The sequence below is a fragment of the Podarcis tiliguerta genome (genome assembly GCF_965153285.1).
Source record: "Podarcis tiliguerta genome assembly, chromosome: 4".
Taxonomy (NCBI): Eukaryota; Metazoa; Chordata; class Lepidosauria; order Squamata; family Lacertidae; genus Podarcis; species Podarcis tiliguerta.
In genome coordinates, this window is record NC_139537.1 from 16,046,673 (window position 1) to 16,187,771 (window position 141,099).

Below are 141,099 nucleotides of genomic sequence, written 5' to 3' on the forward strand. Positions count from 1 at the left end.
CAAAGAAGAGAGATGGTCTCCTAACAACTCTCAGAACCCTTCACAAACGACGACTCCCAGAATGCTTTGGAGGAACCATGACTGTGTCTCCACCCCCATTGTTTACCCCGGACACTGAGGTCCAGCTCCGAGGGCCTTCTGGCGGTTCCCTCACTGCGAGAAGCCAAGTTACAGGGAACCAGACAGAGGGCCTTCTCGGTAGTGGCACCTGCCCTGTGGAATGCCCACCCATCAGATGTCAAGGAAATAAACAACTTCAGGGAAGTTTTTAATGTGTGACATTTTAATGTATTTTTAATCTTTGTTGGAAGCCACCCAGAGTGGCTAGGGAAACCCAGCCAGAGGGGCGGGATACAAATAATAAATTATTATTATGATTATTATGATTATTTCTGCAAATACTGTAGAAGGAAAAGAGGGGCAGATGGGGTTCATCAACCTGGGAAGGTAGCCCATCTAGGAGAAGGAAAACTCTGAGCCATACCTTTTCTCCCTTGTGGATACCTTCAGGAAAAGAAAAGACTAAAGGGTAAAGAAATCCACAGTGGAGTCCCTAAGACAGTGGGATGGCGTCTTGTATGCCTCCTTCCGGCTACTCATGCCAAATGCATGGCTCTGCTTTGGACCACGCCAGCCAGCTCGAGAGGGGCGTCTCGTTGTCTGGGCAGCCCAGGACCTCCATGAACACTGCCCTGGCTTGCATCCTGGGGAGGTCACTTTGGTGCTGCTAGCGCAGCGGTTCGACTTCACCCCCAAAGGCGCACTGCCATCAGAAGCCTACCATCTCTCTTAAAAATGTGCATTTTGTTTTGCAATGCCCACTTTGAGTCCCATCTGCACTTTTGTTCTGTGAACCGCCCTGAGACCTCCAGGTATAGGGCGATATATAAATTCAATTAATAATAATAATAATACAGTGGTACCTCTGGTTGCGAACGGGATCCATTCCGGAGGCCCATTCGCAACATGAAAAGAGCGCAACCTGCAGCGGCGCGTCTGTGCATGTGCATGTTGCAATTTGCGTGACGTCATTTTGCGCTTCTGCGCATGCGCGAGCAACGAAACCCGGAAGTAACCCTTTCCAGTACTTCCAGGTCGCCGCGGGGCTCAACCTGAAAGAACGTAACATGAAGCGGACATAACATGAGGTATGACTGTATACATTTATACTGTATACATAAATATACATTTAAAGCAGTATCATGCAACTTAAAACCATTGAGACTTGCCCCTTCATTAAAGGTAAAGGGACCCCTGACTCTGGGGTGCGGCGCTCATCTCGCTTTATTGGCCGAGGGAGCTGGCGTACAGCTTCCGGGTCATGTGGCCAGCATGACTAAGCCGCTTCTGGTGAACCAGAGCAGTGCACAGAAACACCGTTTACCTTCCCGTCGGAGCGGTACCTATTTATCTACTTGCACTGGCATGCTTTCAGACTGCTAGGTTGGCAGGAGCAGGGACCGAGCAACGGGAGCTCACCCCGTCGCAGGGATTCGAACCGCCAACCTTCTGATCGGCAAGCCCTAGGCTCTGTGGTTTAACCAACAGCGCCACCCGCGTCCCTATGCCCCTTCATTAGAGGTTTTTTAAACAGAGCTTGGATGGCCAGCTGCCTTTAGCTGTGATTCCTGGACTAGAATGAATCTTGGGGGCGCCTTCTGACTCTACAGTTCTGTGATTCTATCCCTCCCCCCGTCTGAAACCCTGGAGAGTTTCTGCCAGTCAGTGCAGACAGTATGGAGCTAGATGGACCATTGCCTGACTCTGTGTAAGGCACCTCTCTATGTTCTCTGCATATATTCATGTAGGTGTTGCCTCTTCAGAAACCCAACAGCAGGAACGGCAAAATTCAAGGCATTTAACCTGCGGGGGGGAACCAGCCATGCAAGGGATTTGTGTTTACGGAGGAGATATTATTGTTGCGCTCGGTTGATGCTAATACAATTACCTACGTGAACAGCTCTGTGTGTTACCTAATTTTGCCTCCTTAAAATTCTTACTGTTGTGCTGTTGCTATGAGAGTTTCTTTGTATTCTTATACTTTTTGTTTTCTGGAACACCACTGGCTAGATATGGAGAAGTGCAGGCTGTTGTCATGGAAAACTTGAATGAGCTATACAGATATAATTGTACTGTCAATAAAAATGGGGGAAAGGGGGGGGGTTGAAGGGTAGCCAACCTGTATTTGTAAAACACAGAGGCTCTGTTTGGAGTCATTTTATGCTCAGGATTAAATCACAGGACATCTCTCATCCTCTTTTCTCTATTTTGGGTCTTCAGCACTGGAGCTGACTGTTGCCTTTTCTCCCCCATGTAAGAGTTTGATTTTTATTGGCTGCCACAGTCCTGCACCCGATTGCCTGGGACCAATCCCCATTGTGGAGACAATGGGTCTTACCTCTGAATAGGCACACTGTGGACCACCTGATCCTAAACTGGTGTCCTACTGAGTTCACTGTCTTTCAATGAGGAGTTCATCAAGAGCGAGTGAGTTCATTAATTGTAATAAACCAACAGCCTTAAAAATGACTGCACTGCATCCTTTATCTCCCTGATACCAGACACAGGGGGGGGGGGGGGAGGCTTCAGCAGCACATTTTCTGAAGGGAAGTATTCTGTAGGTTGGTGTATGTGTGTACAGTGGACACACGTTCGCAACCCACAGCGTTCGCAACCCGCAGTGGCGTGTCTGCGCACGTGCGGGTTGCGATTCGGTGATTCGGCGCATGCACAAAGCGCGATTTAGCACTTCTGTGCATGTGCGACCCCCGAAACCCGGAAGTAACTCGTTCCAGTACTTCCGGGTTTCGGCAGGTCCGTAACCTGAAAAAACGCAACCTGAAGCATCTGTAACCTGAGGTTTGACTGTATGTTGTTGGCATACATCTGCCTTGAGAGTGCTCCTCTGGAGGTGAAGTCAAACCACATCAAAATGACCTCCTTGGGGTGCAAACCTGGGCAGCGTGTGGGGAGGTCCTGGGCTGCCCAGATGACAAGACCACCCTCTCGACCTTGCTGATATTGTCCAAAGGAAAGCAGAGCAAGACATTTGGCACCAGCTTGGCTGCAGGAGTTGGTGGAAGGAGGTGTACAAGGCCAGTGTGGTGTAGTGGTTAAGAGCGGTAGTCACGTAATCTGGGTAACCGGGTTCACGTCTCTGCTCCTCCACATGCAGCTGCTGGGTGACCTTGGGTTAGTCACACTTCTCTGAAGTCTCTCAGCCCCACTCACCTCACAGAGTGTTTGTTGTGGGGGAGGAAGGGAAAGGAGAATGTTAGCCGCTTTGAGACTCCTTAAAGGGAGTGAAAGGCGGGATATCAAATCCAAACTCTTCTTCTTCTTCTTATGAGTAAGAGCTCCAAGCGGTTGGCAGATAACATTTCAACACCCTCCCATGGCTTCTTGCCATCAACGAGCAGAATCAAAACCCACTATACAAAATAAGCAAACACGCATAATTTGTGTGATGCAGCCAGGTTCCAAGATCCAGAACCTGTTTGGTGTGGAAGTTTGTTTCTCTTGTTGCAGAATCTTGCATCGCCTCTCCACACGTCCCCTTTTAAAGAGCACGGCACATGCGGTTTTGAATATATCCATGCAGACCCAATTACAGTACTTGGAAATGTTTCCGCTAACAGCATTGTGCTAAGCAGAAGAGGAAGTACTATTCACCCGGACCATACATCATCTGCAGTTATCTGATTGTGGACAGATGTTCAGACAAGAAGTTTACAAGTGTCGGTCGCGATGACTTCACACTCTTTGCCTATTTAGTATTCATCCGCTGCGCAAAACTCGGCAGGGGAGCACAACAGTAAGTTAATCTCACTGTTGTGAGTCTGCAGAGAGGGTTAGGCTGTATGCCTGAATCCCTTCTAATTCCTGGATCCAAACCAGTCCTGAATGACCTATATTGGCTCCCAGTACGTTTCTGAGCACAATTCAAAGTGTTGGTGCTGACCTTTAAAGCCCTAAACGGCCTCGGCCCAGTATACCTGAAGGAGTGTCTCCATCCCCATCATTCAACCTGGATACTGAGGTCCAGCTCCGAGGGCCTTCTGGCGGTTCCCTCCCTGCGAGAAGTGAGGTTACAGGGAACCAGGCAGAGGGCCTTCTCGGTAGTGGCGCCTGCCCTGTGGAATGCCCTCCCACCAGATGTCAAGGAAATAAACAACTATCTGACTTTTAGAAGTCATCTGAAGGCAGCCCTGTTTAGGGAAGTTATTAAAGTTTGATATTTTATTGTGGTTTTAACATTCTGTTGGGAGCTGCCCAGAGTGGCTGGGGAAACCCAGCCAGATGGGTGGGGCATAAATAATAATAACATATTATTATTATTATTATTATTATTATTATTATTATTATTATTATTGCAAGGTTTCAATTGCTGGAATAGGCAGACCAGCTTCTTGGTTAAGGGCCCTAAGTATGGGTCTTTAGGATAACAAAGGAAGTGGCCCTGTGTCAGAGGGCAAATGGGTCGCCCCTCCCTCCCTTAACTGGTTGGTAATTAGAAGGAAGGAAAGCCAGAGTTGTGTGTTTGAAGCTAGAAGCAGACTGCAGGCAGAAGCCTGAGAGGGAGAGAAATGCTTGATTTCTGCTGGGATCCAATTTTTCGTAGGGGAACAGTGAAGGTCAGAGGCACTAGCTTGCAATGGCGATTCGACGGGGCGACATCGCAGGTGTGAGCATTGCTGGGTGGGCTTTGGGAAGGTGGCAGGAGGGCTCTTGGACCTTCCGGAGCATCGTGCCTCCCTCTCTAAGCTGGACAGAAGCTTCCCAGGCTTTGGGAAGGAGGCACCAAGGAAACATTTAGGGGACTAGCCTAGTTCCCCTAGTCCACCAATTGCACACCACTGTGGCTATGGGAGAACCAAGACCTTCTGCGGTGTTAATGCTGTGAGCTCCTCCATCTTGGGCTCAGGCTATACAGTATATACATATGAAAAATCCATATATCTAAAGATACCACTCATTCCAAGGAAACAGAATGCCAGGTAAGTTCCCAGAACCCCTGGAATCTCGCACCACTCAGGGAATGGGGTGGCAAGCAATACCACCTTTTATTTATTTTCAAACAAGGTCAGTTATTTGAGTTTAGACTCATGGTTTATGCTCCCACCCACAGGGAAATTCTGAATATTGCAATAGCCCCCAATATGCTGTAGCTCCCAAGCAAAAGAGGTACTGTATTTTCCCACCTAGAAGATGCCCCCATGTATAAGACGCTCCCTATTTTGGGAGAGTCTGATTTAAGAAAATGGGGGAGATCTATCTGTGTATAAGATGCCCCCCAATTTTGGACATTGTTTTTTAGGGGGGAAACCTAGTCTTATACACGGAAAAATATGGTATTTTTCTCCAGTACCAAGTACCAGAACAAACTCTTAAGAAGCTGCACCGTATTCTTATTATTCGTTTGTAAAGCACCACATGTTTAATAATCATTGTACAGAGATTAAAGGACAAGAGACTGCGGGCTCCCTATCCTGATACAAAGGATATGTCTCTTTCATGCTGAAATGTTCTATAAAAAAACATTTTTAAAACAAGTAGGAAGGGGGTCCCTGAACCAACAAGATTTAACAAGTTAAATCCATAATCCCCAAACAAACCACAATACAGGGTCCTTTTTTAAAACAATCCATTTCCTTCACACCTATAAGAATGCATTGTATCGGAAAAAAGTGCTTTGGGGAGGAAATCTATATATTAGGCAAACTAGCTTAGAAGAATGTACAGTGGTACCTCGGGTTAAGTACTTACCGGTAATTCGTTCCGGAGGTCCGTTCTTAACCTGAAACTGTTCTTAACCTGAAGCACCACTTTAGCTAATGGGGCCTCCCGCTGCTGCCGCACTGCCGGAGCACGATTTCTGTTCTCATCCTGAAGCAAAGTTCTTAACCTGAAGCACTATTTCTGGGTTAGCAGAGTCTGTAACCTGAAGCGTATGTAACCTGAAGCGTATGTAACCCAAGGTACTACCGTATATATTAGGAGAACTTTGAACTAAGACGCCAATGAATTTTTATGAGGACTTTAGAGAGGGTTTAAGTTTTGGATTTGGTTTCAAGGGCAAACAGCAACCCTGATTCCTAGCTGCCTAGCAAGACCACTGTGCTGCCCTCCCTCACATCTGAAAAGCAACTTGAGCCGGGAAGGAACAAGAGATTTAAAGGAACTGGGTAGGTAGGAAGTGTTATGTACAGTACTGAGGTTCTCACCCTGAGCCAGCAGGGGGATACTGTAGATAGTTTTCACTCAGGTCCACGTCAGTTATTTTAGGCGGGAAAACCTGGGTTGTTGTTGCTGCAATGTTGACAGCCGGCTGCCTATAAAAGCAGGCCGGCTGAGCTGTTTGCTGTTCAGTTCTGTTCCAGCTTACAAAATAAAGAGCTGCATTGGAGAAATTGCTGGGTCGTTTGCCATGTCTACCCACTATTCAACAGGAAGACTGTTTCAGATGGCTGAAACACCTTAAAAGGCAGCATTCTAAATTTCAAAGAGTTTATTTAAGTTAGCCAGCCAGCGGTTTGCGTGAAGGTGTCTTAGACCTCGCTAAGTATGACTGTAGGCTACTTTGCACTGTGGGAACGGGATATTGCTCACTGTGCAGTAAGCGGGCTATTAAAAAGCTAGTACATATCAATGTTCTCCGCCGGCCCAGTCACTCTGCAGCTCGCAACTGCAAACTGGCCTGCTTTCTTGCAGAAAAACAGAAACAAACCCCCGGGCCATTTTCTTGGCACGGAGGAAAAGTTGCGTTCAGCAGCAATTTTCAGATGAGTAAACTGATCTGTTCCCCCGTGGAAATGAAATGAGACTGGCCTCTGCTTCTTTTATCACCGCGGCAAGTTCAACACAAGTGACTCTCTTCAAGCTTGGCTCAACAATGGGGGTAAATGTGCTGCTTAGGGGGCAGGATGCAGAATGAAAGAGGAGTGGACATTCAAAGGGGTGAAGGTGAGCTTGAACACATCGTACAGTGGAACCTCGTGTTACGTACCTCCTTGCGAACGCTGCGGGTTATGAGCTCCGCTAACCCGGAAGTAGATGCCCCTTGTTGCGGACTTTGCCCCGGGTCGCGCCATTAGTGAAAGCGTGCCTCATGTTACGAGCAGTTTTGGATTAAGAACGGACCTCCGGGATGAATTAAGTTCGTAACCGGAGGTACCACTGTATAGCTTTTCGCAGACTGTGAACTATTTCCTTGATTATTAAAACTGGATGTGTATCATACCCTCCAACATTTCTCTGATGAAAATGGGGATGTCCAACAACAACAACATTACTATTTATACCCTCCCCATCTGACTAGTTGTCAAAGAGCAGGTTGAAAGGAACCTGAAGCCTGGAGAGCAAGAGGGGTCGGTGTGCACCGACCCCTCTCGCTCTCCAGGCTTCCAAGGTAGCCGCCTGAACACACCTTAAACGGCACCTTGTTTTAGAGCGGAAAAACAAGAGGGGGAAAATTCTCCCTCTCTCTGCACAGCGCCTCCTGCCGCTTCGCTGAAGGGGCACTGGGCAGAGAGGGGGAGAATTTTTTTTTCTTGTTCTCCCCCCTCTAAAACAAGGTGCATCCTATTGTCCGGTGCGTCCTATGGTGCGAAAAATACGGTACATGAAAAATAGGAACACTTGAAGGGTCTGAGAGGGTGGGGAAGAACCTGTATCTTCACTTGCCTGACCTGCCTCTTCCTCCTCTTCCTCTAGCTCTGAAGCGTCCCCTGCCTCTGATTTTTGCCTCCTGGATGGTACAGTTTCCCACAAATCTCTGACCCTTCTCTCCCAAGTCAGATTCCAGTTCCCCTTCTACCAATACACACTCATCCGCGTCCTGCTGGTCTCTGACACTTGGTGAGGGTAAGGACCTCAGAGCTGGAAGATCGATTCCTTCGTCTTTTAACCCAGCAAGCCAGCCATTCAGCGCAAGCAGCAGAGCAAAACTAACAAGACATCATGCGGCTAATTGTAATCTCAGCATAATGATAGGTAGGCCCAGCTAGAAAAATAGGTCACTGGTGCCTAATGACCATTATGGTCCTTAGTATTGTACTCAGCTCCTGCCAACCTAGCAGTTCGAAAGCACCCCAAAGTGCAAGTAGATAAATAGGGACCGCTTTATAGCGGGAAGATAAACGGCATTCTGTGTGCTGCGCTGGCTCACCAGATGCAGCTTCGTCACGCTGGCCACGTGACCCGGAAGTGTCTTCGGACAGCGCCGGCTCCCAGCCTCTTGAGCGAGATGAGCGCGCAACCCTAAAGTCGGTCACGACTGGCCCTGTCGGGCAGGGGTACCTTTACCTTTATTGTACTCAGCAGTTTAAGTGTGCAGAACAGGTGGGACAGAAAATGGTGCCCCGCTCCACTATTAATTATAGCTACAACAAAACAGTGTGCCCTCATAAGTTATTTTCTATGTTTAAAGCATGTTTGCGCACTCCAGAAGGAACAATAGGTTGACATTCCCTCTGCCGCGATAATTCAGCCTCCGCGTGATATAAATCTCCATCCACAACAGGTTTTTTTCCATTCTTAGGGACAGGCCTTGACCAAATATGAATGATCTGTAAATAATAATAATAATAATAGTAATAAATTTTATTTATACCCCGCCCTCCCTGGCCAGAGCAGAGCTCAGGGTGGCTAACATCAATAAAATTTCAATAAAAACATAATAACGAAAAAAAGAAAAACAAAAACAAAATTAAAATGCAATTTAAAATGCAGCCTCATTTTAAAAGTCAAAACCATAAGGGGAGAGAAGCATAAGGGTCAGACTGAGTCCAAACCAAATGCCAAGTGGAACAGCTCTGTCTTGCAGGGCCTGCAGAAAGCTGTCAAGTCCCACAGGGCCCTAGTTTCTTGTGACAGAGCATTCCAACAAGTTGGGGCCAGTACTGAAAAGGCCCTGGCCCTAGTTGAGACCAACCTAACCACGTTGTGACTTGGGACCTCCAGAATGTTGTCATTTGTGGACCTTAAGGTCCTCTGCGGGGCATACCAGGATCGATAGAGGGGCTGCTTACATGAGCTGGCTAGCTTTGCCACCAGCCAGTCCTTAAGCCACATTTCCCACCTGCGAGAGCTTTCAGGGGCCGCATGCCAGTGGTGGGCGTGGCCAGAGGCCAAAGTGGGCGGAGCAACGAATGGGATTTTTTTACCTTCGTACAGTAGGCGAGTTTCTACACAAGCCTTTATCGGTCTCCCATTCAGGCAGGCAAGAGGCATTATCGGAATTCATGGACGCGTTCCAGCCAGATCAGTGTTTTCTAAACTTGGGTCTCCAGCCGTTTCCCCCCAGATTACGATTCCCATCATTCCTGACCATTGGTCTCGTTAGCTAGGGATGATGGGAGTTGTAGTCCAAAAACAGCTGGAGACTCCAGGTTGGGAAACACTGATCCATAGCATCATAGAATCATAGAATCATAGAGTTGGAAGAGACCACAAGGGCCATCGAGTCCAACCCCCTGCCAAGCAGGAAACACCATCAGAGCACTCCTGACATATGGTTGTCAAGCCTCTGCTTAAAGACCTCCAAAGAAGGAGACTCCACCACACTCCTTGGCAGCAAATTCCACTGTCAAACAGCTCTTACTGTCAGAAAGTTATTCCTAATGTTTAGGTGGAATCTTCTTTCTTGTAGTTTGGATCCATTGCTCCGTGTCCGCTTCTCTGGAGCAGCATCCCTGGCTAGCTGCCCCACACCCAACAGGAGCCTGCTGCAGGGGCGCCTTTTGCTTCCCCTCTCAAAATTGCGCCCTGGGCCACAGCACCCACGGCACCCCCCACGCTACATCTCTGGCAGGACTTGAACCTGGGACCTTCTGCATGCAAAACAGACGCTCTGTGCCCTTCCCTCATCTCTACACATGAGAGCATTCTTTCAGCTTTCTATGCGGGTCACAAAGAGAGGAGGGCCAGCTTTCTCGCGTTTTAATTTATTATTAATTCCATCATTGGCATTTCCCTGTGGCTCTGCCTCTCTTTCTTGCTTCATTAGCTCGAGGTCAAAAGCACGTAATGATCATCACAGCAACAGGCCAAAGCAGCAGAAAGGAGTCTGCTCAGGTGCTCTTATTATCGACTGCAGCTGTTAACAGGGAAATATTTCATGTTTGTTTCTGTGCCGGATGAAAAGGCTCTTTCAAGAGCCTTTGCTGTAAATGGAAATCCATGCAAGCTGCATCATATGGTTTTAGCCTTTCCTAATTTAAGTTTCATTCCCTCCCCCCCCCCCATTTTCCTTCTACCCCCGTGTTATTTTAGCAGCCGTTTATAATCCTGCCGCGCTAATCAAAGCTTTTATGCAGTGCCCTCATTTTATTTCCTTCATAGGCGCTGGTCCCTAATTACCTGCAAACAGACATCCACATATATAACTCCCCCCCAATGCATTCGTCTCCGGTTTTATGTCTTGGACGTGTCTTTTCGTTTTTGATTATGCATTTTTTATAGTTGGGAAGCCTGGCAGGATGCAAAAGCAATCAAAACCGCATTGTCTGGCAGAACAGTGGGGGAACTGCCACCAGGACGAGTGTAAAGGATTAACAAGCCCTCTCTTTGCATCGGTGTAAAAACAAAAACCGGAGAAAAGGCCACCGAAAAAAGCCACTTCCTTTGTGCCATGGCACTGCTTGCAAGATGTCCTGAGCCGCCACCTCCACCTGAAGCAGATTTCCGGATTTCAAAACAGGTTTAACTTGCAGGAGGTTGTCATTCTTCTTCAAACAAGAATGACCCATCAACTCCTTCAACTACCGCTATAGATAGATTCCTGTACTGGGTAAAGGTGAAGGTAAAGGGACCCCTGACCATTAGGTCCATTCGTGACCGACTCTGGGGTTGCAGCGCTCATCTCGCTTTACTGGCCAAGGGAGCCGGTGTACAGTTTCCGGGTCATGTGGCCAGCATGACTAAGCCGCTTCTGGCGAACCAGAGCAGCGCACGGAAACAACGTTTACCTTCCCGCCAGAGCGGTACCTATTTATCTACTTGCACTTTGACGTGCTTTAGAACTGCTAGGTTGGCAGGAGCAGGGACCGAGCAACAGGAGCTCACCCCGTCGCGGGGATTCGAACCGCCAACCTTCTGATCGGCAAGTCCTAGGCTCTGTGGTTTAACCCACAGCGTGCCACCCAGGTCCCCCTGTACTGGGTAGCCCATAGTAAATGTCCCTAAGTGTTCAAAATCACAGCTGCAAGAAAGGAAAACTTGCAGCACTGGTTTGAGAAACGAATAGCCGCTACACATGAATTAACAATAAATCTAGTGTTTTTAGGTACTGTATTTACTTTCCCAGAAACGTTTTAAGGTGACACCTAATCTCATCTATGGGACGCTGGTGGCGCTGTGGGTTAAACCACAGAGCCTAGGACTTGCCGATCAGAAGGTCGGTGGTTTGAATCCCCGCTATGGGGCGAGCTCCCATTGCTCGGTCCCTGCTCCTGCCAACCTAGCAGTTCGAAAGCACGTCAAAGTGCAAATAGATAAATAGTTACCGCTTCAGCGGGAAGGTGAATGGCATTTCTGTGCGCTGCTCTGGTTCGCCAGAAGCGGCTTAGTCATGCTGGCCACATGACCCGGAAGCTGTACACCGGCTCCCTCGGCCAATAAAGCAAGATGAGTGCCACAACCCTAGAGTCGGTCACGACTGGACCTAATGGTCAGGGGTCCCTTTACCTTTAATCTCATCTACAAACAGGCTTTTGCATTCACAAGGTCCAGCCCCTCTCTTTAAACTGGATTCTCCTAATGCCAATTCATCCTTTGCTGATGGTAACGTACATCCTGGAGGCATCCAGCAGCATAGTGTGTTCTCCTTCCACTGTTGCAAGCAGTATGCCTCTGAATGCCATTTGCTGGGAATCACATGCCAGGATGACTGTTTTACCCATTGTTGAGGTAGAACATTTTAAATACAATTGTTTAATCGACACTGAAATGGAGTATGGCTAAATGTGTATTGCTAACATTGGAGTTTTCCCCCATTGCATTATAATAAGTGCTCTCTGAGCTTTAACTGGTTGATAATAAACTGTTATTGTTCTCTGCTAGATGTCACAAGGTGTTTAACCTTAAATCACACGGGAGGCTATTGAGTTGCAAATCGCCACCTTGCGGAGTTGGGCTTTTGTTCCCAGGCTCTGTGGGAGTAAAGATATGTTAATGAATACCTCTCCGGGCAAAATGGAGGCAGTAAGGAGTGTGAGAGAGAGACCTTTGCTTCTATGTTTGTTTGGAACTGTCTTTTATTTCTAAGAAGATGAAACTATGCTGGACATGCACATTATTTTGGGTGTGTCTTTGATGGTTTTGTACCTGTTTTTGAAGAAGCTTGGGCAAGTAAAGTTTTGAACAATATCCATGGGTCTGGGCAATGTTTTATTCCAGAAGGAGTCTGTTTTATGCATCCAGTTACTTCATGCTGTGAAATATTAACATCTGCAATAGAACATGGCTCTTGTGACTGGTTTATACAGTATGACTCTCTGAGAGGCAGACCCTGCAGGATACATGTGTTTGCAAACACATTGTTTGGCTTTAGTCTTAGGTGCATGCTTAAAAATGTCTCTGTCAATCAGTCTGGCCATTTATAAATTGCATTCTCTGCTGGAAAATGGTATTCACTTGGTGACAGCCGAACACCAGCAGGAGAAGCTAGGAGAGTCATATTAGTGTGGTTATTGACACCTTCACACAGAAAGGGAAGTTCTACTTCTTCAGTGTCCATAAGGAATAAGATGTAGTGCTAATCTTTCCCCCAAGACAGGAAATATACATGCATCGTGGTTTGCTGAACCAGGAGCTATTGTATTCATGTCTTGCCTGTGGTCTTCCCATTGGCATCTAGTTAGCCATTGTAGGAAACAGGACACCTGGCTGTAGATTTCCTTCATCTGGAATGGCAGGGCTTCTCCCATATCCTTAATTCAAACTCCTACAGTGTGTTGATAATGAAACAGATTGACTAAGGTGGCTATTTATAGCTTCCTGGTAGGGCTCTAAGCCCAGGCCTGCAGCAAAACTTCACCTAGGCTAAGGAAAAGGGGAATCTGGAAGCTCAGTTATAATTAAGGACAATGCACAGTCAACTCATTGTGTCCTATGCCACACAACAGATCTGGGAAGAAATATGCAAGCCCTGCACTTAAGATGCAACCCTGTGCACACTTGCTTGGGAGTAAGCACCCATGTTGCTCTCAGTAGGATTTATTCCCATGTAAACAAGCATATCTTTGCAGTACTAGACTACCTAAGATGTACGGGTCCCAGGTGGTTCTGTGTAAATCAGTGGGAATGTGCAAATGCATTCCAGTTCGGCATCCCAAGGTGCTGCCTATACCTGTCTGAGCAAGATGCTAACTAAAACTCCTAACCACACGTCCCCGATTCCTTTCAGAGACACACAGGATTTGATTTTGCAACTGGGGGTACTTCCATGCCCTGAATTTCATTTCCACGAGAGATAAAATATCAGAAATATGCAGCAAGGAAGTTCTGCTGAAGTCCAAGTGGATTTAATTTCCTAGCCCAAAGAATGCCTTGCAATCAGTTTTACATAATTGGTTTTCTCGGGGAACTTACATACTGATGGAATCTAATGTGAAAAGGATTTTCTATTACTTTACAAGTAATAAATCTGCAGCATGTCTGAACTACTTCCATCCTGAGATTTTCATGCAGGGCTGAGGAGTGAGGAACCTTGTCTTTAACTAAAACCTTGAAATGAATTACGGCTGCTGCCCTGCATTTAATTTCGGAAGTGTATATTAAAGGAAACGAAAGAAAGTTTGCAAGCTTTTGAGTCCCAAAGAAGTCTTCATCAGGCAAGATGTTGGAACAAAAGTGGGAAGGAAGGAGGAGGAGAAAGAAAAGCCTGGTAGATGGAGGGAACACAGTGGATGTAGCCTACCTTGATTTCAGCAAGGCATTTGACAAGGTGCCCCATGATATTCTTGTAAAGAAGCTGGTAAAATGCGGTCTTGACTATGCTACCACTCAGTGGATTTGTAACTGGCTGATTGACCAAACCCAAAGGGTGCTCATCAATGGTTCCTCTTCATCCTGGAGAAGAGTGACTAGTGGGGTGCCACAGGGCTCTGTCTTGGGCCCGGTCTTATTCAACATCTTTATCAACGACTTGGATGATGGACTCAAGGGCATCCTGATCAAATTTGCAGATGACACCAAACTGGGAGGGGTGGCTAACACCCCAGAGGACAGGATCACACTTCAAAACGACCTTGACAGATTAGAGAACTGGGCCAAAACAAACAAAATGAATTTTAACAGGGAGAAATGTAAAGTATTGCACTTGGGCAAAAAAAAATGAGAGGCACAAATACAAGATGGGTGACACCTGGCTTGAGAGCAGTACATGTGAAAAGGATCTAGGAGTCTTGGTTGACCATAAACTTGACATGAGCCAACAGTGTGATGCGGCAACCATATGTCAGGAGTGCTCTGATGGTGTTTCCTGCTTGGCAGGGGGTTGGACTCGATGGCCCTTGTGGTCTCTTCCAACTCTATGATTCTATGAAAAAGCTGAGAGTTGTATAGTCATTAAATTTTGTAGAGGACAAGGCTACCAATGTCTAAAACCCATGGTGACAGTAGGGGTGGAGAGCAGCAGGAGAGGGCTGTCCCAGTGGTGTCCCATGTCACCATCTGAGGCCGAGAAATGCTCCCTCCCTTGCCAAATGACAGGCAGGGCATTCCACAAGGTGTCGCCACTTGCCTTCTCTGTCCCAGGGCAGGGAAGACGAGTGGCAATGCCTTATCCCGGAACGCCTCCCTCTCGCCAATGAGAGGGGAATGTTCCAGCCGTGGCAGAAAGGGCACGGTGGGTGTGGCACCGCCTCTTCCCACTTCTACCACCTGAGGCAGGTCCTTCACTCTGCCTCGTCAGTGGGTTGTGTTAAGTTGTGGGTGAACTTATCAGACGACACAGCGATTCTTCAGACAGCTCTTGTTTATTCACAGGCCAGAACAGAACTGAACTGAAGGGTTCAGTCAACCTGCTTATATAGAGCTCAACTACAAAGCAACAGTAACAACTTTCTGTAACTATCCGATCACTGAATGTCACTTTCCTTATTTGCATATGCGGACCTGAGTGAAAACTATCTACGGTATCCCCCTGCCGGCCCAGGGTGAGAACTTCAGTACATAACAGGCTGGCTCTGGAGAGTAGCACTGGTGAGAAATTTGATTCAGTTGCTAATTTGATTCAGAAGATCGGTGGTTCGAATCCCTGCGACGGGGTGAGCTCCTGTTGCTCGGTCCCTGCTCCTGCCCACCTAGCAGTTCGAAAGCACGTCAAAGTGCAAGTAGATAAATAGGTACCGCTCCAGCGGGAAAGTAAACACCATTTCTGTGCGCTGCTCTGGTTCACCAGAAGTGGCTTAGTCATGCTGGCCACATGACCTGGAAGCTGTACATCAGCTCCCTCGGCCAATAAAGCGAGATGAGTGCCGCAACCCCAGAGTCGTCCGCAACTGGACCTAACGGTCAGAGGTCCCTTTACCTTTATGTAAGAGTTCATCCAAAACACATGCACAAAAAACCCCACACATCTCTTTTCAGTATTAGGAACTAACAGGGTACTGACACCAGGCAAGTTATAATATATGACTGCTTTCTGTCCCTTCTCCAAACTCTGATGGGTGTCACATTCCAAAGGCAGGAGAGAGAGATATCCCATCATCAAGAAACACTAATGTTCTTTTGTGAACCCCTTGACATCCATTAGTTTGTCAGGCATAAGCCCAGTGATGGATTGTCTTGATTATCATGTACAAATCTATCCAAAAACATTATTTACTTGCATTTTATGGACGTCTTTCTTATAATTACCCTATACAGAAACACACAACACACCATGTTTACAGACAGCTGATCATTATCTTATTTAAAATATATGTTTTTCTAAAACCCCACTAAATTATAGTTCTCACACAAGTTGCCTATCACTGTTCAGTTTCATGTCAAAATTGGAGGCTAGGGAGAGAGCCAATTACATAAAGAATCTGCCGTTCTGAGCATCATTACTAGGAAGCAAATCCCATTGAAATCAATTGGGCTTACTTCCTACAGGAATGGTTTATATATATATTTTTTAAAAAAATAAAAATATTGCATGCCATGTAAAATCATAATGCCCTTTTTTCTTAAGTCATGGCAGCAAACTCAGTCCAATTAACTAGCTTGCATATATTATCCATGCTCTGAAACACGCCACTGGGATTATGGAATGGACACAAAATGAAAATACATTGTGTTGATTGATATTTAAATGGGCATTTTCCTGCCCCCTGTGATTTTAGTGTGTTTCAGTTTCCAATAAGCAGAGTGCAAGAAGGGGAACCAATACAAAGCAGGGCCCGTCCAGATGTATTTTTTATTGTGCATTCATGATTAATTTGTACATGCAATGGTATTGGGATGCTTACAGGCGATCCAGTTTTCAGTACTTTCCACCAAGGTTTGGGGGTGAACATACTGCCTCGTTTCGAGTCGGTTCATTCCCTGCAGCTTCCTGCTGAATGTCTGTAAATTTTCCTACCACTAATTTTCCAGTTTATTCTCCGCCACCTCAATTGTGCAAGATAATATAATAACACTGGGGAACCATCAACTAGCAAGTACCAAAGTGAAACGATTTGTGGGTGGTCTGGTATAAATCCGCCATTAACACATCATTACTGTGTCAATAGAAGGGGAAGAAATGGAGGCAGTGAGAAATTTTACTTTCTTGGGTTCCATGATCACTGCAGATGGTGACAGCAGTCACAAAATTAAAAGACGGCTGCTTCTTGGGAGAAAAGCAATGAAAAACCTTGACAGCATCTTAAAAAGCAGAGACATCACCTTGCCAACAAAGGTCTGTGTAAAGCTATGATTTTCCCAGTAGTGATGTATGCAAGTGAGAGCTGGACCATAAAGAAGGTTGATCGCCGAATTATTGATGATTTTGAATTATGGTGCTGGAGGAGACTCTTGAGAGTCCCATGGACTGCAAGAAGATCAAACCTATCCATTCTTAAGGAAATCAGCCCTGAGTGCTCACTGGAAGGACAGATCGTAAAGCTGAGGCTCCAATACTGTGGCCACCTCATGAGAAGAGAAGACTCACTGGAAAAGACCCTGATGTTGGGAAAGATGGAGGGCACAAGGAGAAGGGGACGACATAGGACGAGATGGTTAGACAGTGTTCTCGAAGCTACAAACATGAATCTGACCAAACTGCAGGTGGCAGTGGAAGACAGGAGTGCCTGGCGTGCTCTGGTCCATGGGGTCACGAAGAGTCGGACACGACTGAACGACTAAACAACAACAACAACACTGTGTCAATGGCACCCACAACTCCACCAGTATGCAGGGCCTCACAACACATTTGCACATAAAAACATTTTAATGCTGTTTCTTTGCCAAATGGTAAACTCTATAAATACACAAACGCAGAGTGGGGGGCAACGACATGTTTCTGCTCAAGTGGAATTTTATACATAAAAAGTGATGCATTTTTCCATCTTTGTTTTTTCACAGACTGCTGACCTTATTAAGCGCAGAAAAAAATATTCCCTTCCGCCTTAGTTTCTCATTGTGTAGAGGGGAAAGTATTAGCAGCACGGAATAGTGATGTGAAAGTAATCGAATTAGGCAGCAATCCCACACTAGCTTACTTTAGAGTAGAGATGGGCAAATCTGACAATTTCTGATTCTCTGATTCTGATTCGTTTTTCCAGTCTTAAGTTCAGTTTGGGGTCATGAAGAGTCGGACACGACTGAACGACTAAACAACAACAAGTTCAGTTTCTCCACATTTCCTCATCAGTTTGCCTTTTTTCGTATGCCCTCATGAAAATTCATCAGCATTTTATTGCAGATTTCTCCTAACTACACATTTTTGTACGCAATTTTGCCCGATTTGCACCTTTTTTGCAAAGGAGTTTCCCCTCATATAATGCACTTCTACATGTTATAAAAATATGCGTATCTATATTTGCCTAAAGATATGCATTTTTGTACACACTGATTTGCTGGAGAACTGCATTTCAAAATTTGGAGAAGCGTGAATTTCAAAGAAAGGCAGAGTATTGGTTTACGCCTTGGTAATTAGGTAGGTATACCTTTGATTTCTCCCCAGTGATTTTTCTTACCTCGGAGTAAATCCCACTGAATTCTGTGGGACTCACATCCAAGCAGCCTTGCTTTGGATTTCGCTGTTTGTGTTGCAAAGCTTGGTTTTGAGAAAATATACTGATAAGCAGCCACCCCACAAGTGCCATAGTACTGGATATACGTAGCACACAGGGCAATTGTGATCAAATTATTTTGCTGAAGAGATTATGCTGAAATGTCCTGCTGTTCATGTATACAGTGGTACCTCGGGTTACATACGCTTCAGGTTACATACGCTTCAGGTTAAAGACTCCACTAACGCAAAAATAGTGCTTCAGGTTAAGAACTTTGCTTCAGGATAAGAACAGAAATCGTGCTCTGGTGGCGCGGCAGCAGCAGGAGGCCCCATTAGCTAAAGTGGTGCTTCAGGTTAAGAACAGTTTCAGGTTAAGAACGGACCTCCGGAAGGAATTAAGTACTTAACCTGAGGTACCACTGTACCTCCACATGGTGTGCTTTCATACAATGACTCTCATTCCATTAGGATGAACAGAATGGATTCATGAATATATGATTAAGTTTCATGTATGCGACTACAGTGGCAAAAAATTACCTGCCCAAAAAAGGAAAGAAGAAGAAGTCCCAGCAAAGGAAGAATGGATACAAAAACTTATGGGATATTCATAAATGGCGAAACTTACTGGAAGAATAAGAAATCAAGATAACAAACCTTTTTTTTAAAAAAAAATGGTTTATTGAATATTTACAGATAAATTGTAAACAGATAAAAACCCTGGCAGGATTATTGTAATGACCTGCAGTTTCATAAGAGTATATATTCAAAGATGAATAAGCAAGCAAATTAAGTTAATTTGGATATGCAGAAGATATTAAAAGTAAATTTAAGGAACCGCAGAAAGAGGGGGGACGAAGTCAAGTTTTGGAATGTCGAAATGATTGTAAAATCAGTGAAATGTATAAAGCTGAAAAGTATAAATAGAATAAAAAAAAATTTTAAAGGAAGAACAGAAAGGATGCAGGCAGTGATGGTTTTGTATGGGGGGTTATGTTCTTGACCCCCACAGATATTGGCAGAGCCCATGTAAGGCCTCCCTGCCCCGTTCAGTCCCCACCCTACCTGTTTTTGTAACATTTTCCGGCCACATCCAAGTTCAGCGCAATGTTCATGTGCACAGTATATGCCTATTGGTACACACCTAAAACAGTCGCTGCTTGTATTGTAGACGTTGTAGTCCAATAGATTTTGGCACCTGAGGCAAACCTCAAAAAAGTGCCACCCCTGCCAGGGAAGAAGAGGTGAGTAAGGTTCCGCATCAGGAACAAGCGGGGGATAAAATCAGCTTTACTTGATGGTTGAAGTGGGACTCCAAACCCAGGAGTCCCCAGAGGGCAGCCCCCACCATTTCATTTAAGGGGGGGCGGTGAAATAAAACAAATTGATGTCTTATATATATATAATAAATGTTCATAAATGTACCAAGCAAACACATACATAAATAAATATATAAGCCACATGTCTGAAGCAGCACAGGAAAACAGCCCTGGAACCATTCTGACTCCCAAACTGACCAAATGTTCTCTGCAAAGTCAAAGGAAAATGGAAAAGCCTTCCCATTGTCTTTTCATCCACAAATCCTCTCTTAAGGGTATGTCTGTGTATGAATAGGGTGAGCCTGTGATCTGGCTCAGGAACTACGGTAGTTATGATGTATCTGGGGGTGGTCTTGGATTCCAAGGCAGGCAATTTAAAATGTCTATATAAGGGTGGGCACCCCTGGGTTCTGGGTCCTCCTCCTTCTCCTGCGTGTGAAGGGGGAAACCTGTTGCAACAGTTCGATAAAGATCAGGCTTACAAGCTGCTTTGCTTCTCAATATTCTCTGGTTGGCCTCTGTTATTTTCTCTGACTGATGGAAAACCTTCAAAGGACTCTAAAACAGCTCTTGTGTCCCCCATAAGGGAATAAGGGCAGATTTTCGTTTATTACAGGGGAGACTAGCAGCACCTCCTATTTGTGGAGACGCTGCTATAGACAGTGGCGTAGCGTGGGGGGTGCAGGGGGGGGCGGCCACACCAGGCGCAACATCTGGGGGTTAGGGTTAGGGGCGCAAATCCGCGGGTTAGGGGGCGCAAATTACTTGCCTTGCCCCGGGTGCTGACAACCCACGCTATGCCACTGGCTATAGAGGCGGCATTGGGAGGGGGGCTGCTGAAGAGGGGGCAGAATCGGCCCCCCAAGGAGCACACGGCAGTGGCGGCAGCAGGCGAGGCATCCATTGGAGACTGGATCTGCTGCCCCAGTGGATGCTGCCGCCTGAGGCACTCGCCTCACCTTTCCTCATGGGTGGGCCGGCCCTGACTTCAGGAAACTTTGGAGCTGGCATGAAAAACGCCACGCAAATCCCCTCAGCGACTTAAGGGAGCTCCTTTACATGCAGGCTTAGAGAGAGAGACGGAAAACAAACTGAGAAAATAAGCAGTTTGGGCTCCCCAGACATTATTACAGCTCTAAAGCACTGGGCTGCTTTCGACAGATTCCCTTTAACACACATTTGCTTCCCTCTTTCTGTGGATAGCTGAGAAAGAACGTCATATCAGGGAGCCCCAAGGCTAAGAATTGATGTTGAAGCAGAAGAAGCACGTCGTACGAGCCTGTTAAGGTGCAATGGTGCTTTGCCTGACTGCTGGCGCCCTCTAGGAAGTTTGAAGCGTGCAATTCTTGGCATCCCTCAGCACACCTATCAAAACACCCCAGACTTAAATTGTTAATAGTAATTTTATTTTCCACAGAGTATTGTTGGAACAGCCAGCAAGCGGAGGGCTGGGGATTTCTAACAGGCAGGCTGCAACAGCCTCACCCAATGGCAATTCTTTGAGGGCTGCTGTGTCATTTAAATTGGCAGAAAATGGAATTACGCCGAACTCGGATATGCAATTTCTGTGTAAGGAAATGCCACGTTTTGTTTGGAAGTCGTACTGTAACACTATCATTGGCCTGGTGCGGGCCACATACGTAGCCGTGATTTGTTGCTTTAAACTGGTTAAGACATTCAGTGAAAACAAGGTTTGGATTGTGTTTGCAGGAAATCAGGTTTTCTCCCCCACATCACCACCAGTGTGGCCGTGCTTTTTCTCTGTAACTTCCTGCCTATTGATATTAAGCAGGCATCTTCATTGCATGGTTGTAAACCCCTGCTAGAACATTTCTGGTTAGGCAAACTTACCCTGATGTCATGCGCACAGTGAGAAGAAAAATGCTCTTGAGGTTTTCTTGCAATCAGGCGGGACAGAAAGTTTGCTAAACAAACAAACAAACAAACAAACAAACAAACAAACAAACAAGTCTTTAAAGTAATATTTCAATAATTTTACTATGTTTGCTCTTTCAACAAGTTCCTTAGGAAGGCAGATAGATTTGTTAAGCCACTCTGGGAACAGTCGTTCTGTGAGGGAGACAGCGGTCTCCTAACAACTCTCCGCACCCGTAAAAAAAAGCAGTTCCCAAGATTCCTTGAGGGGGCGAAAGCCATGACAGTTAAAGTGTTTTACATGTATCCTGCCGCATCTCTGCTCACCTTTCTCCCCTCACGAATGCTCATCTGCTCACTCGGCTTCCGATTTTCCCACCACACCAACTTTCCCTCCCTCTTTCCCTCCTCGCCAAGACTGTGTCCAAGCATGGCATTTATTAAGTTAAGTTTTACCGATTGTAATGGCAGCCAGTGCTTCTGTTCCAATCTCTAATGCTCCTTTCTCACTTTGGTACCTATATTAAGGCTACCAGATTTTTTTTCAAAGAATCCGGGGACACTTTTTTATTGAAAAGAGAAAAAAGTTATTTAAAAAGTTGCTTTTTTTTAAAAAAAAGAAGTCTCTTCTGTGGTCTCCTCTGTCGCACGTCCTTCCTCTGGACCCTGACCTGCTCTCTTGGAGCGCTAGCCGCCATGGAGTAGGATCGGACCTGGGCTTGGCCATGTGTCCTTGCCCTCCCGGTGCTCTCCTACCTCTCCTCAGTGGCGGCGGCGTGGCAATGCCAGGGCTCCCCTCTTTTTTCTCCTTCCTCTTTCTCTCTCTTCCTTCTCCTTCTCCTCTCCTCCTTCTCCCTGCATTGGCTCTGGGGTTTTCCTGGCCCCGTAGCAACGCTGGGCAGTCAGCCGGGTGAGCAGGCGCTCTCGCTCCCGGCTGAATTTGGGTCGCGGGTTGTGTGTGTGTCAGCAGTTCCCCCAGTTGACGCACCAGGCGTCCCTGGTTCCCCCTCGGCAGTGGCAGTCTCAGCAGTCCGGAGCCAGCCTGGTTGTGCAGTTGGCTTTGGCTGGCTTCAGGAGTTGCTTGCTGCCGTGCCGCCCGCCATTTTGCCTTGCTGGAAGTCCCCATATGATGTGTCTTGTGCCGTTGAACCAATCACGGAACATTCATTCCCTACTAATAAATCTACAACACTTAAAAAATAAATCCGGGGACATTAAATGAAATCCGGGGACAGATTTTGTCGGGAGACAGATTTGTAAATCCAGGGACTGTCCCTGGGAAATGGGGACGTCTGGTAACCATAACCTATATGCCACTCTGTCACCCTAAATTCACTCACACTTGTGCGAAAGGGTGGTTAGAAATTGGAGTTGACCCCTCTGCTCAACAGAGAAAACCAGTTGTGGAGCCTCACCTGGGATCACAGCTGTTGAGGGGACAGCCCTGGAAGGGCATGTAGGGTACCACAATGGGCTTTACTAGGTTATACTGGTTGTTACTGGTTGTAATGATAGCGTTTCTGGCCCAATTGCTAACATCCCTTTTACAATAAATTAAAACAATCCTTTAAAAAGATAGTTTAAAAGACTCTTCTTAAAAACTCCCTTAAAAGAATCAAGCCTTCAAAAAAGTTATATGATCTAAGAAAGTCTTTAAAAGAATCCTTCCAAAAGAATTTAAAAATTATAATGTAGCACCTTAGAGACCAACTGAGTAGTTTTAGGTATAAGCTTTCGTGTGCATACACACTTCTTCAGATTCATGTAGACCAACATGGCATCCTACTTGAATTCCTTTTACACTTATAGTACCTGTTGTGTTATGGGATCAGTGTTCCACCGTGTTTTGCCAACTTTTAAATAGTGGGAAATAACTTTAGGCCGGGAGACCACCCCAAATCTCGTTATGTGAAATTACAAGACAAAACACCTACAATTTTCTGAGTTCCAGGGTTTGGTTGCAAATGGCTCTCTTCCTGGCCCCAGCCGGAAACAGCATTGAAATTAACATGTGACCTTACAGTAAGGTTAAACCTTGTAGTAAGGTTAAGGCTTACTGGGAAATGATATATAATGAATTGAAAAAGATGTTTAAAATAACTTTTGTTTAAAAAAAACAACGCAAAACAGAAGCTTTCCTTTTGGGAATTATAGAGACAGAACTACCCAAACTGTATAGAAATTTATTCGTGTATGTGACTACAGCAGCAAGAATGTTACTTGCCCCAAATGGAAAGAAGTCCCAGCAAAGGAAGAATGGATGTGCAGAAATGGCGAAACTTACCGGAAAAATAAGCAATCAAGATAACCAACTTTTTATAAAAGAATGGAAATGGTTTATGGAATATTTACAAACAAACTGTAAACATATAAGAACATTGGCAGGATTATTGTAATAACCTGCAGTTTTATAAGAGTATATATTTAAAGTAGATGAATAAACAAGCAAATTAAGTTAATTTGGATATGTAGAAAATATTAAAAATAAAATTTAAGGAACTGCAGAAAGAGGGGGAAGGAAATCAAGTTTTGAAATGTAAAATGATAGTGTAATTATAGAAATGTATTAAAACTGAAAATCATTTTGTGTGTGAAATGAGCATGTAAATTTTCACTAGATACTACTGGATTACCAGAAGTAGCTTTTATGACATGTGAAAGAACACATAAAATGTGGAAATTTTCAGGCATTGGAATAAAATGCTGACTGAGCGCAGCCAAAATCCTCTTCCTGGCTCACTTTCTCCCTCTAAATTCCCCACTTCCTTTCCCGGTTAAAAGCTCAACATCAACTGAGGTGAGAACTATATTTATACAATTTCAGGGAAGTCTTTGGAAATTAGGGATAATGCCAATCTCACTACTTTGTCCTCTGCAAGCCTCGCAGGGATAGGATGATGTCCAAATGTAATCTGGTTGCATCGGAAGGTTTTGCCAGTTGTTCTGTTGCCAAAACGGCCCCTGCTTTGAGTGCCTACATTGGTTAGACTAATACACTTCACGATGAAATCAGCGCTGACAGCGGGGAGCCCATCTATTACGGGAAATAATTTGAAGGATCAGAGAGCAGCTTGTTAAAAGCAGTCAAATGTTGGCAGAACTATCAATGATTATTGGCATTTTTATTGTCTCAGAGGTAAAACAGGCAAATTAATGAATGCAGCATGAAATATTATTTCTGTTACCAGTGCATTTAGTTAAGCCATAATAAACAGGAAGGAATTGAGGCTGTGGGCAAGGGGGGAGGAATTTCTTCCTACAGGAATGACCGCTCCCCACATTAAATGGGGAGGGGGAATTTGCCTGGTCGCGCGCAGCCCCCTGGACCCCATGCAGCCCCATTAGCACAGGCTTGGCTTCGCTTTCCCCAGGTGGGATACCTGGAGGTCTCCACCTACCTCAGTCAGTTGCCCAATCCCGCCTGGGCAGGCGTTGCCAAGGTGATCAGGCCAGGTAGGGCAAGGGACTACCTGCCCACACAATAGAGGGAGGATCTTACCTGGGAATCGTCAGTTGGCTCCAGAGCTTCTCCCACCCTACCCACCCTCAGTTAAGACTTCTTTTGCAGGTTAACCTCTTCTCCACAGGTACGTGGGCGCTGCTACGTCAAGGTCGCTGTTGAAGGTGTTACGTCAAGGTCGCTGTGACACCTGGCTTGAGAGCAGTACATGTGAAAAGGATCTAGGAGTCTTGGTTGACCACAAACTTGACATGAGCCAACAGTGTGACGCGGCAGCTAAAAAAGCCAATGCAATTCTGGGCTGCATCAATAGGAGTATTGCATCTAGATCAAGGGAAGTAATAGTGCCACTGTATTCTGCTCTGGTCAGACCTCACCTGGAGTACTGTGTCCAGTTCTGGGCACCACAGTTCAAGAAGGACACTGACAAACTGGAACGTGTCCAGAGGAGGGCAACCAAAATGGTCAAAGGCCTGGAAACGATGCCTTATGAGGAACGGCTAAGGGAGCTGGGCATGTTTAGCCTGGAGAAGAGGAGGTTAAGGGGTGATATGATAGCCATGTTCAAATATATAAAAGGATGTCACATAGAGGAGGGAGAAAGGTTGTTTTCTGCTGCTCCAGAGAAGCGGACACGGAGCAATGGATCCAAACTACAAGAAAGAAGATTCCACCTAAACATTAGGAAGAACTTCCTGACAGTAAGAGCTGTCCGACAGTGGAATTTGCTGCCAAGGAGTGTGGTGGAGTCTCCTTCTTTGGAGGTCTTTAAGCAGAGGCTTGACAACCATATGTCAGGAGTGCTCTGATGGTGTTTCCTGCTTGGCAGGGGGTTGGACTCGATGGCCCTTGTGGTCTCTTCCAACTCTATGATTCTATGATTCAATTTTAATCCCATAGCACATTGTCTTGAGTCGTTATTCCGCACGGGGACCGCCCAGGGTTTTGGGGGACTCCACCTGTCCACACAATTGAAAGGCAGGCACATTACAGCTGTTGAATGGAGCAGTCACAGAGAAGCAAGCTATGGCCCTTCTGAGTATCAGCCAGGTGTGGCTGCCTCACAGGGCACCATCACTTCTTTTGTTGTCCTAATGGTGGCCCTCAAGTGGTCATTCTCTCACAAAGAATTTCACCTGACTAATTCTGCAATGGAATCCTCTGTTAGATTTTTAACCCTTGCTGAATCCAGGAGTCCAGGAATGAGAAGGGACTCGGCCATCATACAGATTGATCCCCCCCCCCAAAAAAACTGACAACAGTTATTATTGGAGTTGGAGGATATACTTTTGGTTGGCTTGTAAGCCTCCATGCAGTTCAGCTGAGGCTTATCACCCCTCTCTGCTCATCTGATGCTCAGGGAAGACATGATTTACATCCCTATTAAAAACTTAAGGTACCCCTGCCCGTACGGGCCAGTCTTGCCAGACTCTAGGGTTGTGCGCTCATCTCACTCTAAAGGCCGGGAGCCAGCGCTGTCCGAAGACACTTCCGGGTCATGTGGCCAGCGTGACATCGCTGCTCTGGCGAGCCAGAGCCGCACACGGAAACACCGTTTACCTTCCCGCTGGTAAGCGGTCCCTATTTATCTACTTGCACCTGGGAGTGCTTTCGAACTGCTAGGTTGGCAGGCGCTCGGACTGAACAACGGCAGCGCACCCCACCGCGGGGATTCGAACCGCCGACCTTTCGATCGGCAAGTCCTAGGTGCTGAGGCTTTAACCCACAGCGCCACCTGTGTCCCACATCCCTATTAGCAGAGCTTTTTTTCCAGCTGGAACCCATCGGAACTCAGTTCCGGCACCTCTCAGGTGGGCGCCATTGCCATTATATAAGAGAACAAGGGAGGCGTTCATGGCGAATTCCAGCACCCCTTTTTCTAGAAAAATAGCACTGTCTATTAGGGCTCTGCATGAACTCCAGGAATGTGTTTACTTTAACCTTTTTTGCTTTTTGCTTCCAAAATAAGTGAGATCTTGTGGGGAGGACCAGCTTCCGAAGTGGGGGATGGCCACCCCGATCTAAATTTTGCAACACTTGCCATGGCGAGTGCCGAGTCCTGTATGTGGGGGGACACATTACTGATTCAGGGCATCTCCTTAAAACCCAGAACACGAAGCCGGAGAGATACCGTATTTTTCGCCCTATAAGATGCACCCGAACATAAGACGCACCTAGTTTTAGAGAACAAGGAAAAAAATATTCTCTCCCTCTCTGCGCAGTGCTCCTTCAGTGAAGCGGCAGGAGAAATGGAGCCCCTTCCATTTCTCCTCCCGCTTCGCTGAAGGGGCTCTGTGCAGAGCTGCGCAGCGCCTCTCCAGCGAAGCGAAGCCAGGAGAGCAAGAGGGGTCGGTGCACACCGTTCTCGCTTGCTCTCCTGGCTTCAGGGATAGCTGCCCGAAGCCTCCGGAGCGTAGCGGGAGCGTTCCCGCTGCGCTCCAGAGGCTTCGCATTGCTTTTGCTGAAGCCATGGAGCCTGCATTCACTCCATAAGACTCACACACATTTCCCCTTACTTTTTAGGAGGGGAAAAGAGCGTCTTATAGAGCGAAAAATACGGTAATTTTGCGTTACTCTTAGGCAGGGAACATCTGCTCTCGACATAGGTTTCGAAACGGCGTCTAGCAGGTCCTCTAAATTTGGAAGCCTGTCAGTCCTGACAGGACGCATTGCCAGGAACAATAGTTCAAGCGAGGTTCCCGAGCAGCTGCAGGCACAGTGGATTGAGAGCTAATTGGCCTATTTATTGCAGATAATTATGCATATCGTTATAATTGAAGGAGCATCACTTTTATGGCTGCTGTGCGGCATCCTGGGCTTTTCAGGTCGATTGTAGTAGGGTTCTTTTTGAAAACGCACGTGGCAGATGCACAGTGTGGTCTGTGTGAAATAATTGTGCATATGCTTGTGGCATCTGAAGTTTTCCAGCTAATCTCCAGAGATGGAGAACATAATTATTTATACCCAGCCTCTTACCTTCCTCCAAAATACCGTACTTGACTGCTGTGCAGATCCACCTGCTCTGAAGAGAGGGGACAGGAAGCAATTTAAATGAGAGACTCAAATGGGACTTCTGCTTATATAGACACATACCCTAACAGAGAACCTGACTCTCCAGGGGTCAACCTTTCGGTCGCGGAAATGGCACCGCCTACAGACAAAAGGGAGGTGGCAGCAGGTTCGGGGGACTCCGGAAGTTTACAGAACTAGAAAAAAAAATAAGGAGGAACCCACACTGTTCAATGGAGACAGTGCAAACTTGGCAGGCATGGTGGTTGCTAGCTCCCTGTTAGAGAAAAGGAGAACAGAAAATCAGGGGAATGGAATGGAGTCTCCTGGCAGAAGACCTTGCCGGCTGGCTGGCTAAAACCCGGTCTCACTTGTCCTCTCTATTTCTGATGTTCAGGACGGGAGTGCCATTCCTTACATAGCCAAAATGGAACCACAAACATTCTGCTTTCAGTTCCACAATGGACAAAAGGAAGGATCCAAATGACAAGCAAATCTCCACACAGGCCTCATGCACATTCCTTTAACGCAGACAAATTCTTCACAGTTTGTCTTGAGAATAAAGGAAGAAGGAAAAAGAGGGACCCTCTCCTAATGTGGACATTAGGCAAAATTGCAAACAAAGGTGTTTCTATTTGGAGAAATTTGCACCGATTGCCTACAACTTCTAATGCCGATTTAAAAAATATGTATCTCAGATTGCAATGGAAAATGTGAATAACTGTATTTAAGAAGTCCGTTAGTATTGCCTGATGTGGACACCAGTTTGAGCGCAGCAGAAATATTAACTGGGTCAGCAGAAAGCATTATTCTCAGATAGAGTTAACATTACAGGCTAAAACTAACTAAAAGCAAAATGTTTATAATGAGTAAAACCCCACAAAAACCTTAAGTTATTTTGAAATTTCTATTACAATTTTTTTTTTGCAATAACCCAATCAGTTCTACTTTTTTTCAGCAATTTCCAAACGTGTGTGGTGTTTCTTCACAGCCACAAGTTGTTTTTTAAAAAAATTATACGCTTCAAGAAGAATCACACACAACACAGAAGATAAAAGAAAATTTGTATTTTCAAAATCATTTTTTCTTAGTTTCCTCTAGATCAAACTTTCTTGCTGTTCATAATTTACAAAGCTCAAAACAGAACTAAGAGTAGCCAAATCAAAGTAGCAACATGAGACGCCAACCATTTGTTTCAAAACAATGCCAACCATCCTTTTGACAGCTTAAAAGAAATAATTTTTAAAAAGAAAAAATCAAGGGAAAAACAACATCTGGAGATTTTTTTTACCAAATCCAGCTTACCAAGCACATCTGGAAAGACCCAGTTTCCTTAAAATACACTACATTGAACTTACAGGTGAAAAGGAATGAAAATTCTCTCTGGAAAATTTGTATCTGGAAAACGGGGGAAGCGTCAGAAGGGCACTGAGAGAGCCTGAGCTACAAGATTGTGGACACTTGTGGACCAATAATCACCACTAGAGATGTTTGGCAACATGCAGAGGGCTGAAAACCTTAGTTATTGCAAAAAATGAAAAGAAGTGTTAACCTGGCAGGGAGAGGATGCATTTTACGTGGTGAAACTGCACATCTTCGCTTTCCCTCTGCAACCATGATGCAACACTGCTCATGCAAAGCGTTCCTCCTCTTCACCCTGCAGCCGGCACTCCCAAAATCTGCTCCAGAGGGTCCCCCCAACCCTCTAGAGCAGATTTTTGGGGCATGTGGGAGGCTGCAAGGAGGAGAAAAAGAAGGGGAAGTCCTGTTCCACAAGCAGGAGGCCTATCCTCACTGCACAATGGCAGGGTTGGATACGGACATTAGCTCAAGGCCACAGGCACATTAGGAGCACAGTTTACTAGGAAGTGACGGCCTAGCCTCGTAGTGAAGCAGAGTCACACAGCTCCTGTCTGCTCTGGTAGGGCTTGCACAGGAGAACCTCCCAGGGGATGCTAATTTCAGGTCTTTGTTTGGAAGTTGTGCAGAAGATACAACTTCTCAGGTGGAAAGGCTACATGCAGCTTCTATAACAGCACTGGGAGTTTCAGCCAGCTGAATGCTCTTGCTGGTTGACAGATACTCAATAGCTGCTTGTTATTCACATGCTAACACTGCCTGAGCAGCCCCTTGCTGGCCAATGTTCTTCCAGACCAGCTGCTCACAGCGTGGTTAGGATCCAATCCTGCAGCTCTGAGCCATCACAACACACTCATTGCGCCTGAATGAGGAAAGGGTGAACTGAAACCATGAAAAATGGAAAAATGCGTCCAAGATCCACACTACCCCACATTAAACAGGCAGTTCCCAAACCAAAACAATGCCAGAATTCCATTTCTCTTGTATTGCAAAGGGGAGGTGGAAGAAGAACAAAGGCCCGTCTTTGTCTGACAGACAGTAAGAGTCTACAGGGACTTTCCTGATGGCTCAATCTTGTGGCTTTTATGTTCATAATAGAAGCTCTTCCTGCACATTCACCTGAGTTCTGTCCCCACTACAAGCCTGGGGTGTGTTCTTAGAGAAACACAGAAGGGTTATCCAGGATGGGAGTAGAAAGGCCTTGCAGAACTGGAGAAGTAGGTAAATGTTTTATCGTAAGATCCTATATGCTGAAACACTCGACAGCACTGAAAAGGCACAATTAGGTTCACAGTTAAAAGGGGTGTTTGAAGCACATATGCAAAACCCAGGCGAGTCTAGTGGAAGGGATGCCTGTAATTTCTAATACCGCCATAGAAGCACCTGTCTATATGCAGCCACAGAGTCAGCTGCATGAACAGGTCTTTATCAAGTGATATCAGGTGGAGCAACTCTGTCAAATGGGTCATTATTATTGCTGCTCTTCACAAAGGGCAACAATCAGTTGGGAAAGATTCAGGTGATTTGCTCTGCGCATGTAGCCACATGATGAGCATACACTTCCCAGCTATGTTCTGCTCCTATTCACCTTTAATGGTAGCCAGTGCCACTTCTGAAGCAGCACTAAGCCAGGCAGATTTGGTCCCAACTTATAAGTCAGAGTTAGGCATAGAAAAGGACTCTTTTTTTCCATTACAGCTGTGGCTCCTGTATAATAAAATTTCCCCAGGGCCTCATAAGTTGTATATAAACAGAGAACAAAGCAGCAGGATAGTAAAGTACAAAGGACAGCAGAGGAGGACTTATTGTCTCAAAATTCCATATATTAAAAAAGGGTTCCCTATGGTTTAAAAAGAAGCATTTCCCCCCCAGCAGATAGGTGAAAAAGGTGGAGGCAACTTGCGGCTTTGAACTAAAAGTCATGTCATTTGCTGTTGCTCGATTTGGACAATCAAATGCAGCTGTCTCTTTGCAATGGCGGTATTTAGGTCCCACAGAAACTCCAGCAACTGGCCTTTTAGAAGGTTTTCCATAGGCACAAACTGCAAGACTTGCTGCGGGGAGTCCGAGTCGAGCAGTACACCCATGAGCTTCTTCAGCTGCTGCAGGTATTGGAAAACCGGATCTGGAAGACCTTGGTAGCCAGCACAAAGCAGTACAGCGCTGGCTCCTAAGAGATGAGATGAGGTTGGGCAAGCAAATGAGATGTGCTGGAAACAACTGTGCAGTATGAAAACTAAGCCGGCAGTGAAGCGCGTAAAACAAGAAAGAATGGGCAGGACCAAAGCGTCCCCTTCCTGAAGCTCTGGGAACGAACGCAAAAGGCACTCCAGGAGCTGCTGCTGGTATTTTGGTTCCCCGTCGTGAAGCAACGAACAGCCGAACGTTGAGAGTGATGCAGACTCCAAGCGTTTAACTTCCAAGCCAGATGGGCTGTTGGCATCACAAAGCAATGGGAAGCCTACAGTCAAGCACTTTCTATGGCCAACGCAACCTTCATTTGGAACCTCCATAAGTTCAGACAATTCAGACAGTATCAGCGACTCTGTAAGAACATGGCAAGATTGGCACTCTTGCTGTGCCAGGCTTCTGAGGGCGCCAACGCTTGCCCTGCCAACGAAAGATTTCTCAAGAGCTTCATTGAGGCTCTTCAGGACCTCACCGTTACAGAAGGGAGAACACTTCACTCTCGGCAACCTCCGCCCCTCCAAGATGTACCATAACTGACAATCCAGGCTGCAAGAAGCCCCTTCCAAGATGGAATTTTTCCCGACGTTACCGAGGGAATGTTCTTCAGCCCATTGATTAAGACAGCCCTTGGCCACTTTCTCCTCCCATGTCAGAGACTCCAGAACCTTCCTCTCATTGTACGTGCAAAAGTATTTGTTCCTCTGCCCACACCATTTGGAGTTCATGCTACAGCCCGCACGGAGCTTCTTCACAAGCCAGTTATTTCTGGCGATAGGCTTCATCTGGAACCGGTTCAAGAAGAACGCAACGGCACAATCCCGTAAAGCGTTCAGCCTCGCCTGCTCCACCTCGCCCATGCGCTCAAAGAGTCTGAGGTTCTCAGCAATGGTCTCGATTTGGTACCTGTGGAAGAACGAACAGCACTCTTCGTGGACTTTAAGGAAAGATTCCGGAATGGAGTGTTGGGGGAAGAGGGCCTTCTCGACCATGTCCGTCCCAAAGTTCTGCATCATCTTGGACAAGAGCAAGTGAATGGCCTCCCTGCCCAAATAGTGAAGGCAGACCACATACACCTCAGAGTTCCCAGCTTTACTAGTGGCTGGTTTAAACACGTGAACCTCTTCGAAAGAGCAGTTCAGCAGATACAGCAAGCTAACGGAACAATGCTCAAATAGAGTGAACATCTTCAGAACGAAGGAGCCCCCCAGGCCAAGGGTCATTAAGGCAGTGACCGTTTCGCAGTAATGCAAAGAGGAAACCAGGGCTTCTTGCTCGCCTGGATTTCCTTGGCAATCAAAGCTCCCGTCGGATGTGACCAGGTGAACGGTGGCCATGTTGCTGATGAACTGCTGCAGTCCCGTGAGATGTTTGAGCGTCATCACATCCCCTGTGTTCTCAGGGCCAAAATACCACCAGGGCAGAGTGTTTGCGATAAGCCTGTCATCCATAATCATCATAAGGGTATCATTTGCTTCATGGTACGGGTTCAAGGTATTAGCTACCCAATTCCAGTCGCAAGGGATGCGGTGAGACTTGAGGTAATGATTGAGGCTGGCTATGAAGGCGCCAGGAGCCTCACAGAGATGGACAGAGTTGAGTTCCCCATTTTGAAGAGCATCGCTTGGGAGGAGAGGGAAGCTGCCCAGGATCTCATGGAATTTGCACCAAGCTTGGGTACACAACTCAGCATTTACGGCTTGCTTGATGTGAGCAATGATTTTCCCTGCTTTGTTGGTGAAGGACGTGTGCTGATGCCACTCATCTAATTTCTTGTCGCTCAGCTGGTTCTTGACTTCATTCAGGGAATCCTTCAAGGAGGCAAGGGAACTGAACTCTTTGTGATCGCAGCTAAAAGCCTGGTTAGGATCCGGCAGCTGCCATTCATTGTTGGGTGGTTTGGTGTACGAGAACTTCTTCCCAAAGAGCTTCTCAATTTCAGCAATGATATCAGAACCAAACTTGTCAAGGGTTGTGGTCTGCTCAGCGTATGCTGCCTTCTTCTGCTTGTTCATTCTTAGACCAAGGCAAACCCTGGAGAAAAGAGGAGAAAACCAAATGAAGGAGGGAAAGGACTCAGGGGGAGATTTGCATGCAGATGATCCCAGGTTCAATCCCCATAATCTCCGGGTAGGGTTGTGAATGTCTCCTGTCTGAAATTTAGAGGAGTCGCTGTCAGTGTCAGTATGAACCAGGGGTGAGGAACCTTTTTCTTTTTTTCCATTTTTTAAAATTAATTTTCCACATTTACAACAAATATAGCATATAAAAGACAGAAAACAAAACACATTACAATACAGTGATACCTCGGGTTACATACGCTTCAGGTTACAGACTCCGCTAACCCAGAAATATTACCTCGGGTTAAGTACTTTGCTTCAGGATGAGAACAGAAATTGTGCTCTGGCAGCACGGCGGCAGCAGAAGGCCCCATTAGCTAAAGTGGTGCTTCAGGTTAAGCACAGTTTCAGGTTAAGAACGGACCTCCGGAACGAATGAAGTACTTAACCCGAGGTACCACCGTACTAAAAAAGAAAAAAGAAAAAGAAAAACACTTATTACTTCTAAAATCCAAATTAACTTTCATTGTTATCTGACTTCCTCAAATCCCCCCTAACTGCATTTCATTGTGACACCTTTGTGACAGTTCTCCAATATCAGCTTTCTAATACAATTAACTCCTTCCATTTACTATATTCATCTCTTTTCTTATTAGTTTAAATCCATATTACTATACAACATTCTTATTCTAATCCTAGGCCTATTTGATACTTTCAAGTACCTTCTAATTATCTGTGAGGAACCTTTTTCAGCCCAAGGACGCATTATTTTCTGGGCAACTTCTGGAGGGCCCCATGGCTGTGGTGGGTAGGACCAGAGGCAGATGTAGGCAGTGCAGCAAAAGTTAACTTTACCTTTGTACTGTAAGCTGGTTTCTACTCTATCCTCCTCCCAATATCAGACTTCAAGACCACATTCCAGGTAAAAAAAACCAGGGTGTGAAGTGAGCGGTGGGGAAAGCTCTGAGGATCAAATAAAGGGGTGGGGGTGGGGGATACATTTGGCCCCCAGGCCTGAAGCCCCTCACTCCTGGTATAGACAGTGCTCAGCTAGATGGGTATTGTAAAGCAACTATACGGGAGAGGGTTTTCGAGGGAGGGGGACGTTTAGTAATGGTTGATAAGCTCTGCTGACAGGCCATTCCTCTGGCGTGTGATGGGAGTTGTAGCCCAGCAACTAGAGAGGCAGAAAGTCAAGGCATAGCAATAACAGGCTCTACCAATAGCCCATGGACTGCAAGAAGATCAAACCTATCCATTCTTAAGGAAATCAGCCCTGAGTTATATCTGGAAGGACAGATCGTGAAGCTGAGGCTCCAATACTTTGGCCACCTCATGAGAAGAGAAGACTCCCTGGGAAAGACCCTGATGTTGGGAAAGATGGAGGGCACAAGGAGAAGGGGACGACAGAGGACGAGATGGTTGGACAGTGTTCTCGAAGCTACCAACATGAGTTGGACCAAACTGCGGGAGGCAGTGGAAGACAGGAGTGCCTGGTGTGCTCTGGTCCATGGGGTCACGGAGAGTCGGACACAACTAAACGACTAAACAACAACAACCACCAATAGTCCAAATCTGCACCCCCGTTTTTGCATGATTTCTGTGACAAGCACTCAGGGCCTATGTAACTACACGACACAATTCCCAAAGGCAAATGAAGTTGCTTTTTTTAAAGCCACTGAAGCAAGAAGTCAGGTATGCATCACATTTCCAAGGAGTACACGCTTCCTCTAATTCGCACGTTAATTTAGCGACAGCAAAGTATACGTGTACATTCATTAACGCGGACAAGACCTCGACCCCGCCCCTTCCGCTACAAACATGCATTCAAAGAGGATCTCCTTTTGATCTCCAATCAATACCCATGATGAATGAGGGGAGGGGGGAAACACCAAACCATTATCCGTGTAATTAAAAGTATTCACCCCCTACGCTGAAAACCAACAGCTGCGCATGCGTGCTTCCCTTTACAGGTGAGGCCGGGAGAACGCGCCTTCCATTTCCGCGCAGGCGCACTTCGAGGCTCTAATCTCCCTTTCGGGTCCGCACTGTGAAACTGCCTCTCCTCTCGCCTTTTCCGGACCAGCCGCGCGCGCGCAGAACGCTTTCCTCCCACGAGACCCTGTCGCGAGAGCCCGCCCGCTTTCCCGCGCGGCTTGGGCGGTTTCCACCCACCGGCCAATAGGAGAAGGCGTGTGGGGGGCGGGGCGGAAAGGCGGTTTGGGCCGGCGGATATGACGTCGACAGCGGCGACCAGAGGCGGAAACTCTTGTGAGGGGGGCGAAGCTGTTCGAGGAGTCCGTTTTAATGAAGAACCTCGCGGGCAGCGTTAAGGCCAACGTAGGTATCGAGGAATAAGCCGCTTTGTGAGGCCTTCCCGAAAAGTAGTATATAAATATTGTAGAGAAATGACAATAAATTGAATAAATAAGCTTTCATGAGCCATAGCCCACTTTTTATCACATGCATGAAGTGATTATCCGGCTAGCATAAAAAGAGCAGTTGGGAATCTGCTGAGGGGATCGGTTGAGCTTTTCCTCTACCCTCTTTGGCCCAATAGTACCTGGCAAAGTAGGCTGTGACCCATGGAAGCTTATTGGAGGAATCTGCGCAGGAGCGAAGAAGAGGAGATCTCAAAAGCACGTTCAGGAAATTACAGTGAAGCCCAATTTCATTTTTAAGTAGCAGGACTTACTCAGAGGTAAGAATTCGCCCCTCTCCTTGTACATTTGTTTTGGGGCAGAGATCCTGACTTTGTCTTAAACTGAAGTTCCTTATTACAAAAAGAAAAAAATTCCAGTAGCACGTTAGAGGCCAACTAAGTTTTTTATTGGTATGAGCTTTCGTGTGCATGCACACTTCTTCAGATACAGTGGTACCTCTAGATATGAACGGGATCAGTTCCGGAGCCCCGTTCGTATCTAGAAGTAAACGTAACTAGCGATGGCGCGTCTGCGCACGTGCGCGTCGCTTTTTGCTGCTTCTGTGCATACGCGTGATGTCATTTTGAGCGTCTGTGCATGTGCAAGCGGCGAAACCCGGACGTAACGTGTGCCATTACTTCCGGGTTGCCAAGGAGCGCAACTTGAATGCGCTCAACTCGAAGCATCTTCACCCCGAGGTATGACTGTACACTGATACAGAAGTCAGAAGACCCTTATATATAGTGAGAGGGTGGGGAGGGGTATTACTCAGAAGGGTGGTGGGAATGGGTGATTATGTTCAAACCCTGTTTTGTGTCAAATAATCTGCTTATTATCCTGGTTAGTTAACCAACATTGTGCTGGTTTGTGTGCCGCCGGAAATTCTGCTTTAAAACAAGCCCTGTGAGGGAGAGGAGTGTGGCGGGGTGTGGGAAGGAATATACCAGCTCAGAATTGGTTTCCAGCCTCATAAACTGGTTTGTTGAATGTACTTCAAAACAATGCCATTCAGTCAAATGCCCCTCAAGAAGAACTGTACTATTCCAAATGCATTAGTACTTAATGTACTGTTTTTAGGGCACCTTCAAAGTCTTGTCTTCTCTTTATTTAAACAGTATCAAATACTGTATCTCAATAAACTTGCTAATTTTTAAGGTACCATAAGACTTGCTAATACATGGGAGGAATTCACGTTAAATCTTAGTATACTCTTCTCCAAGTGAAGAGTTTCTTCAACAGTTTTCAATATGTGTAGCATTATTGCGTAATATATGTGAATTAGCTTTTAGAATGCTTCAGATTTGATATAGATGCTAAATGTTAATTTGCTATTCTTTGCTTATTTTGCCCTCACAAAAACCTCAGTTTGAGAGGGAATAGCTTTTCCAAGGATGCTTGGCTAATAGCAATGAGAGAAAATACTTGGGGGATAACGTATCACTGAAAAACAGCATAGTACCAATGAAGTATGTTCTTATACAGTATGCCCAGTGTAAATTGGGGGTTGAGAGGGCAGGTGTTAGTTTTGCAAACTCCCAATTCTGCATCCACTAGTCACATTTGACCTCTACTGCTCCATAACTCTGCCTCTGAACCAGACATGGTTCTTTATTATTTATTATGTTGACTTTCCTCACTTCATTTTAAAGACTTACAAGGATTCATCACTAATAACTGATTTGCAGCTCATGAGGAATTCAGATTTGCTGTATGTACACCAGTGTTAGTTGCCTGTAAATACTTTCATACATGTGCCATGAACCGTGATTGTGTTGTGTAGTGTAGGGCGTGTGTCATGCTTTCTTGCTTTATGGCATGAATAAGACAAGGCAAACTGTTCCCACATGTCAGAAATGAATGGGGCCTTTTGGGTTGTGGTGCCAAGCCTCTGAAATACCCTTTCTCTTTCCATGGGGGGGGGGGAGGGGCTATGCCTTATGACCTTTGGAAAGAGGTTGAAAACATTGTTCTCCAAAGCTTTTAATGAAACCGAGCACTGTTTCTTACTCTGACATCGTTCATTGTTTCTTTCAATTGTTAATTGTTTTAACTGCTCTTACCTTGCTTTTTGTGATTTTATATTGTTAGCGATTTCACTAAGCATGATGATCAAGAGGCAAGATCAGAATACTTCAAATCAGGATTAGGGATCAGCTGTGGCCCTTCAGATGCTATTGGACTGCAACTCCCGTCAGCCCCAATCACCATGGCCAATGGTTACGGATAAGGGAGTTCTAGACCAAGAACATTTCGTCAGACATAGGCTATTAGGCTATAGGTTATTTCCTAGATCAATAACATACATTTGTTGCAACATTGTGAATTAGCCTTTATCATGATTTTTAAACTGGGTTTCCTGAATCCAATCTTACTGCTGCCCCAACTATATCTTGATGTTGATTCCAGGGCTGATATAGAATTGGTTCCTGTTCAACAAGGAAATTAAAATTTTAGTTAAAATTAAGCATGCACACCACAAACATGTTGTGCAATCCTATGCTTTTTATTTAGAAGTATGTCACCCTGAACTAATCAGGGCTTACTTTCTAGCAAGTTTGTTGAGGGATGCGGGTGGCGCTGTGGGTAAAACCTCAGCGCCTAGGACTTGCCGATTGCATGGTCGGCGGTTCGAATCCCCGCGGCGGGGTGTGCTCCCGTCGTTCGGTCCCAGCGCCTGCCAACCTAGCAGTTCGAAAGCACCCCTGGGTGCAAGTAGATAAATAGGGACCGCTTACTAGTGGGAAGGTAAACGGCGTTCCGTGGGCTGCGCTGGCTCGCCAGATGCAGCTTGTCACGCTGGCCACGTGACCCGGAAGTGTCTGCGGACAGTGCTGGCTCCTGGCCTATAGAGTGAGATGAGCGCACAACCCTAGAGTCTGGCAAGACTGGCCCGTACGGGCAGGGGTACCTTTACCTTTACCCTTCACTGTAAACATGTTTAAAGATGCTCTCCCTCCTCCCCAACTGTGTTTTCTTTGAACTGTTTTCCATGTTATAGAAGATGCTCTGTGAGTTTCTACAGTGTAAGTGACTTTTGACTGTTTACCCTTCATAGCATTGGGTGGGCTTTGGAAATGCTGGGCTCTGATGTGGCTGCTGTTCTCAGACTAGCAACATGCCCTAAGGCAGCAAACAGGTTTCTCTTCGTTTTGAAATGTTTCATAAGCAACAGCTAATTTTGCATGAATATGATTAAGTGTTAGTAAGGGCAGGTTAACTGTCAATGCGTGGGGTTTTTGTCATTTATTTTGGAGCCTTAGGGCAGTAAAACAAAAAGCTATTTTGCCTCAGGCCACTGTAGTCAGAGAAGACTTAAGTTCTGGAGAATCCTCATTGTATTGATATTTGTCACTTCAATGCAAATTGCTTTTCATTTTTGATTTTTTTTCTTTTTTACATAGTTAAAATTCTTTTTTTTACACAAGGTTAGAGAGCTCCCAAGACAGTCTTGTTTGAACATACCATGGGTAAAAGATGCATTAAGGAAGATCTTAAGATTTTGCTTGTTGGTTAAACTTTATGAAATTCTACCCACTGGAGGCCTTATGAACCCTCAGTGGTGCTTTTCTTTTGAAGCAGCTTGTGTGATACACTTTTGCTTTTGAAAAATGTAAGCTGAATCCTGTGCCCATTTATCCACCAGAGTAATTACGTATCTGTGCGAGTTCTGAAGTATGGAGGGAATATGCCCCAAAGGCAGCGTGACCTTGAGGTGCTTTCATATTGCTTGTTATATTTTCAGCTTTAGCTCAGTTCTTCAGAACAGCATTTTGATTGCGGTGAGAAATTTGAAAACAAGATGACAGTGTGTCTGAAAAGCATGGTGACAAGTAATCAAACCCCATTCATTTTACTTTCTCTTCCTTTTATTTTTGTGCACACTTCATTGCTTTTAAAAGCATTCCATTTGAAAGGGTGGAAGTAGTCTTTATACGCTATTCGTGAATGGGGTGTTGTGCTTGCAGAAGGATGTACGGCTAAAATGTTCAGCATTTGCTTAGAAGATTGTATGCCATATTGAAGAGGGCTAAATATGTATTGGGTAAAAAAAAAGAACTAGAATTTAATTTCATTGATGGCTGTAGAGAAATGGCTCAAAACTAATGTTGGTCCATTCTTACGACTTGCACATTGTTCTTGTTAATTATAGTCAGGTGGTGCCAATGACAGATAGTGTTCTCCACTACCCGCAATAAAGTTATTTGGATTGGTTTGGATTGGTAGATGGAGGAAGGCAGGTATGCCTACAGAAGGGTAGCTGATTAATCTCAGTCTCGTTTCCTGCCCATGCTGTTGTCTTACCTGAACATAATTATTGTTGCTGTGAGAATAAGCTTTTTGTTTCCTGTTGCAGACACCTGTTAATTTTGTGCTTTATCTTCACTAAGTTAGAGTGAAACAAAGTTTATTCCTGTTGTATTTTGTTTTGCTAATGCAGAATAGAACATCACACGTCTGCAAAGATGAAAAGAAAAGTGGCCAAAGCTGTGGGACTTAGACTTAGTCCTAATGAAGAAGCTCAGCTGCTGAAAGAAGAACATGAAAGGAGAAGGAAATTAAGGCTACAGCAGGTGTGTTTGCATTGTTGGGAATGGTTTTCCTTTAGGCCAGAGTTTCCCAAGCTTGGGTCTCCAGACTACAGGTCCCATCATCTTTGACCACTGGTCCTGCTAGCTGGGGATGATGGGAGTTGTAGTCCAACAGCAGCTGGAGACCCAATCTTGAGAAACCCTGCATTAGACAATTGATCTGCAGGCTTCCACATTTTCATTCTGCATGGGAGCAGACTGATTCTGAGTCTGACAAGCTGTAGCATTTGCCCCAACCTGAGAGCTGCAGAGATTGAAGGGGATCCTATCTTCAGTTGTATGGCAATTCTTCCCCCCCTCTCTGGTTCCATGGTTGAGAGAAGAGCTGTCCGTTGTGTCACCAAGACACCAGAGCACTTCAGCCACATATACTTTCCCACTCAGGAGGAAAAAAGGGTAGAGGGAACTTGACTACAGTGTTGCTGAGGTGTCAGCTACACAAGGTCAAATTAGCTAGGGATGATAGGAGTTGTAGTCCCAAAACATCTGGAGGGCCGAGTTTGTCTATGCCTGTTCTATTTCCTTGTTGCTGGCCCTCATTTCACAGGTGTCCTATTTGTCAAGAAGCAGATAACGGTCCAGCATAGTAAAGCAAGTGGGTTTAAGTAAGGTGAACAAAGAATTCAAGTAAAATAACAATTTAAAAAGAAGTCTACAGTCATCTACAAATATAAAATCATCAACAAATATATTTTTCCCTCCAGGTTAGAGAGCAGGAGAAGAATATTGCTTTGCAGATAAGGCAAGATGTTAAGCAGAGAAGAGATGAACAGCTGCATCATTTGGCAGAAGAACTGAAAGCAGAGTGGCAGAGAGCACAAGATGAAAAGATTCATGCCTTGGAAAAGCTTTATCTGTCAAGCTTAAGAGCTATAGGAGAAGGGCATAGACAAGCAAAGGAAAATGTAGGTAAATTATGGATGTGATACTATAGCAACCAAGACTTTCTGCAAATATATACTCAACTGAAATTAGAAAAGCTGTATATTTTACTAATATATATGTAATGGTGTACTAATAAAACAAGTTGACAGGTGTTTCTTTTTTCTTACATCTGTATATGTGAAGGAAGACATATGGAAATTCTGACTCTATGAATTTATGTGCCATACATTTAAACACGCAAATAGAGCAAAATAAGGCAAATAGTTAAATGTTGGGCAGGTGTAAAATGTGCTGCAGACTTCAGTTTTATTTGTCAAGGGGGGTGGCACTAAATCTGTTGATAATTGAAGTATGTTAAATCCTAGGATAAGTGGAGCTGTGAAATTGTTCGACTTGTATATTGAAGAGGCAGCTAATGACAAATTAGTGGATTTGAAATTTATAATGACCATTGGAACCTTCGAAAGCGAACGAATGGGGAAATGGTGTGGAATGCTGATATTTACAAAGATGCTCCCATACTGAGAATAAACTTGCCCTTTTATCAGTGCAAAATATTAATGCCATCAACATTTTGATCATTAAACGTCCACTTAAAGTGAAGCAAGTACTTAACATAGAAAAGGTATTAGAGTAAAATTCCAAAACTTTCCATGGAATTAGAAAATGCCATTTTACTCATAAGCTGATACAGTAGCTTTACTCTGGTGGGTCCTGCTTCAATAGCAATGAGTATAGACCCAGTCCTGGTGGGAAGGCAGCCATTAGAGCTAACACTAGCTCCACAGCACATTTTGATGGCAAAATTATTCCTTAGATTGAGCCCCTGCCAACATTTTCTATTAAAAGCTGGCACAAAGACAGGTCATGACATCTGCACAAAAGGGAAGTTTACCTGACGTCTTAGACACACTTTTAAGCTGTTTGAATTAAAATTCTGATGTTAATTTGTTTCTATGACAATCGTTCAACATATACATTTAATTTCAAAGGAACCGGATTTGGAGGCTCTGGCCAAGCTGGCAAAGGAAAGGAAACAAAGAGCAGAAAAGAGGCATAAGGAAGCGCTAAAGGAGCAGAAAAATAAAAAAGAGAAGTTGCTGAGGGAGCAAACAAGGTAAATGTCTAAAAGTCTCTTGCATGTATGCGTATGCAGGGTTGCACCTGGCTTCAGGCGTTTAAGCTTTCCAGCCCCCTGCACAGCCCAATAGTGTCTCTTGAGTTGGGGCTGCAGCAGAAGGCTGAATTGTTAAGGAGGGAGGGCATGGGGCTGCCTTGCTTTAGCACGTGCCTTTCTGCTTACTCGTACTTTTGGCAGAACCTCTCAGTAATTATTAGGAATTGCATTTTCTAAAGAATATTACAGCTGTTGTTTCTTGGAGGTGGTTCCCCCCCCCCCCATTTCTGATAGATTTCAACACAAGAAAAAAACAACCCCCCCCAAAAAAAAGTAATAGGAAAAAGAAAATTACATATTACATATTCTATTACCTTAAAAAAATGATCTTTGATAATAATAATAATAATAATAATAATAATAATAATAATAATAATAATAATATTTATTATTTATTTTATTTATATCCCGCCCACCCCAGCCAAAGCCAGGCTCAGAGTAGACTTCCCTTCCTCTCCTTCCATGATTCCTTTTAACTTCCACTTCCTGAGATACATTGTTTGTGCTGTGCAAAGATACTCCTATAGCCCAATCCTATGTGTCTTCATTCTGCATTATGACTTGCTGAATTCACTCAGACTTGCTTGCGTGCAGTTGTGCATAGAATTACCGTCCTACCAGAAGTGGATTTCTGTTTTGGTCTAAGGACTGCAACAGCTATGCATTTATTTATTGCATTTATTTTCCCCACCTTTTGTCATAGAGCTCAATTGCTGTACATAGGTCCCCTCCTGCCCATTTTATCCCTGTAACAACCCTGTGAGATAGGTTAGTCTGAGAGTGTGTGACCGGCCCAAAGTCACACAGTGAGTTTCATGGCTGAATGAGGACTTGAAACCTGCTCTCCTAGGTTCTAGTCTGACACACTAACCATTACACCACACTGGCTCTTGTCTACAGACTAGTCTTCCCCAACTTGGTGCCCTTCAGATGTTTGTGACTACAGCTTCCATAATTTCTATTGGCCATGTTGGTGGGGGTTGTAGCCCAAAACATGTGGTTATAGACCAGCCTATTCCTTTTTGTGGGAATTGGAAGGACAATGTAACAAAGGGAAGTGAGTCAAAATAACCTGCAGGGTATTGTGGGAAGTTGCATTCTGCTCTTTGGTTCTCGCCCTTTTTAAAAACACTTGTCACAGAGTTGGATAACAGCCTGCTGCCTCTTAGTTTTATTATCCTTGAAATTCAGTATATAGCCAACTAATAAAAATATTGATTATGTTTTGCTATTTGCTTGATTTAGCTATTCACAAAATCTGATTTGAATGTCTTATTTCTTATTGAACGTAAAAGGTTATTAGTAATAAAGTGGTAAAGGAGTACAGAAAATTTAAAGGTTAAAAGGTGTAAAATTAAAAGGTTTTAATTTGTTAAGATATTAAGGAGATTAAGATACATTAAGATACCAAGATCAAGTTTAAAATTAGACAAGACAGAGGGAAGGGATTTGCTGATTAAATATATGAACTAGAATACAGTGAAGGGAGGTGTGGGGAAGTCTGGGAAATAAGTAAATGCAAGGAATATTACGAAATGGAATTGTTTTTAACTGCTTTTCTGGTTTTTTTCCCTTTATTTTTGTGTCGCTCTCTCTGTTGTTTTGTATTTTTGTATTCTGTTATTTTTTCTTTTTATGTAAAAACCTCAATAAAAAATATTATTAAAAAAAATGAATGTCTTATTTCTTGCTTTCCCCCTTCTAAACAAGGAGAGCAAATGCACGGAAGAATGCGTTGGATGTCGAAAAAGAGAGAGCTGCTAAAATTGCAAGCCTACCGCCTCCTCCCCCTCCCCCTTTTGAAGTGAGTATTCTTTTCAGAAACTTTAAAAGATGTTGGAGCCTAGCTGATTAAAAGTCTCATCATAGGGACAAAAGGTTATTTTTTTTAAAAAAAAGTTTAAGAGGCCTAGAAGTTGCGGATTATGTCACGGATTACGTCCGCAACCCAAGGTTCCACTGTAGTAACAAAAACAATCCAGAGCTCTTCAGTGCTCCACAGACAACATTTTGGATAGCCTTATTTCTGCAAAGCTCATGGGTATAGAAAAGGATGAAGACCCTAGGAAAATAGAGAGGTATACGGAACAGATGTGACAAAGGCTTTGCTGGGATCCTGATTTGACCCAGGGTTATTGACATGTTGCTTTGATTTGGGATGGGGAGAACTCCTGAATCACCTATATTTGTCTTCTTATTTGACCTTCCTACAGAGCTATGCACACTCCTAGTATTTATTGTGCCGATCTCTAGCTACACTGCACTTCAATTTTGGGGGGAACCCCCCCCAAAACATTAGTATAAGAATAATGACACACAGATATTCATATAATCTTATAGCCTCATATATGGGAAAATGTGGAGTTCCTCTTACAGACATGCCTACATCTATCTCATTTTGGTCAGTTTTGGTGGGAGTTTGGAGACATCTCTCTTTAGATGGGTTTTACATTGTTTTTAATGGGTGACCTTGCACTGTTCATGTTCTTCGTTGTTTAGCACAGCCATCCTATTAAAACAAATTTATTCTTCAAACTTTTCAGAATATTGAGTTGAAGAGTGCTTCTACAGTGAAAGTCTGTGATACTGACACCTTTTCAATTACTTGCCATCATCTCTGTGATCTTCACCATCATCTCTGTGATCCATATGTAGATAGAGAAATGAACGTAGACCAGGTGACTGATTTTTACTTTGCGTGTGGCATATTTTGTGTAACAGCAGCAGCAGTATCCCAGAAGCACTTGCTGAACTTTTGCTGTCCGTTGTGGAAAATTGACGATCAGCATTAAGCATTGGGAAGCACAAATATTTGCCTTTCTGTTGTTCAACAGTTGGAATCCCAGTGTCCTTCTGGAATTCATAAGCAGAATACTTGAAATTAACGTATGTCAATTCTGCAAAAACAAGTATTAAAACGAGCTTTTCTTACTGAAAACCTATAAAAGATTGAGACTGTTGATGCCTTATTTGCAAAAGAAAATGAAGACAATTTTTGTGCACGCTGTTTATGTTCGGCTATATCAGGCATAGGCAAACTCTGGCCCTCCAGATGTTTGGGACTACACTTCCCATCACCCCTAGCTAACAGGACCAGTGGTCAGGGATGATGGGAATTGTAGTCCCAAACATCTGGAGGGTCAGAGTTTTCCTATGCCTGGGCTGTATCATAGAACCTAAATAGCAAGTCCTTAAATAAGTTTGTTTCACCCAATTTCCCTTGTTACTATGCATGTCTGTGGGAAATGGAACTTACCTTCTGCATGAAAGCAGATGCTCTACTGCTGAATTGCAACCCCTTCCCTCATTAAATGAAGTGGAATATTTGAAAATTCAGGACACACAAAAGGAAGCACCACTTCAACATGGTATGCAAGGGGGGGGAGTGCTGCTTCCAATTGGTTGGCCATTGCACAAACAGGGTCTTGGACCAGATAGGTCTTTGGCCTGATTCAGCAGGCTCTTCTTAAGTTCACATGTTCTCTGCCTCTCAGTGTTTCCTTCTTCCCACTATTTTGTGTTTAACTCTAGCAGCAGATTCAAATGAGCAGATTCTCATTTGATTAAACCAGAAGCAGGGATGGCATGCTCTTATAGCAGGCTCTTATGGGGTCCTTCGGAGGTCCCCAGTATATTCTGCTGTAGTCCTCCCACACAATTTACTGAATTATTTTCCATTCTGCAAAGCTGTTGCCTTTAGTAGGGCACACATTTGCTGCTCTGCTAAGCCATGCCACTGAATCAGTTGCCACACTGAACAGTACATTATTTCCTTATAGTTTATTGTCTAATTGAGGTTGAAATCACAGAGACTTGACATATTGTTTGAGGGCCACCCTTGGGTAGTTGGGTGGGGAAGTTAGTCCCAAATGTATTCGGGTTCAGTACCTTTTACCTGGGGACGCGGGTGGCGCTGTGAGTTAAACCACAGAGCCTAGGACTTGCCGATCAGAAGGTTGGCGGTTCGAATCCCCATGACGGGGTGAGCTCCCGTTGCTTGGTCCCTGCTCCTGCCAACCTAGCAGTTTGAAAGCACATCAAAGTGCAAGTAGATAAATAGGTACCGCTCCGGCGGGAAGGTAAAAGGCCTTCCGTGCACTGCTCTGGTTCGCCAGAAGCGGCTTAGTCATGCTGGCCACATGACCCGGAAGCTGTACTCAGCTCCCTCGGCCAGTAAAGCGAGATGAGCGCCGCAACCCCAGAGTCATCCGTGGCTAGACCTAATGGTTAGGGATCCCTTTACCTTTACCTTTTACCTACAAAACTATACTTCTGGGTATAGTCTTTTGAAGCACCGTAGAACTTGGTATTCCTAACTTGTTGCTGGTTGACTCCCAGCCAGATGCTCGGTTACTTGCCAAGGTGGAAGCCAAACGGAAGGAAGGACTGCAAAGCAACGAAGAGAGAGAGAGGAGAGAACAGCAAGAAAAAGCTCGCCTAAGAGGGAAGCATGCCTTGAAGATGGTCCGTCTTGCACGAGTAAGCAAAGTAGAAACATTCCCCCAACATCAGATGAGTAATAATAGCAAATTGGGCACTGTATATTTAATGAATTCAAAGTACAATCACCTAACCTTTCTCCAGAAAGATTCTGAAATAATGGATTGTTTAAAGTTCAAGCCCTTAAAGCGTTCCTAGTGCTTATCCTCAGTTTCTAGGTTCACGGTGTGCAATGTTCTTTCCACTGTCAAAGATGAAATATAGTTGAACATTTAGAAAGCCACGCTGAAGTAATTCAGGCCTCAGGGTAGGTAAGGTTTGGCATTTGTGGGCGTAAGATTGATGAAACGCAAAGCATTCTAATATATGGGAGAAGAGGGCTGTTGTTTTTTAACTGCATTGTGCAGGTACTTCAGAGTTGAACTTCAATACAGCTAGAATTCTTTTCAGCATGACCTACTTTCACAGAATGTAGCTACCTATTCTGGTGTAGTTACACAAAGATATAAAGGAGCGGATCCTGAGTTCAGTGAGTAGAAGGAAGCTTACAGAAAGAGTTCATTCCTGCTTCTTCCATAAAAGCCTTCCTGAAAGGTGCCTCTACTCAGTTTTCAGCAGTTCCCCTCTCTGCCAACTCAGCACCCAAGCCAATGTGGAATAATAAAAAAGTGTACCGTGTTGAAAATCACAATGGAATTAAGTCTATTAAAGAAATGAAGGCTTTAAAGCTAATGTAAAAAGCAGGTAAAATCCATGCACTTGTTTCCAGTGTTTCACTTACTTGGGGGTTGTCCTGTAGGTCTGACTTCTAGTGGGTACTAAGAGGTGACATATTAAAAAGCCCAACCCTTGTTCTCTCTGCTCTATAACTTCAGCTTCCTGCATTTGAGATTTATTTCTTGTGGCTTTATTAATTCAGCAGATGCACTAGAAAGCTAGGATACTAAGGGGGGGATAATGTGGGCTTGTCTTCACATAATATTTAATGGAATTTTAATGCACCTGATGTTGTGGAGAAAGGAAACAATATTTCATTTTAAGTGGTAATTAACAAAATATGCCTTCTGAAATTATACACTTAATATCTTCAAATGAAGCTGACGTTTGATAATGAAGTATGACTAATAAATGTCTGCATTTAATCTATAAATCATGTGCAGTAGATTACAGCCCCCCATTTTAAAGGAATTGCAGGCTGCTTTTAAAGCGGCATATTTAGCAGAAAACAACGTCATTTTTACTTATTGAAATGGATAGCTTCCATTTCCCTGCCTACTGTTTGTGTGCGTGCGCATGCATATATTCAAACTTGTCTGTCCAGCAGAGTATAATTTACATGAATAAATGCCGCTCCTCTAAAGTTAATTTTATGACCTGCTAACTGAGAGTCTTCAGAAAGTACCCAACATTAAGCAATCATCATCATAGCTTTAAAAGTATCTTTGCTGTGTCAAATAAACTGGCTTGGCTTGTGTGACAGCTTGTTAATAGGACATTTTTTTTTTTGCTGTTAAAGGACAGGGAAAAGCTAATGAAAGAGCTTGAACATATGCAGAATATGGACCTTGCACGCAGAAGACAGATTGTTGCCCAGATGCCACCCCAGTTGTTTCAGCCGCCCTACAAGCGTGTGGAAATCAGGGAAGAATGGCAGAGAGAGCTGGAGTGTGCCTTCGAAGACATGTATACTGGAGACAGGAGTAAGTATTTATAAGTGACTTTTGGACTGTTATGGGGAACCCAGAGATTCCTTTGCCGCTTATTGGAGATTGGAGTAATGTCAGGCAGTCTTCCCTGAAAGACACAAGCTCTCCTACCGTTACGTTTTACATTGGTTGAGCATATTCTGTATTGCACAGTCATTTTCCAAAGGGCAGTGGTGAAGCCCAGCAGGCCTGGCCAGTGCATCCCATAATCTGAATGCCTATTTTGGCATACACACGATGCTGTTTATTGGTTTCTCTGTGGCAGATTTCAGGGGGGACTTCACTAGACAAATTGATTAGGAGAAACAGGAAATTAGAAAGCCACTGCTTTGGAAAGATCAATGATATAATCTTCTGTGTAGTCCCTAGCCAGTTCCATTGGTTTTTCACAGAAGCTCATCTTCCATTGAAAACTCCACACCAGCACAGATTGGGGAAATATAGTGGTACCTCAGGTTACATATGCTTCAGGTTACAGACTCTACTAACCCAAAAATAGTGCTTCAGGTTAAGAACTTCGCTTCAGGATAAGAACAGAAATCGGGCTCCGGCGGCGCAGCAGCAGCAGCAGGAGGCCCCATTAGCTAAAGTGGTGCTTCAGGTTAAGAACAGTTTCAGGTTAAGAACGGACCTCCGGAACGAATTAAGTACTTAACCCGAGGTACCACAGTACTACTTTAGGCCTACAGCAGGCTTGGGGAACCTGTGACCCTCCAGTTTAGGTTGGATTCCAAAGTTCCTTCAGTCCCAACTAGTACAGTGGTACCTCGGGTTATGAACTTAATTCGTTCTGGAGGTCCGTTCATAACCGGAAACCGTTCTTATCCTGAGGCGCACTTTCGTGAATGGGGCCTCCTGCTGCGTGCACGCCTCTGGTGCGTGATTTCTGCTTGTATCCCGGGGCAAAGTTCGCTACCGGGAGCAGCTACTTCCAGGTTAGCGGAGCTCATAACCCGAAGCGTTCGCAATGAGGACGGTTCGCAACCAGAGGTATTACTGTATAACTAATGGTCAGGGCTGACAGTCCATTGACACCTGCAGGGTCACAGATTCTCCATCTTGGGCCTACAGTTGAATATTCTCAGTTACTAGGATTATTTTAGGGCTGCTCTGGAATCGCCATATCACAGCTTCTGGCCCAGTGAACTAATTTTCACATATATAATACAGGACTTTATTGGACAGAGCATCCCAGATAACTTATTTATTTTCCCTACCATAGGTAGTGTACTTTGTTTGTAATGTACTGGTTTAAACTCAAAAGCCATTTCAATTTGGGGATCTCTAAGGATTCTTAGGTGGGTGACACTTTTGCGTTTTTGTTACAAATGTGATATTTACAATGAATTCTGGCATCCATATTGCCCATGTTGCAACTTGTTATTGACTGAAGTTTCATTACATGTTGCTTCACTAGAATATAAATTTATGTTAAGTGATAGTCATTAGTGGTAAGAGAAATAGTTGTTCTTCTGAATTGGTCTTTAGTGTAATTGAATATCTTCACTTTCCTTGGCATTGTGTGATTAAAAAAACATTTTAAAATGTCTACTGCTCACCTCCTCTGTAGTTGGAATTTTCAGTAGAGAATGTTGTGTGTTGGTTTCATATGGTCTAATTTCTTTACACAGAAATGAAAGGAGACCTTATTTTGCACCTTGACCCACAGCCCTTGCCAAGTAGATCTCAAGATGATGAGCTGGAACTTTCCCAGGAGCCAGGTTCCGTGTTTGAGGTGCCACCAAGTTTGTCGGATGAGGTGAAGGACAGTGAGCCAAGCAGTAAGAGAAAACTTGATTCTTATTAATTAATATTCACTTAGAAAACAAGTATCGCCAATCAGTTATATTCACTACTGGATATAAGATGGTATAAAGCAGTTGTCAAATGATAAGGATAGAAATAAACATTGATGCATATCTTGCCAAACACTGGCATATGACTCTTGGGTTATACAAAATGCTAGTCATACTTGGAGTAGCCCTATTTGAATCAACTTGAGAAATTTCAGTGGGTTGAGTTGGATCCTGCTCAGTGGTTTCAGAATTGTCTGTTAACCGCGTGACCTTGGGGAGGAATGTGCAGTTTGGTGGCACTGCAAAGTCTAAGGGTATACATGCCAGAGATTAAGAGTGCATGTGGCAGGGTAGAGTACTGAAACATTTCATATTTGTAACAAGAAATAAGGATTGACCTGGGTTGGCAAACTTCAGCCCGTTTCATGAGTTTGTAATCTGTTCAAAATTCAGAACCTTGGAACTGTAGAACTGGAACCTCGGAACTGGCACTCCAAGGGGTCATCTAGTCCAACCCCATGCAGTGCAGGAATCACAGCGAAATAATCCCTAACAGATGCCCATCCAGTCTCTGCTTAAAAGCCTCCCATTATGCAGAGTACACCACCTTGCAAAGCAGTCTGTTTCCACTGCCAAACAGCTATTACTATCAGAAAGTTCTTCCCTATGCCTACTCGGAACATCTTTTCTAACCAGTACGGAAGCTGTACTACCCAGGACAGGATGGGGTTGTGCAGGGTTGTTAAGGCAGCAGAGAGCATTGTTGGCTGCCCACTCTCCACCTTAGAGCAGATTTATGCCACAAGGTGCCATAGGAAGGCACTGGACATAGTAAAAGATCCATCGCATCCTGGTCACTGTCTCTTCGAGCTCTTGCCGTCGGGACGGAGATACAGGACGATGAAGACAAGAACGAGCCGTCTTAAGAACAGCTTCTTCTCCAGAGCGATCTCGGCCCTGAATGGGAAGCCCGGACTTTGAAAGTCATCTAATCTCCCTTGCTGTATTATACTGTATTGTTTAATTAGTGTTTTTATGGAGCAGTCAAGTAATTTCGTTGTCCCCAAAGGGGGCAATGACAATAAAGATATTATTATTATTATTATTATTATTAATTTGAATCCATTGGTTTGGGTCCTACCCTCTGGAGCAGCAGAAAACAAGCTTGCTCCATCTTCCATGTAACAGCCCAGAGATATTTGAAGATGGCTATCATATCACCCTCTCAGTCTCCCCTTTTCCCTCAACCATCCTTCCAAAGGCTTAGCTTCCACACCCTTTATTATCTTGGTTGCCCTCCTCTGTATATTTGTTACTTGAAAGTGACTCTGGCCTATGCAGGTCCTGTCCAGTGATGCCAGGCCTTAACATATTTACCGCATATGAATGTCACACCAAACTAGTGAGTTGCATGGGTTACTCTCTTGTAAGAACAGCTTCCTTGGTTTTCTTGCTCACACATGTACTGTTTGTTTATTTTAGGTAGTGAAGTTGAAAAGCCACCCGAGCCTCAGTCAAAATTGGCTCTTAAAAAATTGCTAAACAAGATCAGGAACCAAAAAGACCATTGGACAACAGGAAGTGAACCAGAAATTACAAGTGAAATTGAATCAATTGAATCTGGAACAATTTCCAGTAGAGAGAGAAGATTATATGACTCCGAATCTGAGCCGGAACCAAAGAGTGATCCTGTCCCTGAAGCCAGGGGTATGTTTGTGTGTGGGGTTTTTTGCACTTAGGAATTAAAACTGACCATGATGATGAGCAGGATTCAAAGAACTGTGAAACTAATTTGTGAGCCAAAGAAGCAAATTATTATTATTATTATTATTATTATTATTATTATTATTATTAATCCCCCCCCCCCAATCTGGCTGAGTTTCCCCAGCCACACTGGGCGGCTCCCAATCGAGTGTTAAAAACAATACAGCAGTAAATTAAATATTAAAAACTTCCCTAAGCAGGGCTGCCTACAGATGTCTTTTAAAAATAGGATAGCTGCTTATTTCCTTGACATCTGATGGAGGATGTTCCACAGGGCAGGCGCCACTACTGAGAAGGCCCTCTGTTTGGTTCCCCGTAACCTCACTTCTCGCAATGAGGGAACTGCCAGAAGGCCCTCGGTGCTGGATCTCAGTGTCCGGGCTGAACGATGGGGTGGAGATGCTCCTTCAGGTATACAGGACCGAGGCGGTTTAGGGCTTTAAAGGTCAGCACCAACACTCTTTGAACTGTGCTCGGAAACGTACTGGGAGCCAATGCAGATCTCTCAGGACCGGTGTTATATGGTCTCGGTGGCCTCTCCCAGTCACGAGTCTAGTTGCCACATTCTGGATTAGTTGTAGTTTCTGGGTCACCTTCAAAGGTATCCCCACGTAGAGTGCATTGCAGTAGTCCAAGCGAGAGATAACCAGAGCATGCACAAGACAGTCCATGGGCAGGTAGGATCTCAGCCTGCATATCAACTGCCCTGGACACAGAATTACTCCTACACCCCTTCAAATAACTTTTTCCTGCCAGCAGGAAAAAAAAGCTAGATAGGGTTCAGAGTGAGGGCACAAACCCCTTCTGTGAGCTGAAACACCTCTTTGGAAGCTGACCAGCAGTGGTGGCATCAATATGACTGTCATAAATTATAAGATGACTTTATATTTAATTTGTTATCAAAAGAACTAAGGCTATGCTGTGTTTTTTGTGTATTTATATTGTAAACTGCCCTGTGATCAAATATGAAGGGTGGCATAGAAATTAAAAGAACAAATTATATAAAATGATGCAGGGTCTAACATAAGTAACTATCCTTAATCTACTACTTATTCATGTTTTATGTGTGTCTACTTAGAACTGCCACAGATACTGGACCAAAGTATTGTTGCTGGAAATGTAGTTCTAGATCACCCACAAGAACAAGCAACTAAACTCAGAAAGGAAGCAGAAAGACAAAACCAGGTATAACTGTTTTTCAGTCTACAGCAGTGCGGCAGTTCCGTTCTGATATGCCAGTGTTGTCCTCCCCTCTGGGGTTGTGTAAATAATGAAGAGCAGAATATGAATTAACACCAATAAGATGGGGCACTTAAGTCACTAGTGTTTCGATTTCAAATTACAGGAAACTCAATGTCAGAAAACTCATTTCAAGAACAATTAAGGCTAAATGTCAGGATAATGAAATAATATGAAACACAAAAACACCCTGCTTCTTCCCACAGTGACCTGCACAATAGTGTTAACTATTCTCTAAACCTGGGATGGGAAACCTTTTTGGCCTGAGTTTCCACATTCCCTTCTGGGCAGCCTTCCAGGGTCAGAGGCAAAGTGGGTGGAGCCATGAATGCAAATATACCTTTGTAAAGTACCCTCCTTTCTACACAGACAGCTCTATCCTCCAGGCAAGCAGTTGTCAGAGCTCAAGGGCACATTGCAGCAAGGCAACAACACACAAGTGGATGGTTTGGGAGGGGTGTGTGGCCTGCCTCCCCCCTGCCCTTCCTGAAATTCCTATCCCTGCTCTACTCTGTGGGGTGAGAGGAATGGAAACCTACACAATTGATAGGGTTCTCTCATTTCTTTCCTTCTGACAGCCAAGAATAATTGCTAATGCAAGCTTGCACTTGCATGATTTTAAACTTGTGACAGTCACAATGCCAGGAATGCACAGAAGTCAGTCTTAAATATCCAGTTAACTTCAATTTAATTTCTAGGTTTCACTCTTCCTTTTCTTAGACATCTGTGATCACTATGATATAATTGCAATATCATACAATTCAAAGCTGTATTGTAAAATTATGGGTGTTCTTATTTATTCTCAGTGTTGTTTCCATAGAAAGTTTAATTACAGGGATGCAGTGTAGCTTTATACTAATTGCAAGAATCTCTTGATGAGTAACTATTTTGTGATTATATATTTTATCCAAATTAATACTTGCGATAAATGTTGTTCTGTCAAAGAATTTATTTAATGGGAGGTTCATTGTGTGCCATGGATTCCTTCTGTAACTGACATACGGAATTGCTATTCGTTTGACTAGATAGAGCACCAAAAGCAACAGCAGTTGGCATTGCTTCAGCAAATTGAACAGCAGAAAAAACATCTGGAGGCTGATTTTCAGAAGGTTCAGATGCAGCGCCAGGAGCAGGAATTTAAAAAAGAGCAAGAAATGAAAGATCAAGAATCCCAAACGGAACAAGTGAATATTAGGGGCCCTTTTGTACACCAGCAGCAGGAAGTACAACATAAGGTGAAGGAGAAAAGTTGTTCTGTCCGACATAATGTTGGATTTGCTAATTCTGTGGCTGTTCACATCATACTAAGCCATAGATGATGCTTCCATGTGAAAATGAAGATCATTCCTGCTACCTAATGAGCAGGAGCAACAAACTGCAGTTCTTCCCTTGAAATGGTTGATTCTGCTCAAAGAGACCATGATTCGTAAGCCAATCATAAGCCTTTGCTTAAGACCGTGGTTTGTTTGGAGTGAAACAAATCATGACCCCCAGTTTGGTTGTATTTCTAAGGGTGGAGCCAAACCATACATGTAAAGCATATGGCTACCCTCAAAGAAAGGGATGCGGGTGGCGCTGTGGGTTAAACCACAGAGCCTAGGACTTGCCAATCAGAAGGTTGGCGGTTTGAATCCCCATGATGGGGTGAGCTCCCATTGCTTGGTCCCTGCTTCCAACCTAGCAGTTCGAAAGCACATCAAAGTGCAAGTAGATAAATAGGTACTGCTCCGGCGGGAAGGTAAACGGCATTTCCGTGCGCTGCTCTGGTTCACCAGAAGCGGCTTAGTCATGCTGGCCACATGACCCGGAGGCTGTACACCAGCTCCCTCGGCCAGTAAAGCGAGATGAGCACCGCAACCCCAGAGTCGGCCACAACTGGACCTAATGGTCAGGGGTCCCTTTACCTTTACCCTCAAAGAAAATCCACCTCAGTAAATACTGTCATATTGTGACCGCTGTTGGCTTTGAAACAGAAACTAACTGTTCCCCACAGAACTGATTCAAGCGATTGCCTTTTGCACAGTGCTTGATATTTTCTTCATTTAATTTCTCTTTAGCTTGAAAGAGCCATAGAGCTACAGGCAGCCGGCAGTTCTGTAGAGGGTGATCATACAGAGGACGATCATATACAGATGATCCGCGACTATCAGCAACGCCTTCTAATCCAAAACAGGTATTTTTCTGTCAACACAAGACATTCCTGGCTACCAGTTTGATGCTACCTTGGCAGTTCTGCTCCTGAAAAGTGTTATCTGCTCAAATGTATAAATATATGTCTCTTTTAGGATGCACAGAGAGTCGGTCGAAGAAGCCAGGAAGCGTCTGCATGAGTATCAGAACAAGCTGAAACAGAGATACCGCTCAGTTTCTGCATCATTGTTAGGTCCTGCTAACAGACTTGCACCGCACGATTCTGTCCCTGACGCGCCATCACAGTTTCAAGGATACCGTGGTTTGCAGAGAGTTAATCTAGCAGCGGACCAGCCATTAGGGACTGCTCCTGTACAAGAGTCAGCTGAGCATTCAAAACCGCCTTGGATGTTGGCAGTGCCATCATCAGAGCAGGGGGGAACAGAACAGCGGTTTGATGTGGGCAGCGAGCATGTATGTACTCTGGAGGGTCAAAGGCTTTTTCAGTTGACGCACCACAGTTCACACCAACAGACAGAAGAATTGGGCGCAGTGGAGACACCTTCAGCACAGTCATTGGAATTTCACAGCATTCCAGAATCATTAACGCTTAAGTCACAGGACACTTCTGTTACAACTCAGCCGGTGGCTCAAACACAGCATGCCCCTTTCACTTTCCCTGTGGGCAGCTCTTCTGTGTCTGCAGAAACACTCTGGTCTGATAAACTGACGTCTCATGCACCTTCAGCGGAGAAGATTCTCCTGCCAGCAACCTTAAAGCACCAGCACAAACCTCCCGAAAATTGGACAAGAACAACCTTGGAGCAAGCTAACCTCCCTCCTTTGCGGCCCCTCTCGTCTGTGCTTTCCTTTGTTTCTAGCGAGAGTCAAAAGACCCAGGAATCCTACATGTTAAAAAATGGAAGTGGAGCCACGCCTGGTTATTCTGATATAGTGGAATTAAGGGACAGAATGATGTCTTCCTCTGAGAGCATTCAAGCTCAGCAAGAACACTTGAAAGAACTACAAGAGGAGCTCGATAAGCAAAGGGAAGCTCTTCTTTCTCGGCAGAAGGTACAGGAGGACTTGCTCATGAAAAAACATACTCAGCTGAAACAACAAATGGAACAGCAGCAGGAAGCTTTAAAGGAGTTTATTAAAAAGGTAGGCTTTAAATACATGGCATGAAAACATTTTGACTGTTCTTCAGATTAATTCAGAATGAGAACGTCTCTCTGATTTGTTTTCCTAAACTTTGAGTAGCTGCACTTTCGTTGCCATCGTTTCAGTCAACTCTTGTCTAGAGGTGTACAATTTCTGGAAATTATGAAGTCTGTTTTTTTGGGGGGTGATATTTTGGGAAGCACTGAAATGTATCCTAAATATTTCTGTTTTTAAGTATGTGAAGAGTATAATTTACCATATAATTTTGGTATATTAAATTTTAAATGCCTTTGTTCAAACAACTACTGTGGCAAGCAATGTGAGTTGGCTGTAACAATATTTTCAAAGCACAGCTTTTGAAAGTATTTCACTCATAACTTTGGGAGAAAATACCAATTTCCCCTCAAAGTTATGAATGCTTCTATTTCAGGCCTCAGAAAATATTTCTGCTTCTCTCTCACACCCACACACTTCTATTCTTGCTACAGCTTTAAAAGAAAATGTTCCTACCTTCTTCAGTGTATTAATGGAAGAGCATTTTTGCAATCATTTTTTAATCTTAGCTTTTTTATTCTGAATCAGCTCTATGAACATAACTGAAATTCCCTGAAAAAGAGGCAACACGCGCAGTTCAGTGGTGGAGTGCAACCTTTGCAATTTGGAGATCCCAGATTCAAAACTTTTAATATTTAGTTAAAGGATCTAGCCTCTTTCTGGCAGACACACTCCTGGGTAGATGGATTAGTAATAAGACTGCTCCAGTTCTATGTATAGGTTGCAATTTGGTGCGCATTTACTTGGGAGCAAACCCCATTAAAAACAGTAGAACTTATAAGTAAGCAACCATAGAATTGATCTAAATATCTAATCATCTCTTGGATGTGTGTGATGCCTTACAGTGGGGGGAAATGCTTGTGTTTAGGTACTCTTAATTTCTACTTATAGGCAGGACAGTCCAGCACATGCAGAGATATGACAGAGCAGCGAGAGACTGATGACTTCCATCTGCTGCCAACACTAGGAGCAAAAGACAGCAACCAAGAAATAGTTCACGTTGCTGATATGAGCAGTCATGCTGAAAAGGACATTTTGTTTCATAGTGTTCGTCCAAATGAACAGATCGGTAAGGACCTTTTGTTATGTCAAGTTAACCTGCTTTTGTGTCTGTTTTGAGTTCCCTTCTTCCTTCAAATTGATCTGTTTTCAGACTTGGAACAAAATATACTGCACAAGCTTTCAAGCTCTGCAGAACTCTTCATCAGGGATTCTAGGATGAACTGGCCGATCCCATTTTTTAAAAGAGGAAAGCCTGACTGCTACTCAGGCCTATTTCATGCCTTAAGTGAAACACAGGTTTTCAAAAAGGGGGATCAGAATCCCAGGTGTAACCTGATGCCTTCAGGCACCTACCTAGTAGGGTGATAGTGTTTCCCAGCCATGGAACAAAGGTAAGTATTGTTTTCCTTGGATTGCCGAGAGAATGAATTGCCGAGAGAACATGCCTCAGGCTGAGTAGAAGTGAAATGTTAACTGGGGAGCTCTTAGTTTGTAGCTCAGTGTTTCAGCTGCTATATCAGTTGCAGGTCACCTGAACTTACGTTTACTTTACAGAGCGATTTCAAGACACCTGGGGAAGAGAACAGACATGGAGACTTTCAAAGCCGCCTTTGTCAAAAATAAAGCTAGGGCTCGATTTGGAACAGCATGAACTTAGCGCTATACCAGAAGTTGACACACCACGGAGTGGCAGACTTTCCTCTACAGGTAAATTGTAAAAGTGTGGTGTTGATCAGAAGTTCTTACATGCTATGGCTCATCCTCTCTTGCTGTAAAATCCCTTTCCTAGACTTGTCAGAAATTGCGGAGCACAATTCCAAGGTAAGGATTGGCGAACAAATCCAATATCCTCTCATTAAGTAGTGCTTAGAGCAGAAGGAACCTACCAAAATACGATACTATCACTACAAAATCTGTTAGGGCTGCACGGCAGCCGAATCGAGCTGCTTTCAAAAGGGATCCTTTTTTCATCTTCTAATTGAAATAATGTATTTTAAAAGTTCAGCCAAGTATTGGTCTTTACTTCTAACAATTGGCAACTGACACTTGCAGGTTACAGAGAACCTCTTACTGGAGATACTTGCCTGGCTTCAAGGGCCCATAAGTGGCAGTCCAGCATCAGTCTAGATGAAGATCTCCACGAAGAAACAGATTTATTAAGAATTACGGCGGATGGCCAAGAACCAAGTTCTGATGAAAGCAAGATCCAGTTCAGTGAATTATGGTGTGAAAAGTCAGCGATGGAAGCCGGTGGCTTGTGTGACTCGGGTGAGAAGTGTTGCTTTCTGAAGCATGGATGGGTTGGGGGCCCTTTTGGTTTGCAATCTGCCTCGTCAAACCTAATGATGCTAATGTTAGCTTAAGCCAAATATTGTGTCTGCTTTATATTAGATCCATGGAAAGCTAATGTGCCACGGCACTGCTTCTGAAGAACACCTAAGCTACAAGGGGAGGCCATTACATCATTGCATAATAGCTCCCATAACAAGTTGATTCAATTTGGCGCATGGGTAATATAGCTGAGAGCTTCTTTTGGTCCCCAGTAGAGCACCTGGTGGCAACACAGTGCCCTTCAATCACCCCTCTTGGTGCCTGTTAGGTCTGCTTGCCCCGTCACAAAAATAATCAAGTTTGGCTTTGGTTTTTTTTTTTTTTTTAAAAACACCTTTTAGATTTTTTTGGGGGGGGCATTGTTTTGGGGAAATGGCATTGCCTGTTTTGTTATCTGTGTTTTATTTGTTTTGTTTAGTCCAGTTCTAGGAGGGGGGGGGTTTCGTCTGTGAAATGGGTTTGTTTTTGTTTCTGTTGGTTTATTTAACCAATTTCTATCGTGCCCTTCCTCATAAAGGAGACCATGTTGCAACAGTGACAGCAGTTTCTTAGTTTTCCAAATGTGCCCCCAGGCCCCCAAAGTTTGGGGACCTCTGATCAACAACATGGCAGTTTGTTGAGCCGAAGCTGTTAATTGGCCTGTTATCAAAAGCAGCACCTTGATTTTCACCCCTAAAATCAAACTGATAATGCCATAATGTATTAAATGGTTGTTAGAACATTTTCAGCTCTGAATAAGTTAGGTTTTCTTTCTGTCCTGGTATGAATCATTCTAAGTCCCTGAGAGCACTCCTATATTGCAGAGCAGTAGCTGGCATTTCCAAACCAAGTCTATGAAGGGCATGCTCTCTGTGTGCAGGTGAGATTGCAACATATGAAATGGGAGCAGAGCATGTACTCTCTGATAGGTGGAAGCAAACCTGGGCAGAAATGAAGAAGTGGGAATGGCTTATGGAATAAAACCTGTTCAGATTCATAAATGCTTGCTGTTTTCCTACTCTTTGTCATTCTGATTTATTTTATTTTTGTGTGTTCAGCCCACTCCTGCGAACTCCGTCTTAGAGATCGAGGCTTACCAAGCTCTGATGATACTGGAAAGATAATAGCTACGTATCCTGATCCTTCATTTAGACCTGATTGTATGGTTAGTTAGTCACCACTGGGTTTTAACGTGTAATACGCAGCATTTATTTTAAACAAGCTTGCTTCCTTTTTTCTAATCTTTGTGTTTTTTCCAAAAAAAAATTATTATTAATTGGAACTGTTAATTACAAACTTGCATTCAGACGTGAGCGCTGTTCATTCTTGGTTTTGCTTTAGGGAGCTCTGAAAAGCTCCGCTCTTCTTTAACTTTCATACCTAGTTTCGTTTTGCAAAAGTTTTCTGGCGACAAAATACTAAATGGAACGCAGCACTGCTGAATATAGCACCAGTTGTGCAGTCTGCCTCCCTCTTTTGTGGAGTTAAAATTCTCATTTAATTGTCGTTGACTATTAAAAAAAATAATCTGGAAAACAAGGCATTATATTTTGAATAGTATTACTTATTTCAGAAACCTGAAGTTTACATCTCTTATACCGTATAACATTAGAAAAAGACACAAACCACTTTCCATTAGTAAATAAGCACGACTGTGTCTTGCATTGCTTCACTTTTCCTCTGAGAGCCTCTTACTTGGTGACTCTGTGATGAGAATTAGCCAAATCTGAGCGCCAAAAAGATCAGCTGGTCTGTGCGGTGCATGATTTGTAAACTGTTCTGGGAAGCAATACAAGTCTGAATTGAGAGCATGGTGATTTGTGATGGATGGTTCCTGTTGAATGAATGAGTGAATGGAACGAGTGAATGAGTGAGTGGAATTTGAGTGAGTTGAATGAATGAATGAGAGACAGAGAGAACTTTACTGAGCCATGATGAGCCTGATGTGTACTGACAATTGAATACGTGGAGGTTTATACACTTGACCTGAGCTCAGAACAAAGTGTGTTGCAATTCCGAGCACTTGGGGTTCTGGAATTCATAATTGTTATATTTCATATGTATTATTGCCTTAGGTAACACTTTCTACAGAATGGTGCCCTTCTTCATTGAGTCCACAGACATCTGCACAACAGGTAGCATTTGGCTATTTCGCTTCATCTTCGCTTTCTGCTACCAGCTTCATTGCCAATTCCAATCCTGATAGAAGTCTTGCCAATACAGGTACATTTTCTTACAAACTGTAATACAATAGACTGGGCTTTTCTGTTTATTTTATATGGCTGTGTCCGATATGAAAGTGTGCTGTGGAGTAGTCTGAATAAGTTGCACAGCTCTTTTAATTATGGATCAAAGCATTTATTTTCTTGATTTGCATGGAATTTTTTACGAAGTTGAGCATGGTTGCGGTATGTCTTGCAGAGTCGCATTCAGGCAGGAAGCAACCGGGTCATTTCAGTTCTCCTTTGAAAGAGAAAGCAAATACTGCTTTGGGTCCTTCAGTTTCTCTGCTGTGTAAACAGGATGATCCTTCAGAAGCGCCTGACTCCCATCTGTTTGGAAAAATGTTGCACACGGATCGACGTAAAATTCAACAGATCATAGACAAATATACAAGAGATTTCAGCTGGTCATCGTTAAGCAATGTCTCTTCCCATGGTAATGTTAGTAGAAGGTGAAAAATAGCAAATTCAGAAGTATTCAGAGGGAATGAATTTGTATTTTTTTAAAAACTTAATTTTGTGTGTTCTCCAAGCAACATATTCTTCTTTATAGGGCTGGACAAAGGTGCACAGCTAAGGTCATAATACTATACCATAGCTTGATAGCATGAGAAATAGGAGGTATATCTGAATTTCACGGAACAAAGACCAGTAGAGTCTGCAACATGTTGATTCGGTGAACCTCTTTTTTTATATAACCTCCCCACCCCCCTTCTGCTTCTAGTTCCTTTTTGGAGTTCCCATTCTTGTTGCGGTTTGTATTGTTGGTCAACAGTTTTGTAGCTATACTAAAAATGCATCTCTCTATACCCATTTCGGCCTGGCTTCAGTTCTGGGTTTGGCGCAGAAAACCACCTTGGTCACCCTGATTGGGAGAAACGGGTGGGATGAGGTGCTGACCTGGTTGATTCTCCTTAGTCTTTACACCTTGTGACTTGGAGCCTTGAGAGTTGTGGGGAAAGCCTATAGTCTTGCCAATGACTATAACCCCTATACGGGATATAGGGGCTTACTGGTTGGTTATGGCACTCTGTCTCCTGGAAGTATGGCTGTCTCCCTTGTTGGCAATTTTCTGGCATCAGCTTATGACACATTTTTTAAATTCAGGCCTTTGAGAGATTGCATAGGGTTGAGTATTACAGCTGTTGCTGCTGTGTTCTGATGGAAATGTTTTTGCTGAAACATTTCCAGATGTTTCACACAAACAACAGAATGTGGAACCTATGGTCCTGCAGATAAAGTTGGACTACAACTCCCAGCAGCCCCACCCAGCATGATTGACAGCCAGTGGTGTGATGAGTATTTGTACTCCCAACAGCATCTGAAGGGCCACAGGTTCCCCATTCCTGCTGTATAGTTTGGGGTGTTAAGTTTTAATAGCCATGCCTTGGGGTCCTACAGGATTAAGGGCGTTTGAAAAGTATGATAAATTAATACATATTTTTAAATGATTGTGACCATTTGGTGCAACCTTTTAATTGTTGAAAGGGACGCAGGTGGCGATGCGGGTTAAACCACAGAGCCTAGGACTTGCTGATAAGAAGGTCGTGGTTCGAATCCCCGCGACGGGGTGAGCTCCCGTTGCTCGGTCCCTGCTCCTGCCAGCCTAGCAGTTCGAAAGCACGTCAAAGTGCAAGTAGATAAATAGGTACCGCTCCAGCGGGAAGGTAAACAGTGTTTCCGTGCGCTGCTCTGGCTCGCCAGAAGCGGCTTAGTCATGCTGGTCACATGACCCGGAAGCTGTACGCCGGCTCCCTCGGCCAGTAAAGCGAGATGAGCGCCGCAACCCCAGAGTCCGTCACAACTGGACCTAATGGTCAGGGGTGGCTTTACCTTTTTAATTGTTGAGACTGCTGAATTGAGTGGAGCTTATCCCAGAAGACCATCTTTGAAGATGTGAAAGCATTAAAGAGTGTTTAGCTGTTGATTTTTAAATGCATGTGCTGCCTCATTGGCAGTGTGTTTGATGTATGATGTAAAGCATACTGTTTTGGCAACAGTCGATTTTTCCTTTTAACCTTTTGGTTTTTTAAGATCTAGCAGTCGATACTACTGACCTTGAGAGAAGTTTTCCAAATTTCCACCGTGAGCTTTTTAAGCCTTTGGAACCAAGACCTGACTTTGATACGCTCTCAACCTTTTCTCAGAACAGCAAGAACCTAAGCAAGGTATTTTAAAAAGAGTTTATTCCTGCTCATCACGTGTGATTACAGTTTAGAACTGATTACTACTATTCTCGCATGAAACCATTTCTGGTATTTATAGTGTTGAAGCAGTTTGTAATTTTACAAAATTCAGGGGAAGTAGGGGCAAGTCCAGGAGATTTATTTCCTCCTTACCTGGTGGGTGACAAGCTTTAGCGCACCTTACCCCTAGAGGTTAGATGGCCACCTTCTGTGGGAATGTGAATTATCTTCAGATTACTGCATAGCCATATAAGATTCCACAGTGGATGTTGTCAGTTGGTTTGTCATTTGACAGATATATTAATTGAAAGTAAAATTTGAATGTCTCAATTCTTAAATTTCTCATCACGTACTTGGTCTCTCTCTGCCTGCACACATTTTTCTGTCCGCAGAATTCCACTTTATTGAAGAGCCACGAATTAACAGCTTCCAGCTTGGAAGAAGGAAGCAACAACCTTTCTCTTCTCAGTACAGGAAAACTAAGTGATATTTCACCAACGCATCAGAGTGGCAAAGAGGCAAAGGAGCAGAGTCAAGGTAATTGTTACGTTTGGACTTCACAGGACAGAAACTGTTCTGGTTGCCGGTTAATAGAATCCGACAAACCAGCAACACCAAAAACTGGCTTATGAATATAAATATTCATAATAGTCGCCTTTGACTGAACTTAACCGTCCAGGGGTCCTTTACCTTTTACCTTTTTAACTTATAATTCAGCAATTAGTCAGAAAGTCAGTCTCTGGCATCTCTAGTCAAAGGTTAAGATAGTAGGTGATGTGAAAGACTCCTCTCTGCCTGAGAACCTAGAAAGCCGCTACCTGCCAGAGTAGACAGTATTTGGCTATATAGTCAAGTAGTCTGACCTTATGCAAAGTCAGACCATATGCCCATCTAGCTCAGTACTGTTGACACTAACAGGCAGCTTGCTCTTCAGGGGTTCCGAGAATCTTTCCCAGCCCTACTTGGAAACACCAGGATTTAACCTGCAATCTGTTGTATGCAAATCATGTATTGTACAGTCATACCTCTGGTTAAATGTGCTTTAGGTTGAGCGTTTTCAAGTTACTCTCTGCAGCGACCCGGAAGTAACGGAATGCATTACTTCCGGGTTTTGCTGCTCGCGCATGCGCAGATGCTCAAAGTGATGTCATGCGCGGAAGTGGCAAAACACAACATGCAGATGCGCAGTCACGTCTTACCTTTTACTCAGGATGAGAATGGGGCTCCGGAACGGATCCCGTTTGCATCCAGAGGTACCACTGTAATACGCTACAACCAGCATCCTGTGTTTCTAACGAAGAAAGGAAAAAAATCACCGCACCACATATTGAAATTCAGTTCTGCTTTGCGCCAGGTTAGAATTTTTGTTTTTGTTTCTCCATTCCAGGTGTTGAAGAAGCGTTTGAACACCTACCTCTGCAATCTTCCTTAAGAGAGTTTCCACAGAGTGGTGATAAGTATGGACCCTTCAGCGCGGAGCCCGAACGAAACCTTGAAATGAGTAAAACCAATGGGAGCAGTATCTATATCGCACTTGAGAGCACACAGTGTGAGGAGCAGGGAAATGATGAGATCACCAGCCTTTATTCTTCCATTGAAAATTTCCGTAGTCCAAGCCTAGCAGAAGATGGAGGCTCATTTTATCAGCTAGTTCCAGATAATGGAACAAGGAATAGTGCTCTTGGGACCACAGAGTCGGAGAAAGAAGACATGTCAACAAAGGAAGAGAGCCTGTATTTTGCCGAATTACCCACTGCATCAACTGACAGCAAGTGTAATACAGTTACAGAAAAGGCAGCTATAAATGAGGATGTAGAAATTGATCACTCTCAGTGTACTTTGCAAACTATGGGAGATCAGAGTCCTCTAATAACAGAGACGATGCCGAGTTTGACTCCGGAAATGAACTCTAAGCTCTCAGTCAGCCCTGTGCAAAATTCTGTGCAGCAAACTGGCAGAGTGCCAGATGCATTTCAGCAACCAAATTTGACCGCCACGCAGACTGAAAGTTCACGTTCCTCTTTGTCAAGAAACGTACCAGTCTGGGTGAGTGAACTAAAACTATAAGTAGCATGTGGTATCAAGTTGGGACTTAGTCTGAATCTGTCCAAATCATGCCTTTCTTAGCATATTGATGAAAGTAGAGCATTGACCTAAATCACAGAGGGCCAGCACAAGGTCTGCGGTTTACCTGTGAACCTTCTGAAATGTCATCTGTGGCACCTAAGCTTCCGTTGGGGTTTTTGAATTTTCAACAGATGTAAAGGAATATTGAGCTAAATGTCAAGGTAGCTTGGCATCTCAAGTGCTGCAACAATACTGGTGTGTGTGATGTCTGTGCAAATTATATTAAATCATGCACATCCAAAACAGCATTCTGTCATTTTAATTTCTAGGAAACACATACAGGGCAAGGGATTATGGAAGAACCAGAGTTGACTCTAATAAGCTCCAATGACATCAGCATTGCAGAATCAGATTTGGAGTTCTTTGGACAAGCAGAGAGCAGAAAGGAGAAAACTGAAAACTTGTCTTACGTTGATCATTCTGAAGCAATAAGCTGTCCCACGGTAAACATTTTGGTTCTTCCCCCTCCCCAATAGACCCATTTTATGTGGGTGAGGTTATTGTTTTCTTTACTAGTTTGCAAAAAGGGATAATCCGTGAAATTTAAATCACAGCATGGTTTGAATTTGCAGCATTTATTTATATATTCATAAACCGATTACCTGCCCTTCCTCAACAGGTCCCAGGTGGGTTACAACATTTTAAAATTCAGAATTAAAAACAGTTAAAACATATTTCATTCAGAGATGTGTCCTGAACCACCTGTCTCAGATGTTGAAAGCCGGGGCCAAGAGGTGTGTCTTCTGCATTTGCCAAAAGCTGTATAATAAAGAAGCCAGAAGCACCTCGGTGGGGGTGGAATTTCACAGCTGCCACAGAGACTGTCCCCTCCTCTTCTGGGCCACCGAATCCAAACTTCTGATGGAGGTGGAACTACCAAGAGGGCCCCCTCTGCTGACCTTAACAACCAGGAGGGTCTGTAGGGAAGGAGACAGCCTTTCAGATATTTAGGTTTAACAAGATCCTAGCTAATAAACTGAACTTTGAAAAGGGCGTGGAATTATGTGCAATCTGAGCACACACCTAGCATAACTTTGGAAGAAATTTGCTTTATAATAAAGATGTATGACGGAAGAGAGAGGGAGTGTGCTAGAGAAGTCTTTAGCTTATTGGGTTTTAAGTGTGTGCATGGTTGCATAGGTGTGTTCTTGTCCTGTTTAGCAATTTCTTTGAGCTTAGCCTCTCCTTCTTTGGATGTTTCTTGCCAGCCCAGCAACAACCCGTGGACAAGTGTACAGAGATGCTTTTATAGTAATAATAATATCATAATTTATTATTTATACCCTGCCCATCTGGCTGGGTTTCCCCAACCACTCTGGGTGGCTCCCAACTAAATATTAAAAGCACAATACAGCTGCCTTCAGATGTCTTCTAAAAGTCAGATAGTTGTTTATTTCCTTGACGTCTGGTGGGAGGGCGTTCCACAGGGCGGGCACCACTACCATGAAGGCCCTCTGCCTGGTTCCCTGTAACCTCACATCTCACAGTGAGAGGCCCTTGGAGCTGGACCTCAGTGTCTGGGCTGAACGATGGGGATGGAGATGCTCCTTCAGGTATATAGGATCGAGGCCGTTTCGGGCTTTAAAGGTCAGCACCAACACTTTGAATTGTGCTTGGTAACGTACTGGGAGCCAATGCAGATCCCTCAGGACCGGTGTTATATGGCCACTCCCAGTCACCAGTCTAGCTGCTGAATTCTGGATTAGTTGTACTTTCTGGGTCACCTTCAAAGGTCGCCCCACATAGAGCGCATTACAGTAGTCCAAGCGGGAGATAAGTAGAGCATGCACTACTTTTGCACAGTTGTGTGTATGTAGCCAGCTGCAGGAGTGTGAAAAGTTGGGCCACAGATTCCGGCACTGCTGTTCTTTAGGGGGACTTCATTGAAATTAAACAACAAATTGGAATGACAGAGCGCGGGGAGAAGTAGTCATTCCCACCAGTTCAGTATAGATCTATGAGAATCCTTTGGAGGGGCATTCAAGCCTTCCGTACTTTTGCTGTTTGTGGGAGTTAAGCTGCTAAGACAAATTCCATCTCCTTGCCCCTTCCTGTGCTTGTGTGTCTATTCCACCCTTTGAGCCTTTGCTATACAGTGTCCGGTACACACACAATACTTGTGTTTATAGGTTCCCCCAGTAAGTTTTTTCCTCCAGCCAAGCCACTGGAAAGCTATGTCAACTGTGGCTTCTTGTGCCCCTTCTATTCTCTAGCTGTTCTGTACATGCTTGGAGTCCTCTGTGTTAAGAATCATCGCACTGCTTGAGATCGATTTCGTATCTCAAATCCAGTGAATTCCAATTTAAAACACAATTTCTACTTCCATTTGGTTTTTAATTTTTTGCAGTTCCTTTTGTAGCAGTGCCTTATTCCTCGTAATGAAGTGACATTAAAGTTTACAATCATCACCTTACTTATTACAGCCAATTTTACTCTCTTAGCAGAGCAGAGAATTTTTACCTTTAAATTCAGAAGTGGACAACTCCATTTGCTCTCAGCCTGACTATCCATTAGCAGCTTGCAGCACCCAAGAGGATTCTTGTCAAAGCTCCAAACAAGAAGGTAGGTGTGCAGTAGCTTCAGCAAAAGGACAAGAGCTGAGGCAGCGTATCAGCTTACATCAGGAAAAGAATGATGGATGCTTAGCTAATGATTTATCCATCTTTTCAGGAGAGCATCGTTCTAGGCCATGCCAAGCTAGAAAGGCACAGAGCTGTCCTCTGCAAAGCCTTTATTAGACATGTTCTCACCTTCTTATGGGCAATAAAACATTGTTTTTAGTGCATTCTGAATTAACTGATTATATTCCAGTCTAGAAATCTACATGCTTTTGGCTCCTTTGGTTGCATTTTCTTCCCATCTGTAGAAACTGGTTGGTGAGATGGGTCTCTTAAAGGTTTGGTTTAATTATTTTCTTCTTCAATAAGCCGAGATACAATAATTAGATCTGTGAAAGTTTTAAAGCTGTCGTGGATATGTACTAAAAATCGTACTCCCACATGATATATGGTAAATGAAATAAGGTCTCTCAAATAACTTCATGAGTAGAGGTTTCACTTTCCCTCCCCTACAGCACTGTTGCCAGAGTTCACGTCTGCCACCGAGAGCTTGCAGGAAGCGTTTTTCAGGCGGAAGAAAGATTTCATTGAGAGATCCTGTAAAAGAGTAGAGAAGATCAAAAGTAGAAAGCGAAGTTCTGAAAAGCCTCCTGCTCAGGCATCTCAAGAGAAAGAAGCACATCTTCATAAACCAAGAGAGAACTTGTCGCCTCCTGGTAATTTTATTAGCAAGCCATTCAGAGCTTTAGAAAGGGGGACAGAGATACCAAGCAAGAAATGGAATAAGCCGATACGTTTTCTTCTCATAGTTATTGTTATTAAGGGGCCTTTTCCCCTTGAAATACTCAAGAGATGCTTTACAAAGTATTCTGCTCACCCTGGGTCCTTATAGAACAGTTTATCAGTTGCTGGGGAGAGTGTTGGTTGCTTCCCATGGGCATTTGGTCAGCCACTATGAAAACATGATGTTGGATCTACATGGGCCATTGGTCAGATCCAGCAGGCTGTTGTTATGCCTTCCACATTTAACCCACAGTGTGGGTTAAAATTCAAACATTGCTGCAATCCATTTCCTATTCAATTGTGAATGAAAAATATATAGTTGCTCTGGGAAAAACACTGTCTATTGAATGTGGTCTCATGAATTTTGTTGAACTTAGTGTGTTCTGGTTAACTCCAAGGTGCAGCAGCTGCTCATTTGAAGAAAGTGGAAGACTTTAAAGTGTGTTCTGCAGAGGACAGGAAGGCAGCAGAAGCACAGATGTACCAACGCACTTCAAGGTATTGTGGGAGCCACATTGGGCAGAAACCAAACTAGTTTAGCTGAGCAAGCTTCTTGATTTTTGCTTGAAGAAGGCCTCGCTTTTACTTTGAGAAATTGACTGATTTTCCCCTCCCCTCCTTAAAACAAAAACATGGGGGTGAATTTGAAAAACATCCAAGTTGGTTGGAAGACTCTTGCACTTCCCAGCGTAGCAACAATCCTCAGCTGTCAGTCACAGGTGTTTGAGGCTGCCCATCTGTCAAATACATGGCTTTGTAAGTCTCCAACCACCTCCCCTTTTAAGCCATGCCTTGGATATTTAAAATGGGAGGGCTTGGAGACTTGAAAAGCCTCACGCTCCCATTTCAGACTGAAACAAGAGCTGCCTTAAAGCCCCTCATTATTCATAAACACTGAATCTTACTATCTTATTGTCCAATCCCCCCTCTGGAGAGTGTTTTGGGCAGTCCACTGCTAATGTGCACTTTTTAAAACCTTTGGGCAGGTTGTATAATAATCTAGCTGAAGTGAAAACCAGAAAGCAGGAGAGAGAGCGACGAGAAAACTATGCCAAAAACCGGGAAAGAGCAAAGGCATTTCAAAAGGTAAAATGCTTGCAAACTCCATGTGGTTTTGAAGCAGGGTTTTTTCAACCTGAGGCATGCATTCTCTCATGCACCACCTTTGGGGAGGAGGGAGGGAAATATCGGTGGAAAGCAGGGCAAGAAGTGGGTGGAGCAATAGATTGCCTTTGTACAGTAGCCTACATTATTGCCAAACAAGGATTATACCCTGCACTCCCCTCCATCGTGGCAAAAGGACATTGGGGTGTGGCCTGGGGAGTCCTGAAGGCTGAATAGAGAAACCATTCAGCCTCCAGGTATTTCTTACCTGCTTATTGCAGGAGTGATCCCAGAGTGCATGACAGCAGAAAATGCAAACAGCATTTAAAATAATCGTAACAGCAAAATCAGATCTCACAATGAACAATTGGGAGGGTCTTCAGTTGATGCTGAAAACTCATCTGTATTCAAAGGGAGAGGGAATTCCACAATCAGGGCACCTGCCTCAAGAATGTGACATGTACAAAATGTGGCAGTCAAGAGGGCCCCGTGGAACAGATGGGCAGGTCCACAGGGGAGAAGATATTTAGGGCCTAAGCTGTATGCACTGAAATGAAAAAGCAGCTGCTGCTGCTACATTATTATGTGAAATCTTAAGATTTTTGCAAGCATATGTATGACTTTTAAGTTAAAATTGAGAAATGATCTAGAGCTATTTATTAGGGGGAAGAGCCCATTGATTATCCTTGAAACCCATTGAGTGGGTTATGTGCATCTTATTTGCTGACACTCTCTAGCTGACAATTTACTTTTCCTCCCATCTCAATACAGAAAACATTGGAAAACCTAAGAGCCAGAAAACCAACAGCGAAAAAATAATGTGCTTCAGAAGGGACTTCCAGGTGGAATAATTCTTCGCTGTAAAGTAAAAAACGACTCAAGGTCACCTTTGTAAATATATGATGTGCCAGCCTTATATATATTACATTCAATTTGGATAATTTGCCAGTATCGCCAAAGCTGTATAGAGTGAATTGCCATATTTTCTATAATTACAACTTTTTATATCTTTTTTTAAAACTTCACATGCCCCCCTCCCCCCAGCTTTTGTATCACTTTGTTATTTATAATAAAATTTTAACATCTAGGTATTGAGTTTGTTTTAGCAAGGGAAAACTATGTTCAAAGGAAATACTTTAAAAATCTTATTTTTAAAAGAGGACTATGAAACGTAAAACATATTGCACTAATTTAGTGCATTTGGTTTTGTTAAACCACCACCAGAAAGTTACAAGTCATTGGCAGCAGAACAATGAGAGTCACAGCTGTAACTGAAGGGGAGGTGGTAGTCCTTTTAAACTATCTTCTAATTCACTTTGGGCTTTGAAATGGGGCTTTAACCCAAAAGCAGCTATATGCAAGCACCAACTACCATATTTTTTGCTCTATAAGACTCGCTTTTTCCCTCCTAAAAAGTAAGGGGAAATGTGTGTGCGTCTTATGGAGCAAATGCAGGCTGCGCAGCTATCCCAGAAGCCAGAACAGCAAGAGGGATTGCTGCTTTCGCTGCGCAGCGATCCCTCTTGCTGTTCTGGCTTCTGAGATTCAGAAAATTTTTGTTCTTGTTTTCCTCCTCCAAAAACTAGGTGCGTCTTGTGGTCTGGTGCGTCTTATAGAGCGAAAAATATGGTACTTTTTAAGAACAGCTCCCATCCTACCCTTTGGATATTCTAACACTGGAACTGCCACCACTCAGTCACTGATGACAGGTTGTAAGAGAAAGTGGGGACCTGCTTCTGTCTGGCATCTTGGGACAGTAAGTCCCAAGCAGCACCCAAACCCAGAATTTCATAATTACTGAAAATGGAAATGAGATTTGGGTTCTTTGGAGCAGCCCCATCAGTAGAAATAACCACCTGCCATTTCATGACACTCTGAAATGAGGGGAATTTCTTGTCAAGGCCTGTACTGGAGGCAAGGACTAGAGACAAAATGGAATCAAGCTGCCGGGCGGGGGGAGAACAGATTAATCTTACCAGAGCTAAACAGATCAGTTAAGAAGGTCCACTACTGTGCTTGCTTTGGGCATTAAGCATTCACTGTTCTCTTGAAGTGCATGTCTTAAGAGCCACAGCATGTAAGTGTTCTTAGTGGGGCTTAACATGTATGGACTCAAAAGTATTATTATCCTCAGCAGCTTCTTTCCCAGGGGCCCACTGGCAGCTGGGCCAACTACAGACATGGCTTGCTTGGCAGGGTGCTTTATATGCTAGCCCAGGGGTAGGCAAACTTTTCCAGCAGGGGGCTAGTCCACTGTCCCTCAGATGTTGTGGGGGCCCAGACTATTTTGGAGAGAAAAAAATATGAATTTCTGTGCCCCACAAATAACCCAGAGATACATTTTAAATAAAGGACACATTCTACTCATGTAAACACGCAGATTCGCAGACCATCCGCAGGCCAGATTTAAAGGCGATTGGGCTGGATCCAACCCCCGGGCCTTCCTTGTGCTAGCCTATCAGTCTCCACCTTCTTGGTATAGCTGCAAGTGAAGGGAGATTAGGTGGGGGAAGGTGGATATATGTGAGGTTGTGGATTCTCCTTCCTTGGCCATCCCCTTTGCTTAAAAACCTCCATTTGCCATGGATGCTTTGAGCTGAGATTCCAGCATTGCAGGGAGGTTGGACTAAATGACCCTTCCCACAACTCCAGGTAGATAAAGCCAGTTGCAAGTGCAGTGGTTATGTTGCTGTGTCCAACAGCAGGCCACGTTCAGATAGTTTTACCAGTCCTGCATTGTACATGTAGATCAATAATCTGAGACAGCTTCTCACCGAGATCCCAGAATCTCATGGAGTCATCAAATGGGTTGTATGGTGTGAGAAAAGTCCAGCATTTGTAAGGAGAAGGGAGCAGGAACGAACTCAAATAAGCACAAGCTTCACTGATACAGAAAACCAACACACCATTCCAGCAAGGACTTGTTTATTGAGCAGACATTTTAGAATTCCATAAGTTTCACTTTTGAAGATTTAAGGAAAACACCAATTCGTGTAATTTAAAAGCTGTCTGACAAAAGAGCACCCCGGCGTGTTCTTCCATTTTCTATCCGACTGTTAAGGTACCTAAATGTGTAGAAAAATAGTGAATACATTATAAAACCAGCGTGGTTTCATTCCCTTCCAACCACCCCATAGTTAATATTGGAGGTGTACTTCCTCCAATTTCAGTGATTTAAGAGTTCATCTCAAATGGACCTTTCCATAAAACGTCCCTTTGGGGAGGCCAAAATTCAACCAATGCCACCTCCCAATTTCCCTGCAAAGCAGCTGCCTAAAGTGGATTCAAGCACATGTCTCCTCTGGGAAAGACCACAGAGTACATATAAAGTACCCCTGACATCCTTCAAAGGATTTCCATATTAGGTCATTGCGTTAAGAGCCGTTTGTTCAACAGCATACAGCCCTCTTTGAAGTGACCTTGCAACAAGCAGTTCAAACAGCACCTATAATATTTACCTTTAGCACCGGACAGAGCTTATTTGCCTAAATTCCAGATTCCTTTTCAGGCTTGTAGATTGTCTAGTAGCACTGGAAAACAAACATTAGCACAAGATTAGGATTAAGTAGCTCTAGGAAACCCAACTTTGAAATGCAGCGGTGGTTCAAACTATTGGCCACATGCTCCTAGCTTTTGCCAGATGTTTCCAACAGATTTGCTGCTACCGTAGCAACAATATAAAAATCTGGAGGAGTTACTTTATGGTCACGTCCACAGCATACCAGAAATGAGATTTCCTAGCAGCCTTGGTAGAGACCAGGTAATACACCCAAAGAGTTTTTTAAAATTGTGGTATTGTGAAACATGTGTTTCACAAGTGATGGAAGATGTCGAAAAATAAGCATTACCTACAGTTCCCAATAGCCTTGTATACAGGCAACTCCCCGTTTACACAGGAATTGCATTTTGGGTCATTGTGCATGTTAGCACTACCTGGATATTGTATTTAATATGAAGGAACAGGAGGTTGTCTGTTACTGTGGCTAGCATTTTGTTTAATACAGCTTGGTTACAAATACAATATAGCAAATACTTAAGAGCAACATTACCTTTTCAAGCAGATTTTTCCTAGCTGCATCCCAGGCTTTCAACCAAGTCCATGCCTGTAGACAGACAACACTTCTTAATGCTCAATTTCACACAGTGAGAGCTGCAAGTACTCAATAATTTGCTGTCTTGCAGTTTTATCCCACTAACCTAACATACAGTTTAGTGGGTAAAGCGAAACCACAAGTTTACTCTGTGAGGTATTTCCAACGATAGGAACCTACGGCAAGGTCACATCGGGATAGACCTCAACATTAATGTTTTATTTTTTAAATATATGTTGGAAGCCGCCCAGAGTAGTTGGGGCAACCCAGTCAGATGGGCAGGGTACAAATAATAAATTATTACTATTAGGCTGATAAGGTGTCACATGTTTCTATCCATTTATCCCCCCCCCCCCAAAAAAAAACAACTTATTTTCTTCCCGGAACTTTGCGTTTTAGTTAACACATTGTTGAGATTTACAAATATAATCAAATAACATGTACATTCTGTTACCTTGATTCCAATGCTGCAATGCTAACTTGAGCTATACTGGAAAACCATAAAGTACTTGCATATTGTTGTTGCTGTTATTTATATTCCCTCCTCCCCCAGGGTCAGGGGGCCACATGCCAGAACAAATGTGAATTTTACCTTCGTACTGTGGGCTCCTTTCTACATATTCCCTCCCTATCCTCTATCCAGGCAAGCAAGCATATCAAGAGTTCAAGGACACACTCCAGCCAGCAAGAAACACTCAGGGGAGTGCAAAGAAATGGCTAGTGAGGTGTAGAGTCTAGGAAGAGTCCACAAGGGCCAGACAAAGACCTGCACTTGTCCCTGTCCTAGGCCTTATGTTAAGCTAAAATAAGGTCACATACCTCAATGTCCTTCTGTTCCAAACTAGAGCAGCTTCATGCCATTTGAATTTTCTACCTGAAAGAGCCAGCTGCCAGTTTGCAGCCACAAGAGAGCACATGTCAAGCAAAAGCTGTTAGGGTATCCCAACGGTGCTTCAGCAGAATCTGCTTCCTGGAGATTCCTCATGCTATTCACCATACGGTTTGCAAATGAGGGCTTCGTCTTACTTCCAGGCAAGAACTGAGAGGCAGCTACACAGCAGTACATTCATTGGTCAAAGTTCCAGGAAGTCTCATTTGCAAAGAATGTAACAGCCAGCAACCTACCTACTTAATTTGGACTAGCTGTTATTGTTTGTTCAGAATGGCTGTTTATCATTCACTCTTTTCAGAGCAGTTGAACATCTTGCCAATCATCATTAACAATCATTTACCATAGCTTCTACTATGAAAAGTATGATCACTTTGACACAGATAGTGCCTTTAAAGTTCAGTCTCTTCCAAAGAGATGGAATGGAACATATTTGCATAATTCCTTTTATACAGTGAAGCAGGTTAGGCAAGCAGCAACCAATAATTAAAACATCATCAAGCTGAAATATATCTTCACTAGCCATGTTTATGTTTCAGGCATAATAGTTTCTTACCAATTTGGGTGACAGGTGTTCATTATCTGGATTCCTTTAAAAAAAAAAAAGAGGGTTTTTTAAAAAAAAAATCAGCATAGAACTTCATTTATGGGCCAATATATTGCCATGAAAGTTTAACACTTCAAGCATGTAGTACACTCTTCTAGTCAGTGGAAGGTAAAGTTTCATCCATAGGGAGCCAGTGAGTATACTGTCCTGCTTGGGACAAAATGACTTAATTTTTTCGTCCTCTGAATTCTGTGGACGTGGCCTGCTAATACTGGAATGGATTTTGTCATTAAAGCAGTGGACAATCTTTCTGTGAATGGCTGTGTTTCTTCAGGACTTGTCACTCATTTGCTGTTAGTGGGCAGGGCCTAAAGTCAGAGCCAAATGGACAAAACCACCTCAGGGGAGGAGGTAGGATGCTATTCATGGCTGAACTGATTGCTTGAAGAGGGCCACATGAAAACAGGCCAAGGGCCAAGATTGTCCACCCACAATTTAGCAGAGATGTCAGAGCAAGCTTATTACAGGTCTCATTGTCACCAATGCAATTTGTCTTACAAGGATGGAAGCATAACCTGTGTTTTCTGTAGCCTTGTTGCTTACTTCAGGCACAATGAAGTGCGCCTACATTTTGTATACCCAACAAGGCAAAGCATGTTAAATTGGCAAATACCAACCCCCAGCACCATTTCTTAGCATCACATTTAAATGCAAGACACATTACCTTTAGCACAAAGCTGTTGCTTTGATGCACAGACATCACATCTCAACTGGACCATTTCATGATGGTTCAGGATACAAAACGTTTTCCAGTGTTTTTCCATGCACTAAATGGTACAAAATTATAATGAATCAGAACCTAAGCTTGTACAGTCAACATGAAGTTATGTGATCGTAATCACATTTCTATGGGGATGTTTAGGATAACCAAATCCGTAATGCCCCCCCACAAGACTGATCCAAAGGCATGCAGATTCCTGCTTTCAGCCATCAGTCCCAGTCAAGTATTTTGACAATGTATTCCAGAAGCAAAAATTTCTTTTGTATGTGCTTATGGGAGAACTTTGAAGAACCACCCAGGGAACAAAGAATAAACTAGAATCAAATAACTGCGCACTTTATAAATCCTTCAAATAACATGTAATTTGTTTCAACAAAAATACCAGGTTTAGCAAGCACAGTAGCTTGAGAACCAACGATGCCATATGCTGAATTATTATTGCACTGCTTTTTGAACATGCCATCAGGAACAGACTGCTGGATGCAGATACCATACAGTGCACTTATCAATTTATTCCTCTACCCCCTGATGTATTCCAAACTGGTACACAGCACAATGCAGAACGTGAATGGATCTTAACATACCTCTTTTGCAAGCTGGGGTTTTTCTTAATCATCACTGTCTAGAACACTGAAAACAATAATTGGGAATAGTCTTAGAAATGGATTTATTTCAAACTTTCTTACAAATATTCAAAATAGTAACCAAACACTATTTGACAAGAATTACACCCCACTGTATCCTAATTGCCTGTGGCCTCTTTGAGATAAAGAGCTTTTGTGGGATATCGGAAAAACTCTATCCTATGCAAAAAGTACAGTATTCCTGGGACTAACAAGTCATGTTCCTTCCTATTAGTAACACAGCCAATACAGATCAACTGTGGGTTGCAAAAAAAGGATTTATTCTTAGCACTTGACTCCATGGTTTTTTGTCTATGAGAGTAGCCAAAACCTGAAGCTGTGCTGGTAAGCAAAGTGCTCACGGTAGAAAAAACATTGCATAAATGTCTAAACTTATTGTTACTCTAGGTCATCACCAATTCAGACAAACATCCCACTTCCTTTTCAAACACACATTTCTCCAAACACAAACCTACGATCAGCCAAACGAAAAAGCAATGTTGGTATTTTATGGTGAAACTGCTTCTGGAACATATTGTGCCACTCTAGATGTTGCTTCCAGTAGCCTTTTCACAAGTTTGCAGTTCATGTCAGCAGCAAGGTCCCATTCCCAGTGTCAAGAAAGCATGTGAATGAACAGACCCACATAAAATGTAGACACATTTGACACTGAATGGAACATAGTAAATATGCTACCAAGGAACACACCAATGGCACAGCTGCCTCCTTCAGCAAATACAGGGCTCACATTTAAAATTTCTTGCCAAGGCATAATTTTTGGATGGTTCTTTAGATGTACCAACCATGGCTGGTGTATTTGTGCCAGTTAAGAAGTTAAGTGTTGTGCTTTCCTATAGCTATGCCACTCTTAAGGAAAAGACCAGTGAAGGAAAAAGGATACCTGGTGAAGCAGAACAAATCCAAGGCTAGTTGCAAACTATAGGAACCAGTGTGGATGAAGTCATCTTCCTTGCTGCCATGGACAAATGCTGCTTCCATATGTTCTCAGAGCCATTGCTTATCATGGCTATTAGGAGCTTCAGTTGCTGGTAGTGCTGGAAGAAGACATTTCAAACATACATAAACTTTTAGCTTTGGCTGCATTCTCTTCAACTGCCTCATAAATAGTTTGTTGATTTATCTAGTGCCATCTGCATTGACTAGCAGTGGTTCTTCAGACTGAATTTAAGATCTTTGGGCCTTAAGGCGTTACAGGCATCTTCAAATGCCTTTCTGATGCTGTGTGCTGATTTTATCAAATTTTGTTCAGGCAGCTTTTTTCCCTGAAGTTTTTACTAAAAGCATCTCCCCCCGCCCTCCAACAGATGTACATGCACTCCAGTTGTGTGCTTAAGGCATACCCAAAGCAACTCTCATTCTGCACTCAGTTCTGGTCAGTGTGTTAGGTTTTAGTTCATTTCTGAATCACTCAGCAGTTGAACTTAAAAACAGTCATCACATGAACTATTGTGCAGAATCTAGACTCACTTATGAATGCCACTTTATTGTTACTCAGTCAAGTCCTTGCATGGTTTGAACACCAACATCCAACAGCCCTCTTTCTCCATTTCATTCCTATTTAGACCCCTCCCCCCAAAAATCTGGTTCTTCTGTTCTATCTTGAATTGCTGTTGTCCCATCTCCTTAACATCTACACCTTATTGCAGCAAAGTTAAAGTACAGGGAAATGAAATATTCACGTGTTCTCCCCCTGCCTAATTTTCCTCCTCTCTCCATTCCCTTGTCTGTTTAAGATTGTATGTTCCCAGGGGCAGGGCTCTGTCATACCTGTTCTTTGTGAAATGCCACCTACACGTACATGGTAATATACTAATAAAATACTACTACTAAAAAAATTCCAATAATAGTACAACCACACCAAAAATTTAGATCCTACTACCTCATGCCAAAGCATTCATTTCAGGTGATAAAAATAAGATTGCTGGCACTGATGGCACTACTCCAGAACAAATCACTGTTCTAGATTAAAATGAGGTATATGGAATATGATAAATGCTACTACACTGTGCTGAGACCTAGTAACTCATGAAGTCAAGCAATGTTCAGATATGAGCATGTGCAGCATATAAACTGTGCATGCTTTAAATATTAAAAGGGGCTGATCAGGTAAGCACTTTGGGGATGGGAAGAGCTTACCAAGAGCAGTACCCAGTTATCATATATTGCTAGATATGCAACACACACTAAGGTAATACAATAGTTTGATTGCCATGTTCAAGTAATGAGATTTACACAGAAGCTATTTAGCTGTTAAATGGCTCAGGCCACAATCCCATGCACTCTCCTGAAGTCCTAATGGGTTCATAAGAAAAAATACTCCAGCACACACAAGTTCCATTTAAAAAAGAATGTTAGCTAGCACTCCAATAAAGCTGGATTTTGCACCTAGTTAATGGGGCAACATATTTAACAATACACTGATGGCAGCCCCCAGAACTGCAGTTTGTCAACTCCCCGTGACAGATTCTTTGCCCACCCTTTCAGCAAGGCAGCTTGCAACTGTAAAAGCTATCCATAAGATCTGCAAGAAAAACTCTGTTGGAATCAAGTCAACAAGGGGATGTACAGTAGTGCTGCTCAAACACCTGCCTCAAAAGCATTTGTTCAAGGGTCCCTTAGCTAAAGGAACGTATGACCACAGCTAATAGCCCGTCTAGAATAACTCCATCACTACCCTCCTACTCTAGTGTAAAGCAGGAAAATCTCACAACTTAAATCTAGGCAAAAGAGGCACCTGTCTTGTGTGCATGCACTCTCCACCTTACTGCAGCAGCAATATCAGAATCTCCAGCTTCCAATTGTAATTTATTTAAAATATGGTGAGTGAGAACAAGCCCAAGTCTGAAGACATGCTATTTTAACATTTTAATTTAAAGGCATCCACTACTGAAGCTTCTTGCTCATTTCCTTCCTTACTTTGATTTCCTCTTGCGTGTCTTCTTTGGAATTTCACTACTTAGTATGAAACAGCTGTTTTCCTATGGCAAAGAAACAGACAAGGTAAATGTAACACACAAATATGTGAATAGAGATCAAATCAACCAAATTTCCCGTTACATAGCTAATTCCTGACACATAAGTATAGAACCATACATCCTAGGTGCATGGGGTTTTATTCAAGTGAGTCCTGTTCAGAGCAGGCCGACTGAAATAAATTTTGAGTTAGTTGTGTCCATTAACTTCAATGGGTCTACACTGAGTAGGACTAGTGTGGAGTACCACCCATGGGCTTTTTTTAATTTAAAAAATGGCTACCATTGGAGCATGGCATAACAAAACGGCTGCCACATGCAAGAGCGGAAGAAGACAACCATAAAATGGGCGAGGCACCTACATTAGTCACCACAACTTGCTTACAAAAAGCTGCTCTCTGGCCTCTCTGTTCAGAAGACAGGAGGGAATGTCCACTGGTTGAAAACCACTGAGTTAAAGTGATTGACTTAAGTCAGCAAAGACTTACCACTATCTTGGCACCCATTTCTTCTTTATCTGCAGAACTCTCAGTCTGGTCATCTCCACTGAAATACAGCAATTGCCCAGTTATCTGTATGCAAGTTGTAAATGAGAATAGTAGAAACATTGAAACATTTCTAGCTTTCAAAGTGCTTCCTGTGCATTTCCTAGTTATAATTCTTACAACTCCCCAATACAGAGTGCAAGGTGTCAGTATTATCCCCCCTACAGACTGTTACTGAAACCTTTTCATTTCAGGACTGCATGTTGTAGTAAGTCTGAACTTGGAAGGATTTTATTCCTGTCCACTGAGAAACTCAAGAATTAAGGTGTGTTCCTGTAAAATTTGCAAGAATACATTTGTTAAATAGGAAGCACATTACAACATTGCAATCCTGATATTTCTGAAAGCGTGCCACACGTCAAACACATTCTCAAGAGATTTATAGGTTTTTATCTGTTTCTCTCAAAGTTTAATTTCCGGGTGTGTCTATAGGAGTATACTTTCTATGGTATAATCTAAGTGGTGAACAATCAACTATTGCTACAAGCAAGGGTTGAGGAAGATGGCTTAGCAGGACGTAGATCAGCAGATTCCCATTTTCAACTCTTCCCTTGCACTGAAGTTTCTACTGAGTGCACAGATGTGACACAGAACTTTAGAAAGTGTAATTATACATACTTTGTCTCCACAATGGGAGAAAGAGGTTCATCCTCATCCACGTATTTGTACTTTCTTGACGCCAGACTTTCATTTTCTAGATCATCCACAGCATTCAACTGCGTCAAAGATTTTTCCATGAGCTTCTCTAACTTCAGCGTTTCAATGTATCTGAAGTATCCATTTAAAGCTGCTTGCTAGGGGAGAAGAAATTTGCTCTATGAACATAAACCAGGACAAAAGACTCTGAAAGCCCACAAATTTGATTATGCAGTGTACCAATGAGGCTTTCTTTCAACTGCAAAGCAGTTTTTCCCAATCAAGTTTGTTACTCAGGAAGCAAATTATTAACACTATGCAGTACGAAAGACCAGAGCATTATTGTATATAGTTGCTTTCTCTAAATCAGTGTTTCCCCAAGTTCCCAAACTTCATTTTCCAAACAAACACAAATGCAGGTTACCTAAAAAAAGAAATCTACTGCAGATAGCTAACTACAGTGATTGAACAATGCTGCTGACAGAAGTAGATCCAAACATCAATACACTGACAGCAACGTACTAGGTTCATCCTTCTCATTAGGATTATTTTAAAGGTTGTTCATAATTTTTATTTCATTTCTGTGTATAATGTAAATGTTACTCTGGTTGATTTTAATAATTTTACAATTTCAAGCTTCAAGGTGTCTTATTTTATAACATCTTTCTTTACTATGTTGCAGGATGTAGGTAAATATATATATACATAAAAGAATGCAAATTTGTCGATGAATCTTTGTCTGTTTACTTAAAGAAGGTAAATTTCCAGGGGTGTGTGGAATATTTTTTCCGGAAAAGGGCACGGTAGGCCAAGTAAGTTTGGGAACCTCTGCTGTAATTTAACCGCTACTTACCTCATACAGACACACCATTCTAAAGGGAATGCGTTTCACTCCGTACAGTCTCTCCACAAAAGGAAAATTAACAACTTTCTCAGTAAGTTTCTTTTTCCGTTTCTTTCCTGGGACTCTTGGCTGCTGTCTCTTCTCACAAGTTTCTTGCTCCTTGCATTTCACAGTTTTCCTCTTTGCGACTTTCTTCTGCCTGGCGCTTGGCCTCCACTTTCTCCTCTTCAGATGCTGCTTCCTTCTGAAGTAGTCAAAGAGGGCTCTGAGGTCAAGTTTAGGTTTGGGCAACTTAGGCTTTAGAGAGCCATCCTGTGTTTTATTGCCAGATGGACCCTCAGGAGACTGACCAACAAGACTTGCTGGCAGCATACCTTTCATTTTCTTTGAGGGCTTCAGTGAATGCAAACCAGTTAGTCCTGCTGAAACAATGAAAGAAAATGATTGCTCTTTGATGGTATTTTAATCAATCTATTTAGATCAGAGCATACCAGTCTAATACAGAAAATCTTGAGCAGAGTGCATTTACAGCAGTGACCCCTCACCTCCAGAGCCCATGGGGTTGCGTTTCCTACAAGTGCTTAGGAAAGGCTGCAGCCTTCATTTTCAAGAAGCTTACAGGGGCAAGGTAGATTCTTCCTAAACTGTTTCTTGTACAGTTTTACAGTCTACTCCTATTTTTGCCAACTTTACATACTGCTGATCTTTTAATTATTTTATCATTTTATTGACTGTTGCACATCTTGTCACCATCAGTCATACTGCACCCACTGGGCAAAAAGGCAAAATATTAAATGAGTATATGGGTGCTATAGAGAAAGCCTACCCAACCAGGAAAGAGTTTATCATGGGGTCTTACTAAAAGAAGAATGTAGATGGAAATGCATTAACAGAAGTAGCAAAGCCATTATACAGATGAAGGGGGAATTCATTAAAGCTGAAGGACAGTGACTAGGTTTTATAATAATAATAATAATAATCTTTATTGTCATTGCCCCCTTCGGGGACAACGAAATTACTTGACTGCTCCATAAAAACACTAATTAAACAATATAGTAAAATACAGCAAGGGAGATTAGATGACTTTCAAAGTCCGGGCTTCCCATTCAGGGCAGAGATCGCTCTGGAGAAGCGATTTTTTTTCTTTTTTTTTTCATGTTTTGTGTCTGAAATACAGAAACCATTTAATCGGATGCTAACCTATTTACAATCTGTATCAAGCCTTGGGAAGCATGGCATCGGTATCAAGCCTTGGGAAGCATGACCACTTGTGGTCTTCAGCACTGCTGAACACTTGAGTTTTTGCCTTCAGCAATATCAGCTGTATTCTGTTTCTAGTTTGTACTAGGAGTCAAGTACGCACATCAACTATTCACTAAATTAAGGCAACTTCAGGACTTCAGTCCCTGAAACAAGTGCGGTTGTATTTTCAAAGAAATCTCACACTATCCATTTGCCCAACACAGGCTTCTTAGCCATTTAAAATGCATTTAATCTAGACTTATTTATCTTTTGCTACCAATTGACCACAACCCAAAGGTGTGAAAAAGCCTTAAGTACCCAAGCATCAGTTACTGAAAATATGTCCCTAAAGATACACATTTAGAGGCACATATACCGGTACTTTACTGGTATAATCACAGAGGCTCTTAGCATGCTCTGATGAGGTCAAAATAAATCCACCCATAATATCCAGTGGGATTTTCACAAATTAAATCTGCATAGCATCCTCTATAAAATAGCAAAACATGTTCATTTCTTGTACGTTGTTAATAGATCATAATTTAATTCCAATAACATTTCCCTCCCTCCCCCCGTTTCCAGCTGTTCCTATTTTATTTTTAAGCTTCCTCAAGTGCCCGTCAGGCAGTTATCATACACGTATTATAAATACATAATATAGCACTTTTTAATCCTCCACATATTTACCAAGGCATTATGTTAAGAGGTGGGCCAGCTCAATCCAATGAGTTTGATTAAATCAGCCTGGTGCCGCAGCAGCGAGGTCAGCCCTTTGCATTCAAATCCCCAGCCACACATCCATGGTTTACCCCCATTATTTTGGCCCTGCTACTGATCTCTCCACCTAGCCCACCTCGCAGGATTGTTGTGAATATAAAATAATAATAATTTATCATTTATACCCCGTCAAGCTACTCTTCGATCACTACCTTGCGCCCTTTAGGGGAAAAGTCAGGAATTAACAGTAAACACGGATCGCCTCTCAAACCCTTTTTATGTGCTAAAGCTATTCTCGAGCATTAACCCGCCCCTCGGCTCCCCGATCTACCAACCAGGACTAGCCCAGGTCCAACCTTAACCGTTGAAGGCAACGGAAAAGCGGCCGGGGGGGGGGAACCTGGCCTTTCAATTTTTATAGTTCCCCCTCACCCCACAATATCCTACCCACATCCTACATTAGGCGCCCCTAAACCTTTTCCCAACAGGCCTATCTCATCACAGGACGCCAACCGAGCCGATGCCGAACGATTGCAGCAACCCACCTCCTCCATTTTGCCGGTTCAACAAGGCCGCGCAAGAGCCGCCGGGCCGCTTAAGTACTCTCTTTTTTCCCCCCAGATCTCGCGAGAGGTCGGTTTCGGCGCCGATGGGAGGAAGGGACCGGATGCGCTGGAAGGAGCAGCCTCGCGCGGGCAGAAATGGGCGTGGCTGGGTGCGGCGCTCCAGCTGCGAGGTGATTGGAGGAGGGGCAGGTGACGCTGCCCTAGGAAAGAGGCAGTCAGAGAAAGGAACTTGAGACGGGAGTAGGGCGCTGAAGTTTGCATTCCTGTAAGTTGAAGCCGCCATGGGGCGAGGTGTGTGTGTGTGCCAAGAATTGTTTGCACGGGTTGGGGGGATGCATGCTGAAATGCAATGCATGTTTTGCTCATTGAGACTGCATGAGGAATTGGGCGTGGGTTTGTAAGGCGAGGCTGCAATCCCAGGCGCTTTGCTAACTATTGTCATCATTGCTATTTTTTAAACTTCTTGCCCACCCGAGGTGGCTGGAGAGAGTTGCAGCCATGCAACATGGAACTGGGCCTAAGCAATTTGTTAATTGTTAATTTGGACTAGGATCCCTTAGGATCCCTTCCAACTCTACAACGTTGTGGTTAGCGTTGAAATCCCATTCTCCCGTTGTTGTTGTTGTTTAGTCGTTTAGTCGTGTCCGACTCTTCGTGACCCCATGGACCAGAGCACGCCAGGCACTCCTGTCTTCCACTGCCTCCCGCAGTTTGGTCAAACTCATGCTGGTAGCTTCGAGAACACTGTCCAACCATCTCGTCCTCTGTCGTCCCCTTCTCCTTGTGCCCTCAATCTTTCCCAACATCAGGGTCTTTTCCAGGGAGTCTTCTCTTCTCATGAGGTGGCCAAAGTATTGGAGCCTCAGCTTCAGGATCTGTCCTTCCAGTGAGCACCCAGGGCTGATTTCCTTCAGAATGGAGAGGTTTGATCTTCTTGCAGTCCATGGGACTCTCAAGAGTCTCCTCCAGCACCATAGTTCAAAAGCATCAATTCTTTGGCAATCAGCCTTCTTTATGGTCCAGCTCTCACTTCCATACATCACTACTGGGAAAACCATAGCTTTAACTATATGGACCTTTGAGCAAACTCTGTTGAAAACAAGGCTTGCCTCTGTGTAGATCTATGCAGGTTTGCACTGAACTCAGAGGGACCAGGGGTTCTGAGCAAGCCTTAAGGTTGCACTGCCTCATTGCCTTGTTAATGGATAACTGCAACCTTCGTCCCAGAAACACACTGGGGAAACCACATAAGGCAGTTGTTGGGTGAGTGACGGGAGCATCCAGGTGAGGACGTTGTCCCCTCCATCCCATGAACCACAACCCCTAGATTACATCAGTTATGCTAATTTGTAGAATCTGAGACAAGACAAAATGTCTAGGTGCTATTCTCCTCATTTTTGTGTGTGAGAAATTAGCCTACTGCCCCATCCTTTCAGTGTGAGGCTAAGGCTGCAATCCTAATCCCATTTAGCTGGAAGTAAATCCCATTGAATTTAACAGGATATGCGTCTGAGCAAAGCTGCAAATGGGAGAACATGATAGCGGTTTGTACAAATTAGTGATTGGAAGAAAATGGTAATTTAGGTGCTAAATGCAAACCCAGCAATGTGTTGTTCTTCTATTTGGTGTATGATTAATGGAACAGTGTCAGGCTGCTGAGTTTCGTAACTGTCTTAGTCAGAGAGAATGGAAAGGGAACAAGATTTCAGAGAGCAGCTAGGAAAAATAGACATGTTGAAAGCTTGGGAAATGTGCAGCCTTGAAAATGGACTATTTGCACAACTAGGTTTCCAGTTACTCAGGATGCAGCCTCACATAACATGAGCGTTGCCTGTATCCCAAACAGTAGCTGAAAAGGTATATTGTAAAAAGCCTGTGCAAACACTCACAGCTTGTATTTAATCACTAAACTTATGTGTTCATTAACAGACCTTGTAAGGTGTTCTGGGGTGTACTCTGATCTCTCCGCAGCTTAGCTGTTCAGTTTGCTGCGTGAAATAAGAAAAAGATGGCCAATGTTGAGATGTTTGCTTTTCATGTACCTAGCCTGGAAGAACTTGTTGGAGGTGAGTAGATATGACTCTTGGATGCTACAGAAATGTTGTGACGTACAAAATGGGAGGGGAAACCTCTGGAGTCTCCAGTGGAAGCGAGTTCCATAGTTTAACAATGAGCTGCATGAAATAGTTTCTTTTCTCTGTCTTGCCTCCTTCAACATGCTGTTTCTTGGGATGTCCAATAGTTCTAGGGAGGGAGAAAAACTTAGCTCTATCCACTAGTCCCATATCTATGCCTAATGAGAAGAGGCAATAGATAGCTAAGCTCTTTCCTGCACAGCTATTGCACCACCCAGAAGGCATTTGAATGCTGGGTGCACATTTTAATGCGATATCCTTGCCTTGCTAAGTTGGTGCTTTTTGTTTCGTTTCATTGCAGGAAGCTTGTCCTAAGTATTTCTAAAGACAACAGTAATAATGCACTCTTTACCTTCTTCTAGTTTTGCAAAATGGACTTAAAGAAAACTTTGCGGATGTTCAGGTTTCTGTAGTGGACTGCCCTGATCTGACTAAAGAACCCTTCACATTTCCTGTTAAAGGTAATTAGTGAAATCTATGAAATGCCTATTTCACAGAGGACTTCTGTGCAAGGTGCCAGCCAGCCACATCCTTTCCCAGGATACTCCATTGCTTTCCTCTTCTTCCCCTGCTCCCACTTTCGTCTCCTTACCCTCCTCAAAAAGTTAATCATTGTGTTGAGCATACCTAGTCCCCATCTTGGGTGTGGCCAGGGTTTATGTTGTGGGGACGGAACCTCAGTTAAGTAGTTTTATTGTTTTACTTGATCTAGGGAGGGCAGCTGCCCCCCTAGCTATGTCCATGGTCCCCACTGGGATGTTTTTGAGTGTAACCACTTTTCTTGGGGGGGGGGGTTCTTTTTTAAAAAAGAAATCACTTCCAAAACCCTCCAGGATTCCTCTGAGCCTACTGATACTTCCAGGGATAGGGAAGTCCCTATCCCACCCAAAAAAATTAAAACATTACTGGTCTACAACTCCCATAATTCCTGACCATTGGGTTTTCTTGCTAGGGCTGATGGGAGTTGTAATGTAACAACACCTTGAGGACCACAAGCTCCCCACTGATCTACATAATGACACCCACAACCTGAAATGGGGGCGGTGGGGATGTTGATATAACATAGGCAGGTCCTATGCTGCAAACATGTCATAAGTTCGAGATTCCTTTGGTTAACATTGTCTCAAATTTGGGAGAAGATGGAGCCCTTCATGGGAATGCTTGAATAAGAAAGCCTCTGCATTTTATACTAGTGATCTGTTTTCTCTACTAAACGTCCAGCAATTGCTGGCCAAATAATAATAATAATAAATTTTATTTGTATCCCGCCCTCCCCCACCAAAGCCGAGCTCAGAGTGGCTGACATGATATAAATAAGACAATATGCATAATACAGTATACAGTACGCAAATAAAATAACATCCAACATTCATTAAAATAATATAGAATAATATTAAATATGAATAATATGAATAAAAATATTTATTTATACCCTGCCCTCCCCAGCCAAGGCCGGGCTCAGGGCGGCTAACAAGCAATAATAAAAACAAGTTGAATGAATACAACTTAAAAACAAGATTAAAATACAACAATTAAAATATTGAAACATTAAAATATGAAAATGCAGCCTCATCGCAGGAGGAGAAGGAAAAGGAAAAAGAGAGGGAGGGAGGGAATCAAATTGGCTCCAAGCCAAAGGCCAGGCGGAACAACTCTGTCTTACAGGCCCTGCGGAAAGAAACCAGATCCTGCAGGGCCCTGGTCTCATGAGGCAGAGCGTTCCACCAGGCCGGAGCCAGAGTTGAAAAGGCCCTGGCTCTCGTTGAAGCTAATCTAACTTCCTTAGGACCCGGGACCACTATTAAATATCAGCATTTCAAAATGAAACAAAAATCTACTCTTAACAGTTACAGCAAGTAATTTCTAAACTCCAATCAATAAAACACAGCAAACCACAGTGCACAACCTAATACAGTACAAAATGAGAAGCAGAGACTGGAGGGTGGGACAAGGCAGGTGGAAGGAGGCCTTGCCTGATGGAGTCTCTCCCTGACAAGCAGAGCATAGAGGCAGCGACCTTCCTTATTATTTGCCCACCACTGGCTAGTGTAGATTCATAATGGCAGCTGCTGCTGGGTGACCTTGGGCCAGTCACACTTCTTTGAAGTCTCTCAGCCCCACTCACCTCACAGAGTGTTTGTTGTGGGGGAGGAAGGGAAAGGAGAATGTTAGCCGCTTTGAGACTCCTTAAAGAGAGTGAAAGGCGGGATATCAAATCCAAACTCTTCTTCTTCTTCTAAATTGCTGATGGGGAGCATATTGCCCTTGAGATGTTATTGGACTCCCCACCATTGGCCCTAGCTTTCTGAAGAAACTAAACTCTTTTGGTCGCCTTACAGGTATTTGCGGCAAGCCTAGAATCGCCGACGTGGGCGGCGTTCCATACCTTTTGCCTCTTGTACAAAAAGAGAAGGTGAGTTGTACCTGTGGCCACATAATAGATCTGCCCACAAACATGGGATTGTATCTAATGCGAGCTGTACTCAAGATCCATTGAAATTGATGGATAATAACTAACTTAGGTCCATTAATTTCAGTGCATGGCATCCCAACAAAGCAGACTTCAGCTGTGTAATGGAACTTTCCCTCTCCCTGTGTTCTTCCCATGACCCCAGATCTGTTCTGGGGGTTCCCTGAACTTTCCAGAGCAGGGGGTCGGCAAGGTTTACCACGTCTAGGCCGGTTCGCTCCCAGGAAATCGCTCCATGGGCCAGGTCGTGTCTGCACAGATGCAATTTCCAGCATCGGCATCTGCACAGATGTGATTTTTGGTGCCACGGAAGCGAGTTCCCGCTCCACGCTGTGCCAGTTTAGCACAGCACGCATGGACTCGGCTCGGTTTGGGGGCGGCTTGGGGGCCGTTTAAACGACGCCTGTCGGCCCCTTGTTGCCGACCCCTGCTCCAGAGCATATTTGGGGAGTGGAAGGGAGCATGGAGAGAGGAGGCGGGGAGGGCAAGTTCCATTGGGCAAGGAGAAATGCTTGTGCTGGTGGATTTACTTTGTTAGATATTACTTTGTTAGATACGGTGGTACCTCAGGTTAAGTACTTAATTCGTTCCAGAGGTCCATTCTTAACCTGAAGCACCACTTTAGCTAATCAGGCCTCCTGCTGCTGCCGCGCCACTGGAGCCCGATTTCTGGTCTTATCCTGAAGCAAAGTTCTTAACCTGAAGCACTATTTCTGGGTTAGTGGAGTGTGTAACCTGAAGCATATCTAACCCGCGGTACCACTGTATGTCCAAGTGGGCTTACTCTTGAGTGGGACTTAGCTCTCCCACTGAGCTTATGGTCCTTCTGTTATGCGCCTTCAAAGCATGTCCCGGGCATAGATTATCCAACGGAGAACAGCAATTCTAGTGAAAAACCCACACACCTTTCTTGTTTAGGTTTATGACCTGAACACAATTGCAAAGGAAATGCAGCTGCCGGGAGCTTTCTTTCTCGGAGCCGGAGCAGCTTCGTCCAGAGTTGTCGGAGGCAATGCTGAGGTAGGTAAACATTAGCTCTTAACACGTATGCCAGACTCGATCAAGAGAGCCAGTGTAATGATTGAGAGGGCTCATCTGGAGACGTCTGGGTTCAGGCTCCTGCTCAGGTGACCTTGGGTCAAGGCCAGGCTGCATGTGACGTTAAAAACGTGCCTTCCTTTATTTCTTTAAACAAGCTGTATGTCGGCTGCTTAATAAAGCTTAAATGAATCTCTAAGCAGCTTGTGTGAAATTGTTTAAAATACCTAATTAAAATGCATTGTAAACTGCTGAGGGACTACTGCGGTAAAGCAGTACATTAATTGTTTAAATAAAACCAACAAGCTTTAAAAGCAAATAGGCACAATAAAAGGATCAAAATAGAGCAGGGTTGTCATGTTTTTCAGATTTTCCCAAAGTTTTAGCTGATTTTAAAGGGAAATCAGCTAAAGCAACACTGCCATGCGCCTGGATTTTCCCTGAATAATTTTGCCGATTTCCACTCAGACACTACTCCGGACTGCAGTATTCCGTGTATGTCCAGGAAATTCCGGGCATATGGCAACCTTAAAATAGAGGGCACAAGATAAGCTCCCAAGGGTGTTATCCCTTTGGGACTTGAGCCATGTAAGTTGGTACAGTATTTCAACTTAGAATGCTCAAAATCCAGTGGTAAACACTAAATCATCTCGCTACATAGAGCTTCTTTCAGAAGAAAGGCTCCCTTCGTTAACCGGACTCAAATCCTGGTTGCACACTACTTAATTTCAGTGGAACCTAGGCTGAAATCCCTATACCTGCTTATCAGCAGGTCAGCCCCACCCACCCTGAACTTTACATGAATTATTTCTGATCAGACACATATAGGACTGCATGGTTTAGGACCTCCGCCTTCCTCTGAATAGTACACTCTACATTTAAAGAGACCTTAACCTGGAGTGTCAGTGGGTGTTTCTTTTTATTGATCGTGATGCCCGATAAACAGAGCAGATCCATTCAGTAAAGTTAATTTTTTTCTCTCTCTTTCTCTCTCTAGCTTATCCCTATCGTTCAAGCTAAAAACGAGAAAAAACCAGCTGTCAATTGGAGTTATTTGGCCAAGATTAATCCGGAGGATGGTGGGTGCTTGCTGGAACAGTACAGCTCCAAATATAAGGATTGTGAATTTGGGCTGCTGGCCAACTTGTACGCCAGTGAAGGCCTTCCTGGCAAGGTATATGGTCTCATTGATTATAACGCATACAGTCTTTGCATTTAGTTGAAGGTGGAGAGCACCTCTGTGAGGTGAGAGGGGCTGAGAGACTTCAGAGAAGTGTGACTAGCCCAAGGTCACCCAGCAGCTGCATGTGGAGGAGCGGGGAAGCGAACCCGGATCACCAGATTACGAGTCCACCGCTCTTAACCACTACACCACACTGGCTCTCTAGGGACCCCTGACCATTAGGTCCAGTCGTGACCGACTCTGGGGTTGTGGCACTCATCTTGCTTTTTTGGACAAGGAAGCCAGCGTACAGCTTCTGGGTCATGTGGCCAGCATGACGAAGCCGCTTCTGGCGAACCAGGGCAGCGCACGGAAACGCCGTTTACCTTCCCGCCGGAGCGGTACCTATTTATCTACTTGCACTTTGACGTGCTTTTGAACTGCTAGGTTGGCAGGAGCTGGGACCGAGCAACGGGAGCTCACCCCGTCACGGGGATTCGAACCGCCAACCTTCTGATTGGCAAGTCCTAGGCTCTGTGGTTTAACCCACAGCGCCACCCGCGTCCCTTTGTGGTGAATAGCTTCCATCATAAATTCATTTGAGTTGTGTTAAATGAAACTGTTCTCTCTGAGGTTTCATGCAAATGGTAGCACCGCTCTGACAGAATTGCTGTGGGGCAGGTAGTGACAGTACTTACTGTTTAGGAAAGAAGCTTTATGTAGCTACGAAGCCTTCTTACAATATTACTGAGAGCTAAGCTGTATATTATAATATGCTGTGTTGCTTTTTTTCAAAACAGGAATTGAAAGTTGCATAATCAACATTTTCGTGTCCATAATATAAACACAGCTTCTCTCCTTTTTTTAAAGGTCATCGAAGTGAAAGCAAATCGAAGAACTGGGGAGCAGAATTTCATATCCTGCATGAGGAAAGCCTTAGAAAAATATTACGGTGACAAGCCAGTTGGCATGGGAGGGACATTTGTTATCCAGAAAGGAAAAGCAAAAATTCATATTATGGTAAGTAATAAATAAGTAATGGTTCTCTTCCCTTTGTTCTTTGAGAGTATACAACAGTGGTACAACTGCCATGCTAAACAAGGCAGTTCTGCATAGGAGGAAAAAATGCATGTAGAAAATATTCTGAATTGCAAACTTGTGTTTGCTGTATGCAATTTGAACTTAGAGCCGCTTGGTGAGTGTCTCAGGCGGCCAAACCAACCGCAGTTAAGGAAGGGTGCTGGAGTCGCTTGTTGAAATGAATCCAGGTTTGAAAGTCAACAACAAACCATGGCTTCAGACTGTGGTTTGTTGGTAATAAACAAACCATAGTTACTATGCAGAGTGGCCCTGTGTCCTACTTTAAAGCCCCCTATTTTCAAAGAGCTGTAAGAAGATAGTCCTCTGTTTAAAGTTGTCCTCTGTTTGAAGGACTGGCCAGTTTAAGTCTGGTTTAAAGTTTAAAAAAACCCCCGCAAGGAGTGGCTGGGGAAACCCAGACAGATGGGTGGGGTATAATAAATTATTATTAGTAGTAGTAGTAGTAGTATTAAGAGAGATAGCAGGGGTCTTGAAGTTCCTCATCAACACTTTGCACCTGGAAAGAGAGCCCGGCTGGCTAGGCCCAGTCTTCCCCCCTATGGTGAGATGTAGGATATTTTTTCTGATGGACATTACCAGGCTGACCTTTTGCTCCAACATTCCCAACTTTCCATTCCTTAAATATAGTTGTGTTTTCCCTACAGCCCTCAGAATTTTCTGCCTGTCCTTTGAAAACGGACGAGGACGTGAACAACTGGCTCAAGTTTTATGAAATGAAGGCTCCACTAATTTGCCAACCCGTTTTGGTTTCCCATGATCCAGTAAGTCACTTTGTTGGCATACGGCGTGGGTTCTCTTGGGTGGGTTCTGCGGGGGGGGGGGGGGGGCAAGAAATGTTGGCTTGTCTAACCACGCAGACATTACTGGTGGTCACAAACAAACCCCAGTGGGGAGCATTCCAGCATATCGCTTTCTGTCTGCAATCTGAATTGTTAAAAGGTAAAGGTAAAGGTACCCCTGCCCATACGGGCCAGTCTTGACAGACTCTAGGGTTGTGCGCTCATCTGACTCTAGAGGCCGGGAGCCAGCGCTGTCCACAGACACTTCTGGGTCACGTGGCCAGCGTCACGAAGCTGCTCTAGCGACCCGGCACCAGAGCAGCACACGGAAACGCCGTTTACCTTCCCGCTATAAAGCGGTACCTATTTATCTACTTGCACTTAGGGGTGCTTTCAAACTGCTAGGTGGGCAGGAGCTGGGACCGAACGACGGGAGCTCACCCCGCCGCGGGGATTCGAACCGCTGACCATGCGATCGGCAAGTCCTAGGCGCTGAGGTTTTACCCACAGCGCCACCCGCGTCCCGTTATCTGAATTGTTACAGCGCAGCAATCGGGCAGTGCTTTTCCTCGTTTTCTGATTCTCTCTTCATAAATTCATTATAAGGAAGCATATAACTGAGGGCTGGGCCTGCGGCATGGCCTAGTCACTCAGCTTGATTTTCCTCCTTCCTGTGTTCCCCAGGGCTTTGATCTGCGCCTCGAGCACACGCACTGCTTCAGCCACCATGGCGAGGGAGGCCACTACCACCAGGATACGACCCCAGAGACCGTCGAGTACCTGGGGTATTTTCAACCCGCCGAGTTTCTCTTCCGAATTGACAAGCCCAAAGAGACACACATGGTTGGCCGGGATTAAAGCCAGACGGGGTCAGGTTGCAGCGGGAAGCCAGCTCGGCCAAGGAACAGGAAGTCTGGCGAATTGGTAGAAGTTTGCCTTTAACCGGAATGAAACGTCGGTCACAAGATGGACTCCAATAACCACATGAAGATAGCACTTATTTTGCTTGTTCTCGAGGGGGGATGGCATGTAATTAATGGGTGATTGGAAATACAGCTGAATTTAATCTGATGACAAGGAACACCTGGAGTCAATTACTTAATTACTGGGAGGGTTGTCTCTACCAGCTGTTTTCTCAACTTCCTTTCTTTCATTAATAACCATTTTTGCAAACAGGCCACTGAGTGGAAGGTGAGGATTTCTTCCCTGTTGTTGTTTTTTGTTGTTTAGTAAGTCCAGCAACGACATACACATATAACACATACAGTGGTACCTTGGGTTACATACGCTTCAGGTTACAGACTCCGCTAACCCAGAAATAGTGCTTCAGGTTAAGAACTTTGCTTCAGGATAAGAACAGAAATCGTGCTCCGGCAGCGTGATGGCAGCAGGAGGCCCCATTAGCTAAAGTGGTGCTTCAGGTTAAGAACAGTTTCAGGTTAAGAACGGACCTCCGGAACGAATTAAGTACTTAACCCGAGGTACCACTGTATATTGCCATTTTGTCCATAGCTGAAACACCTGAGAGGGTGGAGGGGAGAGAGATCAGGGGGAAGGGTTGTTTTCTGTAAGCCCTTCTCCTCTGTTTTGGAGCCTGCCTGCCTCCTGCCCCAAGCCGCTTCAGGAAAGAGAGGGTGATATCGTCTCTTGGAGCAAGCAGCACCTCCAAATGGACCAGTCTGGGCCTGAGGCTGCCGGTTGCCAAACCTCCCTTGCTTTAACACCAACAAATTCAAAAGTGCAAGGTTCCCTCATGATAGTCTCAGCCACACACCCTTGCAGCCGTCTCCCTCAGTAACTCATCCCACGCCTACAAATTTGCTGCATAGAAATAATGTGACCACCCCCAAACAGGATTTGGATGCAGCAGAGAGAATACATGGAGCGGAGATGGACTGGTGGTTTTTAGAAGAAGAGTTTGGATTTGATATCCCGCTTTATCACTACCCGAAGGAATCTCAAAGCGGCTAACATTCTCCTTTCCCTTCCTCCTCCACAACAAACACTCTGTGAGGTGAGTGGGGCTGAGAGACTTCAGAGAAGTGTGACTGGCCCAAGGTCACCCAGCAGCTGCATGTGGAGGAGCGGAGACGCGAACCCGGTTCCCCAGATTACGAGTCTTCCGCTCTTAACCACTACACCACACTGGCTCTATTTATACCCAGCCCATATGGCTGAGTTTCCCCAGCCACATAGAAGAGCACGGCAAATTTCAATGATTCACACAGAGATCTGAAAAACACACTTTTTATTATTTGGGCAAGTCTCCAGCTTACAGCATAATCCTAACCATCTACTTAAGGCCTATTGAATTCAGTGGGGTTACTTCCTCGTACATGGGACTCACGTTGCTGCTTTGCAAGAGAGCCAAAAGTTGGACTGGAGCGCTGAATTTATTCTTTGTTTTCCTCCTGACTTTGGGGTGCAACAAAACCACACGTCTCTTATTTACTCAATTGCCCATTTCATCCATGGGTGCTTCATTTGGGTGTGACGCTTTTTCTTAGCACTTCTTGTCCCAGATGAAACATCTTAAAATTGCACTTGAATCTATTCTTATTTTAACCATTTTTTTCCAGGCAGGATAGGCAAACTCCCCCCCCCCCCAAATGCACGTAAACTAAAAAGCTGATTTGAAAGTGGCAGTTCTGAGTCATCTGCTGCACTCGGTTTGTTTAGACAATTTTCTCCTTGCAAGTAGCACAGCGTTAGGACCATAAAAGTTCTTGTTCGGTGTAGGATCCTCTGCTGTGCTAGTACAGTAACCCCCTGATGGCACCTCAAAGACTCAAGTTATTTCTATGTTACTTAAAGTGGAGTGGCTAAGCTTTTTTACCCCCTAGGCGCTGATTAGCAGTGGAAAGTGTGGCCACCCCACACACATGTTCGCAGGACACACAGAGCCCCCCCCCCCCATGCAAAACAGCTGTTTCTGTCAGCATCGCCCTTGAGCCAGTGCCACTAACTGGACTCATCCACTTCAGCCCCGACTGGGCTAGGCGAGCTGGGTAGCACTTCCAGAGACCACCTTCTGCACAGGAACAGGTCAAAGTGCTGTGGACTCACAGCTTAGAGTTGTGAGCACCGGATTTACTTACACAAGTAGACAGTCGTCGCACAGCAGAGTCTAGCAGAGTATATAAACAACTCGGAGAGCAGCTCTGTAGAAAATCTTCTTTATTCCATCTACAACTATTATACAACTATATACAGAGCTAAATGAGCTTAAGCATAAATGAATGCTAAACCGCACTGAGTGTCTGCAGCTGCTCTTAGCAGCAACCTTATCTATACACACAATCTCTAACACTCAGTCTCTCTCTCTCTCTCCCTCTCCGACACACTGACTGACTGACTCACTCACTCACTCACTCACTGACTCTTTGATGTGGTGCTGGAGCAGAATAAGTAGAGAGCAGAACACACCTCCTCCTCTCTGCAGAATCAGCAGACTTCTCAGGAGATTCTTGGATAAGGGAGGGGTGAAATCTCCTCAGTTTCTGCTTATCAAATTATCAATTTGATGGGGAGCCTTTTTTGCTCTTTTTTGCCAACAAGGGGAAATTTGCTTGGGGGGAACCTGACTCAGCCCCCCTGGGCTTAGTGGTAACTACATATGACTGAAAGGACCTTTGGATTAGAGTTTTACAGGACCGGGCCCCCAAATTAGCATGCACAAAACTTGTAACATACAGCTGCAATATTACAAATACTTGTCTCGGAGCATCTTCTGTGGAATTCAGTGCGGGACTTGCTCCATAATAAACCTTGGTGGTATTGCACTGCACACCTGCTGCAGCCCTGCTTCCAAGGTCTCTGATGGCTCTTGTGGAGCTTGGAGCAGGGATGGGTGGACCTGCTGCCCTCCAGGTGTCGTTGGACTCAACTCCCATCAGCACCAGCCAGAACAGATGATAAGCGCTGAAGCCCAACAGCAACAAGGCAGGCAGCTTCCCCATTCCTGACTTGGAGTGTGGAAAACTGAAATATACTCGGAGTCGAGAGTGGATTTCATGCTCTTTATTCAGCTCATAGTGGTGAGGAGGAATGGAAGTTCCCCCAGAATGTCTGCTTTATATACATTATTTACACAATGGGCCCCACGTGATTGGCTAATTCCGGGATTCTCCTGTAGGCCAATCAGGTTGCGGATTCACTTCCACCTGGAGCTGGATTGGGTGGCTCCTGTGGACCAATCAGACTGCTGCATTCTGAATCCTATTGTTCTAGGACCAATCAGACTGCTGCATTTTGGATCCTATTCAACTCAGTACATAACAAAAACCCAGAAAGTACAGTGGTACCTCAGGTTAAGTTCTTAATTTGTTCCGGAGGTCCGTACTTAACCTGAAACTGTTCTTAATTATTCTTAATTGTTCTTAAATTATAAGTTGTAGTAGTAGCAGGTGAGATAGCAGGGGTCTTGAAGTTCCTCATCAACACTTTGCACCTGGGGAGAGAGCCCGGCTGGCTGGGCCCAGTCTTTCCCACTATGGTGAGATGTAGGATATTTTTCTGATGGACATTACCAGGCTGACCTTTGCTCCAACATCCCCAACTTTTCATTCCTTAAATATACAGTGGTACCTCGGGTTAAGTACTTAATTCGTTCTGGAGGTCTGTTCTTAACCTGAAACTGTTCTTAACCCAAAGCACCACTTTAGCTAATGGGGCCTCCTGCTGCTGCCACGCCGCCGGAGCACGATTTCTGTTCTCATCCTGAAGCAAAGTTCTTAACCTGAAGCACTATTTCTGGGTTAGCAGAGTCTGTAACCTGAAGCGTATGTAACCTGAGGTACCACTGTATAATTTTCCGTGCAGAGCAAACATGCAAATAAATAAAGATGCATGTAAAAGCTACTCATAAATAACTGCCGCCACACGCTTTAGTTCAGCTTTCCCCCAACCCGGTGCCCTCCAGATGCGAAAAACTACAACTCCCAATGAGCCGCGCTGATGGGAGTTGTAGTCTGAAATATCCAGCGGGCGGCAGGTTGGGGAAGGCTGGTTTCACGGTCCCCCCCCCCCGCCTCCGTTCTATCCCCGCGCCTTTCGAATCCCGAGCTCTTCCGGGAGCAACCTCTGGCAGCCACTAGGGGGAGCCTGAACTCCTTTTTTTTCTCTTTACGCATGCCGCTTGCTTCAGCCGTGTCCCTCCGCAGGCACCGTAGTCCTTAACGCGCATGCTCAGCAAGGCCTGCCGGGATCTTTCTCACCCAAACACACAGCCGCTGAGGAGGGAAAGCTGAGTCGCTGCTCTGGCTTGTCCCTCCGCAGGCACCGTAGTCCTTAACGCGCATGCTCGGCAAGGCCAGCCGGGATCTTACTCACACAGCCGCTGAGGAGGGAAAGCTGAGTCGCTGCTCTGGCTTGTCCCTCCGCAGGCACCGTAGCCCTTAACGCGCATGCTCGGCGAGGCCTTCTCGTACACCTGAACGCAGAGCCTCTGAGGGGAGCCCAGGCTGAGGCGAAGATGTCGGGGGTCCCCGCGGTGCGGATCAGCATCGAGTCCGCCTGCGAGAAGCATGTTCAGGAGGTGGGCCTGGACGGGAGCGAGACCTACCTGCAGCCGCTCTCCATGTCGCAGAACTTGGCCCGCCTGGCGCAGCGCATCGACTTCAGCCAGGGCAGCTCCGGCTCCGAGGAGGACGAGCCCGCCGCGGCCGCCGGGGGAAGAGAGTGGCCCGGGGCCGCAGGAGGGGAGGACGAGGAGGAGGAAGGTAGGAGCGAGGCCTGTCCGTCGCTACCGCTATCGTAGACTTGGGAAGGGGACCCTTGAGGGTCAGGTAATTCAGCCATGCCCGAACCTGAAGCATCATCATCATCATTATTATTATTATTTTATTGATTGATTGATTGATTGTATTTGCATGCCGCCCTTCCTCTGAAGATCGAGGGGCGGTCCACCACATTTTTAAAAAAATTAATTTACACACACACACACCGCCCTATACTCGGGGGTCTCAGGGCAGTTCACAGAATAAAACCAAGATATAAAACTACAAAATACATAATAAAAATGAAAAACAACAACCCAGTAGGGTCCCCCCCCCACAAAAAACACATTTAAAAAGGGCATAAAAATACAAAGCAAGAACACAAATTATGCAATGAAAACGAAAACACGGAGCCGCTTTCAGGCTGCAGGTAGAGAAATCACGTTTTTAATTGTGTTCTCTCCCTTGTAGAAATCACAGGCGAATCCAAATCCAGTGAAGGTGTAGCCAAGCCCCCAACACACTTCCTTCCTAGAAGGTGCTTTTACTATTTGGTTTTAGTTGGGGAGACAATACAAAATGTGACCCCTCTGCCAGCAATCTGGCTTACTTCCTTATTTCTGCTGGAGGGGAGGGTGTTTATGCCAACTCCTTTCTCAGAGTTGTCAGCTTGGATATCTTAAAAAAATATCTGGTAGGTGTGGACAACTGAAGAAGGCATTCTGGGAAAGGCCTTGGTGGATTTTGACACATGAGGAGGCTGGGTCTCTAGGGGGAGAAAAAAACCAAGCTTCTCACCTAATTCAAAATGTCTGGTTTATTTTATGAAATATCTGATACCTAAACCTGAGACACAAAATATCAACTGGTGGATGGCAAACTTTTTCTGCACTGGTTTGTTTATTAAGGAATTTCCTACAAGGCTAATGAAGAACTTTGGTGAGTTGCAGAGGATTCTGGGCCATAAACATGCTTTTGTATGCACTCAGTTTCTGCGTTTTGCTACTAAGGATTCCTGGACTTCTGTGTGGCCGCTCCCCAACTCTGTGCATCCTGGAAGATGTTCAGTACACACCTCAACCACACTGAATCACGGATTAATGAAGTTTTCCAATAATTCATATAATTCAATCCCTGGTTCAGTGGAGGATCTACAATACACAGGCTGCAGCTGCAGCATCCTTGATGGATAGCTATCCAGCCTCTGCTTACATACTTGCAGGCAAAGGAGAATTTAGGCAGTCCGCTCCACTAGCATGTATCTCCTAATCTATAGGTGAAAACTGCTTTCCTGCACACTTTACCAGGATTGATACTCATTTTTTTTATTGGGAAGCTTCTAAAGCTGCCCACCCCCTCTCACTGAGTTGAACAAGGATGGGAAATTGCATTATAAAGACTCAGACCACTGGTTCGTCAATTCTCCGGGGTTTCAGGTGGGTCTCTTCCAAGCCTTACCTGGAGCTAGTGAGAAATTGAACATAGGACCTTCTGCATGCAAAGCAGATGCTCTACCACTGACCTTTGACCCTTCACGAATTGGATGCAACTCCATGGCATGCAGCTTTCTATCCATAGTTATAGCAGCACCTGTGTAAAGGAATAGCTCTCTCGATGATTCCAGTAATAGTATATAGACATCCTGTGTTTTTCCTTCATTTGTGTGCTCTAGGTTTGGTAAAGTTCCAGCCTTCGCTCTGGCCCTGGGATTCAGTGAGGAATAACTTGAGAAGCGCTTTGACAGAGATGTGTGTGCTCTATGATGTTCTCAGCATTGTCAAGGATAAAAAATTTATGACTCTGGATCCAGTTGTGCAAGAACCACTTACCCAAAAGCAGGTACAGCACACCTGCTCTGTTCAGACCACTATTGAAATATTGGGAAAGATGAACTGTTCCATTTTGGTTAAACTTCATGACTTGTTTCTGTTTGTATTTATTGTTAACTGTGGGCTACATTGTCAAATATAAAGTAGTTTCCTTTTAAAGAGGGAATTAGAATTTGTCCACACCTGCTTTTAAGCTGAAATTTGATTTGTTGCCTAGAAGACACAATATACCGTATTTTTCTCTCTATAAGACGCACCAGACCACAAGACACACCTAGTTTTTGGAGGAGGAAAACAAGAAAAAAAATATTCTGAATCTCAGAAGCCAGAACAGCAAGAGGGATCGCTACGCAGCGAAAGCAGCAATCCCTCTTGCTGTTCTGGCTTCTGGGATAGCTGCATAGCCTGCATTCGCTCTATAAGACGCACACACATTTCCCCTTACTTTTTAGGAGGGAAAAAGTGAGTCTTATAGAGCAAAAAATACGGTAAGTTTCCTTTCTGCTTGAGGTTTTGTTTTGTTGTTTTTATAATGTAAAAGGAGATCCAATGGCTCTGCAGATGGTGGTGGACTCCCAACTCCCACTGGTACCAGCCAGCATGGCCATTAGTTGTAGATGGTGGGAGTTGTGATCCAGCAACATCTGGAGGGACACAGGTTGCCCCATCCCTGGTGTTGACAGATAAGGTCACATTTAAATAAAACTGCAGTTCTGTTTCTTCATTTCTAGAATCAAGTTTTGCAGCTGATCTCGAAGAAGAAGTCGTTAGCTGGAGCAGCCCAAATTCTTCTGAAGGGAGCAGAAAGGTTATCTAAATCGGTAGCAGAGAGCCAGGAAAATAAGCGACAGAGAGACTTCAACTCTGAGTTACTAAGACTGAGGCAGCACTGGAAGCTGAGGAAGGTCGGGGATAAGATCCTTGGGGACTTGAGCTACAAAAGTGCAGGTATGGTAGGCAAAGGGTTGGTCTAAAGTTTGCTGAGTCTAATCATAATGTTTTTGATCACCTCTTCTTCCATCATGGTAGAGCTTTGTATCTCCTCCTTCTGAGTTGAAGCAGGACTGCCCAAGACATTTTGCTGCTTGAGGCAAAGAACAAGATGGTGCCTCACCCCTTACATTGCATGTACAGAAACTGACTGGAGTGGCTGTTGAATCTTTCTTCAACATGAACAACAGGACAGCATCCTCCGCTGCACTTGAAGGCAGCCGACTAGCTTGGGGGACGTGTGCAACGATGTTCTCTAGCAGAGGGGAATGCGGGGAGCTTGTCACCGACGCCCCCTTCAGATCTGCTGCCTGAGGCAGCTGACTCACTAATAATAGGGCTGGCCCTGCCAAGAAACATGGAGCGGAAGAGGAAAGACATATTGGCAACTGAGGAGCTAGGTAGTAGATATGGTTGCCAACCCCTGTATTGTACCAACTACTCCTTAGCTTTGAACTATAACTAAGATAGTGTCCAGTTCAATTCTTGTTTCTGCCAGGAATTTGTTAGGCATGCCACAGTCTCTCAGCATCATCCACCACCCCCAATCTACAATTTGGGGATAATAGTACTGACCTACTTTGCAAGGTTGTTGTAAGGATTACTGTGAATGAGCAACACTGTACACTCTGTTTCCTTGGGATAATTCAAGTTACTATTTCAGTGAAAATGTTACTATTTCAGTGAAAATACTAGAATGACATAGGGGGGAAAATGCAGTACAGTGGTACCTCGCAAGACGAATGCCTCGGGAGACGAAAAACTCGCAAGACGAAAGAGTTTTTCGTTTTCTGAGTTGCTTCGCAAGACGGATTTCCCTATGGGCTTGCTTCGCAAGACAAAACGTCTTGCGCCTTTTTTTTTAAAACCGCCAATGCATTCCTATGGGAAACTGTCAATACACAGCGGTGCTTTGCAAGACGAAAAAACTCACAGAACGAATTAATTTTGTCTTGCGAGGCACCACTGTACTCTGAATATTGGTAGCTTGAGATAGTAGTTATTTGTTGCATAGAGTAGTAATATGTTGTCTAAAATGTTACAGATTATAAGTTAGCATGTATGTACTTCATTTGGTCTTACTATTGTGGTATGAACATTGTAAGAAATACCAAAACGTTTAAACTGTTTTTATTTTTAGGGTCTCTCTTTCCTCATCACGGTACATTTGAGGTCATAAAAAACACAGACATTGATTTGGATAAAAAGATTCCTGAAGATTACTGTCCATTGGATGTTCAAATCCCAAGTGATTTAGAGGGATCTGCCTATATAAAGGTTTGCCCAGTTGTTGTTTTTAACGTTTTGTTAGTGTGTTCTTTGAATACAATATGACCCTGTTTTCTTCTTCTTGAATATAGGTGTCTATTCAGAAGCAAGCACCTGATATAGGGGATCTTGGTACAGTAAATCTGTTTAAAAGGCCGCTTCTGAAATCAAAGCCAGGTATAGTTATGGTCTGTATTTGAATGGTATGTCTCAAAAGACTGTGTAAGCATGAAAACTGAACAGAGCTATTAAAAAATAAACCTACTCTTAAAAAGCCCAATATCTTCACTGATTCATAATACTCTGCTCAAAGATCTAGACATGAAATTAAATGTGTTATTTTTCGCCCACCCTCACTGAGCTCTGCATAGGTGGTATGTATTGTCTTCAACTTGAGTTGTATTAAAAAAATTCAAATTGTGTGCACATTTTATCAGCCATCTTTTTCTCATCATTTAGGTTGTGTAATACTTTGACTGTCCACATAAATAAAGCTGCTTCTCTCAACTTTACAATGGTGTTTTTCCCTTCCTCTCCTTCAGGGGCTCTGCATTGGCAAACAAAGCTGGAGACAGCACAGAATGTATTGCTATGTAAAGAAATCTTTGCTCAACTGTCTCGAGAAGCTGTACAAATTAAATCTCAGATTCCCCACATAGTTGTGAAGAACCAAATAATTTCTCAGCCATTTCCAGGTAAGAGTTCCGAGACAAATTAAAATGAAGTATCTGGCAGATTTTTGCATGCGTGTAGAGAGCAGATCTCAAAAGATGTGTCATTTAACCCAGTACCTCTCAATTCTTAAGACTCAGGTGCATGGACTGATCTACCCAAAGCTGCCAGCGTTTTCCTGTTTCTAATGTTTATGTCTTATATTTAAGAAATCAGCAAGTTTATGTGTAGGACAAATGGAGTAAAATATATCTAGATATGTTGTATGTGCTGCTGTGCTCTTTTAGGTTAAAACCAAGCCATGCTTTCTCTCTGCCCCATTTCATTATGTAGGCTTGCAGCTGTCCATTTCCTTGTGTCACTCTTCAGATGACAAGAAATCCCAGAAATCTTCTTCCGATAAGCAAAGTCCAGAGGATCATCTTTACGTTCTAGAGCATAATTTGCACCAGCTGATTAGAGAGGTAATGTCAGCTGTCTTTGTTCTTCCTGTTAGCTCACTTATAGAAAGCAGCTGTTGTTCTTTTAATTGCCTGCTAAGAGGGTGTGTAATATTTGCATTAAGAGCTGTGGCATTTTCTCTAAATGTTTTCTTTTTGTTTTTGGAAGGGTGGTAGTATCTTGGATATGTTTACTTTAGGGGCTAATTCTGGGCACCATGGCTTCTTAAAAACAACAACAACAACAACAACCTAGGCTGTGCTGTTTTTTCTCACAGTGCTGCCAGTTAGATAAAACAATCATCACTATCCAGCGAACATTGTCCCACCCAGTATCATTGAGTGGGACTTGTAGCAGATCTTCTTGCAAGGCCAATTGAAGCGGGGAATGAAAACAAAATGATTGCATGGGATATGTGTCTTTCGATTGCTGGAACCAGCACACAACTAACTCTTCCCTTCCTCTATTGTGGATTCTGTTTTCGGTAGCAGGAACTTTTAGATTGAAAAAAATTAAGAGCATATTCCATTTGCAGAACAGCTTCTTGATGGGTTCCTGAGAAGCATTTTTATTATCTCAGTGTGCAAGCTGGCAACTTGTGGGTCTGCCTCTAATCATGACAGAATATTGTTCCCTATGGTTTTTATTCCATTAGCCCTCCTTGATCTCCATGTATGGCTGAGAACTTCTCCCCAGAGTACAATTGCAAATGCATTACAGGAAGAATTAGTATCAAAGACTTTGGGGGTGAGGAAAGGCACTGTTATTTTTGCAATACGGAGAGAGAAGTCATGTGATGTACTTGAGTATCTACGGAGAGCTTTATCATATGTGCATGAGGATCTAGGAAAGCGAATGGAATTAAAACTACAGATCTCTGGGAAGCAAATATCTTTTAAGCTCTTGTGCTTCTGAGAACGATTTCTTTGAAGTGTCATTATTTGCTGATAACCTCAAGCTCACCAGCGGGGAACCTACTAATTCTCATCCTTGACCATTGGTCATGTTGGCTGTGGGTGTGATGGGAGTTGGGAATCCAGTAACATTTGGGAGACTATAGGTTCCCCAGAGCTGCTCCAGGGTGACACAGCTGATACAGAGCAGGTGCTCCTGCAAACTAGAGAAAAGACAGAAGACATTCAGAAACTATAGTGGAGAGCTTTGTTCATAGGTAAGGCAGTGAAGGATTTCAGGACAAGTCTCTGATTGCTAGACCTCCTGATGAGGTTGTATTGGGTTGTATTTGTTTTTATTACGTATTTTTTATTTTTTATATTGTAATTTTTATGTTGAGAACTGTCCTGAGATATATGGGTACAGGGTGGTTATACCAATTTTTATTTTTTACAATATAAAAAATACATAATAAAAACAAATACAACCCAATAATCCCCACTAGGTCATATGTTCACTGCCAGGTGGAAGGGGGGAGACAATCTCTTAATTGTCTCCTTTACATCAAAAAGAGAAGAACTAGGTATTTCTCCTGAGAAATGGCTCTCAGGATCTGTGTCCTCTATCCTGGCCAGTATTCTTGAGCCTTACAAAACCCAGGAGAAATGTTGATTGTTTGTTACAAAATCATGGTGTGTTTTTTGCTTTTGTATTTTCTCAGTAGTAAAAAAATGGTTTAATCAAGTTGTGTACAGTTGTTACTCTGCAAACAGTTCTGTTTTGTTGGTCTTTGCACAGTTTCTGACTTAAGACTAGAATTCGCTTGTTCTCTTGGCTTCATTATAGCAACTTTTCTTTCCTCCTCAGTTTCACAAGCAGACCCTGAGCTCCACCATGATGCCTCACCCAGCTAGTGCACCTTTTGGCCACAAGAGAATGAGACTAGCGGGGCCTCAGGCTTTTGATAAAAATGAAATCAATTCCTTGCAACCAAGCGAGGGGCTGCTAGAGAAGATTATAAAGCAGGCAAAACACATCTTTCTGAGACGCAGGTATGCAACTGCATCTTTTGGAGGCTTTGCAAGTTAATTCGCCTGAACGCTTTGCTTGTGCAGCAGGGATTATATCCAATATTTTCTGTCAATTTATGGAAGGAGTTCTTCAGAGAAGGGGCGGGGAATCTTTGGCCCTGCAGATGTTGCTGAATAACAGCTCTTGTCAGGAGAAGATTTAGGGGAGAACAGCAGGGTGGGGGGTGATGAAAAACCATCCCTCTCCTCCATTCCTCAGATGGATTCTTTTCTTTTTTCTTTTGTCATATCATTTTTATTAATTTTACCATAATGCTTTCCATTACAATCTCTCCTCTTATATTATACGATTTGGCTTTTTAGGACCATGACTTTCTTCAAACCTCCCTTCTGATTTTCTGTCTTTCATTTCAAATTTCTGCATTTTCACTACTTAACCATTGCTTTCAAATCAAAAACATCAAAGCATCATATTTTCTTATTCTTCTGTGCAGTGATTTTTATACCTTTCCTTACAAAGCTTCTTTCAATCCTACCAATGTGTTTGATTGACTACAATTGTCTTTCAAATAATTTACAAATTTAGTCCAGTCCTTGATGAACTTCTGGTCCCGCTGTTCTCAGATTCTTCCCGTCATTTTGGTCAATTCCACAGATGGATTCCTTTCATCAGCAAGCAGAGCATTGACTACACTTCCAGATGATTCCTATAGGAAGCTGTCTATCACAGGCAGAACTTTTAATCCGTTTCCCATAAACATATTAAGTAACACTGTCCATTGTCTGTACTGGACCACACTGATTTTTCAGCATGTTTGATATGAAGTGTTACGTAGGTGGTATATAGATCAGTGCACAATGATGTCCAAATGATGGACTCTTCTGCTTGGGAGAGCCTTGCTGGCCAGACTGATGTTCCAGGGACAACATGGAATGAAAATTGAAAAGGAGTGGAGTTGATTCGGGAAAGGGGCTCAATTCAGGAGAGAATGCAACAAGTAGTGGGTAGCATTTCAATTATGTTGGGTGGTCCAGATATCTCTTCAGGGAAATCTAGACTTAGCCAGTGTGCTTTAGTGGTTAGAATGTCAGACTGCACCCAGGCAGACCCAGCTTCAGATCTCCACACAAGCTGACTGGGGACCAGGAAAAGCTTGTCAAGCTGCCTTATCTTGCAGGGTTGTTGTGAAGATATAATGGCTGGGAAGAGAAACACCATCCTGAGCCCCTTGGGGGAAAGGGTAGGATAAAAATAGAATAAAAAACAAAGTGAGGGAGCAAACCTAATATGTTTTACCTGCAAGGTAATGTTACTTCGGGACGTGGCTGGCACTGTGGGTTAAACCACAGAGCCTAGGACTTGCCATTCAGAAGGTTGGTGGTTCGAATCCCCTTGATGAGGTTAGCTCCCGTTGCTCTGTCCCAGCTCCTGCCAACCTAGCACTTCGAAAGCACGTCAAAGTGCAAGTAGATAAATAGGTACCGCTCCGGTGGGAAGGTAAAGGGCGTTTCCGTGCGCTGCTCTGGTTCGCCAGAAGCGGCTTAGTCATCCTGGCCACATGACCCGGAAGCTGTACGCCGGCTGCCTTGGCCAGTAAAGTGAGATGAGCGCTGCAACCCCAGAGTCGGCCACAACTGGACCTAATGGTCAGGGGTCCCTTTACCTTTTAATGTTACTTCGGGAAAGCTGATTGCAGAAAAGCCCACTTCTTTTTTCTTTTTTTCAGTGTATGTATGTTTTACTGGTGGTTTTTTCTGTCTTCCTTGCAATGCTCTGAGTCTTTTTCCCACATTTATTGTCTTGTTTTGCAAGACGCGCAGCTTCAACCAATCAATGTGTTGAATAATAAATGCCTCATAGTGTCTTCAGGAATACCTATAAAACATTGATGTACAACGTAAGGTTCGCTTAAAGTTAGGCATCATAGTTTCGGTAGCATTTGAGATGTGTCAGGCTTTAAATATCATCAATATCAATTTATGTTTATGGGCATTGATGTCTAATTTGATCAGGCAGAGCTTATTATTTTTCCTCACCAGTATAAAAATGCAGTGCCTCCAAGTCTTCTGGGATCTTGTTCTTTTTATTTTCAGAACTGCTCGAACCATCGACAGTCTTGCCAGCCGTATTGAGGATCCACAAATTCAGGCGCACTGGTCAAACATCAATGATGTCTATGAATCAAGTGTCAAAGTCCTGATCACCTCTCAAGGTTATGAGCAGATATGCAAGTGAGTGTGAAAGGGGAGAAATGTTTGCCCCTTGCTCCTCTGGTGGAGGAAATATTTGGGTGTCTCTGTAAATACCCAGCTGGGGAGGTCATTCCCCAATACCCAGAACTTAGAGGCTCAAATGCCTTTTTGAAAAAGGGAGCGCTAAGCGTGAACTATTCCCATTGGTGTTTGCAATGCATATTTGCTGAATTGAAAGATCCTTTCCCTATTCACAATAGTGCTCTACGTCACTCTGCTTTTAAGGATTGCTGCTGTTGAAGGATTGGTTTTTAACTGTAGTGCAGGGCTATGCTTTTGACTTTCTTAGGCAATGGAGGTAACCCCTGTTCCACCACCCTGAAACACCAGTTGTGCTCATATCTTATTGCTTTCAAAGGTCCATTCAGCTGCAACTGAATATTGGCGTTGAGCAGATCCGAGTAGTGCATAGAGACGGAAGAGTAATTACGCTATCCCACCAAGAACAAGAGTTACAAGATTTTCTTCTCTCTCAGGTAAAAACCAGGAATCTCTTGCCTTTCTGTGGTGGGCGTGTGATTGCCGCAGGACCTTGGATGCCTTCTTTTTTAAAATGGAATTCTTGGGATTGCAGATGTAGATTTAATACAGTTGTAGGAGTTTGAAGTTCTCATGCTGCATCTGCAAAATATTGCGCTAGTGGCAAATAGCAAGAACAGGGAAATGATGTCTGTGACTAGGGACCTGTTTTCAGTCCAAAGTTCGTAGTCCAAACTTGTTGAGCCAGCTTGATTCTACCAGTAGTATGCTTAGAAAGTATAAGGGGGGACCCCTGACCATTAGGTCCAGTCGTGGCCGACTCTGGGGTTGTGGCACTCATCTCGCTTTATTGGCCGAGGGAGCCGGCGTACAGCTTATGGGTCATGTGGCCAGCATGACTAAGCCGCTTCTGGCGAACCAGAGCAGCTCATGGAAACACCCATTTACCTTCCCGTCAGAGTGGTACCTATTTATCTACTTGCACTTTGATGTGCTTTCGAAGTGCTAGGTTGGCAGGAGCAGGGATCGAGCAACGGGAGCTCACCCCGTCGTGGGGATTCAAACTGCCAATATTCTGATTGGCAAGTCCTAGGCTCTGTGGTTTAACCCACAGCGCCACCCGCTTCCCTTTTAGAAAGTATGTTTTTCTGTTAAAGTATTCTTTTTACCTTGGGAACCTCCAGCCGAGTCAGGATGGCTTGCTCATAGTCACAGACAACCAAAAAGAGCTGTACTGTGTCACTTGACATCTCTGTATGTCTTTCACTCCTGTTTACTACTAGAGCTTCTGCACTGGTGACTCTTGAGTGTGGAAACTGCTGTAGATTAAATGCAGATGTGTCTTTATGTTACAGTACCTAATAAAATAGCTGCTCTGTGTTTAGAGAGAGTAATGAGAGAGAATATGGCAGGAGGCAGGGGCTAAGGGGGGAAAACGCAACTGAAATATTCACCCATTCATTTTTTTTAATTTTATTTCAGATGTCACAGCATCAAGTGCATGCAGTCCAGCAGTTAGCCAAAGTTATGGGATGGCATGTGCTCAGTTTTGGTAATCACGTGGGTCTGGGCCCAGTGGAGAGTATTGGCAATGCGTCAGCCATAACTGTGGCGTCACCAAATGGAGACTATTCTATTTCAGGTACTGTACTGGGAATTAAAACTTGCTGAGAACCTATATGCTGCATGCATGTGAGCTAAAAAGAAAGAAATTGCAGTGAAAGGAACCAGTACACTAAATGCAGCATTGTTATACTGCAGGGTTTGTTTGTTTTTAAACCACAACCCACTCAGATTGGAAAGTCAAAAATGGCACAGTATGACTTTATGAGGACTTGTGTGGTTCCTAAGAATTGTTGAAGACACAATCACCAGACTGATATTTTTTATTTGGTTTCATTTTATATATTATTTGCATATTTTAACAGATGGGTTATGTCACCACGGGAACCTTTGGGTTAAAGGGTGGATTACAATTTTAGTTTAAAAACTTTACAAAATGGTGCATAGTTAATGCTGTTATGTTGCTGCGCTTGTTTTCTGCAGTACGCAATGGTCCAGAAAGCGGCAGCAAGATTATGGTTCAGTTCCCACGCTCCCAGTGTAAAGACCTCCCCAAAAGCGACGTGCTTCAAGACAGCAAATGGAACAACCTTCGTGGCCCATTCAAAGAGGTTCAATGGAACAAAATGGAAGGACGCAACTTTGTGTACAAAATGGAACTCCTCATGGCGGCCCTGACACCCTGCTCCTAGGCTTAGCGACGAAACGAAAAGGACTATTGTTTTGGCACAAAAGGGAATGACTCTCTTACACTCCTGATAGTTGCCAAGTTGCATAACCTGTGAAACGCCATTAATTTCATTTTTCTCCTCCCCCCCCCCCTTTTTCTGGAAGCAATTTCTCCTGCCATTTCTGAATGTTGAATTAAACTGTGCCGTTGTCTTGCCCGAGTCCCAAGTTCTTGATGAATAGTTCATGAGGTTTGTAAAATGGAACTCGTCTTTGCTTCCATCTTTACAAAGGGGTTACCTGGACTGCTTCCGTAGAAAATGTGGTTATGCCCAGCTTAGCAAGGGCAGCCCAGAACGGGCTGGAACATTTCTATACATTTAGAGGAGGTCTTTGCCATAGTAGTAGTTACTTCTGCAGTGCTCAGATCTGCATCTGTGACTCTTGATAACTGCTGAATATAGGCTTAGATTTATTTTTTACACACCACCTGTGAAGGTGAAAGATTGCAAAGTGGAAGAAAACTTTTACAAGCTCTTATTGATCCCACCTTGAATTCAGGAGCAAGTGCCACTAAATTCAGAGGGGATCTGAGGAGGTGGGGATTAGATCGGATGGGCTCTGTGTGATGTCTCGGTCCTAAAACCAATGAAAATGTGTGTTCAGGTAATAACTCTTTATTAATGATGATCAAAACACTTAACAAGGCAACTTATTTGTCAGTTTTATTCCTGAAACATTCACCAACAGCCACAGCTAAAGACAGTTGCGAGCACCACTGAGTTTAACCATTCTATTGGAATGCTATTGTCATTCCAAAGACATACAAGCACAGGGAATTAAATGTAAAATATCAATGCAAGCTTGTGGCATAGTGTCTGCAGTACTGTATTTAAAAGGTAAAGGTACCCCTGCCCATACGGGCCAGTCTTGACAGACTCTAGGGTTGTGCGCCCATCTCACTCAAGAGGCCGGGGGCCAGCGCCGTCCGGAGACACTTCCGGGTCACGTGGCCAGTGTGACATCACTGCTCTGGTGAGCCAGAGCCGCACACGGAAACGCCGTTTACCTTCCCGCTAGTAAGCGGTCCCTATTTATCTACTTGCACCCGGGAGTGCTTTCGAACTGCTAGGTTGGCAGGCGCTGGGACCGAACAACGGGAGCGCACCCCGCCGCGGGGATTCGAACCGCCGACCTTTCGATCGGCAAGCCCTAGGCGCTGAGGCTTTAGCCCACAGCGCCACCCGCGTCCCTTTATTTAGAAGTTAGAAAGCCATATTAAAATCCCCACTGAGCCATATCACTCTTAGCCTGACCTACCTCACTAGGTGGTTGTGAGGACAAAATGAGATGATCCTCATCTACACCGTCTTGAGTGCCAGAGAAAAGAGGAGGGATAGAAATAAGTAAATGGGATGCTCATCTTGTCATCTAACATCAAAAAGTCAATGAGAGAACTTCAGCATCCTTATAATGTTGGTTTGGTCTTTAAATTAATCACCCAATCATTGGTAACCGTTTTTGATGTGAGTTGCCCACTACTACTTTAATATGTTTTTAAAATGTAATAAGTTAATAAACAGTTGCACCTTCTTTAAAAGGCTGCATTTTTTCCCTATCTATTCACGTTCAAGATTGTCCACCATCGTGGGTGCAGATTTTAGCACATGAAGTCCTCAGTCACATCGTCTTGATATTTGCTAATGCAAAGTTTAAGTGTTTGTTCTTGATACAGGTTGAAACAACAGAAGCATTCTGTCCTCTTTACATGTTCTGTCCATTGTAAATTATACTGTGAAACCACAGTATCTCTCACGGTGTCTCTGGATCGGCTTCCAATTAATCTTTGCTTTTCTGGTTCAGGAAATATCTTACAACAGAAGAAACACACACCTTGTGTCTTCTGGTGCCTAGTGTTTCTTTTTGAGGTAGAAAATTGTCTCGTCCTTTTAAACCGTTCCACATTTAACACCCCATCATTTGCAGCTCAGTCTCTTCAGTTGCGCTTGCTGTAAATGAAAGGAGAATGTAGTTTGAGAATGGATCGACGGGAAAGGAGCAGTTCCAAAATAAAAATACAGCTAAGAGATAATGGCGTACAACTCATGAGCATAGTGGAAACCTGCTGCAAACAGGGCATTAGTGTTACATAATCTCCCCTAAACAGGGCCCATGTTTATACTACACCTCTCCAAAATCTGTACCAATTAAACCACTCAATGAGCTGGCACTCATTCAGTACCAAAGATGCAAGTGTCAAGTGTGTGCATTACATCTGCAGCAGCTTTGCAGATGCTGTTTCTCTTGATATCCCTACTTCCTTTTCCAGATCTGCTTTGGTGTCAGTTGTATGGAGCAAAGCCAGTCATGGAACATGGAAAGGCAATGGAGTCGCCGGGAGGGGGAATGTAGGAGAGTCAGGCCAGCTCAGTATCGTTTATGCTAAGTGGCAATGGTGCCCTTTTCCCAGCCCTATGGGCAGATGCCAGGGTTCACTGCAAAATAATTGCCAAACATTGGCTCCAGTTTGAAGCAATTCAGAAAAGGTTGCATTTTCGGTTAACTAAAAACCCCAGTTTGATGTATCAATTACTCAGGTTTGGGGGGGGGGGGCACTGCAAAACACAGGATTTTTGCTGTAAAATGGCTGCAAAACTTTGGCACAGGTTTGGATAGGATCCTAAATTTTGGAGTTAATGAAGCTAAACCAGGGGGACCTTCTGTATGCAAAGGAGAGGCTCTTTTCACTCAGCAAGGAAGTTGGTTCCCATCAGCCTCGGCCAAGATGGGCAGTAGTCAAGGATGGTGGAAATTGTGGTTGTCCCATTCACAAAAATCTGATAGGTCATAATGTTTTATAAAAAAGCAGCGGGAGAGTTTGCGGTCTTGCCTTGCAACAAGAGGCAAAGGAAGCAGGACTGCAACATGTCAAAAGAGGAAGGGACGGTGGCTTTAAATGGACTGGGCGTGCCTCAGTAGCGGTGTACTTTGTTTTAGCAAGCAGAAGGTCCCAGCATCTCTTGTTTTAAAAAATAATATCTGTAGGTGATGTGGAAGATCTGGACACTGGAGAGCTGCTACCACCAGTTGGAAAAGAATTGTCTCCTGTCTAAGGCAACTTCTGACATTCCATGGAAAGGGATATGACAAGTCTGCTTGTTTGCACAAGGGCTCTGGCACAATGGGGCCTTTCTTCTCCGCAGGTGTTCTCAGCTGCCACTGCCATAGTTGCAAAGCAAACAGCCTGCTGTGTTTGTCTATGTCTTTGCATGCTTGAAATCACCTGAAGATCTTTCAAGCCAAATAGATAATGCACTTTTGCAAACAAGGTGCAGAGGAACGGAAGAAGGGTGGGGGGAGATTGAGTCTGAATACTGCAGCACTGTTGCTGGTACAATCAAACCTCAGACCCCAAACACCTCCATTTTGGAATGTTTTGGCTCCCGGACGACGAAAACCTGGAAGTACGGTCGTACCTCGGGTTAAGTACTTAATTTGTTCTGGAGGTCCGTTCTTAACCTGAAACTGTTCTTAACCTGAAGCACCACTTTAGCTAATGGGGCCTCCTGCTGCCGGAGCACGATTTCTGTTCTTATCCTGAAGCAAAGTTCTTAACCTGAAGCACTATTTCTGGGTTGGTGGAGTCTGTAACCTGAAGCATATGTAACCCGAGGTACCACTGTAAATGCTCCAGTTTTCAAACGTTTTTTGGAAGCTGAACATCCGACACAGCTTCCTTTTGAGTGCAGGAAGCTCCTGCAACCAATTGGAAGCTGTGCCTCAGTTGTCAAACATTTCGGAAGCCAAATGGATTATGTTCATCAACTGAGGTTTATATACACATATACCCAGATTTACACTCAGGGCAGATTTTTTTTAATGTCCTGCTTTCAGGGCACTCTTTCCACACTGATTTGCCTGCTAAGGAATTCCTGCCTCCTGAAGAGGTGGGGAAGAATGTCACAGCTGTTGAATATACTGTTGCAGCTGACTTGTGTGTAACTGCTTTGGCGTTCAACTTGAGATGTCAGTGTAGATGAGCATCCCTGGGTCCCGATGTCCCTTAGACACATACCCAGGGTGGTGCATTGTAAAAGATGTGCATCTTTTGTAAGTGTGTTTTAAGGGTCGAAGTATGCATACATGCAAGTTTCCTGGCATGCATTCAGCATTGTCTCTGAGTAGGATCAGAGTTCAAATTATGCTGCTGTTGCGGTGTGTAAAATGCCAGTGGCACTAGCTGCTTTAGTGCTCATGCGCATGTATTTTTAAAGTTACAGATGCGCATTAAAGAAATATGCATGAGCTTCCCAAATTAATGTCCATGGAGCTAAACTCTTCTTAAGAGGAATGGAGAGCTACAACTCTTGTAATTCCTGATCGCTGCTGTAATAATAAAATTTAAGGTTATATATATATAATAAATGTTCATAAAAGTACCAACCAAGCACATACATAGATCAGCACAGGAAGACCGACCTGATACCATTTTGACTCCCAAACTAACCAAATGTTTTCTCTGCAAGGAGGGAGGGGGTCAGGGAGCCTTCCCATTGTCTCAGGAATTGGAAAGTCACCATCTCAAAGGGTGACAGACTACCAGGAAAGGCAATCAGATTGGCATTATCAGATAACCTGGCAGACAGGAAAAACAACAACATTCAAATTTCTGTTGTAGACCACCTTTTCTGTCATGTAGGTATGATGTTTGGCGGGGTGTTGGATTACACCCCTTCTGTGATGTATGTATGATGTATGGAGGGATGGTCTTGAGCTCCAGGGCAGGGAATTTAAAATGTCTATATAAGGCCTTGCATGCCATTGTTCGAGGTCCTCCTTTCCTGCGTGTGAGGGGAGCACCCTGTTGCAACAGATCAATAAAGATCGGGCTTACTAGCTGCTTTGCTTCTCAATATTCTCTGGTTGGCCTCTGTTATTTTCTCCTACCAATAGGGAACCCACGTAAGGACTCTATACAGGCTCTTGGGTACCCCATAAGGGGAAAAGGGCAGATTTTGTTTACAACACTGCTATGTTTGTTGGGGCTGATGGGAGCTGGACTCTGACTGCAGGATCGCTGGTTTCCGATTCCGGCTGAAGAACAATGTTTGCAACTCGCAATAACAACAATTCAACAAAGCATCCTCCAAAGAGACAACAATTTTCCGGGAATGGATAGCAACTCCCCCCCACCCCCAGCCACACAAAATCAGGAGCTGTCTCTGGCAAACAGGGTCAGTTGGAGCAAGTGAAAGATTATTTGGTTCCTTTATGCGCTGCTGCAAAGATTACCTTTGATCCGGTGCCTCTCCTTCTGAAACAGCTGCATTAATTTATTGCACAGCCACATGAGGCAAACTAGAATGGCAGACACACCTGTGAGGAAGGCAAAAATGACGGCTACGAAATGCAGGTCTTCATAGATAATCTCTGAAGGAGAAGGGGAGACAGACAACACAGTGGAAGTTGAATTAGGACGCTTGGAAAAGAAATCACGAGTCACTGAGGGGTGCCTCCAGATTATCGCTATGCTATGGGACAGATTCAGGTGCATACCCTTTATTTAGGTTTAGGTAAAGGGACCCCTGACCATTAGGTCCAGTTGTGGCCGACTCTGGGGTTGCGGTGCTCATCTCGCTTTATTGGCCGAGGGAGCCGGCGTACAGCTTCCGGGTGAGCTCCCCCACATTGAGCAGGGAAGGTCTGCAAGAGGCTTCTAACTCATATTCACCTGGATGTGTGAAAAAACACCTTGTGGTGACCAGGGACCTTCCCTGCTTTTCGGTGGCAAGGTAAAGTAAAGGTAAAGGTACCCCTGCCCGTACGGGCCAGTCTTGACAGACTCTAGGGTTGTGCGCCCATCTCACTCAAAGAGGCCGGGGGCCAGCGCTGTCCGGAGACACTTCCGGGTCACGTGGCCAGCGTGACATCGCTGCTCTGGCGAGCCAGAGCCACACACGGAAACGCCGTTTACCTTCCCGCTAGTAAGCGGTCCCTATTTATCTACTTGCACCCGGGAGTGCTTTCGAACTGCTAGGTTGGCAGGTGCTGGGACCGAACAGCAGGAGCGCACCCCGCCGCGGGGATTCGAACTGCCGACCTTTCGATTGGCAAGCCCTAGGCACTGAGGCTTTAACCCACAGCGCCACCCGCGTCCCTGTGGCAAGGTAGGAGGTAAAATAAAGAAGGGAAACCTTTGCCACAGTCTTAAAAGTTTGCCTGCCCCCTGAAAACTCTCCAACTATCACCTTCCCATTTTTGCATGAGCCAAGCATTCCTATGAAATTGTGGGATGGGGATATTCAGCCCAGCTTTAGCTCCCAACTCCTGCCGAAGAGCGAATTGCGAGCAGTTGGCCCTGGAGAAAATATTAAATCCTCTCATTTCATACCATAAACATTCAACAGGATGGTGCCATAGATGGTGATCCCAAACTCTTCCCTCACCGTGACTAAGTAATAACCAGTATCTCTGATATCGACGTTCAGCAGCTGAAGAGAACCGTTGTCATAAATCTTCACTCTGTCTACGTAGCCACTGGATATGTTGGCGTAGCTTCGCGGTTTCCACTCGGCAATTTTGGACGTGCCCCTGGGTGACGTGTGGGTCCACTTGATGACGGGGGAGCCCCCAAAGGTGTGCGCAACGGACAGCAAAACGTTCTGCGCCACCGTGGTGTTCACGTTGGGTTGTGAGACCAGCAACGATGCTTCTCCTCCTTGGGCTGGGAAAAGAAAACAAAGGGGGAAGTCGTCCTTTTTTTAGATGCTGGATTGGCCTTGTCTGTGTTGAGCTAAAAGGTAAAGGGGCCCCTGACCATTAGGTCCAGTCGTGGCCAACTCTGGGGTTGCGGCGCTCATCTCGCTTTACTGGCCGAGGGAGCCGGCGTACAGCTTCCGGGTCATGTGGTCAGCATGACTAAGCCGCTTCTGGCGAACCAGAGCATCGCACGGAAACGCCGTTTACCTTCCCGCTGGAGTGGTACCTATTTATCTACTTGCACTTTGATGTGCTTTCGAACTGCTAGGTTGGCAGGAGCAGGGACCGAGGAATAGGAGCTCACCCCGTCGCGGGGATTCGAACCACCAACCTTCTGATCAGCAAGTTCTAGGCTCTGTGGTTTAACCCACAGCGCCACCCGCGTCCCGTGTTGAGCTAGTGTGGCATATAAACAATGCTTAGAGCATCGTCTCCCAAACTTGGGTCTCCAGCTGATTTTGGACTACAGTTCCCATCATCCCTGACCACTGGTCCTACTAGCTAGGGATGATGTGAGTTGTAGTTAAAAAACAACAACAGCTGAAGACCCAGGTTTTGGAAACCCTGGCTTACAGCATTCATCTAGGACCAGGGAGTACAGGATTCGAATCCCCACTCAACCACAAAGCTCTCTGGGTGATTTTGGGCTGGTCACTACCTCTCAGCCTAACCTCTTGGGGTTGTTGTGGGGATTGAATGAGGAGGGGGAGACACATGTGTGCTGCCTGGAGCGAAAGGAGGGATATAAATGCAATTAATAAAAATAAATTTGCTTGTGAGGAGGCCTGCTATTCAGTGTCACTCGGGATGGACAAATCCGTTACATTTGGTTTCTCTCTAGGTCTATTTTTGCTACACCTTAAGTTCTCGCAAGTCCACATCAGTTTGCTTTTTATTATTATTTTAAAGAGAACCTTGTGAACCTCATCGGCATTTTAGTGCAACTTCTCCCAATGCACACATTTCTGTATGCAATTTTGCATTATATAATGCGTTTCCGTACATTATTTTCTCCAAGACATACATTTTTCTACACATTGCTTGGCTGGAAAATTGCATTGCAAAGGTCAGAGATGTTTGTAGCCCTGTTTCAGTTTGGGTATTGCATCAGAAAGTTAGAACTTGAGAAGATTCTGCTGGATCAAGCCAATGGCCCATCTTGTCCAGCATCCTGTTCTCACATCAGATACCACAGAGGGAAATCTGCAAGCAGGGCATGAGCACAAAAACACTCTGCCCACCTGGGATTCCCAGCAACCAGCGTTCAGAAACATGACTGCCATTCAGAGCAGGCAGTGGGCTTGATCAGTCTTCCCCAACCAGATACCTTCCAGATAATTTTGGACTACAAATCCCATCGTCCCTGACTATCTTTTTTAGAAAACAATTTTATTTATTAACAATTTCAACATAACAAATCATTAATACAAATCATCTTCATTATTCCCCCCCTTTTCCCCTCCCACCTCCCCAACAAACCCTCCCTCCTCCCCCCCCGAGACGTCCCTCAGCTCCTCTCTCTCTGATTTCTCAACTCATATTGTTCTCTGCATATTGTAAAATTGTACACATCCTTATATTATCTATCCACTATATTAACCCAATAAATTTGTGTATGTTTATTCAAAACCTGCCAAGGAATCCAGTTCATTTTGTTGTCTTTCTAAATAGACTGTAAAAGGTTCCCATTCTTCTTTAAAGTCACAGTTGTCCTTATCTCGCAATTTACATGTCAGTTTTGCCAGTTCTGCATAGTTCATCAATTTCTCTTGCCACTGTTCTTTTGCCATCCTTTCTTCATCCTTGTGCTATCAAGACTCTTGCCGCCGTTGCAGCATACATAAATAAATTCTTTATTTTTCTTTGCAGGTCTTGTCCTACAATCCCTAACAAAAATGCTTCTGGGTTTTTTTACAAATGTCATTTTGAACATTTTCTTCAACTCATTGTATATCATTTCCCAATTTTTTTTTTTTATTTCTCTGCATTCCCACCACATATGGTAAAAGGTCCCTTCCTTTTCTTTACATTTCCAACATAGATTTGACCCCCATCGTCCCTGACTATCAACCATGCTGGCTGGGGGTGTCAGGAGGGCATCAGATCAGAGAAGGCTGAGATAGATGAACACAGATGGCCCCAGTAGAAGGCAGCTCCCTATGTTTCTATGTGATGAATACACCTGTGTGCTTCAGCCTCAAACAGGGCATTTTGCTGCTTGAGGTGGGGATTTACATACAGATGTTGACCAGACTGGCAGTGAGATTTTACATCAAAACTGGCAATGGGACAGCACCCTCCACCAACTTAGAATCCTATAATTGTGAAGTTCGAAGGGACCCACATAGGTCATCCTGTCCAACCCCCTGCAATGCAGGATTATTATTTTTTTACCAGGGTGGGACTTGAACCCACGACCCTGTGATTAAGAGTCTCATGCTCTACCAACTTGAACAAAATATTGGGGTGGGGGAGATAAGCCCCGCCCTGTATATGTTATCATATGAGGCACACCATTTGAATGGAAATGCCCATCTGCTTGGGGGGGGGGCAGCTTGCTCAAATATTTTAGGGGGGGAGGGACCTCAGACCCTAGAAGTGGTCTCCTATGTACAACCACACCTGAGGACAGCAAGCTAGCCGGTCCATAGGACAGGCCATGCGGCACAAATTCATCTGTTCTCCTGTGTATCGCCCCTGCTGCCTGCCTTCAGCATCTGCCGCCTGAAGCACTTGCCTCACTCTGTCCAATGGTAGGGGCAACCAGAGCCTCAAATGACTGGTTGGGTACTGTGGTTGGGTACACATACAACCATGTATACCTACATACAGTGGTACCTCAGGTTACAGACGCTTCAGGTTACAGACCCCGCTAACCCAGAAATAGTACCTTGGGTTAAGAACTTTGCTTCAGCATGAGAACAGAAATTGTGCGGCGGCAGTGGGAGGCCCCATTAGCTAAAGTGGTACCTCAGGTTAAGTACAGTTTCAGGTCAAGAAAGGGCCTCCGGAACGAATTAAGTTCTTAACCCGAGGTACCACTGTACACGGTTTGGAAAATATGTAATATATGGACTCCCGATGCCCAAAGGAATAACTCTAGTGTGCAGTGTGTGTGTGTGTGTGTGTGTGTGTGAGAGAGAGAGAGAGAGAGAGAGAGAGAGAGAGAGAGCGAACACACCAGGCCTTGTTCCTTTTCAGGCCAAGCCCAAATACCTCAAGTGGAAAAAACCCCAGAGAATAGCTCAGTCAGTAGAGCGTGAGACTATTAATCTCAGAGTTATGGATTCAAGCCTTACCTTGGGTGAAAGATTCCTGGGGGTTGGGCTAGATGATCCTCGTGGTCCCTTCCAACTCTGCAATTCTGTGATTCTATTATTCTAAATCTAAGCTACCTGCCATGCCTGCTTTGGCCCACAGCCCAGCAAATGCCTACACTTCACCACAAAGGAAGAAGGGAGCTGAAGGCAAAGAAGATGGAGGAAGACAATTTATTAGGCTAAAGTTCCCCCCTCTAGCAGTACTGGGCTTTAGGAGCTGCATGCTTAGTTGGGGATTATTAGCAAAAGGCATTAGTCTGTTTAATTTATACGCGGCCCTTCTTTCCCACAAACAACAGAAGCAACTTCGAAAGGTCTTAAAAAAAACAATTCCATACAGATGCATCTCGAACCACACAAACATACACCAAACAGGGAGGCAGCAGGGATGGAAGCGATGAGACTGTTTAGGAAAGGAACACACAAGGAACATGCCAGTTACTGGAAACCAGGAGGAGAGCAGAGGGCTGTTATGATCAGATCCTGCTCACGGGTTTCCCACAAGCGTCTGTCTGGCCACTGTGGGACCAGGATGTTCATGGGCTCTTCTGGATCAGAGCAATGACCCTATCTAGCCCAGTACGCCATTCTCACAGCAGCCAAGCAGTGGCAAACCTGCACGCAGGACCCAAACTCAACAATGCGCCTGGCACCACAACCTGGTCTGGCGGTGGAAAGAGGTGTGGGGGCTGCAAGGAGCCCAAAAGCACTTACTCGGCAAAGCCCAGCCAGCCGTCAGGCAGAGGATGGCGACTGCTAGCCGTACGTCTTGTCTGCCGCTCTGCAGACAGCCGAGAGGCCTCATCAGAACAAGGGAAACGTTTGCCGGCCTTCATTTAATCCAGTGTCTGGAGAACCGCATGTCAGAATCCAGATTGGGGTGTGCGTGTGTGTCTTGTCCGTCCCACACCCCGTTCTTCTCTTCCATCCCCTGTTCCTGCAAGCCAGCAAACAATCGGATACCCTGTGGGGCTGTGAGGTGTCAGTCTCTGCGGGTTCCCTCAGGTTTCACTGCGTTCCCTCAGACGCAGAGCCTTCCCTCGGAAAACCCACACCGAACTGTGAGGTGAAGGCTGGCTCTTTGCCTCGGCTCTCACGCCCTTAAAATAAATAAATATCTAACCCTCCCTCCGATATTGATTTAGGATGCAATTGGCGGAGAGCAGCAGCAGCACGCAGTGTAATGTTCCTTTCAGGAAATGAGCCACTCAGCCGGCTCTGCCGCATGACAAGCGGATGAATAATTCCTCTGGTTTCTATTCTGCCTGTTACGCTGCACTGAGCCGGGCTTGCTTCTGAGGGAAACCTTAAACTGAGCCGGACTTCGTTCTGGTTCTGAGTAAAACCAGAGGGTCATATGCAGCTCAGAGTAGACGCATTGCAATGAATGAGCACAACTAAGTTAGGCCCATTAATTTCAGTAGGTCTAATTTCAGGGAGTAGGAGTGTTTGGTTGTTGATATTTCTTAAAAAGCAGAGATATCACCTTGCCAACAAAGGTCCATATAGTTAAAGCTATGGTTTTCCCCATGTATGGAAGTGAGAGCTGGACCATAAAGAAGGCTGATTGCCGAAGAATTGATGCTTTTGAATTATGGTGCTGGAGGAGACTCTTGAGAGTCCCATGGACTGCAAGAAGATCAGACCTCTCCATTCTGAAGGAAATCAGCCCTGAGGGACAGATTGTGAAGCTGAGGCTCCAATACTTTGGCCACCTCATTAGAAGAGAAGACTCCCTGGAAAAGACCCTGATGTTGGGAAAGATGGAGGGCACAAGGAGAAGGGGATGACAGAAGACGAGGCTCAGGGCGGCTAACAACAATAAAACAGTACAAAAGTACAGCACAAACAACACTCTAAAATCATTCATTATAAAATTAATTAATTCAAGCCACTGGCAACCATTGGGCCAGAGCTCTGCGAAGATAACCGAGGGAGGGAGTCAGGCTGTGCCCTGGCCAAAGGCCTGGTGGAACAGTTCTATCTTGCAGGCCCTGCGGAAAGATGTCAAGTCCCGCAGGGCCCTAGTCTCTTGTGACAGAGCGTTCCACCAGATCGGAGCCATGGCCGAAAAAGCCCTGGCTCTAGTTGAGGCCAGCCTAACTTCTCTGTGGCCTGGGACCTTCAAGATGTTTTTATTTGAAGACCGTAAGTTTATCTGTGGGGCATACCAGGAGAGGCGGTCCCGTAGGTACAAGGGTCCTAGGCCGTATAGGGCTTTAAAGGTTAAAACCAGCACCTTAAACCTGATCCTGTACTCCACCGGGAGCCAGTGCAGCTGGTATAGCACCGGGTGAATGTGATCTCGCAGCGAAGACCCCGTAAGGAGTCTCGCTGCAGCATTCTGCACCCGCTGGAGTTTCTGCGTCAGTCTCAAGGTGCTTCTTCATGCAGTGCATAGTTAAACTATGGAGCTCGCTTCCATAGGATGCAGTGATGGCCACCACACTGGATGGATTAAAAAGAAGATTGGACAAATTCATGGTGGACAAGGCCATCCATGGCTACCGGCCATGACGGCTATGTTCTACCTCTACTTTCAGAGGCATAAATGCGTCTGAATAGCAGTTGCTAGAAACTGCAGGAGGGGAGAGGGTTCATGCGCTGAGGTCCTGCTTGTGAGCTTCCCACAGGCAACTGGTCAGCCACTGTGAGAACAGGATGCTGGACTGGGGTGGGCCATTGACCTGATCCAGCTGCCTCTGCTACCATGCACCTCCTAACACATTGCCCCAGGGGAACGTGGTGCTCAAGTTTCAACAGACGAAATGTTGCCCATCTCTGCTGTGAAATCTGAACTTTGATTGCTGATTAAGAGCCATAGTTTCCAAAGGGCCCTTTTCCTTTGCATGTCTGCCTTTGGAAACAGAGATCCATCTTTCAAGATCGCTCTGAGTGCAGTTTTCCTGCAGTCTCTTGTGGTTTTTCAAGTTCCTATAAAGAGTGGGACCTAAAGTCATTAATAATGGAACAAAAAGGCATTTACAAAAAGGCTTAGCAGGAGCCGCAAGACTCCTTATCTGCCATATGTTGCATTAGGGTTTTCAGAAATTTTGCGCAAAGGTTACAATTCTGTTTCTTTTCGTCTCTCTTCAAATGGTGTGGTGGGTTTTGGCAATTTTAGGATGCTTTAGGTTAGAAGTATCTACCTGTGGGAGATTTGAAATCAAACCTAACAATGCTATTTAGTATGTGAAAGGGTTACGGATCACAGAGTTCTAAATTGTTAGAGAAGGTTCAGTGGTGTTGCCTCTCCTCTCCTCCTGAGAGGAAGTAAGACTCATTTCCTGTTCCATTTCTCTCTCTCTCTCTCTCTCTCTCTCTCTCTCTCTCTCTCTCTCTTTCTGCAAGTGACAAAGACATGCCTAGGGTTGCTATACATCTGCATCTTTGCAGACATTACTGGCAAGTCAATTGAAAAATAACATTTTTTGTCATTTTTGTTAAAAAAAAAAAGCTCAACAACATTGGTTTTTTTCTTTAAAAAAAAGTTGAACAATTTCAGTAGTTGCCTCAACATTCTTTGATATATTTTTTCCACTAAGAGCATTTATCTGCATTTTCTTATTACTGATAAGAACAATGCACAACTGTAAGTAAAGTATATTTTAAACTTACTTCAGTGTGTAGTCTGTTTCTCGGCAGGAGGGGTAAAGGGAGCCAGTTGCCTGAGGTAGTTGGAATGCATTAAAAGAAGGTTTAAAAGCCTCTTCTTATGTTTCACTAAACCTGCCTAACAGTGGGATTTAAAGGATGCTACTGGGGCTCTTTATGCGCAAGTCCTGCATTTGTTAAAAGAGGCACCAGCCATTTTTCTTTTGTTTGCTAACCCACATATGTGGGTGTGTAGAGGATTAGCTATAACTGATCTATCCCTTTCCCTATTCCCTTTACCTTAAGGGAATCCCTTTCAGTGTTAACTTCTTTTCTGAAGAGCCTCTTGCATTTCAGCAATCAAACCCCTTTGCATGGCAAAAGATTGTGGGGAGCATTTTAGGGTATACAGTCAGTTAACTACAGACTTATAATATTGATATACACTGCCTAGCTTCCAGGCTGAGTTAGAATTTTCATTTGAAGCTTTAGTTAATGTAGACATTGAAGTAAAGTATGAGGGGATGAGAGAGGCTGGTCAAACCATAGGGCAGGCTTCCTCAACCCCGACCCTCCAGATGTTTTGAGACTACAATTCCCATCATCCCTGTGATAGGAATTTTATGGTCTTAGATATATGGTAATGTTCATAAGTGTACCAACCAAGCATGTACATGGACAGCACAGGAAGACCAACCTGGAACCATATTGATTCCTAAACTGAGTAAATGTATTCTCTACAAGGTCAAAGTGGGAAACCTCCCCATTGTCTCTTTCCTCATAAATCCTGTCTTAAGGGCACATTTAAGATATGAATAAGGTGTAAGCCTGTGACCTGGCCCAGGAACTAAGTATTTATCACTACAAAAGACTGGCCAGGCTCCCCAGGCAATCCAATCAAGTAACCTGCCAGACAGGAGATAAACAATGACAGGAGAAAAACAACATTCAAATTTCTGTTTTAGACCACCTTTTCTGTGGTGTATGTATGATGTTTCTGGGGGTGGTCTTGATCTACAGGGTGGCAATTTCAAAAGTCTTTATATGGCCTTGCACGCCATTTTTCTGGGTTCCTCTTCCTCTCCTGCGGGTAAGGGGAGCACCCTGTTGCAACAGATAAAGAAAGATCAAGCTTACAAGCTGCTTTGCTTCTCAATATTCTCTGGTTGGCCTCTGTTATTCTCTCCTACCAATAGGGAACCTATGTAAGGACTCTATATGGGCTCTTGGATACCCCATAAGGGAAAAGGGCAATTTTTGTTTACAACATCCCTGACCACTGGTCCTGCAAGCTAGGGATCATGGGAGTTGTAGGCCAAAAACATCTGGAGGGCTGAGGTTAAGCAAGCCTGCCATAGGACTTTTATAGTAGACCGTGAAAATGATGTCTTATATTTGCTTTCAGAGTCTTCAGGTCCAATAGATTTTTCAGATGGACAAGCCTCCACAACTTGTGAACAGAAATCTGTACCTTCTGAAATTAACATTGCAAAATTTTAATTTCAATGGGTACAAAATGATGGCTGACTGTTGCAGGTTGGGGGCTTATTAGTCACTTTACACAAGTGCCTCAGAGTGGCTTGCAAATAACAGTAAAATACACGGCAAAATATATGGAAGACAACGTAATTAGAGGCGCAATATGAGGCAATCAAACCATCAAAGCAGGTCTTGTTTTATATCATGCGTTTTAATAATACAAAAAGAAAAACAAGTTTTTGAAGGAAGATCCATCAAGTCCAGTATCTGGAAATCACAAACCGAAGGCACTGAGGCAACTGACCTCTCTTATTATTTGTGCTGAGCAACTGCTATTTAGAAACTGGAGTCACTTTCACACCATTCATTTAAACATGGCTTCCTGCAAAGAATCCTGGGAGCTGTAGTTTGTTAAGGGTGCTGAGAGATGTTAGGAGAGAGGCATTGACTGTTAAGCCACTCTGGGAATTGTAGCATTGTGGAACTCCTCCTGCTCTCCCTCTTTGGGAATCTTAAAAAGGCCAACCCTTCAGGCAACACCTTCAAATAGAGGACCGTCCTCTGTAAATTAGGACACATGCTCCATTCCTAGTGTTGATGGTACTGTTGATAAATGATGCATTTCAGAATTGGAATTTCCCCCCCCCCCCATTACACAGAGGGCTACAAATTTGGCAAAAGTAACCAATGAATTAAGACACTCTATACAACTAAATGATATAATAATAATAATAATAATAATAATAATAATAATAATAATTTATTTATATCCCGCCCTCCCCAGCTGGAGCTGGGCTCAGAGTGGCTAACAGCAATAAAAGTAACACAGCATTCTAAAATCAATTCAAAGTCAAATGGCAACCACTGGGCCAGAGTTCTACAAGGATCGGCAAAGGAGGGGGTCAGACTGCGCCTTGCAGAAAGATGTAAAGTCCCGCAGGGCCCTAGTCTCTTGTGGCAGAGCGTTCCACCAGATCGGGGCCACAGCCAAAAAAGCCCTGGCTCTGGTTGAGGCCAGCCTAACCTCTCTGTGGCCCGGGATCTCCAAGATGTTTTTATTTGAAGACTGTAAGGTCCTCCGTGGGACATATCAGGAGAGGCGGTCCCATAGGTACGAGGAGTCGTAGGCTGTATAGGGCTTTAAAGGTTAAAACCAGCACCTTAAACCTGATCCTGTACTCCACCGGGAGCCAGCACAGCTGGTATAGCACTGGGTGAATGTGATCCCGCAGCGAGGACCCTGTAAGGAGTCTCGCCATGGCATTCTGCACCCGCTAGAATTTCTGTAGCTGCAGCACCAATTAAAGGGCTTCAAAGGCTTCGTGTTTTCCAGAAAGAGCCTAGACATTGGATTAACAGGACTAGGAAAAAAGAAAGGTGTTGGAGGTTGTGCCACAATGGGAGAGGGCCCTTTGCTATGAGTATGGACTTCAATAACAACAACAACAATAAATCACAACATGGAAGATGACCTCATTCAAAGAGCTAAGGATCCTTCAAGAAGGATCATGGGTAAAATACCAATGCAATATGTCTCCCATTTGCTCAAAACTCTGTTCTGGCACAGGCATCTCTTTTACGCCTCTGGGGTAAGGAAATGACCACCCTGTCAGCTCGCACGATCTTACAGATGTCCCATCTGCGGGGAAGGACGTTTGCCTTAAATAGAAAGGCGGACAGATGCGAGACGGAGACGATGGTCAGCAGAGATACCAGCATGGTGAACAGCTTAAATGGGAACAGCTGGACGTAGGCCCCGTCCACCAGAGAGCATCCTGGGTAATGGATGACCGGGGGGATGTTCAGGGCAGGCTCCCCCGCCAAGAGGCGCAGGAGAAGGCCCAAGAAGAACCCGGCGGCGGAGCCGTAAGTGTTGGTGTTGCGAATGAAGAGGACGCAGCAGAGCTGGGGGAAGAGGAGAGCGTAGACGAGTTCTCCACTCAGAAACCAGAGGTCATAAATGGAATGGGAGTGAAAAGCTAGACCTGCAGACATAATCCCAAAGATCACCATGGACATTCTCATCGCCCATAGCACTTCTTCCTCTGATGCCTGGAAATAAAGAAATAGGTGTTTTATTATTGGTTTAGGTGCTATTACATTTCTTTGCCGCTGTGGAGGTAAGGGCCTGCCTGGGCTGAGGCACACCTCGCACCCGGCATGCCACAGTGTGCCCAGGAGCCTTGTGCCCACGATCCCTGAACTTGTGTCTCTTGGCAAACAAACAGGGTTTTTCCCCTGACCGTTTGTCCTCTCACAGATTTGGTTACTCGACATAACCCTTGGCTGGAGCATGGCCGGGGACGCAGATGTAATCAAGTATCGGGGAACATTTTAGGGAAACACCTGCTAACACGTGTACAGTGGTACCTCGGGTTAAGTACTTAATTCGTTCCGGAGGTCTGTACTTAACCTGAAACTGTTCTTAACCTGAAGCACCACTTTAGCTAATGGGGCCTCCCGCTGCCGCTGCACCGCCGCTGCACGATTTCTGTTCTCAACCTGAAGCAAAGTTCTTAACCTGAAGCACTATTTCTGGGTTAGCGGAGTATGTAACCTGTAGCGTATGTAACCTGAAGCATATGTAACCCAAGGTACCACTGTATTTGATAATGCTGGAAATATGCTTAGATGGAAATACGTCATGTTCAGAGTGGTTTCACTACTGATTCCAATTGTTGACTTCTGCTAATAAAAAGAGGCTCTGCAAAGTCGCTCTTCAGCTTGCTCACACACAGCTCCCTGCATCCAACCTCCTGCCGTTCTCCGTTATTCTTACAGCCGCCTTTCCTCCAAGGAATTCAAGTTGGTGTGCATGACACTCCTCCTCTCCATTTTACCTGTACAACAACCCTTTGAGGTAGGCTGGGGGCCAAGACGCAGCGACTGGCCCACCCAGGTCACCCAGGGAGCTTCATAGCTGAGTTCAGGTGGGCTGCTAGGTCCTAAACACAACTATACTAAGCTGAGTAACTTATACCAATATCACTTATTATTACAGTGGTACCTCAAGTTACAAACGCCTCAGGTTGCAAACGCTTCAGGTTACAAGCACTGCTAACCTGGAAGAGTTACCTCGAGTTGAGAACTTTGCCCCAGGATGAGAATGGAAATCATGTGCTGGCGGCACAGCGGCAGCAGGAGGCACCATTAGCGAAAGCACGCCTCTTGTTAAGAACAGTTTCAGGTTAAGAACGGACCTCCGGAACGAATTAAGTTCGTAACTAGAGGTACCACTGTATTATGATTTAAATTGTCTTTCTGGGATTTGGGGTGGCCTTGAACCCTGTTGTTACCAGTTCCTGGAAATTCCCAGGAATCCCTTAAATTAAGAATTTTATTTTGTTTTAAAAGAAAGGTCTCTGCGATATTCTTTCTGGTAAAGTCAACTGCTTACCACAAACCCCAAGAGCCATTTTAGCTAATGAGATAATGAGATGTGGAGCCTTGCAATATATTTTACGAAATATTACGAATCTATTTCCTGTGATCATTCTGAGTGGTGTAACTCTGTGTGGTGTAACTACTGGCTTCCTATTTTTAAATTTTATTATGTTCCAGTGCATATTTCTGTTGTGGCCTTTCAAGTTTCTCTCTTCTTATAGAGAGAACCTAGATTTGGCCTTGCATTTAACATTCAGTTTCTTTCGTTTTTTAATACAAATATCATGGTGTGGGGGGGGGGGGACAATTGACAGCATCAGAGCAGACATGGAGAAAGGATTTAACCTTTTCCTCCCCAGGTGCGGGAAAATCATGCTTCTGTTTTGCATTGGGAGGAAATTCCTGCTTAATTTTCTTTAATTTTATTTCATAAAAATGTATGCACTGCTTGATTGTATAAAAAAAAACCCTCAATGCAATTTATGAAAGGAATAAAACAATAAAACTGTTTGTAAAAACAGTTGCAAGCAACAATTAAATCAGTGTAGAGATTTTAAAAGCAGTGTAAGGTCGTCTCTGTGTGAGTATATTGTATTCAATTATGGGGTATCAGAGTTTTTAGGGGCTAACCAGGTTGGGATAGTTGGGATAGCAGGCTTGTTGGTTTTTGAATGTCTGATGTAGATTTTTTTCAATTTCGTTGTTCTGTATAGGACAATGGCAATAAAGATGATTGTATCGTAAAATCCATAATAAACTAAAAACAGATTAAAATACAAATCAACGTTCTACATATCTGGGTGGGCTTGTCAAAACAAAACAATTTTTTTTAGCAGGCACCAAAAATAATATAGTGAAGACACTTGGATCCCCCACAGACCTCCCTCCACCCGCTGGTGTCGATATTATTCGCAACAACTCACATTTTTCCTGAAGACTTTCCTGTATATGTTGTGAGCAAACAAGGTACCAGCAGAAAGCAAGGCAGAATCGCCCGAAGACATCACGGCAGCAGCCAGGGCGCCCAAGCCACCAAGGGCGACATACGTTGGGCACAGATGGTAGAGAACCAGTGGAAGAATAAGGGCAGATTCTCCTCTGTCGTTGGGACTGGGGAGGCCATAGGCAGTCTGATTCCAGTCTTAGAAAGGAAACAGAGAAGCGTCATGTACGTTAAAAGGTTTGATCATTTTTCAGGATGAGGGTTAAGGCATGCAAAGGAAGTCTTCCCTATCACTTTTACCAACAGGGAGAGTAGGCTAGGTTAGGAACAGCGTGTCGTTGAACGAAATGGGCTGTCCCTAAAATTCATCACACCCAAGGCGGCAACTTCTTTCTCCCCAGAAGAGTCAGGGAGGGTTCGCGGTCCTCGAGGTGGTGTTATGGAGCGTGCTAATCTTACCTGTGGAAGCAGCGACAGCCCCAATGACAACTGAAGGGATGGCCATGATGAAGCACCCCAGTCCAGAAAGGTAGGAGATGAGCCTTCCTTCGTTTGGAGAAGAAGCTGAGAGAACCCGCTGGAAATAGATTTGCCACGGGATACTCCCAAGAACCTGGAAGAGAAGCAGAAGGTTATGAACATATCGGTCAGCCTCCCATCACATACAGGCAGCCCCGAAGTCACTTCAGGAATGCAATCCAAGTGCTGTTAGGTCTTGTGGCCTTCTGTTCCAACTAAGTCTTGTTTGAGCGACAAAGGGCTCACTCCCAATTTTGCTGTGGTTCCAAGTGGTTTCCCTCTTGCCTTGTTTCTTCCCAAAGGAATCTATTCAGCAATAGATCAGAACAAATGGCAATCTCATGCCCTCCAACATTCCTCAGGTGAAAGTAGGGACATTTCTGACTCCCGAACAACTGAGCCTCCTTGACCAGCAGCCCATGTTTTGGTCCGTCCCCCCTGCAAAGCATTTCCTATCGGAAGAAGGGTGAGTGCCACCAACACTTCACAAATGGGAAGCAACACAAACAACCCTCCACCGTCCTGAGGAAAAAACTCCTCAATCCCGATTTTATTTACAAAAAGAAAACTGCAGAAATAAATGTTAGAAAGGGGCAATACTAGCCCGAGGGCCAAATCTTTAATTCCCCCACTCACTGTGGACCAAACTTGAGCACAGAGAAGGGCAGTTCAAAGTTATCAGTGTAACCAGTAATGGGGGCATTGCAGGAAGCCGCTTGGAAATCCGTTCTCAGATGTGACTCAGATTCAAATTGCACCTGTGAAGGGGTGTTTTTCCTCTGCAGGCATGGTATACATTTCCCCAGCTCATCCAATACAACTATTTCTACAGTCTGGCCAGAATGAAATAAAACAGCAAGCGCCACCAGCTTGCCCTCCATCTGCCTTGGGAGCAGTTCTTACCAAATATAAGAAGTCATCGAACCACCTTCCAAGATACTGCGCTTCCATTTTTCCAATCCAAGGTGCTTGGAAGACGTTGTGCGCAGCAGTGTAGGAAATGCTTTTCGTTGCAGGGTTCATGAGGGCGAAGGGGATACAAACCCACTTGTGGTAAAAAGAGAAACATCAGAATTATTTCCCCATCAGCCTTGAGCTCTGGTTTGCAAAATATGCTACCCACAAGTGAAAAGAGGAAAGTAAAATAAAATATCCACTCCTGCTCACCAAAATCCATCAAACAGAGGACAAAGGTGACTGATAGGTCGATAGCTGCTCACCCACAGACAATATTTGATCTTAAAAGCAGCTGGTTGCTGATGATTACTATAGAGAACTGGCTCCAATGTGCTTATAGAAGCTCCTGCTCACGCCGGAAGCTCCAGCAACACACATATAGAGAGAGCGCTCATTCACTTTGATGGTGCTCAGATTCACTGCAGGCAAAGATTACCCCCAGACTCATAATTTTGTCCTAGCATTTTGTACCCATCACAGCCTCGCAGAGACCGCAACCAAGCCCCATGTGTGTAGAACATAGTTATGGGTTTTTTAAAAAAATCACACCAACATTTCAAGTGAGTAGTAAAATAACAATATTGGGACTTACCAGGCTGACTGTTATAAAGATCAGCTGTATTACATCTGTATATGCAACTGAGTACAGGCCGCCTAATAAAGTATAGATTATAACCGTGCATGCAGAGATAATAATGACTAAAATGCCATGGATATCCAAAATGACCTGCATGGTTGCACCTGTAGAAAAAAGGACAATGTTAAGCTACAGCATGAAATTTAATGCGACACCATTTCCCTTACATCGTTATATTAGTGTGCAACACAAGTGAGAGAATTACTCCTTAAGAGATACAAGCATTAACATTGGGAGAGATGTTCTTCTAGACTAGATGTTTCCGCCCCCAACCAGATGCCCTCCAGTTGTTACTAGTCTACAGTTCCAATCACTGGACTGTGATCATTGACCAAACCATCTGGGGCTGATGGCCTTTGAACCCCGAAACATCTGGAGTGCCAGAGGTTGGGAAAGGCTGCTCTAGGCATTATGAACATTCCCAGATGTGGAGTTCAGTTCTGATTATTCCTCAGGGTGGGTATGAAGTAGGGTTGTTGCAGGACATGGCTGAGGAGGGGTTGTGGCCTGGGGAGAGTGCCAAGGGCCAGAGAGAGAGAGATCTAGAGGACCACATTGGGCTGCCTGTTCTGAGGTTCCTCATCCGACTTAGGGCAAATCACTCCATCTATCTTTCCCCAGTCGTAGACATTTGAATTGCATGAAGTGGAAATGTGGGCTGCACGGACTCATGGGCCGTAATTAAAGCAGTTCCTACTTTACTGAAACAAGCCTTCAGTCCTTAAGACAAGCAAGAGATGTTTAGTTACCTAAGGAAGCAAGAATAGCTGCAAACCAGAATATGTCCCCTATCAACGATGGAATAAACATGAGGCTTGCCATCACATTCCCATATGTTTCTTGGAGTGGATCCATCATTGTCACGTACTTCTTCGATCTCATTGGATTGACAAAGAAGAGCCCACCTGTTAAAAAGCAGTTGTATTGCAATTATTATTGTCATCTGGGCAGAAGCAATGTTTTTAGATACCCAAAATTTCGCCCCAGGAGCTAAGAGTGGCACACGTGGTTCCTCTTTCCCATTTTTTCCTTAACAACAATCCTGTAGCCTGAGAGAAGGTGACTGGTCTGAGATCACCTAGCAAGTTCCATAGCTGAGTGGAGGTTTGAACCGGGGTCTCCTCACACCTGGACCAGCCCTCTGACCTGTGAATAGTCATCACAGTGACCTTCAGAGATGGCTGGATGGCAAACTGTTGGGTTGCTAGGTCATGTGACTGAGCTGAAAGGAGTTTGAAATAGGGGGTGTCTCCTCCTCTGCCGGGCCTCTGCCATACCCCCGGAGCACCCCTTTTTGGGGATTTTCCTGGCTTCGGCTTCACAGGATCAGAGATGGAGGGTTTGCACTGAAGTATTTATGGCTGACCATAGATAGGGAAATTTAGTCCAGATTCAGCCCAAGATCCACCTATCCAGAAATCCCCTCATCCCAGCGGATCTTGTGTTTGGATTGCTCCTTGAGAGACTTTTCGTATGTGCGACAAGGGCAATTTGTGAGGAAACAATGTGAACCAAAGTCAGACTTCTGCAATCCCCTTGGACGAGGCTCTCATCATTTCCAGTACTGATTTTTATAGGATGGAATGCACTGGTACCTCGGGTTACATACGCTTCAGGTTACAGACGCTTCAGGTTACAGACTCCGCTAAACCGGAAATAGTACCTCAGGTTAAGAACTTTACCTCAGGATGAGAACAGAAATCGTGCAGCAGCGGGAGGCCCCATTAGCTATAGTGGTGCTTCAGGTTAAGAACAGTTTCAGGTTAAGAACGGACCTCCGGAACGAATTAAGTACTTAACCCAAGGTACCACCGTAGTTACATATTTAAGCTTTTTTTGAAAACTTTACCAATAAGGAGAGACAGAGCAAATCCCACTGGGGCCTGGACCCACAGGAGCCCTCTTGAAGGCAGGTAGACAATTTCAGCAGTGCCATTGATATATGCTCCTCCAACCCACGTGGCTGAAAGAAAGCAGGAAGAACACACTTAAACTTGGACATTCGCTCAAAATGGACATCCCAGCTACAAATAAATGCTGGGCTGGGCTGCCTTTAGCTCCAATTTCTATAAGGCCCTGAATAAGGGAAGGCCCATGTCTCAGTGATAGAATATTGACATTGCACTTAGGACATCTCAGGTCTCAATCCCTGGCAATGAAAACCTCTTTTGCAATATTTCTCTTTCAGACTGACGAGAGGTTTTATTTATGGATTGACTTTGGAAAAAGAAGTGGCTACATGAGAATATGCATACACAGCACCTTTGGTTGGTTGGATGATATTAGGATCAAAATATTTTAAAATTAAGGAAACTCTTGACACAATTAAGTCATTTAGAAAGATATGGAATATACAGTAATGCCAAATAAAAAAATAGATTTGATCCACGCTAAATTGACTTTGTGGGGGAATCCCATTTTTAAAATTGGGGAAAAGATAATAATAATAATAATAATAATAATAATAATAATAATAATATCTTTATTGTCATTGCCCCCTTCGGGGACAACGAAATTACTTGGCTGCTCCATAAAAACACTAATTAAACAATACAGTATAATACAGCAAGGGAGATTAGATGACTTTCAAAGTCCGGGCTTCCCATTCAGGGCCGAGATCGCTCTGGAGAAGAAGCTGTTCTTAAGACGGCTCGTTCTTGTCTTCATCGTCCTGTATCTCCGTCCCGACGGCAAGAGCTCGAAGAGACAGTGACCAGGATGCGATGGATCTTTTACTATGTCCAGTGCCTTCCTATGGCACCTTGTGGCATAAATCTGCTCTAAGGTGGAGAGTGGGCAGCCAACAATGCTCTCTGCTGCCTTAACAACCCTGCGCAACCCCATCCTGTCCTGGGTAGTACAGCTTCCATACCACACACATAAGCCATAAGTAAGCACGCTCTCAATGGCACAGTGATAAAAGGCAAGCAGCAGTTTCTGCGGAAGATGATTTTTCCTTAGTATTCTCAAAAAATACAGTCTCTGATGCGCCTTCTTCACAAGCCCCCTTGTGTTGACACTCCAGGGCAGATGGCATGTATGAAAAGATGGGATGGAAGTGGCATAATGACTTTGGATCAACCGATAGATGAGGAAGACAAATTTTATACGTTAAGTGTTTTAAGTGATAATTATCAATCGTCAGATGCATTCCAATACAGTGGTACCCCGCAAGACGAATGCCTCGGAAGACGACAAACTCGCAAGACGAAAGAGTTTTTCATTTTCTGAGGTGCTTCGCAAGACGGATTTCCCTAAGGGCTTGCTTCGCTAGACGAAACGGCCCTGCCTCTCATGTCATGGCGACGCGCACTGCACGCACGCACGCTCGCTTCCCCGCTCCTCCGGCTCCCTCCCACCTTCCCGCTGACGGTTGGTGCCTTGCGCCGCTGCCCACCCCCCTTGCGCGCTCCCCTCAGAGAGCCGTTGCCGCCAGCGCCTCTCTCTCCCTCTCTCCCTCAGGTGAAGAGGATGGTGGCGGTTCCACCGAGTCGCGCTCCTGAGCCCTGCCGCCCTCCAGCAGCCGTGTCGCACAGTGGCCACAACGCGCGGGTGAGTCTGAGGTACCGGCTGCGGCAGCTGTCCTGCTTCTCCCCGCCCCTCCCCGCCGTTGTCAGTGTTTAAATGCAGTGGTGCTTCGCAAGACGAAAAAACTCGTAGAACGGAAAAACTCGCGGAACGAATTAAATTCGTCTTGCGAGGCACCACTGTAGCAATATCTGCAGCTACAATGCCTTGTAACAAAGAACAACACCCCCATCTCTCCTCCCTCCCCTTCTATTTCCCCCCAATTGCAAGAGGTCCATGACAAAAACGTCTCTCGCTGCATGTAAACAAACTGAGAAAAAGACTCTATGAATTGAAAGTGCAGACAAAAGATGTACCATACTTTCCCGTCTATAAGACGCCCCTAGGTATAAGACGTCCCCTATTTTGGGGGACTCAGATTTAAGAAAATGGGGGGAGATGGCCCCATGCATAAGACTCCCCCTAATTTTTGACATTATTTTTTAGGGGGGGAAACTAGTCTTATACATGGTAAAATACTATACTTTCCCCTGTTGGTTTGTTTCGTAGCACAATAAAATCTTTAATAAAAACTAATTAAAAATTTAAAAAACAGTGTTTGCATTGGCTGCTTTTTCAGCCTCAGAGACACCAGATCTTTTGAAACAAAAAAAACAAAACGGCAATTACATTTTATAGATATTTGTTATTAATAAATAAGTTTGAAATGCAGACTGTAAGAAACAACTGGAAAAAAGATTTGGATGTTCCTATAGACCAGGTAGACAGTGTGACAGTGTTTTAGTTTCCATAGCAAAGGCACCAATGGATCTTAAACTAAGGCTTACACAACAGAAAATAATATTTAGAATCTATTGGACTCCATTAGTTTTGCATAGAAAAGGACTGTTGAACGCAGCTCCTTGTTGGAGGATAATGCCTCTTGGAAACATGGTGTTCTTACAGTGTCCTATTCCCACTGAGTTTTGGGTGAAAGTTTTGAACTGTGTAAATGCAACTGTATGGAAAAACTTAAAATATTCAGAGGGAAATATTCTTTTGAATTATACACTTAATATATGGAAGTTGACAAGTGGACAGACAACAAAAATTGATTCTCTGTGTTCTAAGTATGCCCAAAAGACAGATATTGATGAATTGGAAAAACAAAAATCTGGTCCTCTTTAATCAATGGATTGAAGACATGACAGCACTCATAACATATGAACGGATTGCATTTATAGATGCAGGCTTTGTTTGGATAAATATATTGATTTTTGGAACAAGTGTATACAGAATATAGCAGGTTATTAATCATATAAGATACATATATAAAATTTTGTATAAATGAAAAACTTTAAAATATTGATTAATAAAAATAAGTTTGGAAAGCAAGTGCTTTAATTTTTTTAAAAAACTGCTATATTAGTCTATATTGCACCTTCTTATTTCTCTCCCCCCTTTATTTTGTATAACTGGGGAAAAAACCTTTGAAATATAAATAAATAAATAAGCTTGGGAAAGAAGTGCTTTCAAATAAATCAGCCGCAAAAAAATTTCTAGTTCAGTAGTTCAGTGGTAGAATACTCCCTTTGCATTCAAAAGGTCTCATGTTTCATCTCCAACATCTCCCCATTAACGCTGGGAAAGAGCACGGCCATAAAAACACACACACAAACTAATACCCAAACACAAAAACTCTGACTTCCCCCTTCTGAATTTTGGCATTTTCCCGGGCCACTTAATCACCCAGCCACATTTCTTGACCCTGCCTAGATATCAGGTTAGTTCCTTTTAAAAATTGGCAATCCTGTGTCATGACAAAGCCCATCTATAACATCATGATGCCTCACACCATGAGTCATTAGAACTGTAAGTTGGAAGGGACCGCAAGGATCATATAATCCAACCCCTTGCAATGCAGGAATCTCAACTAAAGCATCTATGACAGATGGCCACCCAACCTCTGCTTAGAAACCTCCAAGGAAGGAGAGTCCACAACCTCCTTGGTTTTGGGGAAATTGGTACTTACCGGTAGCGGTGAACAGTCCAAGGCAAAAACCCATTTTCCTGTTTCCCACCATGGCCACTTCACTGGGCTTCCTGCTTTTCAGCTTCTTGGCTTTCCAGGAAGCCCATATTCCAGTTGCTAAAGTAACAACATAAAAGGCAACCAGGGCCACCAAGCCGCTTGTGCTCAAAGCCATCTCCTCCAGCTATCAGGAGCTGTGAGTTTCTAGCAGTGGAGCCACGTTCAAGCAGCAAAACGCCTGTGTCTTGTCGGACGAACCTTCTGCAAACTCTTCCACTGGCGAACTGTTGCTATCTGAAGGACTAACTTGGGGTGTGCGCAAAGTGGGAGCAGAGCAGTTTATGACGTTGGAGTAGGACCCCGCCTATCTGTCTCTCAACAGACTAAACAATCTCTGCTTGCGTGTCCTTAAATACCGGGGGGAAAGGAGAGATTAATGGAACAAACAAAAAATATCCAGCATAGGCATTGTGGATTCCAAGTGAAGTCTTGGAGCAGCGGTTCTTAAAGGGTGATGCATATCACACTGGATGGCAAGCGTGGCAGGAAGATTCAAGAACTTTTAAACATGTCAGTGTACAGCACAGAATACTATCAAGTTCAGAAAATAGAAAAGTTTCTTTGAATTGATGAGGAGATGTGAGTGTCTCAGAATAGACCTAACATACTGTATTTTTCAGTGTATAACACACCCATGTGTATAAGACACCCCCTCTTTTTGGGGACTCCAAATTGAGAAAATGGGGGGAAATTGCCCAGAATTGTTGAGGTTTTTTTGGGGGGTGCTGAAAGCCGCTCACCCACAGGACCACCACAGCCAATCACGCACACATCGACGAAGCCACCAATCTTTGGCACACAAGCAGAAAGCAAGCGCCAATCACTGGCCCTATAGCCGCAGCAGCCAATAGCCTGCAGAACTTGCCGCACCAGCCAATCACCCGCAAATACGCCGCTGACAATCTCCTGCTTGCGGCAGCCACCAAATGCCCGTCCCACCTCTCCACTACCCATGTATAAGAGGACCCAAAATTTTTAGCATAATTTTGAAATAAAATAACCTCGTCTTATACACGGAAAAATACGGTAAAGGAGTTTACCTGGCAAAAGCAAGCTCGTTGAGTTTGTAGGCATACTTAAGGTACATTTTATGCAAGAGGCTGGTTTGCAATTATATTTTGGGAGTGATTTGTGTCCTTGTGCAGCTGCACTGTGCTATACTTTCTGGATGCCCCATGATCATATTATAAAGTAGTTGTGTTCTGTGTTAGTTGTGGTGGCAAGGTGGTAGTGCAGGGGCGACAGCGGGGGCAGGGAGGGGGCCTGGATCTGTGGGGAGCACCAGGGAGGGGGGATGTTTTGCTTACAGTAGCAAAACATCCTGGGCCGCCCCTTATGCAGAAGGTCCCAGGTTCAGCTCTTGTCTGAAGCCCTGGAGATCCACTGCCAATGATTGTGGGAAATACTGAGATATGGTGATCTAACTTGGTGTATGGCAGCGTCCTATATACCATTTTGGAGCACATTTCTCCTTGTGTACACATTGTTGCAAACCATTTCTCCGATATGATGCATTTTAGTGTGACTTTCAACATTATGTTTTGATGCATGCTTTCTAATTTTTGTTGTTGTTTAGTCGTTTAGTCGTGTCCAACTCTTTGTGACCCCATGGACCAGAGCACGCCAGGCACTCCTGTCTTCCACTGCCACCCGCAGTTTGGTCAGATTCATGTTTGTAGCTTCGAGAACACTGTCCAACCATCTCATCCTCTGTCGTCCCCTTCTCCTTGTGCCCTCCATCTTTCCCAACATCAGGGTCTTTTCCAGGGAGTCTTCTCTTCTCATGAGGTGGCCAAAGTATTGGAGCCTCAGCTTCACGATCTGTCCTTCCAGTGAGCACTCAGGGCTGATTTCCTTCAGAATGGATAGGTTTGATCTTCTTGCAGTCCATGGGACTCTCAAGAGTCTCCTCCAGCACCATACATTCCTTTTAATACAAATCTGTTTCTCTCTCTCTCTTTTTATTGGAGAGCTGCACTGCAGAATTCAGAGACGCATGGATTTTGTTGCATTCCCGTTTGTATCTTGTTTTGGGAAGTACAAATCAGGTAGGTTCGTGAACCGAACTGAATTTCTTCCTCATTGCTAGGAAGAGTGGATACAAATTAATAAAGAACATTTAAACTTAGAAGGAAGGTGCTTTGGAAGGGGGGGGGGCATAGAAGAGAAAGAAAGGGAGAGGGAGAGCGAAGAGCAAAGAGCAAAGAGCTCAAGCATTAGGATGGCCTTGTGCAAGTCAATGTCTTTCAGCTAGGGAGCTGCAATTTGATCTAGTTCACAAAACAAGATGCCTAATTCACAAAACAAGATGCAAACCAAAACATGCCCATCCTTTGCAGTTAGCACTTTTCCAAATTTTGCAATTCAGTTCTCCAACCAAGGAATGTGTATGTAAATGTATGTACTAGGGCTAAGTGTATATTAGTGAAAACAAGGTACAAAAATGCATTGCAAAAAATGTGTATATTGGGCAAAACTGCATAGAAATGTCCCAATTCACACTAAAACGATGACGAATCTTACCGAAGTCTTTAAAAAGCAAGAATTTGCAAACTGATGTGGAAACATGAAAAAGTGAATTAGAGATTGGAAAAATGAAATCACCAATGTCTAATCTCAGCCTAACCTCCTCTGCCACTGTTTAGGAATTTAAAATTCAAGGCGTTCATCTCCTTTGAGGAAGAATGTACCGTATTTTTCGCTCTACAGTGGTACCTCTGCTTACGTACTTACTTCGCTCCGGATGTCCGTTCTTAACCTGAAACTGTTCTTAACCTGAAGCACCACTTTAGCTAATGGGGCCTCCTGCTGCTGCCGCGCCGCCAGAGCACGATTTCTGTTCTCATCCTGAAGCAAAGTTCTTAACCTGAAGCACTATTTCTGGGTTAGGGGAATTTGTAACCTGAAGCATATGTAACCTGAAGCGTATGTAACATATGTGTGTGCATCTTATGGAGCGAATGCAGGCTGCGCAGCTATCCCAAATGCCAGAACAGTGAGAGGGAACGCTGCGCTCCCTCTTGCTTGTTCTAGCTTCTGGCTTAACCGCGCTCTGTCCCTTCCCCCACCTCCCGCAAAAGCCCCCAAGAGCTGCGCTGTAGGAGATTGTTTAATCACATTTAAAGATAGAGATATGAGGAATACAATTCTGCAGAAGAACAGAGAAAAAAGATTGAACATAAATGGGAATTATATAATTATATTTAAAGATGTTCCGATTAGACTACTTAAGCGAAGAGATACTTATAAATCACTGGTGCAGACACTGAAAAAGAACAAGATTGACTTCAGATGGGAATTCCCAGAAGGGA

The 141,099-nt window shown here is 44.2% G+C and overlaps 7 protein-coding genes across 17 annotated transcripts; 3 read left to right on the forward strand and 4 right to left on the reverse strand.

Moving 5' to 3' along the window:
- Nucleotides 1–31,029: 31,029 nt before the first annotated feature.
- CMTR2 (cap methyltransferase 2) lies at nt 31,030–35,549 on the reverse strand. Of its 2 annotated transcripts, none has more exons than XM_083436368.1 (2): nt 35,397–35,549; nt 31,030–33,445 (listed from the first exon to the last, which is right to left on the reverse strand). In XM_083436368.1, the coding sequence occupies exon 2, from the start codon at nt 33,424–33,426 to the stop codon at nt 31,144–31,146; it is 2,283 nt and encodes a 760-aa protein (XP_083292494.1). In that variant the 5' UTR covers nt 33,427–33,445; nt 35,397–35,549; the 3' UTR covers nt 31,030–31,143. The 2 variants fall into 2 exon arrangements, with proteins under 2 accessions (XP_083292494.1, XP_083292493.1); XM_083436367.1 differs by having other exon boundaries at nt 34,194–35,526.
- A 139-nt stretch (nt 35,550–35,688) lies between these two features.
- Nucleotides 35,689–71,218, forward strand: CEP295 (centrosomal protein 295). 6 transcript variants are annotated; one of them, XM_083436025.1, is made up of 30 exons: nt 35,738–35,811; nt 36,047–36,172; nt 40,333–40,465; nt 41,188–41,388; nt 42,361–42,485; nt 44,256–44,349; nt 45,089–45,223; nt 46,884–47,024; nt 48,502–48,685; nt 50,323–50,472; nt 51,970–52,194; nt 53,330–53,436; nt 54,516–54,725; nt 55,548–55,663; nt 55,776–56,784; nt 57,730–57,907; nt 58,396–58,548; nt 58,894–59,109; nt 60,210–60,316; nt 61,227–61,374; nt 61,573–61,809; nt 63,408–63,541; nt 63,952–64,096; nt 64,947–65,605; nt 65,956–66,129; nt 68,128–68,248; nt 68,760–68,960; nt 69,426–69,525; nt 70,014–70,113; nt 70,903–71,218. In XM_083436025.1, the coding sequence occupies exons 3-30, from the start codon at nt 40,358–40,360 to the stop codon at nt 70,948–70,950; spliced, it is 5,526 nt and encodes a 1,841-aa protein (XP_083292151.1). In that variant the 5' UTR covers nt 35,738–35,811; nt 36,047–36,172; nt 40,333–40,357; the 3' UTR covers nt 70,951–71,218. The 6 variants fall into 6 exon arrangements, with proteins under 6 accessions (XP_083292150.1, XP_083292152.1, XP_083292154.1 ...); XM_083436027.1 differs by having other exon boundaries at nt 68,131–68,248; XM_083436024.1 differs by lacking the exon at nt 36,047–36,172 and having other exon boundaries at nt 35,689–35,811.
- Nucleotides 71,219–73,039: 1,821 nt separating this feature from the next.
- On the reverse strand, nt 73,040–84,720 carry TAF1D (TATA-box binding protein associated factor, RNA polymerase I subunit D). Of its 3 annotated transcripts, none has more exons than XM_083436886.1 (13): nt 84,585–84,720; nt 82,090–82,499; nt 81,219–81,394; nt 80,544–80,601; nt 80,000–80,061; nt 77,964–78,117; nt 77,024–77,069; nt 76,383–76,485; nt 75,668–75,701; nt 75,042–75,096; nt 74,181–74,234; nt 73,590–73,661; nt 73,040–73,196 (listed from the first exon to the last, which is right to left on the reverse strand). In XM_083436886.1, the coding sequence occupies exons 2-6, from the start codon at nt 82,459–82,461 to the stop codon at nt 78,102–78,104; spliced, it is 684 nt and encodes a 227-aa protein (XP_083293012.1). In that variant the 5' UTR covers nt 82,462–82,499; nt 84,585–84,720; the 3' UTR covers nt 73,040–73,196; nt 73,590–73,661; nt 74,181–74,234; nt 75,042–75,096; nt 75,668–75,701; nt 76,383–76,485; nt 77,024–77,069; nt 77,964–78,101. The 3 variants fall into 3 exon arrangements, with proteins under 3 accessions (XP_083293012.1, XP_083293010.1, XP_083293011.1); XM_083436884.1 differs by having other exon boundaries at nt 75,042–75,109; XM_083436885.1 differs by having other exon boundaries at nt 75,042–75,109; nt 82,090–82,502; nt 84,585–84,660.
- Nucleotides 84,721–84,745: 25 nt separating this feature from the next.
- Nucleotides 84,746–94,361, forward strand: LOC310675730 (ester hydrolase C11orf54 homolog). Of its 2 annotated transcripts, none has more exons than XM_083436768.1 (9): nt 84,746–84,870; nt 86,577–86,671; nt 87,103–87,201; nt 89,080–89,153; nt 90,129–90,230; nt 91,246–91,422; nt 92,281–92,430; nt 93,156–93,272; nt 93,975–94,361. In XM_083436768.1, the coding sequence occupies exons 2-9, from the start codon at nt 86,614–86,616 to the stop codon at nt 94,146–94,148; spliced, it is 951 nt and encodes a 316-aa protein (XP_083292894.1). In that variant the 5' UTR covers nt 84,746–84,870; nt 86,577–86,613; the 3' UTR covers nt 94,149–94,361. The 2 variants fall into 2 exon arrangements, with proteins under 2 accessions (XP_083292894.1, XP_083292895.1); XM_083436769.1 differs by having other exon boundaries at nt 84,794–84,870; nt 86,535–86,671.
- A 3,736-nt stretch (nt 94,362–98,097) lies between these two features.
- On the forward strand, nt 98,098–110,818 carry MED17 (mediator complex subunit 17). Its single transcript, XM_083436481.1, has 12 exons — nt 98,098–99,010; nt 100,680–100,846; nt 101,568–101,784; nt 102,968–103,104; nt 103,188–103,272; nt 103,638–103,790; nt 104,101–104,231; nt 105,970–106,154; nt 108,228–108,365; nt 108,745–108,862; nt 109,848–110,007; nt 110,412–110,818. The coding sequence occupies exons 1-12, from the start codon at nt 98,764–98,766 to the stop codon at nt 110,618–110,620; spliced, it is 1,947 nt and encodes a 648-aa protein (XP_083292607.1). The 5' UTR covers nt 98,098–98,763; the 3' UTR covers nt 110,621–110,818.
- A 1,023-nt stretch (nt 110,819–111,841) lies between these two features.
- VSTM5 (V-set and transmembrane domain containing 5) lies at nt 111,842–121,817 on the reverse strand. Of its 2 annotated transcripts, none has more exons than XM_083436911.1 (4): nt 121,391–121,814; nt 116,989–117,321; nt 115,890–116,027; nt 111,842–112,606 (listed from the first exon to the last, which is right to left on the reverse strand). In XM_083436911.1, the coding sequence occupies exons 1-4, from the start codon at nt 121,479–121,481 to the stop codon at nt 112,563–112,565; spliced, it is 606 nt and encodes a 201-aa protein (XP_083293037.1). In that variant the 5' UTR covers nt 121,482–121,814; the 3' UTR covers nt 111,842–112,562. The 2 variants fall into 2 exon arrangements, with proteins under 2 accessions (XP_083293037.1, XP_083293038.1); XM_083436912.1 differs by having other exon boundaries at nt 111,863–112,606; nt 115,890–115,973; nt 121,391–121,817.
- A 5,271-nt stretch (nt 121,818–127,088) lies between these two features.
- Nucleotides 127,089–137,903, reverse strand: LOC310676958 (high-affinity choline transporter 1-like; the record flags this gene model as incomplete). Its single annotated transcript, XM_083439166.1, has 8 exons — nt 127,089–127,801; nt 130,057–130,274; nt 130,536–130,689; nt 131,499–131,642; nt 132,145–132,293; nt 132,939–133,094; nt 134,039–134,152; nt 137,729–137,903. The coding sequence occupies 8 exons, from the start codon at nt 137,901–137,903 to the stop codon at nt 127,295–127,297; spliced, it is 1,617 nt and encodes a 538-aa protein (XP_083295292.1). The 3' UTR covers nt 127,089–127,294.
- Nucleotides 137,904–141,099: the final 3,196 nt, after the last annotated feature.

Bases quoted from the DNA above. Each gene is read 5' to 3' on its own strand.
- LOC310675730 (XM_083436768.1), top strand. From the start codon at position 86,614: ATGGCCAATGTTGAGATGTTTGCTTTTCATGTACCTAGCCTGGAAGAA. The intron at 89,154-90,128 runs GTGAGTTGTACC...TTTCTTGTTTAG, and splicing joins CTCTTGTACAAAAAGAGAAG to GTTTATGACCTGAACACAAT. The intron at 90,231-91,245 runs GTAGGTAAACAT...TTCTCTCTCTAG, and splicing joins TTGTCGGAGGCAATGCTGAG to CTTATCCCTATCGTTCAAGC.
- MED17 (XM_083436481.1), top strand. From the start codon at position 98,764: ATGTCGGGGGTCCCCGCGGTGCGGATCAGCATCGAGTCCGCCTGCGAG. The intron at 108,366-108,744 runs GTGAGTGTGAAA...TTGCTTTCAAAG, and splicing joins GGTTATGAGCAGATATGCAA to GTCCATTCAGCTGCAACTGA. The intron at 108,863-109,847 runs GTAAAAACCAGG...ATTTTATTTCAG, and splicing joins AAGATTTTCTTCTCTCTCAG to ATGTCACAGCATCAAGTGCA.
- CMTR2 (XM_083436367.1), bottom strand. From the start codon at position 34,237: ATGCGTCCTTGGGCTGAAAAAGGTTCCTCACAGATAATTAGAAG. The intron at 33,446-34,193 runs GTACTTGAAAGT...TCTTTTCTCCAG, and splicing joins TCCTCACAGATAATTAGAAG to GGTTTGCCTTGGTCTAAGAA.
- TAF1D (XM_083436886.1), bottom strand. From the start codon at position 82,461: ATGAAAGGTATGCTGCCAGCAAGTCTTGTTGGTCAGTCTCCTGAGGGT. The intron at 81,395-82,089 runs GTAAGTAGCGGT...CTTCTCCCCTAG, and splicing joins GAATGGTGTGTCTGTATGAG to CAAGCAGCTTTAAATGGATA. The intron at 80,602-81,218 runs GTATGTATAATT...GCTGTATTTCAG, and splicing joins TCTCCCATTGTGGAGACAAA to TGGAGATGACCAGACTGAGA.
- CEP295 (XM_083436024.1), top strand. From the start codon at position 40,358: ATGAAAAGAAAAGTGGCCAAAGCTGTGGGACTTAGACTTAGTCCTAAT. The intron at 58,549-58,893 runs GTAAATTGTAAA...TGACACTTGCAG, and splicing joins TGGCAGACTTTCCTCTACAG to GTTACAGAGAACCTCTTACT. The intron at 60,317-61,226 runs GTTAGTTAGTCA...TTATTGCCTTAG, and splicing joins CATTTAGACCTGATTGTATG to GTAACACTTTCTACAGAATG.
- VSTM5 (XM_083436911.1), bottom strand. From the start codon at position 121,481: ATGAGGCCTCTCGGCTGTCTGCAGAGCGGCAGACAAGACGTACGGCTA. The intron at 116,028-116,988 runs GTATGAAATGAG...CTTCTCCTTCAG, and splicing joins CATCCTGTTGAATGTTTATG to AGATTATCTATGAAGACCTG. The intron at 112,607-115,889 runs GTAATCTTTGCA...TTTCATTTACAG, and splicing joins GGAGAGGCACCGGATCAAAG to CAAGCGCAACTGAAGAGACT.